General features: G+C 33.1%; 2 protein-coding genes, 1 long non-coding RNA gene and 1 other non-coding gene across 6 annotated transcripts; 2 read left to right on the forward strand and 2 right to left on the reverse strand.

Moving 5' to 3' along the window:
• The first annotated feature begins 26654 nt into the window (after nucleotides 1-26654).
• Nucleotides 26655-98199, forward strand: LOC139527802 (uncharacterized). 2 transcript variants are annotated; one of them, XM_071323487.1, is made up of 17 exons: nucleotides 26655-26732; nucleotides 51639-51708; nucleotides 52152-52317; nucleotides 55133-55426; nucleotides 57307-57373; nucleotides 64658-64713; nucleotides 71643-71711; nucleotides 75688-75723; nucleotides 76269-76622; nucleotides 78874-79638; nucleotides 82441-82553; nucleotides 87426-88640; nucleotides 89518-89554; nucleotides 91463-91812; nucleotides 92736-92960; nucleotides 93493-93634; nucleotides 97357-98199. In XM_071323487.1, the coding sequence occupies exons 2-17, from the start codon at nucleotides 51676-51678 to the stop codon at nucleotides 97983-97985; spliced, it is 4551 nt and encodes a 1516-aa protein (XP_071179588.1). In that variant the 5' UTR covers nucleotides 26655-26732; nucleotides 51639-51675; the 3' UTR covers nucleotides 97986-98199. The 2 variants fall into 2 exon arrangements, with proteins under 2 accessions (XP_071179588.1, XP_071179589.1); XM_071323488.1 differs by lacking the exon at nucleotides 93493-93634.
• Nucleotides 98200-107136: 8937 nt separating this feature from the next.
• On the reverse strand, nucleotides 107137-132965 carry LOC139527803 (SH2B adapter protein 2-like). The gene is made up of 7 exons (XM_071323489.1): nucleotides 132107-132965; nucleotides 122793-122894; nucleotides 116081-116214; nucleotides 113519-113556; nucleotides 111926-112075; nucleotides 110894-111102; nucleotides 107137-110096 (listed from the first exon to the last, which is right to left on the reverse strand). Exons 1-7 carry the CDS (start codon nucleotides 132812-132814, stop codon nucleotides 109698-109700), a joined length of 1740 nt encoding a protein of 579 aa, XP_071179590.1. The 5' UTR covers nucleotides 132815-132965; the 3' UTR covers nucleotides 107137-109697.
• Nucleotides 110519-110638, forward strand: LOC139529176 (U6atac minor spliceosomal RNA). Its single transcript, XR_011665798.1, has one exon. It is a non-coding gene; the product is annotated as a U6atac minor spliceosomal RNA (small nuclear RNA).
• A 7667-nt stretch (nucleotides 132966-140632) lies between the features above and the next one.
• Nucleotides 140633-142573, reverse strand: LOC139527804 (uncharacterized). 2 transcript variants are annotated; one of them, XR_011665448.1, is made up of 3 exons: nucleotides 142346-142573; nucleotides 141838-141919; nucleotides 140633-141344 (listed from the first exon to the last, which is right to left on the reverse strand). It is a non-coding gene; the product is annotated as an uncharacterized lncRNA (long non-coding RNA). The 2 variants fall into 2 exon arrangements; XR_011665447.1 differs by having other exon boundaries at nucleotides 141838-142573.
• Nucleotides 142574-144179: the final 1606 nt, after the last annotated feature.

The raw sequence follows: 144179 nt of genomic DNA on the forward strand, positions 1-144179 counted from the left end.
TAGCATTACCCTCTCGTTTAAAAGTGAGAGATGGACACGCCAGACCATATCGGTGAGAATCAAAGTACTGCAGTACTGAATATCGGATGACCGGAAGTTCTTGTGGATGGTCCGATAAGCAATTGTCTCAGAAAAAAATCACATCTCTATACATAACGTTAATGTACAGATATAATTTTTTTTCTTAGACAAGTTCGTGCGTGGAAGTTAAATTAATGACAGGGATTTCATCCTCACCGTAATGCCTGTAATTATATTGTAGTGTTACGAGCAATAGTTAGTATCTCAGGGACAACAAACTTGCCATTACCCTCACACCCAGTCAATAGGTGTATACCATTCTAGTATATTAATAATAGTACAGTGCAAGTGCATTGTGGACACGTCACTCTTCTGTTATAATTCGATTTTTTAAATAGAATAGATTTGAGTAGGCATTCGTATTTTCCCTAAAAAAATGTTTAGTCATCCATGCAAAGTTGTCGTTCCTTGAGATTGCAAACGTTGTTGAGATATTCTTCCGCATGCGTATGCATAGATATTAATGATTTTTTTAGTTATATGTAGATATAGGAAGATGTGGTGTGAGTGCCAATGAGACAACTCTCCATACAAATAACAATTTAAAAAGTAAACCATTATAGGTTAAAGTACGGCCTTCAACACGGAGCCTTAGCTCACACCGAACAACAAGCTATAAAGGGCCCCAACAAAACATTTTAATATTAATAATTTATAGATCTTCTTTAAAAATTATTTGATGAGTATTCATTGAAGAAATTAATTAAGGAATGTTAGTGTGCACTTGATGATGTCTTAATATTCATCATGTTTTAAGATCGGTGAAAAAAAAATAATATTACGTAATATAAATCTAGGCGATAGCAATACACGAAATGCCCTTAAGGTCATCCGCTGTAAAAGAATGGAAATAAAGTCAATCAATAGTTTTGATGCGCTAATTCAATTTTTTTAGTCCTATCCATTTTATATCATTCGTCAATATATTGTTTACAAACAATTAAAAAAAAAGGTCAGCAGAATTAAGAACAGGAACAACTGAATACGATTCTTTCTAAAACAAAACAAATAAGTATATTAAATAAAATTGAAAATTGCTTACTGTTATCGCTGATACTAATGCTTGTCCTATTTGAGATATGATTACTCCTTTTATTAAATTAGAGTCAACGTATCAACCTGTCATTAAATATATATATGAATTCTCACAATGGTACATCAGAAACATCAATTTTAAAAACACAACTTCAGATTTAAGATCCATGCAATGTTATATTTCGCATTGCATTGGATATATTAATTCATAGGATAAATTTGGAAATTTTCAACTGACGTACTGTAAAACGATACAATAATTATAGAGTGATCGATTTTTGAAAACTATTAAGGTATAATGTGATTGCGTTCAATAAAAGCACCAGGCAGAAGCTAGCGAACAATCAACCAGCGAACAATAAGGCGGTATATCGATAAACCAAAAACAGAATAAGACAACAACGGCCGTTAAATCAAAGAATATTCAAAAAGACAGAAAATCCGTCGGAATATAGCAATTTTAACTCAATTTGGAAATGGTTTTTTATCCCATCATTTGACAAAACAAGTCACATCTCTTTTTATGCTAAAAACCAGGGGGTCGGCTTATTCTGGGGTATTAAAGAAAAAATAATGAGGAGTGTCACGGGGTATGACTATAAAGGTCTTGAGGAGGAGAAACAGGCGCTTCTTTTGCGCTAGGTATCGAAGGGCGCTATGTTAAAAAATCTGAAACTAGAGCTCAAAATTTGAAAAAAATGGCAAAAAACAGGGAGGGTCGGCCTATTCCAGGGCTTTTAGAGAAAACTTATGAGGGGTGTCACGGGATATGACTATATCGGTTTTGTAGAAGAGAAACAGGCGCTTCTTTTGCGCTAGGTATCGAAGGGCGCCATGTTCAGAAATCTGAAACTAGAGCTCAAAATTTGAAATAAATGGCAAAAAAGGGGGGTCGGCTTATTCCAGGGCTTTTAGAGAAAAATAAAGATGGGGGTCACGGGGTATGACAATATAGGTCTTGTAGATGAGAAACAGGCGCTTTTTTTGCGCTTGGTATCGAAGGACGCTATGTTAAAAAATCTGAAACTAGAGCTCAAAATTTGAAAAAAAATGACAAAAAACTGAGAGGGGGGGGGGAGGGCTCGGTCTATTCCAGGGCGGTATCGAAGGACGCTATGTTAAAAAAAATCTGAAACTAGAGCACAAAATTTGAAAAAAATGGCAAAAAACCTGGGGGGGGGGGGGGGCTCGGCCTATTCCAGGGCTTTTAGAGAAAAATAACGATGGGGATCACGGGGTATGACAATATAGGTCTTGTAGATGAGAAACAGACGCTTCTTTTGCGCTAGGTATCGAAGGACGCTATGTTAAATAATCGGAAATTAGAGCATAAAATTTGAAAAAAAGACATGGGGGGGGGGGGGGTCGAAATATTCCAGGGCTTCTAGAGAAAAATAATGAGGGGTGTCACGGGGTATGACTATATAGGGCTTGTAGAGGAGAAACATGTGCTTCTTTTGTGCTAGGTATCGAAGGGTGCTATGTTCAAAAATCTGAAACTAGACCTCAAAATTTGAAAAAATGGCAAAAAACAGGGGGGGGGGGGGGTCGGCCTATTCCGGGGCATCTTGAGAAAAATAATGACGGGTGTCACGGGGCATGACTATATGGGTCTTGTAGAAGAGAACAGGTGTCTTTTATTCCGTCCGCAATTTATGGGAAAACTAAATCTAAATTAAGAACCATATTGAAATTAAAAGTACACATGTAAAATAAAATATAACATGTCATTTCTTCTTTCACAAATTCCAATTTCGAAGAGATATATAGCGAAATCTGTTTTCTTTTATTGTGTCTAGCTGTGTGCATCATTCAAAATTAGAGAATGTAATTTTGAAGTATCAAGTCTCAATTCAAGATTATGAATGAATAGAATATAGAATTACGGGGGAAGGGGGGGGGGGATGGGGGGGTAGGACCTTTATCGGAACTCCAGGATCGGGTGTTTTTAAGCTCGGGATTTCGGGATTGACCCTTCGGGATCCGGGAATTCTATTTCCGAATTTCGGGTAGTCGGGATTTAATTTTTTTTAAATTCAGAACCTCGGGATGTCGTGTTTTTAAGCCCGGGATTACGGGATCTGGATCCCTCCGCCCCCTTTCCCTCTATTATGGTTAAAGAAAAGAGGTCAGGGAAGTTTTGTAATACTTGTAACTGCAATTTCAAATTAATATTAAGTGGTATGAGAGGTGAAATGTGTTTAGACTATTACATTTCGATTTTTTTTTAAATTTAACCCAAGTTTACGGCAAGGTATGTTTAACGACCTCGATGATTATCCATGAGGTCAGCTATAGGTTTTCACCTAGTTCATGATCATACAAAAATTGAGAAGCCTGTGGTTTAGTAGTCTTATAATATGAGACTTTGGAGTTCATATAATTTACATTCAACGCTTTTTATCGAATATTTCAAGGCTTTTTGACTATCAATGTTGACACCCCCCCCCCCCCCCCCCCCCCCCCCAAAAAAAAAGATTGGATAAAATGAATGGATTACCGCCCCTATTTCAAACTAAAGTCCTATAAACTGACTTGTATTCGAATTTGTTAAAAGAAAAAAATGGTATCTCTCATATTGATTCAATACCGTAATGCCGAAAAACAATCATTTGTTTCCGCGAATTCCGAACAGCTCGAAATATATTCCCGAGTTTCAATTTGAGTAGCTCGAATAATTCAAGCCCTTTCCATGTCCGATTTTCTCCCACACGAGAAATGGAGTATTCGTACATTAGCTGAATAATACGACTGAATTATTCGGGTTACAATTTGTGTAAATCCCGAATGCACATAAAAGTAAAGGTCCAGCCCTACTTTTGGGAAAGGACTGTTGTAGATTTCAGATTGATTTCCAGAAATAAAATTCATACAAAAATGTTTCACGCAAATATTCGTCTTCAGACGTGTAAAGTTATACAACGGTCTGGATTGTGATAAAAAGAAGCGCATGCAATGCATAAAATATATAATGTCGTGGCTCAGCGATGTGTTGAATTATAGAGATGCTTATGCGGCACAAAGATAAGATTAATTTACCCAAAAGTACTAAGAATTACCACACAACTTAAATTGTCTTAAATATTGATTTGTTATCCTGTGCCAGACAGATGCCTGATATTCTGAGAAGAGACCTTGATGAAACACGTCGCAGTGTTTAGATTTTAACAAAAATAAGGCACCAAGGTCGAAAATAGTTCTAGTTCATCATGAAGAAAATGTCAACCGTTTTCTAGCTTGGCGATCTCCGCACGCACCCGAATATAAAAGACAAATACAATAAAATAGTACACAAGACGTAACATAAAGAACTAAAGACCGAGCAACACAAACTCCAACAAAACGGTATATATTTCATACAAGTATAGAACTATATGAAGCGTCGTAACTGTTGCGGCGACGTCAATAACGTTGTCGTTGTTTTTTGTTTTTTTTTTACACTCAAGATTCAACTTTAACAGGGTATATCTTGAAAAGTAGCACGGTTGCTAAGGACTTTTTTTTGCACCAATCGATTCCTCAGACATTTTAGAATCGTCTCATAAATTAAAAAACAAAATCGATTGTCTAATATAATAGAAAATCTTGGAAATGTAACAATTCCTACCGAATTTCACGATTTTCCCTATATATCCTTTGTAATTTTGGTGTATGGTGCTGTTAACTTCAACAGCTCGTATCTCAAAAACGAAAACGGTTACCCCCTTTTTTTATTTTATTTTCCGATTTATTTTTACAAGCAGAATCTACATGTAAAATTGAAAAAAAATCCATTGTGTAGTTTAATTACGTACACTTCGCCTTAATTAACTGAGTTTTACAAAATGGCAGGCAAACGTGCTCCAAAACAATGGTCACTCTCAAAAGTTGAAACAATAACATCGTTTGAAGCATGGAGACAAAACTTACAATATACCTTGTCCCTTGATCAAAACTTCGCAGCGTTCCTTGTAGATGGATTTACATGGCTGAAGAAAACCAACGCCAATCCTTTACGTGGCATTGCTGACGACGGCGAGGCGGTTGCCGAAGCTAACCGACGAACAGCAGCCCAAAAGTGCACACATTTGGACCTTATGCTTAAGCAAATAGCAAATTACTGTCCGATTATTTCAAGAAACACTATAATTAAAAATTCGACATCCATTAATTCTATTTGGCAGTCAATTCGTCGACACTACGGATTTCAGTCTACTGGTGGACACTTTCTTGATTTTAATAGCATCTTTTTGGAACCAGATGAACGTCCTGAGGACTTATTTCAGCGATTGGCTAGTTTTATTGAAGACAATATGCTTCGTGCCGGTGGCAATATTTATCACCACGGAGAAGTACATGAAGCCGACGAAGAACTATCGCCTTCTTTGGAAAACCTGATTGTATTAACTTGGTTAATACTTATTAATCGTGACTTGCCCAACCTAGTGAAGCAGCGATATGGAACTGAGTTACGGTCAAAAACATTAGCTTCTTTGAAACCTGAAATTTCACAGGCACTTGATAGTTTACTTGACGAAATTCATTCAGCCACTGATGCCAAGGTTTTACGGGCGTCAATAAAAGACAAACATTTTGACAGAAGTGCAAAAAAGACAGGTAGTATAAGAACTGGTCGTCAAATGAAGTGTTGTATTTTATGTAAGCAAGCAGGTCGTCCGTCCCAACATTTTTTAAGTACTTGTAAATATTTACCTGATGAAGACAAACTATATATGTCCAGAGTGAGACAATCTTGTACAGAAGTAGGTGATAGTGAGTCTGAGGACAATGTTAATGTTGATAATGAACAAGTCTCATTTTTAAATGATAATGTAGGTCCTAGTAAGCTTAGAGTTGTATCTGCTTTAAGACGGGTGAGCACTAAACAGTCCCCTTACTTTAAGGCATTTTATAAACATTTCCCGCTTGAGCTAACCCTAGATACGGGTGCTAAGGTGAGTATGATAAAAGCTTCTTCCGCGGATTACATCGGCGTAACAATCAAGAAAAGCAACCATTCCGCTCTACAAGCTGACGGTGTTACCCCGTTAAATATAGTTGGTGAATGTCATTTCACACTTTCGAGAGACGGAATCGAGTTACAGTTAGAGGCCCTAGTAGTGAACGACTTGGACGTTGATATACTCGCCGGTATTCCTTTCATATCATCGAACGACATCGCGATTTTCCCTAGCAAACATAAAATCGTAATACGCGACAAGGTAACTGTTATGTATGGTAGCCCAAACGAGGAACTTAACTCTAGTAATACTCGCGTACGTAGAACACAGGCCTTTCTTATCCGGGCTCCATCAGCAAGTTCAGTAGTTTGGCCAGGATGTTACGACGAATACGACATTCCATCGGAAATAGAGTCGGATTGCATTCTCGCGATCGAGCCTCACACTGACGCTTCTCGCACGAAAGATTGGCCCAGTCCCCAAATTGCTCAGTCCGTCGCAGGCAAAATACGCATCGTGAATAACACGTCAGTACTGCAGTTAATGCAACGAAATGAACATTTCTGTCGCGTACGACTTACGACTACCATAGACAGCGCACCAGAGGCTCCGGACAATATCCGTGACATAAAAACAACAAACTACATAGACTCAACACATACTTCCCGAATTTTCAAACAAGTCTCTGTAGACCCAGATAATTAACTTAGTCCAGATCTCCAAACCCAGTTTAATGAACTTCTTCGAAAGTTCAGTGAAGTTTTTAGTCTGAACTTTAAAGGTTATAATGGGGAAATAGGTCCCTTTGGAGCATCTGTTAATATGGGTCCTGTCCAGCCTCCCCAAAGGAAAGGTAGAATGCCACAGTATTAAAAAAAATAATTTGGTAGAACTCCAAAACAATTTGACGAATCGGAATGTAAAGGAGTGTTCCGTAAACCCGAAAACGTCGGAATTTCAGTCGAGTATATTAACCCTTCATTTCTTGTCAAAAAAGCTTCCGCTGGTTTCCGACTTGTAACAGCATTTGCCGATCTTGGCAGATATAGTAAGCCGCAACCTTCTCTTATGCCCGACGTGGATTCCACGCATTTTACCAAATCCCCCTGGCAAAAGATTCCATGAAGTATTGCGGAGTTTCGACCCCTTACCGTGGAGTTCGCGTATATACACGTTGTGCGATGGGAATGCCTGGTTCCGAAACGGCTCTTGAAGAACTAATGTGTCGTATAGTGGGGGATTTCTTACAAAAAGGTTGCGTAGCTATGTTGGCCGATGACTTATTTTGTGGCGGTGATACCCCGGAGGAGCTTTTATACAACTGGGAGTGCGTTCTTCAGTCGCTACAAAAAGCAGGAATTTGCCTATCACCTGTTATTTGTTATTTGTCCAAAATCGATAAAAATCCTAGGTTGGATTTGGTCACAGGGTTCAATTTCCGCTAGCACACACAAAGTAGCAACACTAGCCTCGTGTCCCGTACCAGACACTGTGCAGGGTCTTCGATCATTTATCGGTACGTACAAGATGCTAAGCCGCGTCATACCGAATTGTTCCAACTTAATAGCCCCATTAGAAGAGAAAATAATTGATATGAAATCAGCTGACAAAATTATTTGGTCCGACATGCTAAGAGAACATTTCGAGTTTGCCAAAAAGTCTCTGAACTCCCGTAAAGCCATCACGCTACCTAAATGCAGTGATCAACTCTGGATAGTCACAGACGGATCCGTCACTAAACGCGGTATCGGAGCGACCCTTTACATAAATCGTGACGGTAAAGTGCTCTTAGCAGGATTTTTCAGTGCTAAGTTGCGTAAACATCAAGTGTTGTGGCTACCGTGTGAAATCGCAGCGCTTTCCTTTGCCGCTAGTGTCAAACATTTCAGTCCCTTAATTGTTCAGTCAAAACTGCAAGCTAATGTGTTGACAGACAGTAAACCATGCGTACAGGGATTTGAAAAACTATGTCGCGGTGAATTTTCGGCCAGTCCGCTTGTCAAATCGTTTCTATCCGTTGTAAGCCGATACCAGGTCAGCGTGAACCATTTATCCGGGCGTGCAAATATTCTATCCGACTTTGCAAGCAGAAACGCACCCGTTTGTACAGAGCCTAATTGTCAGGTTTGTTGCTTTATATTGCGTACCGAAGTTTCTGTCGTTCGAGCCGTAAGCATTCAAGACGTTCTCAATGACACATTCAAAGCGACACAGAATTGACTGTGACAAGACAAATTGACCTCTATTTCACAATTTCACTAAATAGAAAGTAATACTCTATTACACTCTCATGAAAAAAGTTCCTCGGCAATATTATTGACCTACGAAAACATGTTTAACCCTATACGCCCAGCCTATTTTTAAATAACATAGCTGAATAATGATCCCCAGTCAGTACAAGCTCTACAGTCTAAGAGACGCACCATTTGATTTGAGGAGGCAGTCTGAGATATTTGAGAGAGAAAATAATCTAACTCTGATTTTTGCCTTAAATTAAAATTCTGGCCGTATCTGGATTGAAAACAATAATCTTGTCCACTTTTTGCTATTAGAAACGAAAATTTCCAACAGAATTATGTAGAATCATGTAACTGAACATGAACATGAGAATTACAAAAGGGACATATGTTTGTCTTTATTAAATCTGTCGGTCGTATTCTAAATTTCATCGAATAGCCCGGCGTATACCGTGTTTACAAAAAGAAATCTGTGAGATTATTCTAACTTATCATATATACAACAAACGAAAGTTTTCCATGTCTGTTTTTACTGACAAGTCCCTCATTGAATATAGTGTACATGGCTTTCGTTATATAATAGACAATTAACAGGAAAATACAGCATAAAAAGTTCCAACAATAAAATATACAAGCCCCACATCAGGAACCGCCGGTTGAAAAAGTGCATTTTTACACTTATTTAAGGTTTTTTAGCCATAAAAAGGGTCCCAAATTTTTTTCGCATCGCTCCTCTCGGCGAGTTTTAAAATTTCGCCCCCTTTCAAAAATCCTGGATCTGCCCCTTGTGATGTCGCTCTGCCATATATGTTAAATTCATATAACAGGCAAAAAATACAGTTTCTAACAAGTATATAAATACGGCATACTATTGAATTTGCATGTACATTTTGTACCAGGAATTATTCATGTTTCCAATTCATGTCGTTATATGAAATTGGATACCCTGAATTTATCATGTTTTCCATAGCCTACCATCAAGTTCTTGAAAGACCATCCTGCTAATTATTGATAACTTTTATTATGCATTGGTAATAATTGCTGGGTGTAAATTAATTTAAAATACCCATCCGCAGTGATATTGTTTGCCTTAAATTACCGGAGAATAAAGTTTTTTTCCCCTGGAGAAGAATCCCAATTTGAAAAAAAAATGGCTTAAAATTATTCCCAAAAATGCAACTTTTTTTCCCAAACAGTGCATTCTTAGTAGTATTTGTACATGAATACAAACTGGAAAACACTCATTTAAACATTTTTCATGCCTAAAATGACTTTATGTGCAGATTTGAGGGTCTATTCATGTATCATCACTGACAATAAGGGGTCTTATTTCAAATAAGGGTTTACCTCTTGAAAGGTGGTCTGCAAATTGAAGTTCCAGTCAAATTTATAGTTAATTATAAATATCCCAATTTGATAAAAATGACGCATATTTTCCCAATAAAAAAAGGGTAGAGGTAGTTTTGAAAAAAGCCATAAATATCACTGATCCGGGCTAACGCCCTTAAGGGGTATTTAATACTAGCAATAGAAACAAATATACGAAACAATTTCAAGCAAGAACAACATTTTGTGTCAATTTGAAATATGCACATCTATAGTTGTTCACATCCTTAAGTTGTTATTTTTTTGTATTTGGTGGCATCTCTTATCATATTTTATCGAGCATCACTGACGAATTGATATGATAAAGTGTCCTGATAAGTACATCGTTATATATACTTGTTTATACACACTAAGTCTTGTGTGGTAACTTATGTTGTGTACATCCTTTTAACATGTTTTTAATCTGTTTAATTTGGCTTCGTTGTTCTTATCGCATTTCATTTAATAATATCAGTTATTTTACTGTATTTAATTACAATGTATAGTATAGGCACTCGTCTTTATTGAACTCCAACAAGTGATGCAAAAAAGATCTGATTTGTAGTGTGTCTTTTTGTGTCGATGGTAGGCTGTCCTCGAGTCTGTTTTGAAACTACAGGTTGTGAAAAATTCTCGTATCAAAAAAGGCCGTTTATTTGACCAGACAGAAAACTTAATGGCAGACTAAGAGTAACGAAATAAATGCAGATTATTCACTTTAGAAGATAGCTAATGGAAAACATTACTTTTGTAAAATCTTTCTTATAGATTGTCCGAATACGGTTACTTGTGACTAAACAAAATACATATAAAACAAAACACATTCTAATATGTGTTATGGTTATTTCCCTTACTAAGTAAAATGTTTGAATGTTTAAATCAATAAAAAAAATGTTCTAATATCTTAAAATTATAAAAAATATTAATAAGATAACTAAAACCATAATAAGTTGTTAATTTGAATTAAAAAAAATGGCAAAACATAAATTGCATTTATGCATAAAACAATTTTGCGCATCCATAATGTTTTAAGATATTAAGACATATTAAGACGGATGTTAACAATGTAAATAATATAAATAAAAAAGATTTACTTTGACTATCTTTTTATATATGAAAAAAACGAATTATTAAAAATAATAAAACAAAATATCGATATAAAGGTACACTCCAAGACAATTTACTATTGTTTTGAATGTTACACAAGAGCTACATATTAGGCTGATTGGGCCCTGCTGTATTTGTTTATTATATAGAGATTCACTGAGGCATAACTTAAGCGGACATCCTGTTAGACAATCAATGCCTTCCCTCCTCTTTATGAAAATTTCTGGATCGGCCACTGAGCGAGGATATGAAAGTAAGCATTAACAACTGGTATTAGAACGATTCTGTTCCATAACTGAGCTATAAAAATGGGACTTTAAAATATAAAAACTTAACATTTATGAAAGATTCTAACACATCCAGATTTTTTAAAAAGAAAACGGAGACATAGCCAGAAATTAGAAGTGGTTTTGCTAATTAATATTCATAATATGTAAATGAGAATTGTACCACGTGATAGTACTTTGAACTGGATGGGCTTGATAGGCTTGATATCATTAAAATCTTTAAAACACGGATATTATAAGTTGCCCGTCACAGAGTCCTTATTTACAATCACTTTGATATTTCCGTAAAGTTGGCAGGCGGTCAAAATCAAAACAATGAACGCGAATATTTAGTGAATTTTTCGTGCCTTTGTGAGTTTATTCTTCTTGAAATAGTGACATTTTAATTTTACGTTGGAACCTAGAGTTCAACGACTACACATACAAGATTTGGACTTGCTTATTCTTTGGAAATTCAAGTTTCATATTTCACCCCGGCAACTAGTCCAAATAATTATGACGTCTTGAAAGGCTATTATAATTTTTTTCTTTGACGCCTTACTTAAAGCGTAAAAGAAAAAAATTATAATAGCCTTTCAAGACGTCATAATTATTTGGACTACCCGGCAACCTGTTTTTGTAATGACCTTGTAAGCCAATTTTCAGCACGAAGTTTGCAAATTTGACGTTTCAGCCATTTTAGCCTGTATTTTACACTGCACTGTTAAAAGCCTCTCGCTTCGACTTTTAAAATAGCTCAGGAACCTGTATTTTTGCAACAAAAGTCATTATGTTTCGTTTAAATGGTGTATATTGTTGTGTATAAATTAAATTAAATTAAAATTAAAACAGACATTTTTTCAAAATTCCCTATCATTTAAATGTAATTTCCGTGACCCGTATCCGATTTCTTTAGTATAATATTCAAATAAGCAAAGTGGCGTTGATTTCTGGATATGGAGTGGTAAATGAGAATAAGGATCATTTAAACGAATTGAAGTCCCGGGAGGTTAGAGACTATCCTTTCGGTTATAACTGTGCCAACCGCACTTGCCAAATCATACCCTGTTCTCAGCAGAAAACATTGAAAACTTAGCATACCCTGTTATAAACAAAAATATTGAAAATCATACCCTGTTCTTTACACGCTCAGAAAATGTATACCCTGTTCTAGAAAATATAAAATAGATGCAGTTCTAGACCCGGATTCTAGACTAAACATGTGTCTTAAACAGTTAAACACTAGTAAGCGATCCTGTTCTAGACAAACACCTTGTTTAAAAAAAGACCCATTTCTCACCAGCAGGGCATGAATAAGCGACCCTGTTCTAACTAGCAGGACATGACAGAGGGACCCTGTTTTAACCAGCAGGGCATGAAAAAGTGACCCTGCTTTACGACACACTCATACCACTAAAAATATAGGAAGTAACATCCCGGGTTTTATGTAAGTTAAAAAAAAGGTGGTACGTGCATACAGAATGGCAGAGAAGGGAGTGAGACCTACAGAATTAATTATCTTTCATGTAAGTTATTAAAACCCAACAGAGACTATTATCAAATTAAAAATCAAAACCTTTAAATTATAAAGCATATATATAGGGGAAAATGTCAAAGCTCTCTATACTTGTCTGACTAACACCGTGTAGAGACGGCAAATACATGTACGATGATATTAAGTTAAGTAACATGCACCTTAGACATTAAAAGCGCATCACGTAGCACCTTCCACATATGTTTTAAATCAGACATGATGACTTGTAAGTCATTCATCTCTTATCAACGTTTTGATTTCCGAAAACCTATAATATGGTTCATAAGTATTTCTCCGTTTGTATATTATAGATTAAAATAGATCGTTTGTTTTCCTGTTTGAGTTGTTTTACACTAGTAATTTGGAGGTCATTTATAGCTTGCTGTTTGGTCTGGGCTAAATCCCTTTGTTGAAGGCCGTACTATATGACCTGTAATTGTATTAACTGTAGATACATTATCAGATTGAAAATAACCCTCAAAATGAATATTCCTGCTGTTGTAGAAAAAAAAAGAGAAAAACTTGGATTTTTAAACTTAAACATGTACGTGCAGATCATACAAAAAATAGATATTAGGACTTTTTTTCCTGTGACTTTTTTTCCTGTGACCTTTTTTCTGTTTACCAAAACACCTTTCCAACGTAGTCAAGAAGGCAAAATTAACACTATGATTCCTGATAAGAAATTTGAGATATTGTCCATCGGAATGCAAGAAACCCGCATATATTTCAACGGACAGGTCAATAATGGGATATCATATGGTCAATAGTATGGGACCAGGACACAACTACAAACACCAATAAGCTTGAAAGAATAAAGTGACCACCCCTGCGAGATTTATAAAAGGAGACTACAAATCCAGATAATCTGGTTGCGTCTCAAACACGCACACTAAACTGAAACTACAAGACATACAGACAAGACGCTCAAGCAAGAAGCTAATATTTCTGTACGAAGTGGTCGAGGGGCTGGTTTCTCAGTGTTATAGAACCAGACAATTAAAAAAAAAGCTCGTCCAAAAAGAACAATTAATTGCTGCCAAGTGCCCGATTTAACAAATCATGCCCAGTCAAGAAATGTTGTGAAAAAAATGCATATCAAAAACTACACAAAGTGTTTTGAGATCTCAACGAGCAAAATACCACAATATCCCCAACTCATTTTTCGTAAAAACAGTTTTCGTCATTATATTCTACTGACCAACAACTATTTCATTAACCTCGCAATTAGGAGAGATCGATTACGTCGAGGAACTGGGCTATTCGGGATGTATTTTTATATAGGATTCGTTTTCGAACGAAAGTCCACGTAAGTAAATAAAATAAAACTGGGATCCAGTAAACATGCATTTTTTGTTTTGTTTTCTTTTAGACGCATTTGCTGTAATTAATTGATTAAAATTACTTAGGTAAATATTCCATATGGAGGTGCTCCTACTTACTGGAGACTTATACACCGAAGAAGAAACCGAGCGCCATCTGTCGTTATAATGATCGTTAGCATAATACAACGATTACATTTCACACATTGACATTTAACGAATCGTCAAGTTACAAAACATCAATATACAAATTGACAATTTACAAATCGACAAGTGTTGTAAATGGGCGAATGGTGAATGAATGAGTATGTGTGAATGTGTGAATATATGAGTTACCTTTTAGTCGGGAGTATCCAACCAACTAGGTTATCAATCAAGTTTCTAGTTCTAAGTATACGTCTAGACACAGAGGTTGTTTGCAAGTAACTGATTCAAATCGTCAAGTTCCCGCTGTCAGCTGTTCTATATTTCCGGTTTCCGGTATGACTAAATACCAACTTTATCAATACAACATTCCTCCCCGTTTTCAGCGAGAGTGATCATCTCCATATAATTCCACTATAAGACTATATACATGTCCACAGATTAAAAATATCGCAACACAAAATTATCCAACAATCAATGGTAAAACTTGTCCTTTTGTACACTAAAACCTATCCTATACATAAAGTAATATGTTAGCTACAGTTCTTTTATTTTGTATAACTTCTTGGCATTATCTGTTGTTATCCTGGCCACCTCCTCTGTGGAGACATTGTGGAGGTTGGCTATCTTTTCAGCCAAATCTTTCACCAACAATGGAGAACCAGTACTTCCATCTGCTCCTGGTAGATATGGTGCGTCTGTTTCCAATAGCAGATCCCCTAGTTCCATCTTGCATACTAATTCCCTGAATTGGTTTTTTTTTTTTATCTCATTGAGTAGGAAAGGGGACATTCCGAATTTTACTTCTGGAAATGCAATTTTCCATTTGATATATTCCGCATACGATCCATTGAAGCAGTGTCTGTGGATATGGTGGTCTGCAGGTAAGTTTGCTGTGAGACATCTGAGGCATTCGTTGGATGTGTCATAGTTTCCCCGACAATGTATGACCACAGGTAATCTTTTCTGTTTTGCAATTCTTGCCTGCTTTCTCAGGATATCTTTTTGGTTTTTAAAATCTTTTGACGATGGTCTGTCAGTTATATCTAACCCACATTCTCCTACCGCAACTACTTTCTTGGAGTCCAACAATCCCTCTAAGTCCTCTAGCCATATCTGCAGAGTTCTTGGGCTTTCATAGTTGACTGTTCTAGGATGTAAGCCGAATGTCAATCTTACCCTTTTATCTTCTCTAATTTTTTCGCGTTCAGAACTGCTTGGCCATTTCTTAGGGAAACAGTAGTTTAAAATTCCAAATTGAACAAATTTTTTTATCTGGTCTTTATCAGTGTTAAATTGCGGAAAGTCAAAAGATCCGACTCTCCTCCTTAATTTTTCCAAATGGAAATGTGAATCCACAAAGTTGATTTTAACTGGAGGTATGTATAGTTGTAGACGTTGTTCTGTAGACGTATCAAGGTAACCAGAATCCAAAGTGAGTAATGAAAGTACTTTCCAATGAAGAAGAGAAGATAGAGAGACGGCTGGGTACGGTTTCATGTAGGCTGTATCCGGTTCTAAATGGTTTATACGGTTGAATGACAGAATGGGAGAAATGTCTTCATCCAGGAAGGTGGATTGGTGGCATGACTCTCTAAATCTTATGTTTTGGTTTACATAATCACAGGCTTGTGAAACTTCTTTGAAACCAAATGCATTTGATATTTGCTTTAAGTAGCCATTAACTAACTCAACCCACTTCTGTTCATACTGTTCATCTGTGTACCTACAGCCGACATCATCTGAGGAGTGAACTTCGATCATGTGTATTTGTACAAACCTTGCTTGTCCGAATTGAAGTTTGCAACTCCAGCATGCTGTACTTGGGTATAAATACCATGGCAAATGTGCACGAAGAGTGTGCCTTCTAGGGTGTGTGAATTTACCTTTACACAAAGGACAGCTACGGCCTCTTTTCTTTATTAAAGTTGCCCCATTAATATGTTTTGCTCTAGTCTCCTGTGCTTCTGTTTCATCTTTGTCTGAGATGTAGTCTTCATAGTCCAAGTCTTCATCCATACTGCAAAAATTCAGTGAATACTAACATTCAATGAATACAAATAATATTAAAAACCATGAACCAATTACTATACATATATACATTACCAATATACTTCAGCGAATGGTCTATTCTAACTGCCAATCTTGCACGTAATCTGCAAGATATGCTGGTAGCTGACGTCTCCGTCTCCCCCTACTAGCAGTAGCTGTTTCTGTGTTATTTTTTTTGACATCATATACAAAAGTATGATCCAGGTCCGTAGAGTGGTCTAACAATTCGTCTATATTCTGGATAACGTGTCTATGTCCCTGATCTGGGGTCAGAGTATCCGACTCCAGAGTGATATCCTGTAAATCATGTGTCAAATTAATATCAGGTTCCGATGTCAGAGAATCCGACACCGGATCTGGGTTAGTAAATAGTCCAGATATATCATAGATATCATCTAAATCTTCTGAATCTTCATTCTCTATTGGTACGTTGCTGTCAGTGTCATGTAAAATATTATTCCTCAATCTTTTTAACCAAATAGGAAGTTCTGTGAAGTAACACATCTTAAGTCGGTCATGGTGAACCACAGACTCTGTTTTCTTATCTTGTATCTTATATAGTACTGGAGATTTTACTTCTGTGACAATATAAGGTCCTTTCCAGGGTTGTTTAAACTTTGGGGTTTGGCCCACTTTAGTAGCAGAGTTTATTTTAAGTACTATATCACCAATATCATACTTTTGTTGGTTAGTTTTTAAATCATAGTCCTTCTTCTGTCTTTTCTGGGCTCTCTGTAAATTAACTCTTGCCAGCTCATGAACTTCATATAATGTTTCCTTTAACTGTTTAATATACTCAGGTGGATCTTTAGCAGTATATCTTGATGTTCCTAACATTAAATCTATCGGATGGAAAACTTCACGTCCCAGCATCATAACGTTTGGTGTAAATCCTGTTTGTCTGTTCTCTGTGGCACGGATGGCTCCTACTAATTGTTGCAGGTGCACGTCCCATTCACATTGTTTTTTATTTAAAAAACATCTAATTATTTGGAGAACTGTACGATTATACCTTTCTACTTGTCCATTAGAAGCTGGGTGGTAGGCTGTGGTTCTTGTCTTAGAAATTTCTAATAGCGCACAAAGGTTCCACATTAAATTACCATCCACATTCTTGCCTTGGTCGGTATGGACTTCCAACGGACACCCAAATCTGGAGATAAAACCATCAACTGCTGCTTTGGCAACTATTTCTGCAGTTTGACCAGGAATTGGAAAACATTCTAACCACTTGGTGAATTGATCAACAATCATGAGAACATATTTGTTTTTCTGTTTGGTTACAGGAAGTGGTCCAAGTAAATCCATGTGAACTCTACCCATAGGTACTCCTGATAAATACTGCCCAAGTTCAGCTTTTGGTCTGATATTTGGTTTTTTATTCATACTGCAAATCTTGCAAGTCTTGATGAACAACAAACAATTCTCTCTCATATGATGCCAAACTACTTGTTTTTTAAGTCTTGCCAGAGTCTTATCCTGTCCAAGATGTCCTGAAAACTTACGACTATGACAATTCTCTAAAAATTCTCTATGTAGTGCTTTTGGAGCCACTAATAACAATTTTGGTAATATTGGATCTTCCCACCAGTAGTATAAAATACCATCTTGTATTCTTAGTTGGGGCTGACATTGCCAAAAATGTTTAACAGCTGGACTACACAATTGTAATTCATTTCTTGAAGGCGAGTAATTTTCTTGTAACCATGTCAGCAGTAATGACGTGTCTGGATCCTGTAACTGGCATTGTTGTATTTCTTCTCTAGGTATTTGTCCAATCCATACAGGTAAGTCTGGTATCGCATTTACTCTACGTACAGCCAATGGTGTCACATAATCTATATCATCCTCAAAAGTTTTCCATTGTTCTTGAGCACGACGACAAAATTTGCATCCACCACAGGGTAAGGAGTTAATATCTATACTAGCCTTGTAGTTAAAGCAGTTCTCTGTTTCATCAGGTATTCTTGATAGGGCGTCTGCGTTTATATGTTTTTTCCCTGGTCTATGTTGTAAAATGATGTTATATTGAGATAACTCTTCGATCCATCGAGCCAACTGTCCCTCAATATTTTTGAAATTAAGCAACCAAGTGAGACTACTGTGATCTGTTCTTAGTATAAATGATCGACCAAGAAGATAGTGTCTAAATTGTCTTGTAAATGTCACTTTTGCTAACAATTCCTTTCTTGTGGTACAGTATTTTCTCTGAGCAGGGGTCAAAACTTTGCTAGCGTAACTAATGATCTTTTCCTGTCCATCTTGTATTTGTGTTAATTCTGCGCCAATACAAACATTAGAAGCGTCTGTATCTAACATAAATAAATCATCTGGATTTGGATAACTCAATGTAGCTGCTTGAATTTATGCTAGCTTAAGGTCTTCAAATGCTGTCTGTTGTTCTGAATTCCAATGAAATTCTGCTTTCGATCCAGTAAGCGTGTGTAAAGGAACTGCCATCTCTGCAAATTGTTTTATGTGGTCTCTATGGTAATTTGCAAATCCAATAAATGATTCAACCTCTTTTTTGTTCTTTGGGATAGGCCAACTTGAAACAGCTTGAATATTTTCTGGATTCACAGAGACACCATCTGCACTGACTAACTTTCCCAGGAATTTTAATTCTGTTTGAAAAAAATGGCATTTTTGTGGTTTAAGCTTCAAGTTATATTGCTGGAATCTTCTCAGTACTTTCTTGATATTTTCTAAATGCTTCTCGAAACCATTTCCTAAGATGATAACGTCGTCCAAGTAATCGAGACACTCAATCCATGTGAGACCTTGTAAGACAAGTTGTATGACTCGACTGAAAGTGGCTGGACTGTTACATAGACCAAAACTCAGTCTTACATGTTCAAATAGACCATATTTGGTGATAAATGCAGTCTTGTATCTGTCTTTCTCTGCTATCTCCAGTGCCAATATCCTGCCGCCATGTCCAGTGAACTCATTAGAGCTGTTTTTCTCATATAAAGTGACTTCATTAATCTTGTGTGTATCTTCATCTTTTTTAACATCAGGTTCAGGCGGCCTTTTCTCTAAATTGTGATAGGTTGAAAATTGGCCTATATTTTCAACCCGCTGTAGTTTAAATGCCATTCGTGTTTCGTACTCTGGGTGATGGTGACCTACTTCTGTCAAAATTTCTTTTAGGACAGGATGCAGCAAAATGACCAAGATTCCCACATGCAAAACAGGTACTATTCTCTAATCTTTTCCTATCTGGACTAGGTGCAGGTGAGCTTTTCCTGAAAGCTATTGGAGATCTAGACCTTTCGTCTTTTCCTTTCAAGATGTTAAGTATCTGTGACAATGACTTCTTCATTTCTTGTATGTCGTCTTCATTTTTCTTAACTCTGATGTCCATTTTAGATGACTCTAACTGTGGCTTCTCCCTATATATAGCCCTAATAACAGCGTCTGAATCTTTTAATTCTGCAGGGTCCTCAAATGTTACTCTCTTGATATCAGTTGTTTTTCTGCTTCCCATTATTAACCTCTGATTTGTAATTGCACTTTTCATATACTGCGTGGCTTCATCTAAAGAACTTGGATTTTTATCCATAGCTACTAATGCTGCTTGTTTTTCGGCGCATCCTTTAAGAAAAGCATCTACAGCTACGATCTGAATGAAATAATCTGGAGACTCAGGGTATCCATCTGTGGCTAATTCCTGAACTTTATCTGCAAACTCTTCCAGTGACTCGTCTGATCCTTGTTTAGCTTCTTGCAATTGACGCCTCAAGATGTGCGGTAAGTCCTTCCTTCCGAATCTGTCATTCATCTTCTTACATAGTACTTGAAAGTTATCCTTTATCTCTACTGGTCTTGAACTGTAAAATTTGAGTGCTTTATCACGAAGGCAGACAATTAGATTATCTAACTTCTGTTGTTCTGACCATTTACAGCGTTTGGCAATATGACAAAACTGTGCGAAATATGGGCGCCAATCTGCTTTACCATCAAATGTGGACATTTTTGGTGTTAACGGTCCTTCTATCGAACTTTTAACATATCTATCTTCAGTTGTCTGGTTTTTAGTGACAGTTGGTACTTTATTCTCTTTAATCTCTTCTTTTATAGGAATTGTCTGATGCTTAAGCAATGCTGTCTTACTAGGTACTGAAATTTCAGATAATGTTGGGTCTTTGCCATATATTCCTGAAGGTGCCATCTGATTAATTTTTAATTCTAATTCATGCTTTTGAACCAGTTCCTTTTCTCTTTTATTCCAGTGATGCTCCCTTTCTTCTCTAAATACCTTTTCTTTTTCCATGTTGTCTTTGAATTGATTCTGCATATTAACCAGCTTTTCTTCAAATTGCGTATGTATTTCTGCTATGTTCTTCTGATGCTGTGCCTCTATACCTGTCATTTGCGTCTTAAATTCTTGCCCTTGTTCTTCAATTGCAGCATTAAAACTTTGTAATTGTTTGTCTTTATCTCGGAGATTTTCTTGTAAACTCCTGACATATTCTTGCATTTCATGATTACATTTGAGCGAGCCTTCTTCCGGTTCAAAATTAATTTTCCCTGTATCAACAAGGTTGTCCCACACATTTTCAGGTATATCAGGAATCAATTTTAAATCTTGTATTGACAATATTTTCTTTTTACTTCTTTCCTGTAAAATTGCGTTTGCCCTCGACTTTCCAATGTTCTCAAGTAATAATAAATCATCATATGTTGCGGTGTTGATATTCGTAGCCATGGTAACCAAAAAAACAAAGAAAACCGAAAATCACGTAGGACAAACAAAAATCACGAAAAATAATATTTGGAAATAGAAAAATATTGATGTCAGAGCATCCGTCAACAATATATTCTCTATATGTTCAAAATAAATACGTCAAACTACACGTATCTTGTTGTCAGAGCATCCGTCAACAAGTGTTTCATATGCGGTCAACATATATGTAAAACGGCACATATATTATATACAAATGAACGCAACACGATTACAAATACTTTCCACTAGAAAGATAATTTTTATTTACTAAAAATAGTGAAAAAATGTAATGTTTGATCTCAACATTAACGAGTATGTATGTACGTATGGATACACGCACACACTCGCACTACCAATGTTGTAAATGGGCGAATGGTGAACGAATGAGTATGTGTGAATGTGTGAATATATGAGTTACCTTTTAGTCGGGAGTATCCAACCAACTAGGTTATCAATCAAGTCTCTAGTTCTAAGTATACGTCTAGACACAGAGGTTGTTTGCAAGTAACTGATTCAAATCGTCAAGTTCCCGCTGTCAGCTGTTCTATATTTCCGGTTTCCGGTATGACTAAATACCAACTTTATCAATACAACACAAGTTACAAAACATCAATATATAGATTGACAATTTACAAATCGGCAAGTTACAAAGTGGGTCTCATTGGGGTCTAAGCGTGACGCGCGATTCGCGGCCGATTTTTTGTAAGCGTGACACGTGAAAGTCAAATTATTGTGGCGTGAAAACGGGAAATGAGGTCTTGCGGGACACGGGAAATGACAAAAAAAAATGAGAATTGCTTACGTATATAATGTAAGCGGGTTACGGGAATATGACAAAACAGTATATAAGCGGGATCCGGGATCGGAACCCCCCAATGAGACCCCCTACAAATCCATCAATATACAAGTTGACAATTTACAAATCGACATTTAACGAATCGACAAGTTACAAAACTTCACAATTTACGAATCGGACAAGTTACAAAACATCAATATATACAAATGCACAATTTACGAATCGACAAGTTACAAAACAGCAATATACAAATTGACAATTTACGAATCGACAATTTACAAATCAGCAATATACAAATTGACAAATCACACAGTTACAAGTTACAAATTGACAAGTATCGAAGTAACAATTTTGACCCCGTTGGCTTTCCATAGAGCCTCATAGAATTCATCTAAATGTTATATGCACCCATTCTGAATACAAATATGTACTCAAGCACAACAAATCTATATACTAGTAAATGCCATATGGGCATTGCTCATCAAAGCACCATCTTTACTAGAGCCTCATAGATTCAGATGCACTTGTGTTAGGTACATAAAAACAAGCACTGCCTGTTTCTAGTCAGCATTAATTATTCATATACAAATATACATATTAAAGTCCCATCCTCTAAGGCGTCCAGGAAATTGTGCATTCTGATAATGAGTCGAAAGTTCATCCTCTTCAATAAATCATATACTTCCATTTTCCGAAAAATCATTTCTCTTGTTGAATGTCTTTTCTACATCTGCATGATCTGCTTGGTCACCACTTATCAATAACCAGAAAAACATAAAATAGAACAACAAAAGAAATGTAAGTTTAAAAAAGGCGAATATCGGGGTAGGTGAGTGGGTTTGAGCAAGCTTCCTTATCGAACGTACAGAAATTCTAAAAGAGAAGTCTGAAAGGGCGCCATACAATGAAAACGTCACAAACACAGTCAAGGTTCAGAATACGGAGAGACAAAAAAGGGGGGACATGAGACTAAATACGGAGTTTAAACTTCTATTAAACCTGTATTATCACAGTGGAATATCCAGTGAACGAAAACAAAACAACTTCACTCTTCTAATGTTAGAGTCGAGAAAGTCAATAATCTTATGAAATAACAAAACTACAAAAGAAAAGGCGGAAGAAAAAAAATTGATAATAATCAGAACAAAATCAATAGGTCTTTTCCACGGAAAGGGGGAAAGACCTAATAATAATAATCAGAAGAAAATCAAAAGGTCTTTCCACGGAAAGGTGGACTTGCAGAGACCTAACTATAATCAGAACAAAATCAATAGGTCTTTCCATGAAAAGGTGGAAAGACTTAATAATCAGAACAAAATCAATAGGTATTTCCACTGAAAGGTGGAAAGACCTAATGAGTGGGATTTTCTCGCTGCGTTGAAGACCCATTGGTGGCCATCGGTTGCTAGCTGCTTTTTTGTCGGGTTGTTGTCTCTTTGACATGTTCACCATATCCATTATCAATCTTAAGTTTTGTTTTTATTTCAATTTATTTCTATGTTTACTATTTACATGGACGTTTTTCGGTGAATCCAATACTGATAGCGTCCTTACTAAAATGGTACAAACATTGAGAAGTGCTCGTTTTCAGTGTTTACAGAGGAAATACTATTTTGTCACTATATTTCTTAGTTTAAACATATTTTAATGTACAAGATGACAAATAGATCAGACACGAGTTTTACAAAAAAAGTATAATCACAAAAATGCTGAACTCCGAGGAAAATTCAAAACGGAAAGTTCATATTCAAATGACAAAATCAAATGATAAAATCATCAAACGAATGGACATGAAAAACTGTAATATAAACTTAGTAACGTCTATATAATTACATCACAGCTCCTTTGTTCTAACAGGGGTGATCTGAGCCGGATCGTCCCTACCAGATCACCCCAGTTTGAGTTTCTATGTTATGCATGCTTTCCTTTGTTCTGTTACATTTTGGCGGGAATGTCAAATCCACTATAATACTTATAATTCATTATTCGGAAAAGACTATCTTTCAAAATTCAAGTAGAAAAAATTCAGTGTATATGCTGGGATTCGAACTCAAGACCTTTAGCATATCATGCCACGACACATACCACTACACCAGGAGACTGGATCTTTTAAGAAGTGGAGCGAGTTGGCAGAACTTTATTCAGTGAGGTTTAAACCTTTTTCGTTAATAAATGAGTTGTTAGACTGATTGTTAAATTTAATTGATTTTACACTTTTTCAAAAGTTGGGCGAGTCAGTGAACAAGAGTGTGGCGATTTTTTTTAAAGTGGCGATATAGTGTGGGCCGATAGGCAAGTGGGGCGAGTTGACATTGTTTGATATCTACTCATCGTGTTCGGGGGTCATAAAGGGTATACATCATATAGTAATATATTGTAACGGAGGGGGTCGGTGACGTGTAGTGGCCAGTACTTCGCCCCTATTCGACCATCGGGATACCTGATATCAGATTATGGCTGAACAACAGACAATAAATCAAATGAAACTATATTTTATTCACAAATGTACAATAATTGCATGAAACAAAAGTCGGATAAACAAGAGTTAGAAAACTTTCTTAACTTAAGTTCAAAAGTAGAGTAATTTCAAAGTTAAATGAAAATAAAGTGTTCCCAGAGTTAGTTTTAAAAGTAAGAAAATTAGCTTCGCGTTGTGTTATTTAAAATAGTAAAACTTGCACCAAAAAGGGGTGACTAACTCTGGCGAACTGCACCAAAGTGATGGCTAACTCAAGTGGACTAATACAGTCCGGCGAGTATTTCGAGGCCTGTGCAAGGCCAACTCCGACTGATATCAAATGATATTCTAAACTTGTCATTAATCAGGCTAGCTTTAACAGAAAAGGTACTGAAGAAAAGTTGAATAAATGAATATTCTTAACACACTATAAAAACATTAAAAGTTAAATACTAAAACAGTAAAATTAACAATTAAATTGGGAATGGAAATGAGGAATGTGCCAAAGAGACAACAACCCGACCATAGAAAAAAACAACAGCAGAAGGTCACCAACAGGTCTTCAATGTAGCGAGAAATTCCCGCACCCGGAGGCGTCATCATATGAACATCAGGCACAATCCTTCCCGTTAGGGGTTTAGTATCATACCATCATAGCATACATGAGAAGAACATAACCCGTGTCATGCCAACAACTGGTTTTTGAATAAATGTGTTTAGTTCCGATGCAAAGACCCTATAAGTGAATCAACATTAACGCCAAAATATGCAATCTTTAATGACCTGACAACAGTATCGTAACTATATCCCTTCTTAATAAGTCTATTCAAAGGTTTTGTTAGTTTTTGAGGTGAATACTGACACCTTTGTGCTGTATAAAGAATATTTCCAAAAAAAATTGGATGTGAAATACCTGAACGTATAAGAAGTCTGCATGTTGAGCTATATTTACGAATGATGTCCTTATACCGATGATAAAATTTAGTAAATGTTTTGACTAGTTTGTGATATCGAAAACCCTGGTGTAATAATTTTTCAGTAATACATAAATTTCTCTCGTTAAAATCTAAAACATTGTTACATACACGAGCGAATCGTACAAGTTGAGATATATAAACACCGTAAGATGGTGACAAGGGAACGTCACCATCTAAAAATGGATAATTAACGATAGGAAATGAAAAATCATCTTTTATCATAAATTTTAGTATTCAGCTTTCCGTTAGTGATATAGATATCAAGATCAAGAAAAGGACAGTGGTCATTGTTAGTATTAGCTTTCTTTAAAGTAAGTTCAGCAGGATAAATGTTTTTAATATACATACTGATGTCGTCATTATTGAGAGCCAAAACATTATCCAAATATCTCAAAGTATTATTAAATTTGTTTATCAGATGTTGTTTCGATGGGTCTTTGCTTATTTTTGTCATAAATTGTAACTCATAGCAATACAAAAACAGGTCCGCAATAAGTGGTGCACAGTTAGTCTCCTTTGGAATTCCGATAATCTGACGATATACGGAATTCCCAAAGCGAACAAAAATGTTATCTAGTAAAAATTCAAGGGCATATATAGTATCAAAGCATGTCCAATTGACAATTGTTTATTGCTACTAAAAAATGACCTAAAAGAGTTTGAACATATATATTCACATTCTGACTTTTTAAATGCCCATTTAATAAGGTGTGTGAATTTTTTCTTAATGAGAATGTGAGGCAATATGGTATACAGGGTAGAAAATCAAAACTTTGAACAAATTTAAAATCACCAATATAAGCATGCAATTTATCAAGTACTTCCAACAAGTTCTTGACACTCCAAAAGTAATTAATTCCACTATTTTCGAAGGCCTTATTGGAACAATTTATTATCAGAATTTTAATTGTATCAAGTGTGCTGGTAAGAAGAATAGACAATTAAGTAGTGGAACAATGGCTTGAAGACGAAATAAATCTATATTTGTAAGGTGTTTTGTGTAGCTTCGGAAGCCAGTACATAGTTGGGACTTTCATTGTATTTGGCTCTACTTGTAAAGCGGTAGCTAAAAGTTTATGTTTGTTACATATGTCGTTTTCTGAAAATGGAGTCAGTTGGAATGTTGGTGAATTTGTGATTTCTTTTTTCAGAACCTCAATGTAAAATTTATGTCAAATAATAATAATCCATACTTTTATCTTACTATGTTTAAATAAAATTAAACTTAAAATAAACATTTAGATACTAAATAATTAATCCTTCCAAATTAAGGGGAATTAACCTAGGCACATCTATTACAATATAAAGTATATTATAATGGTTGTGTGAATGGTGTTCTAAACTAGATTTTATGAATTGTAATTGTTTTTTCGTCCAAACTAAAAGAGCTGGGATGTAAAATAGTTATCCCAATGGGACTTGGTGTGTCAGTGTTAGATTACCCTCTGGCCTTCGGCCATCGGGGTGATCTTACACTGACACACCTCGTCCTTGTGGGATAACTATTAATTATTTTCTAAAAAATCAATAAACCGATAGACACCAACTATCTGTTTACCTGGTGTCACCCTGTTTGAACGCGCACATAAAAAGTCACGTGAACAAAATCTATTTAAATTTAGATTCAACCAGATCTCCTAAAGCAAAGACACATTCTGTATTCAGTGATTATTTTTTCTTTTGAATAAGGTAATTAAGATTATTTGGATTAAGATAAACAATTAAAATGACGGAGTAAAATATCTATAAGATAACGATTCATTTTTTGTTACAGTTTATTCATGTCAGCCACATGGGCCAAACACTTACATTGATTTTGTTACCTGTACCTGAAATATGCATTTTTGAACCTTAAACCCATAGATGTGAAATGTATATAAAACCATTGTATACCATGTATACAAGATGACAATATTTAGTTTTACTTGTTGGACTGAAAAAGGATCAACATGAGCTATTTAAAAAGAACTTGTATTAACTTGTATGGTCTTGTATGTATTGTAAGACACACGTTTGCTTATAACAGGTAAAGTTAAAAAAATATCTTTTGTGTTGATGTTTGCTTTCATGTGAAGTATTTAGAAACAGTGATATACTTCTATGTGCACCTTCAAGTAAATAAACCAACAATACATTGTAAATCCACTTAGGCCGTGTTCACATTGACTTAAATTTGGTGTTGTGTTAGTGTAACTCACACGTAAACTAAACACAATTACGTTCCCATTGATAAAACTCAATGTTTACATGTAGTTTAAATCATGTTTTACCTACACACAGTCGATAGTCAATGTAGGCCTTGTGTAGGTTAAGTGTACACAAAACTAGGCATTTAGGACATTAGTTTTATCGTGTATATATTTAAGGAGGAAACTATTTTTGAGTAAAATTGATATTTTTGATAATTATAAGTTGTCTAAATTTTTACAGATTTTTTTTGTTAAAAAAAATTAACGTACTTTATTAATCCCTAATCAAGACTCAAAGCAGCATCATTGGCGAACCCATAAGGCAGCAACCGATTGATTTTCGGGGGAGGGGGGGGGGGCTATTATAGTTGAGTATAAAACATAAAGTCAAGGGGGGTGGGGGTGGTGAGCTATGGATTTTGTTTTGGAAACTTAAAAAGTTTCCAGTTTTTGGCCCTGAAAAAAAATTGTTTATTTCACCCTCATCTGCTACTATATATAATGCTAAAAGTCACCAAAATTTGTCCTGAAAAAAATCAATAGCTCACGCCCCCTCCCCCTCCACAAAAAATGAAGTAAATAATTGTTGCCTAATTCATTTGAAAAGGTCTTCCCGAATTGACTTGACGTACACAGAAATATTCGCCACTGGTCATTACTCAAAAAACGATTCACGAATAAATGCATGACTAAAACAAGTGTGAGTGTAAATGATATGTTTGTCTAGTATCTCAGATCCATAAAATAACACGTAAAATAAATATAAAAAAAACGCTACCCTATTTCTTTACCAAATACTCCTTGGAGAAGAAATACCATTTGAAACGAACAGAAAAGATAAAAATGTAGTGATCCCTAATATCTCAATCCTTTTTTTTCGGCTGTAAGCACGCTGTTGCAGCTAACGTTTTCTAATGCGTTATCGAGACTTCTCTTGTATATTCAAACTACTGCAAATTATAAAAATGGCTTTCTTAAAGTAGCAACCACTTAACTTAAAAAAAGGGGGAGAGTTATTTTTTTTATCTGAGTCGGATTTTTTTTCGCGCGTACGTTTTTATTCCTTTTTTTTCGATGCTGGTTATCAAATACTTTTTTTTCAATATTTAACACTATAATGTATGGGGACACTCTTGATTCAGAATTTTTTTTTTTATCATCTGTATGACCATTTTTTTTTATTATCAAATTGGAGATCGGAATATTTCCATTCCCATCCTCCGCCCCCCTTTTGAAGTCAATTGGTTGTTCCCTTACCGCTAGAAAAAATTTCCAAAAATTTTGAATTCAGTTCTACGTAATGAACATTTAAATGACATACATACAATGGGAACAAATCTTATGTACAGGTAGCTAAACAAGGTGTATAGATGTGATTAAATGTAATGTGAAACCAGTGTACACTACACTAAACTAATTGTAAACATGTTTACTCTACACGGCGTTTGGTGTGAACACGGCCTTATTTGTTAATTCGAAATAAGTGGCCATCTTTCATGATATTCCTATATTATAAATAAGTACTGTAAGAAAATATACCTGTCACTTTTATGGAATGCCACAACGGTCTTACATAATTGTGGTAATTTGATATTATTGTCCATTTAACTTCTATATATTAGCAGATTTTTTCTTTTTATTAATATATATCTATTTTCTCTCCATGTATGTGAATGTATGATGTATACAAACTCTGACTATTAATTTCATAATTATTTGTCAATAATTAAACAGTTTCTATTAGGTCTTTATGTTAATTTTATTTTTTGAAGTATTTTAACGGCCTTCCAACCAAAACAAAAACAACATACATGTGTCTTTAATGTTTGTTTATTTGTACCATGTGACTTTGTATATTTAAATCTGAGACTACTATAACACATTATAGTAGTCTCAGATTTAAATATAAAGATCACACCACTTCTCAACTTTATTTCGATTTCTATGTTAGTGTTTTGTATACTGTAACATTATACATATACCCTTAACCCGTTTTCGGAAGCAGAACAAAAGCCTTTGGTCCGCGATAGAAGATTTAAATACATACTCATATTTGATTACTCCAATTTCAATTCGAAATCTTAATCTAAATGAGACTCAAACTGGAAGTGTACCCCGAACTCAGACTCGAAGTTCAACTCAATATTTGATGTTCACTCGAACTTTAATTATAACTAGAACACACCCGTTATATCACGGGTCCGTGACTGAATTAAAGTATATAACTATGCGCAAGCCTTATTTTAGTATTAGTATTGTCATCTGATAAAGTCATGTCGATTATAAGATACACAGTTTTTCTCTGCTTTCAAGTCTTTCTGTTTGAACCCGTTGAACTGGAACTTATCAGTTATTGGTAATATTAATTATTTGGAAAACAAAAGGTCCTGGAATGGAGTATTTTTTAATCAACAGCATTGTTCTATATAAGTTATAAATAATTCTTTGCTTTGCTGTTTTACGTTATACCCACTAACAAATTGAAAACTGTACCAATACGCCTTATTTTTAGTCCAGATATTTAGTAGTCGTATTGTTATCTTAGAAAGTCTTACTGATTAAAATACTACAATAGGTAACAATTTGACAATTCAGTAGTGTCAACCCTGTGGTTATGACCCGTGTATATAGCATATTAATCCTGAATACAACGTTTGGTGGTGCGCCTGTCAGATGCGGAACGTACAGTACGTTTCGCGCGTACGTTTTTATTCCTTTTTTTTCGATGCTGGTTATCAAATACTTTTTTTTCAATATTTAACACTATAATGTATGGGGACACTCTTGATTCAGAACATTTTTTTTTTATCATCTGTATGACCATTTTTTTTTATTATCAAATTGGAGATCGGAATATTTCCATTCCCATCCTCCGCCCCCCTTTTGAAGTCAATTGGTTGTTCCCTTACCGCTAGAAAAAATTTCCAAAAATTTTGAATTCAGTTCTACGTAATGAACATTTAAATGACATACATACAATGGGAACAAATCTTATGTACAGGTAGCTAAACAAGGTGTATAGATGTGATTAAATGTAATGTGAAACCAGTGTACACTACACTAAACTAATTGTAAACATGTTTACTCTACACGGCGTTTGGTGTGAACACGGCCTTATTTGTTAATTCGAAATAAGTGGCCATCTTTCATGATATTCCTATATTATAAATAAGTACTGTAAGAAAATATACCTGTCACTTTTATGGAATGCCACAACGGTCTTACATAATTGTGGTAATTTGATATTATTGTCCATTTAACTTCTATATATTAGCAGATTTTTTCTTTTTATTAATATATATCTATTTTCTCTCCATGTATGTGAATGTATGATGTATACAAACTCTGACTATTAATTTCATAATTATTTGTCAATAATTAAACAGTTTCTATTAGGTCTTTATGTTAATTTTATTTTTTGAAGTATTTTAACGGCCTTCCAACCAAAACAAAAACAACATACATGTGCCTTTAATGTTTGTTTATTTGTACCATGTGACTTTGTATATTTAAATCTGAGACTACTATAACACATTATAGTAGTCTCAGATTTAAATATAAAGATAACCTTAAATAGTTTACTGACCAGCATACAAAATATGATTTCATGTCATGTGATTGTAATAATTTTTATATATATGATAGGATTCTGCATTTTCCATTTTCATTTTCTGTTAAAAAAAATATTAGATATAGTATAAATAAGTAAAAAGTACTTTACTCTTTATAGGTAAAGGATATGAAAATGAATATTGTTTTATATGTTTACCTTCATATGTTACGTTATCAGACATGAATTATGACAGGACTTAATTATTAACTATCAAAACAAATTTTCTTATTTTCCTCAATTGTTTGCTTCCAAGATGTGCATTTTGCACATTTATAAATAACTTAATGTATATTAACTTTAGTCTGTTTTTTAATAACAATTACAGAGCATCTTTGTCTTTTTATGCAGATGTACATGCTAAAAGCATGGAAAGCTTGTGTGTAGTTAGCAAACTTATATAATGAAATAGCATCAATAATCAAGACTATAAATTAAAGTGATGATAATTTTCATTGGTGTCCTTTAATATTTAAATAGGTATAGTCACATGGTACAAATGAACAAAAATTAAAAACTCATGTATGTTGTTTATGTTTTGACTGGAAGGCCACTACCTCCATGAAATCAACACTTCAAAAAATAAAATCAACATAGAGACCTTATGGGAAACGTTTTAAATTATTGACCAAAAATTATAAATTCAATAGACAGAGTTCGTATACATCAAGGAAAAAAAATATCAATTTGAAAAAATGAACTTTTAAGAATGTTTTGCTGCAAATATATAGAAGTCAAATGGACAATACGTTATGTTGTTTTATTATGACTTGATGATATTTTGTCTTTACATTATATGGTTTTGACATCATGTAATGATGTTTTGATATAACTCAATAGTGAATAGTCATAACCTGTATAATGATCTTTCGATTTCACATTATATGGTTACGTACTGACTTGATATTTTTTTCATTACTTAATATGATGTTGTCATAACTCGATGTGATTTCATCATTATTTAATGCGGTTGTGTCATTAGGCAATGGGGTTCTAACATTACTTGATGTGTATGTGTCTTAACGTTAAGCTGGGAGTCTTTTCTATAAAATACGAATTCTCCTATTTGTTTAGCGTTTATTATCATTTGAACATATACGAATATCAATCTTTTGATATACACTAGAAGGTGCCCGTGAAATCGCGGTACAATTGGGCAAGTGTTGAAACAAAGAGGTTTTTTTTTAATTTCGCAGGCAGTAGTTGATCGTAGTTCGACTTTGCATGCGTTAAAGCGTATAAGGCAATGATCAACAGCTATCTCCGAATTTCCATATTTTCTTTAAAAAACATTGGCGTTTTAGGTGGAAAAAAGATTGTTTCATTGTCAAATTTAGGAAGCACAAAACTACATTTATACGTCATATCACAAATATTTCCGACTTTTTATGGTTTCGGATGATTTGCAGTTCAATGAAATCGGTGTGTTACTGATTTATATTAATTCAATTCCCTGTATACCATGGACTTATTTGAAGAAGAAAAACAACTAATCTTTTTGGAATATCTGTTTAACAGGTGGCGACGGATATGTTTCAGATGTTGAAACCACAATCCCGTACTCTTTTCATTTTGACCAACCGAATCAAACCGGAGCATCCAAGATCACCCCATCACCCACCAACCCCCCTTTTGAAGGATTTAAATTGCCCAGTCAAACCGATCTATTTACATTTTAGATTTGCTATTTACAACTGATTTACAGTTTTACAGTTGTATTGCAACACTATTTACTTATGGTAGGTTTGGGGATTAGCGCTCACAGAAATCTTTTACTCAACTTGTACCATATCAGGAGCCTGTATTTTAAAATTTGTCGTTGTTTCATGTGTGCCATATTTGTTTTTCGTAAATTGTTTAGTAATAAGTTACGGATTCCTAATAATTTCTTACATCCACTGCATAAAAACTCTGGCGGATAGATGTCTCATTGGCAATCACACCACTTCTCAACTTTATTTCGATTTCTATGTTAGTGTTTTGTATACTGTAACATTATACATATACCCTTAACCCGTTTTCGGAAGCAGAACAAAAGCCTTTGGTCCGCGATAGAAGATTTAAATACATACTCATATTTGATTACTCCAATTTCAATTCGAAATCTTAATCTAAATGAGACTCAAACTGGAAGTGTACCCCGAACTCAGACTCGAAGTTCAACTCAATATTTGATGTTCACTCGAACTTTAATTATAACTAGAACACACCCGTTATATCACGGGTCCGTGACTGAATTAAAGTATATAACTATGCGCAAGCCTTATTTTAGTATTAGTATTGTCATCTGATAAAGTCATGTCGATTATAAGATACACAGTTTTTCTCTGCTTTCAAGTCTTTCTGTTTGAACCCGTTGAACTGGAACTTATTGGTAATATTAATTATTTGGAAAACAAAAGGTCCTGGAATGGAGTATTTTTTAATCAACAGCATTGTTCTATATAAGTTATAAATAATTCTTTGCTTTGCTGTTTTACGTTATACCCACTAACAAATTGAAAACTGTATCAATACGCCTTATTTTTAGTCCAGATATTTAGTAGTCGTATTGTTATCTTAGAAAGTCTTACTGATTAAAATACTACAATAGGTAACAATTTGACAATTCAGTAGTGTCAACCCTGTGGTTATGACCCGTGTATATAGCATATTAATCCTGAATACAACGTTTGGTGGTGCGCCTGTCAGATGCGGAACGTACAGATAAGGTAATAGGTAACAGGTGAATATACTATTGGTATCGGTAGCGGACTCGACCCGGAACTTCTTAATTATTGGCAATATTAATTACGTGGAGAACAAAAGGGCCTGGAGTGGTGTAATTTTTAATCTACACTTTTGTACTATATTAGTTATATATATAGTTGAATTCTGTGATTCGTCGTTTTTACGTGATGACGGCTGACAAATTGGACCTCGTAATTTTAGTATTATAGATATGACTTGAATTCTAACTCGAAATCGTAAATTACTCGAAGTTTAAATCGTAAACTGATTCGATGTTTACTTCGAGCAGAAACCCGAACTTTATTTGAACACTAACAATAACTCGAGGGATTGCCACTCTCATCTGAGGCAAATAAAACATTGAAAAAACATCTTAAAATAGAACTAATAGTTTGCAAGCAGTCACAAGCACGGCTGGTAATCTACACACGCAGAACATTTGGTTCTGCAATGAAAACCGTGAGAGGATTTTCCGGTTGTGCTTGAGTGGAGTAATTGTCACCGCTTCAAAAGGTATGTACATTTCTAAATCTCAATTTTCTTATTCAACTGATCAAAATATTGAAAATCAGAGAATGCTATGCTGTGGTGAATACTTTAACGAAGAAATACATATATCATTTACTGTTGTACGTAGAGTTGAACTCTTACAAAAACAGTTGCCCCACGAGAAATTGCCTAAAAAAGTGACATTTCAATTTTGAAATGGTTCTATTTACAGACCTACAAGTTCAAATTTAGTTTTTTTTAGGGCAATGGGTATGAATGTTGTTTTTGGCGGCGTGTACGCTGTCCGGGATTGTCAGACGTCTTAATTATTCCAAAAACTACATTTTTACATTAAGTCATGCGTGAGGGGATCGGTTCTGATTGAGAACATCGTGAATGCGTGAGGGGAAGTACAAATCATATCTTTATATTCGAGCTATGAGTCGTTGAAACTTACCTAAATAAGGCTACATTGTTCATGAAAAAACACATAATGTGTGCTAAAAAAAATCACTGAGATTGATATTGAAATAAATTGTTGGAACGTAGGGTTTAATAATATGTTTCACGAAGAATAAAAACAAAAAATGTTGTCAACGATAACCAAAAATACTGCAGAGATGTTGGGGAGTATCTCATTCGTCTTGATTTGTCCTTTTCAAACCACTCAATAATGTCCAAAAACTGGTCGAATGCAATGTTGTTCTAAAGGAAAACGTCCACTAATGAAAAAAAATAAAAAATCTTTCCGTTTTCCCTTCGTCTGAGAGTTTATCTAAAGCACTTTGAAAAACTTTTTGTTCTTCCTCAATGTCTTCCATGTGGTCTTTCTCGTGGTCTACTACGTGGTCTTCTTCTGTGACTTCTTCTATGTCTTCTTCGTTGTCTAATACATGCTCTTCCTTATGGTCTTCCTCGAGATTATCTTGGCTTACATCGATGTTCGTGAATAATAAATTCTGTATATCTGCCCTTTTTGTTTCGAAAATTTCGTGACTTTGGGTGAACAGATTACGTCTAATATATATAGGTGTTGAAGTTTTGATCGGCGATATACTTTTCTTTAATATATGTGGTGATCTCTGTGACGTACAATGTATATTTGATGACAGGACTACTCCCACAGGGTTTAGTTCGCTTCGAGGGCGGGGATAACTTTTATCTCCATGGCTTTTTGTAGAGAGTCAATTTTAGTCCTCTTTTTCCTTTTACCTTTGAATAATGGCATTTTCTGAATTTGAGTAAACAAGTTAAATAGTTTGATTTCATTGAATCAGTGATCAGTTTACATCTGTTAAAGTATAAGGACAAATCTGTGATGATTTTTAATCAGCATTGATCACATTTATTGAGTCAACAAAAGTCTCAAAGCCAAAGATTAAAAATAATTTCTGTACTTCCCCTTACGCATTCACGATGTCCTCAATCAGAACCGATCCCCTCACGCATGACTTAATGAAAAAATGTAGTTTTTGGAATTATTAAGACGTCTATCAACACCGGACAGCGTACATGCCGCCATAAACAACATTCATACACATTACCCTAAAAAAAACTAAATTTGAACTTGTAAGTCTGTAAATAGAACCATTTTAAAATTGAAATGTCACTTTTTTAGGCGATTTCTCGTGGGGCAACTGATTTTGTAAGAGTTCAACTCTACGTACAACAGTAAATGATACATGTATTTCTTCGTTAAAGTATTCACCACAGCATAGCATTCTTTGATTTTCAATATTTTGATCAGTTGAATAAGAAAATTGAGATTTAGAAATGTACATACCTTTTGAAGCGGTGACAATTACTCCACTCAAGCACAACCGGAAAATCCTCTCACGGTTTTCATTGCAGAACCAAATGTTCTGCGTGTGTAGATTACCAGCCGTGACAAGGTTTTACCTCATCAATTAATGTGATTACCACATCGAAGAATGACAGGACCTCATCAAATACTGGAACGAAAATGTCATGTAGTGTGAAAACGTCAAATTATTAAAAACATTATCATGTTATTTTAAAGCCATATAAGGAATTGACAAATAATCATTGCGAATTGATAAAACCACATTATGTACTGAAATAGCAATATAACATTGAGCAACATACACATCAAGTTATGTTAAAACCACATTGCCTAATGACACAACCACGTCAAATAAGGATGAAACCACTTCAAGTAATAACAAAACCATATGCAGTCCATACGAATTCATATCATGTAATACCGAAATATCATCAAGTTATGACTTTATTGAGTTATATCAAAACATCATTATGCCATATTATGTAAAAGATAAAATATCATCAAGTAATAATATTTTATATATCGTTTTCAAATCCAAAATTGACATTTCGTAACTAAGGAGCTGTCATGTTGACTCGCTGAAATAAGTTAATATGCAAATAATGCAATAGAATAGAAATTTTATACGAGCTTCGATGGTTACAAAAAAGTTTATATTATTGTGACATTGACTACATATTGTTTTTTTACTGAAACTTAAATTAGTATATTGATAGCTTTTAAAATCGTAACATAAATATCAAGCTTATTTTCATCCCTTAATGAACCCCTGGTTGTGGAGAGAGTGTTCCATGATGAAATTGACATTGCACAAAATATAGCGGTGTTACCATATTTAGGAAATAAACACAACTAGTAGCAAAATATTAATTCTTTTAATTATGCATCCAAATAAGAATAAAAGTTCTTTTGCCTTTTGTTTTATTACAATTTCTTATACATAAAATCGACAAAGCGTTTGCAAATAGGTTCAAATACATGTGGATTTACGTGGGAGGTATATTGTAACATCCATTATCACGTATATCTCTGAGTCTGCGCTAAGTATAGAAATATCGAGAATTTTTACACGGTGTTGTTTACAAAGCGAAAGAACCACGTCATATTAGAATCATTGTTAAAAATCATGATTATCCGTCAACCTCTTAAGATAAAGTTATGATCATAAAGGAGAATAGATAAGAAGATATCAATTTGAAATTATGAAAAAATTAAAATGAGTGTGATTTATATAAATAGACTTATGGAGCTGGCATGTCAGTTAACTGCTAGTAGTCTGTTGTTATTTTTGTATTATTGTCATTTTGTTTATTTTCTTTTGTTACATCTTCTGACATCGGACTCGGACTTCTCTTGAACTGAATTTTAATGTGCGTATTGTTATGCATTTACTTTTCTACATTGGCTAGAGGTATAGGGGGAGGGTTGAGATCTCATAGACATGTTAACCCCGTCGCAATTTTGCGCCTGTCCCAAGTCAGGAGCCTCTGGCCTTTGTTAGTCTTGTGTGATTTTTTCTAGTTTCTTGTCTATAATTCGGAGTTTAGTATGACGTCCATTATCACTGAACTAGTATACATATTTTTAAAGGGCCAGCTGAAGGACATCTGATGATGAAGATATCTGTTACATTTTACTCTCATGCGAAACCGAATTTGAACTAGACTGTGAGCAGAAAAAACGTTTTCAATTTTTATGCGTCAAATATGTTTACAGATTTTGCAAAACATTTTCTCATTCCTAACTGACAATATGAATTAAGTTCAAAGTTATTTTCTCAATCCGAATTAACAATGTGAATTAAGTTTAGAGCACTTTCAATTATTATTTTTTCTTTTGTGTGTTTTTAGCTCACCTGGCCAAAAGGGCCAAGTGAGCTTTTCTCGAGCTCATCACTTGGCGTCCGTCGTCCGTCGTCGTTAACTTTTACAAAAATCTTCTCCTCTGAAACTACTGGGCCAAATTTAACCAAACTTGATCACAATCATTGGGGTATCTAGTTTAAAAAATGTGTTCGATGACCCGATCAACCAACCAAGATGGCCGCCATGGCTAAAAATAGAACATAGGGGTTAAATGAAGATTTTGGCTTATAACTCTGAAACCAAAGCATTTAGAACAAATCTGACAGGGGTAATATTGTTTATCAAGACAAGATCTAGCTGCCCTGAAATTTTCAGAAGAATCGAACAACTGGTTGTTGGGTTGCTGCCCCTGAATTGGCAATTTTAAGGAAATTTTGCCGTTTTTAGCTCACCTGGCCCGAAGGGCCAAGTGAGCTTTTCTCATCACTTGGCGTCCGGCGTCCGTCGTCGTCCGGCGTCGTCCGTCGTCGTTAACTTTTACAAAAATCTTCTCCTCTGAAACTAATGGGCCAAATTTAACCAAACTTGGCCACAATCATCATTGGGGTATCTAGTTTAAAAAATGTGTTCGTTTACCCGGCCAACCAACCAAGATGGCCGCCATGGCTAAAAATAGAACATAGGGGTAAAATGCAGTTTTTGGCTTATAACTCTGAAACCGAAGCATTTAGAGCAAATCTGACATGGGGGTTAAATTGTTTATTAAGTCAAGATCTATCTGCCCTGAAATTTTCAGATGAATCGGACAACCGGTTGTTGGGTTGCTGCCCCTGAATTGGCAATTTTAAGGAAATTTTGCCGTTATATGGTTATTATCTTGAATATTATTATAGATAGAGATAAACTGTAAACAGCAATAATGTTCAGCAAAGTAAGATCTACAAATAAGTTAACATGACCGAAATGGTCAGTTGACCCATATAGGAGTTATTGCCCTTTATAGTCAATTTTTAACCATTTTTCGTAAATCTTAGTAATCTTTTACAAAAATCTTCTCCTCTGAAACTACTAGGCCAAATTTATCCAAACTTGGCCACAATTATTTTTGGGGTATGTAGTTTAAAAAATGTGTCCGGTGACCCGGCCAACCAACCAAGATGGCCGCCACGGCTAAAAATAGAACATAGGGGTAAAATGCAGTTTTTGGATTATAACTTAAAAACCAAAGCATTTAGAGCAAATCTGACAATTGGTAAAATTATTTATCAGGTCAAGATCTATTTACCCTGAAATTTTCAGATGAATCTGACAACCTGTTGTTGGGTTGCTGCCCCTGAATTGGTAATTTTAAGGAAATTTTACTGTTTTTGGTTATTATCTTGAAAATTATTATAGATAGAAATAAACTGTAGACAGCAATAATGTTCAGCAAAGTAAGATTTACAAATAAGTCAACATGACCGAAATGGTCAGTTGACCCATATAGGAGTTATTGCCCTTTATAGTAAATTTTTAACCATTTTTCGTAAATCTTAGTAATCTTTTACAAAAATCTTCTCCTCTGAAACTACTGGGCCAAATTAATCCAAACTTATCCACAATCATCTTTTGGGTATATAGTTTAAAAAATGTGTCCGATGACCCGGCCATCCAACCAAGATGGCCGCCATGGCTAAAAATAGAACATAGGGGTAAAATGCAGTTTTTGGCTTATAACTCAAAAACCAAAGCATTTAGAGCAAATCTGACACGGGGGTTAAATTGTTTATCAGGTCAAGATCTATCTGCCCTGAAATTTTCAGATAAATCGGACAACCTGTTGTTGGGTTGCTGCCCCTGAATTGGTAATTTTAAGGAAATTTTACTGTTTTTGGTTATTATCTTGAAAATTATTATAGATAGAAATAAACTGTAGACAGCAATAATGTTCAGCAAAGTAAGATTTACAAATAAGTCAACATGACCGAAATGGTCAGTTGATCCATATAGGAGTTATTGCCCTTTATAGTCAATTTTTAACCATTTTTCGTAAATCTTAGTAATCTTTTACAAAAATCTTCTCCTCTGAAACTACTGGGCCAAATTAATCCAAACTTATCCACAATCATCTTTTGGGTATATAGTTTAAAAAATGTGTCCGATGACCCGGCCATCCAACCAAGATGGCCGCCATGGCTAAAAATAGAACATAGGGGTAAAATGCAGTTTTTGGCTTATAACTCAAAAACCAAAGCATTTAGAGCAAATCTGACACGGGGGTTAAATTGTTTATCAGGTCAAGATCTATCTGCCCTGAAATTTTCAGATAAATCAGACAACCGGTTGTTGGGTTCCTGCCCCTGAATTGGTAATTTTAAGGAAATTTTACTGTTTTTGGTTATTATCTTGAAAATTATTATAGATAGAAATAAACTGTAAACAGCAATAATGTTCAGCAAAGTAAGATTTACAAATAAGTCAACATGACCGAAATGGTCAGTTGACCCATATAGGAGTTATTGCCATTTATAGTCAATTTTTAACCATTTTTCGTAAATCTTAGTTATCTTTTACAAAAATCTTCTTCTCTGAAACTGATGGGCCTAATTAATCCAAACTTATCCACAATCATTTTTGGGGTATCTAGTTTAAAAAATGTGTCCGATGACCCGCCCATTTAACAAAGATTGCCGCCATGGCTAAAAAAAGAACATAGGGGTAAAATGCAGTTTTTGGCTTATAAATAAAAAACCAAAGCATTTAGAGCAAATCTGACATGGGGTTAAATTATTTATCAGGTCAAGATCTATCTGCCCCGAAATTTTCAGATGAATCGGACAACCCGTTGTTGGGTTGCTGCCCCTGAATTGGTAATTTTAAGGAAATTTTGCTGTTTTTGGTTATTGACTTGAATATTATTATCGATAGAGATAAACTGTAAACAGCAATAATGTTCAGCAAAGTAAGATTTACAAATAAGTCAACATGACCGAAATGGTCAATTGACTCCCTAAGAAGTTATTGTCCTTTATAGTCAATTTTCAACAATTTTTATAAAATTTGTAAATTTTTTTCTAAAATTTTCCACTGAAACTACTGGGCCAAGTTCATTTTAGATAGAGATAATTGTAAGCTGCAAGGATGTTCAGTAAAGTAAGATGTACAAACACATCACCATCACCAAAATACAATTTTGTCATGAATCCATCTGCTTCCTTTGTTTAATAGTCACATAGACCAAGGTGAGCGACACAGGCTCTTTAGAGCCTCTAGTTGGGTTATTATCTTCAATATTATTATAGATAGAGATAATCTGAAAACTGCAATAATGTTCAGCAAAGTAAGATCTACAAATAAGTCACCATCACCTAAATTGTCAGTCGACCCCTTAAGGAGTTTTTGTCCTTAATAGGCAATTTTTAGCCATTTTTCTTAAATTTTTATTATCGTTTACAAAAATCTTCTTCTCTGAAACTAATGGGCCAAATTAATCCAAACTTGGCCACAATCATCTTTGGGGTATCTAGTTTAAAAAATGTGTGGCGTGACCCGGTCAACCAACCAAGATGGCCGCCACGGCTAAAAATAGAACATAGGGGTAAAATGCAGTTTTTGGCTTATAACTTAAAAACCAAAGCATTTAGAGCAAATCTGACAATTGGTAAAATTGTTTATCAGGTCAAGATCTATTTACCCTAAAATTTTCAGTTGAATCTGACAACCTGTTGTTGGGTTGCTGCCCCTGAATTGGTAATTTTAAGGAAATTTTACTGTTTTTGGTTATTATCTTGAAAATTATTATAGATAGAAATAAACTGTAAACAGCAATAATGTTCAGCAAAGTAAGATTTACAAATAAGTCAAATGACCGAAATGGTCAGTTGACCCACATAGGAGTTATTGCCCTTTATAGTCAATTTTTAACCATTTTTCGTAAATCTTAGTTATCTTTTACAAAAATCTTCTTCTCTGAAACTGATGGGCCAAATTAATCCAAACTTATCCACAATCATTTTTGGGGTATCTAGTTTAAAAAATGTGTCCGATGACCCGCCCATTCAACCAAGATGGCCGCCATGGCTAAAAAAAGAACATAGTGGTAAAATGCAGTTTTTGGCTTATAAATCAAAAACCAAAGCATTTAGAGCAAATCTGACATGGGGTTAAATTATTTATCAGGTCAAGATCTATCTGCCCCGAAATTTTCAGATGAATCGGACAACCCGTTGTTGGGTTGCTGCCCCTGAATTGGTAATTTTAAGGAAATTTTGCTGTTTTTGGTTATTGTCTTGAATATTATTATAGATAGAGATAAACTGTAAACAGCAATAATGTTCAGCAAAGTAAGATTTACAAATAAGTCAACATGACCGAAATGGTCAATTGACTCCCTAAGAAGTTATTGTCCTTTATAGTCAATTTTCAACAATTTTTATAAAATTTGTAAATTTTTTTCTAAAATTTTCCACTGAAACTACTGGGCCAAGTTCATTTTAGATAGAGATAATTGTAAGCTGCAAGGATGTTCAGTAAAGTAAGATGTACAAACACATCACCATCACCAAAATACAATTTTGTCATGAATCCATCTGCTTCCTTTGTTTAATAGTCACATAGACCAAGGTGAGCGACACAGGCTCTTTAGAGCCTCTAGTTGGGTTATTATCTTCAATATTATTATAGATAGAGATAATCTGAAAACTGCAATAATGTTCAGCAAAGTAAGATCTACAAATAAGTCACCATCACCTAAATTGTCAGTCGACCCCTTAAGGAGTTTTTGTCCTTAATAGGCAATTTTTAGCCATTTTTCTTAAATTTTTATTATCGTTTACAAAAATCTTCTTCTCTGAAACTAATGAGCCAAATTAATCCAAACTTGGCCACAATCATCTTTGGGGTATCTAGTTTAAAAAATGTGTAGCGTGACCCGGTCAACCAACCAAGATGGCCGCCACGGCTAAAAATAGAACATAGGGGTAAAATGCAGTTTTTGGCTTATAACTTAAAAACCAAAGCATTTAGAGCAAATCTGACAATTGGAAAATTGTTTATCAGGTCAAGATCTATTTACCCTGAAATTTTCAGTTGAATCTGACAACCTGTTGTTGGGTTGCTGCCCCTGAATTGGTAATTTTAAGGAAATTTTACTGTTTTTGGTTATTATCTTGAAAATTATTATAGATAGAAATAAACTGTAAACAGCAATAATGTTCAGCAAAGTAAGATTTACAAATAAGTCAACATGATCGAAATGGTCAGTTGACCCACATAGGAGTTATTGCCCTTTATAGTCAATTTTTAACCATTTTTCGTAAATCTTAGTTATCTTTTACAAAAATCTTCTTCTCTGAAACTGATGGGCCAAATTAATCCAAACTTATCCACAATCATTTTTGGGGTATCTAGTTTTAAAAATGTGTCCGATGACCCGCCCATCCAACCAAGATGGCCGCCATGGCTAAAAATAGAACATAGGGGTAAAATGCAGTTTTTGGCTAATAAATCAAAAACCAAAGCATTTAGAGCAAATCTGACAGGGGTTAAATTGTTTATCAGGTCAAGATCTATCTGCCCCGAAATTTTCAGATGAATCGGACAACCCGTTGTTGGGTTGCTGCCCCTGAATTGGTAATTTTAAGGAAATTTTGCTGTTTTTGGTTATTGTCTTGAATATTATTATAGATAGAGATAAACTGTAAACAGCAATAATGTTCAGCAAAGTAAGATTTACAAAAAAGTCAACATGACCGAAATGGTCAATTGACCCCCTAAGAAGTTATTGTCCTTTATAGTCAATTTTCAACAATTTTTATAAAATTTGTAAATTTTTACTAAAATTTTCCACTGAAACTACTGGGCCAAGTTCATTTTAGATAGAGATAATTGTAAGCTGCAAGGATGTTCAGTAAAGTAAGATGTACAAACACATCACCATCACCAAAATACAATTTTGTCATGAATCCATCTGCTTCCTTTGTTTAATAGTCACATAGACCAAGGTGAGCGACACAGGCTCTTTAGAGCCTCTAGTTGGGTTATTATCTTCAATATTATTATAGATAGAGATAATCTGAAAACTGCAATAATGTTCAGCAAAGTAAGATCTACAAATAAGTCACATCACCAAAATTGTCAGTTGACCCCTTAAGGAGTTTTTGTCCTTAATAGGCAATTTTTAGCCATTTTTCTTAAATTTTTGTTATCGTTTACAAAAATCTTCTCCTCTAAAACTAATGGGCCAAATTAATCCAAACTTGGCCACAATCATCTTTGGGATATCTAGTTTAAGATCTATTTCCCCTGAAATTTTCAGATGAATCGGTCAACCTGTTGTTGGGTTGCTGCCCCTGAATTGGTAATTTTGAGGAAATTTTGCTGTTTTTGGTTATAACCTTGAATATTATTATAGATAGAGATAAACTGTAAACAGCAATAATGTTCATGAAAGTAAGATTTACAAATAAGTCAGATGACCGAAATGGTCAGTTGACCCATTTAGGAGTTTTATTTTTTTAATTTTTAAGCATTTTTTGTAAATCTTAGTTATCTTTTACAAAAATCTTCTCCTCTGAAACTACTTGGCCAAATTAATTAAAACTTCGCCACAATCATCTTTGGGGTATCTTGTTTGAAAAATGTGTCCGATGACCTGGCCATTCAACCAAGATGGCCACCACGGCTAAAAATAGAACAGGGGTTAAATTTAGATTTTGGCTTATAACTCTGAAACCAAATCATTTAGAGCAAATCTGACAAGGAGTTTAATTGTTAAACAAGTCAATATATATCTGCCCTGAAATATTCAAATGAATTGGACAACCGGTTGTTAGGTTGCTGCCCTACAATTGGTAATTTTTAAAGAAATTTTGCCATTTTTGGTTATTATCTTGAATACTATTATAGATAGCGATAAACTGTAAACAGCGATAATGTTCAACAAAGTAAGATCTACAAATAAGTCAACATGACCTAAATGGTCAATTGACCTCCTAAGGAGTTATTGCCCTTTATAGTCAATTTTTAACAATTTTCATTAATTTGGTAATTTATGTAAATTTTTACCAACTATTTTTCTCTGTTACTAATGGGCAAAGTTCATTATAGATATAATTTTAAGAAGCCAGCATTTTCTAATGTAGAAAATGGTGGATTGAACCTGGTTTTATAGCTAGCTAAACCTCTCACTTGTATGACAGTCGCATCAAATTCCATTACATTGTCAACGATGCATGAACAAAACAAACATACTCAGAGAGTAAAAATGTCAAAAATAGGGGTACAACAGTCAATATTGTGTTATCATCTTAATATCACTACATAAACAACAAATGTAACAAAGTAGCACAAAAAAACATACATCAAATTTAACATTCTCATTTTGCTTTTCTTATACGGCTGAATTTATCTATGTAAAGTCTACCCATAAATGAAAGAAGGTTTTCATTACTGGTGTGAAATTGCGCGTTTGAAATTCGCACAGGTAGACATAAAAATAATTTTGTCGTATGACGGCATACATAAATGCAGACTCACGTAAAGTAGATATAACAAAAAACAGACTTACAGTAAAAATAATAAATAAAATAATGGTGTGGTTCAAAGTATGACGGGACACATAAGTACAGTTTCACGTCAAATACGGCTGAATTTATCTATGTAAAGTCTACCCATAAATGATAGAAGGTTTTCATTACTGGTGTAAAATTGCGCGTTTGAAATTCGCACAGGTAGACATAAAAATAATTTTGTCGTATGGCGGCATACATAAATGCAGACTCACGTAAAGTAGATATAACAAAAACCAGATTTAACAGTAAAAGAAATAATAATAAATAAAATAATGGTGTGTTACGAAGCCCACTTAGGACTAAGAAATGTCGTAAGACCAGCCTAAGATAATTCTTAGTCCTAAGAAAGCTTTGTGAAACTTGCATCTGGTAAAATGTAAACACAAATATGCTAGAACCTTTTAAACAAGATGAAGGAATGTTAATTAGTATTTTTATCAAAAGATATATTCAACCCTAATTATTTTGTTTTATAAAAAGTTAACTATAGCCTTCCGATGCTTTGTTCCAAAATATTAAATAAAGGCAACAGTAGTATACCGCTGTTCAAAACTCATAAATCCATGGACAAAAACCAAAATCGGGGTGACAAACTAAAACCGAGGAAAACGCATTAAATATAAGAGGAGAACAACGACATAACACCGAAACGTAACACACACAGAAACGGACCAAGCATCAGACAAAACACCACGAGAATAACAAATATAACATGGACACCAAATACATGAATTTGGGATAGACAAGTACCGTGCCACGTCTTATCTCAATTTCTCAAAAATAAGAGAAAACACAAACGACTCAACGTTAAAATGCAACACACACAGAAACGAACAATAATATAACAATGGCCATCTTCCTGACTTGGTACAGGACACTTTTAAAGGGGAATAAAAGTGGTGGGTTGAACCTGGTTTTGTGGCATGCCAAACCTCGCACTTTAATGGCAAAGTTAAATATAACATTGAAATGACAACATAATATTACAGGACTACAATACAAATTAATAGAACATATTAGACAAAGAAAAACATGATTAATAGATAACAAAAAGCATCAGGTTTAAAATTCAATACGCCAAAAACGCGCCTTGTCCACACAAGACTTACAAGTGAAGCCCAGATATAAAAGATCGAAAGTGAAAAAAGTACAAAGTTGTACAACACTGAAGATCAAAAGTTGAAAAGGTTTCGCCAAATACGGCATTGTTTTTATGCCCGGGATAAGAACATTCTTATTATATAGAACAATTCATGCTATTGCAAACAGTAAATTTTATCAAATGAATATGAAAGAGATATACATAAAGAAACTGAAGTATTAACTAATTACTGAAAACTAAACCCGAATACATAACGCCCAGATATAAAAGATCGAAAGTGAAAAAGGTACAAAGTTGTACAGCACTGAAGATAAAAAGTTGAAAAGGTTTTGCCAATTACGGCATTGTTTTTATGCCCGGGATAAGAACATCCTTATTATATAGAACAATTCATGCTATTGCAAACAGTAAATTTTAACAAATGAATATGAAAGAGATATACATAATGAAACTGAAGTATTAAAACCATTTTTTTTGTACGCATACAAATGCAAATGTCAACAGAAATGTTTATATGGAGTCTATTTATACTTAGATATTTACATTACATGTATGTTTCATTCTAAAACGTTATTTTGATTTACTAACAGCAATCTCGCGTTATTTTGAAATCAACCTTCAATTCTAAATGAAAGAACACATTGAATTTCATGATGACACGAGCTTCTAATTACATTTAGTGCACTCTTCATTGTAAATAAAAGAAACATTTGATAGACATCGTGTTTTCATGATCCTATAAAAAAATGTAATTATAAGTATTTAATACTTCTTTTAGTAATTTTAAAGGGTTATAAATGCGATGACCCTGTGTACACTTTTTTAAGTAAGCGCTTCCGCGCTTTATACAAAATGAACTTCGGTCACCTTTTACACCCCAATAAACTTACAAAAAAGAAGCATTCAATCTCTCTCAATATACAGACACTGTAAAACAATTCTTCCTTTGCATTGAAAAAAGACATTTAAGGTCCGAGTAAATTACTTTTATTATGTCCCTTTTTTACAAGAGCAGTTTTTTGAGTGTGTCATTGTTATATCGAATGAAAAAAACCCAGATTTATTGTGTCTAAAAATGTAATATATCAGCGAATTTACCTTCAAATACCATGAATAGGTTTTCTTGCTCCTATTTGTTTTCGTCGCCGTAATATATCATTTATTGTCAAAAAACAAATGTAGCATATATGCAATAGACTTAAGGGCATACGATACAGTTATAGGGGAGGTAATGACGTTGCTAACGACAAATGTTATTTTCGTGACGTCAAACTGTGACATATCGGGAAAAGATGCATTTTTCGACTTATTTTTATCATTCAAACTGATTTAATTTGAAAACGAGTGCATGGACCCCTATTATTTAAAACGACATTTTGTTTCATTTTGCAGGGCGATTATGTGGACCAAATCTTATAAAACTGTAAATAGTGCAATTTTTTTAATTTTGATAAATATACAGCAAAAAAAGACGTTTTTTTTTCAATTCCTGGCCCTCTGATAAATATGAGTTATTTCTGAGTAAAAAGTGCATACATTTTCACTGGGGTAAAGCTGATGACCGTAACTGCATTCACGGTCATCCCAAGATGTCGGATGAAAAATTAGGTCAGTTTCTGTATTGTCTGTTTAAGTGTTTCTATATCATTTTCTTTACGAATCATACATTGAAACGATGTAAATTTATAAAAGAATCACTCGAAAATCACTAATTACTTCCGAGAAATGTGCATGAAACGGGAAATTCGATTTGAAAAAATCGTTAAGATGACCGTAAATCATAATCAAAATATTTTCAAGATGACCGTAACATAAAACAAGGATGACCGTGATTGGTTAAAAGATGACCGTAACTTGTAAAGGATGACCGTAATTTGTAAAAGACTGACTGTAATTTATATAGGACGACCGTAACTTTTATAGGATGACCATCAATTCTAAGAAATATCCGTATTGTATTCAAAGCTTTTTTGTTGAGTTTGTCGATCTCAATAGGGGCTCGGTTAGCGGATATAAATATGTTTCATGAATTTCTTTTTTTAAACTATAATATAATTGGCCATATTTAGGATTTATAACAATGATAGTAAATTGCATATTTCTCGTAAACAATGAAATATTTATTGATATCGACGTTAAAATTTTAACACAAATTGACAGCGATACGACGAAAATTTGAAGAAACATGAATGTGTCCCTAGTACACGGATGCCTCATCTACACTATCATTTTCTATGTTTAGTGGACTATGAAAATGGGATAAAACTGTAATTTTGCATTAGAATTAAAAAGATCATACTATAGGGAAAATGTGTACTAAGTTTCAATTTTATTTAACTTGAAGCTGGACAAACAAACAGACGAACGGACGAACGTACACACAGACCAGAAAAACATAATGCCAATAAATGGAGCATTAAAAACATTAATAATACATACGAATATTTGGTAATCGAGCCCATGTGTATGGTTCCAGAGGAAGCAGATTAAAATCTTAATTTGTCTTGATATATGCAGGCGGAAACACTTTTGAAATAGAACAAAAGAACCGAAGCTCTGTGGGTATCGAGAAAGCTACAGGTTGACTTTATAACAACAGTACGAAAAGATGAAATATATGGGTCAAGTGAGATACCTATCTAATGAATCACAAAAACAGAGTAGGTGTGTTCGAATAGCTATTTTTTCTAAAAGTACTTGACGACAGTCTTTTAATTTGGATGATGAAAATGGATATCTTCGAAAAAATATGATTTTCTTGTGTGTGATAACTAGGGTTTATAATCTTCAACCACTAAAATTGTTTAGTCTGCCCTTCCACGAAATATTTAATTAGAATTTTTTTAAATGCTTAAGAATTTTCAAAAATTCCATTTGACATCCGAACAGACAATATTGTTAAGTTGAATCAATGCAGACAAGATCATTAACTAATGCTCATTAGCTAGTAGATACATTTGTCCTTTAAAATATAACTGACATATAACGATCGATCGTAATGGTGCTATGTGGATAAATTTATCAGTTTTCAAGAGCAAAATTGGCAGAGCGTCATCCCTACAATGGCTTCCATTTCTACGATTGTGAGCATGAACTGGCGTAATGGGGAGATAATTTTGAAGAAGTAGAATCCTGACTGTATGAATAACATTTCTGTATACATTGTATATACAAATTGACAACGTTCCTCCTTGTGATACGCTTTTCGTACAATACTATTTTAAGGATCTACTTTGCTGGAGCCCACCTTCACTAGTTTATTCGAATGATATTTTCAAAATATTTCTGTTATTTTATTTGCACGACAAAATGAAAGACGATATAATATCAATGGGTGTACATGCAATTTTTTGGCATTTTAAAAAATGTGTATTTATTATATGTCATTAAAAGGAATCCTAGAAACAAACAAAAAATCTTTTGTCGAGCAGTTGAACTGTGCACCGCATTTTTTTCATTATGCTTGTAAGGTGTCATTTTATCGCGCTTTTGTAGCATGTTTTCCCTTCCTGTTCATTTGCATGTCTTTTGGCAAATTCATTTTAAAAATTAAACCCTCTACTGTAAAAAAGATACATATGGTAATCTTTGCATTTGAAGCACGTCTTATTTTCTTCAACCTATAGGATAAAACTCTCATATTAATATGTGTATACCAACACGATTAATCATTTGATACAAAAAGATAGTTATATAAATACGGATATTTTTTAGAATTGAGGGTCATCCTTTAAAAGTTACGGTCATCATTTACAAATTACGGTCATCTTAAAAGCAGTTACGGTCAGCCTTGTTATGAATCGCTGATTCTGTTACGGTCATCTCGATTGTGATTTACGGTCATCTTGGCGATTTTTTCAAATCGAATTTCCCGTTTCATGAACATTTCTCAGAAGTAATAAGTGATTTCCGAGTGATTCTTTTATAAATTTACATCGTTTCAATGTATGATTTGTAAAGAAAATGATATAGAAACACTTTAACAGACAATACAGAAACTGACCTAATTTTTCATCCGACATCTTGGGATGACCGTGAATGCAGTTACGGTCATCAGCTTTACCCCAGTGCATTTTTAGGATAATTATAAAATACAGAAATTACAAATTATTTAACAAAAAACAATTTGTGTTTATCTTTTAAAACAAAAAAGTTATGTCTTTCTTTCGAAAGGAAAAATACGGCCACAAATCCAAATTTTGAGCAAATATACAAAACTTCGACCTCATTTAACCCAAAGGTAGCACATGGAGGTATATTTTTCATTACATATTTGATTTAATCAGGCAAAAAATAGCCTATATGGAAATTTTCATCAAACTGTAAATACGGGATCAAAACTGTATCGTATGCCCTTAAAACAAATATTTGAGTCCTAGAGTCCTAAAACTCGGCTCTAAAGACTATTTTTTAACGGCTCATTGGTTTCTGATATATCGTTATACTGCTCGTTTTTTGCCAAAAAAATCAGAACATTGCATTAACTTGAAAAAGGTAAAATGTTATCAACAATGTAATGTCTTTTAAAACAAATATTTGAGTCCTAGAGTCTAAAACTCGGCTCTAAAGACTATTTTTTAACGGCTCATTGGTTTCTGATATATCGTTATACTGCTCGTTTTTTGCCAAAAAAATCAGAACATTGCATTAACTTGAAAAAGGTAAAATGTTATCAACAATGTAATGTCTTTAGATTTGTGAATGTTTTTATGTTTGTAAAAACATTTTGTGTATGATATTGTCCTTCACTTGATTACACTTATAAACAGAATAAACTCAGGTTGTTTTTCAGTCAAGAATGCATGTTTTATTCCTTATTCACAAAAAAAAAACCAACCAGAAACTTTATTGATAAACACTGATTTTCTTAATGTTGCTCTCGAAAAAACACGAACAGTTCAAAACAGTGAAAAACACAGAATTGTAGGGTTTAAATACAAGGAAATTGTGCGTCTTTTGTTCTCAAAACATGTATTATATAAAAAAAAATAAGATGGACAGTCATGACTTAAACTATTAATATTGCTAAGAAGGATCTAGACTCGATATACAAAAATTGAACCGATTCAATCGGACAAGATTGATATATTCGTTTAAATTGGGGCAAGAGATCGTCATATTTGTTTAATTAGGTTGAACTTCCTGTTTAACATATTCTTATGTTTAAAAATTTACTTATGAATTAACGATAAAAATATCCTAGTTTTACATTTTTTACTTTTAGGTTTAATCAGTTCTTCAACGTTTCCATTATTTTTTCAATCAATGTTATTAATGGGCAGGCAAAATATTATCTTCACATGTTTTCTTTTTCAGATGAATTTGACACTTAGCGATATGAAGAGGTGACAGAATGATCACATATTTAATTTTATTGATAATATGGGTAAGTACACATAGTTTCATAGTTATACACGCTTGTTACTGTGCCTATAGTCATAACGTAGCCGTGTACATGTAATTACATATATTAAAGTGTGCATTTAAGTTCAATCTATAATCAACCAGGATAGCATTATCCGTTTACAGTCATCGTTTCTGCTGATGTCACAACAGCTTTAGTTTAAAATTGCCTGATATTAAATGTAAAAGTGATAATTCTGTAAGGTTAACTGCTTTATTTCATGGAGAATTCGCTATTTGTACATCATGAAATTACAAAGTTTTGTTTTATAGATTATGTCAGTTTATATTTATAAATCATAATTATGTCAATGGTAAATCAGTTGATATTATCAAGAAAGAATTAAGCATGAGAATTGCATAGTTTGTGATTGAAAACATATTTGTTTATCTATCCGGTTATGAAATTTTCTAATGATGTTTTAGATTGTCACTGCATCCAGTGGATATGATTTCAGATGTCCAGATCGATCACAATGGAAGCTTCGAGCTAAGGCTGTCTGTCTTGCTGAAAGCAATTATGTTTGTTTATTCCATATACTAAATAACTATTATATGGAAGACTGCATCGGGATAGATTATAGCAAAATAGGTAATTCTTAATAAGAGTCAGAATGGACTTTTTGACATTGTATAAAAGCAACAGTTAAGATTTTTCTTAACCTATCTATGATATAATAAAAAGAGGACATTTAAAAAAATGGTTAGAAACTGCAATTGATTGCCGATATGATTTATTGGAAATAGAAGCTTTCATAAGCACACTTCTTTTCTTATAAAACGTCAGCCTCTCAAGTCGTCCAAAACTTATCTCAATATATATATACCTTATATATAAATTTCGGTTGTTAAATGAACGACAACAGACAACGTCAAGTGTATTCCATGAGTATAAATGAAAATATGTTATGACTATAGGTTCTTGCATTTATTGTTCAATCATGATTTCTATTAAAAAACCATACTCATAGGTTCCATGGTAAACGTATCAACCTTAATTAACGAATTTAACACCAAAATAATATACTGTAACACTTGAAGGGTTTATATCTATATTCCGGAATAAAGGTACACATCAATCATCGTAGAAAATAGAATAACTACATGTTGTTATTTACAAAGAATGTTGATTTCGATTTCAGTTTTCTCCATTATTTTTACGCTAAACTATGGTTACTGTGTTTTACATAAAGAATGATCCTTTGTATTTATGTATTTATAAAACCAAAAGATCATTAAAGGATTTTTTCTATAACAAAATACAGTGAAAGCTAGAGACAGTGATCGGACGGTTGCGTTATCAAACTTCTTAAAAGCTAAATACTTTAGAAGGTAGAATATCTAGATCCTTCATACTTTGTGTAAATATGCCTTATGTTAAAAAGTTTCCGTCTATCATATGTCCGTCAGACAGTTTTCACTTAACCTCGACCTCATTTCATTGATCTGTGAATAAGGTTGAGTTTTCGTGTTCAAGTCGATACTTCAGATACTATAAGCAATACTATATTTGGTGTATGGAATGATTGTAAGGTATACATGTGTGACCTTAACCTCATAGTCATGGTTCAGTGGTTACAGAAAATTTCTTATATGTTCGTTTGTTTTTTCTAGATGAGTCAGCACTGTATGCAATATGTCTATTATATTTGGTGTATGCAAATATTATAAATGTATATGTCAGTCTGACATGTTTTATTTGACCTTGACCTCATTTTGACGATTTATTGCTTGGTATATTTGTCATTTTGTCTGTTCGTCTAATACTAGAAGTAATAGGGTACCTATATTTGGTGTAAAGAATGATTGTAAGGTGTATATGTATTATAAACTGACCATGACCTAATTTTCATGGTACATTGGTCAATATTAAGTTTGTCAATATTAAATTTTCCATGTATAGTTCGTTTCTTACATACTATATGCAATATTTCAACTTTATTTGTAGCATGTAATGATTTTAAGGTGAACATGTCTGTCTTGCAGAGTTCATTTTACCTCGACCTCATTTTCATGGTTCATAGGTCAATGTTAAGGTTTTTGGGTTAAGTTTGTTTCTTAGATACATTGTACATTGGTCAACTATTTTTAAAGCATATTTGGCATATTGAATTGTTGTTATGTTAACATTTATCTTGCAGTTTATCCGACCTAGACCTCCTTTTCTTGTATCATGTTAAGTTAATGTGATAGTTGTAGAAAAGCTCTATATTTAAGGCTATCAACAAGCAATTAATGGTTAGTAAAGAAGACGGGACTTTTCAGCGTGACTGTGCATTCTTGTAAAAATATTAATAGAAATAATAATAGGTGTATTTAATGAATCGTGCATCCAAAGTTATACCTTTATTAATTATTTTCATTCAATACGATCTTTTTTCTCATAAAACATCCCAGGCGACACCAAGTTCCAATATCATGTGCTTCAATACATACAATAATGACCTGTACGGTAAATTTTACATTGATAAAAACTAAATTTTACTTAAATATTGTTTATGTGATAGATATCATGTGTTTTTCCTAATTGAGTATAAAACCTTTATAATTTAAATCTTTGAAGAGTTTTTATAGCCAGAAACAATCCTTTCATTGATATACCCAAAAAACGTCGATAACGCTCATTTGAAACTAGTTAGAGTTTATTTCTATTTAAAATATTTCTTATGTTTGAATATGCGGGTTTTTATTTACTCTTATTTAATGAAACAAACGCCGTCCCCCTAAATTATACGCGCAAAAATGGCTATAAAATTTGTCATCTACATGGCAGCCATTTACATTGTATTAATAAAAGTATACATTCGATATTAAAAGATGAAGAAGGAAATGTTAAAGTAACAACAAAATTACATTTTACAAATATTAACTCTTGATGAGGTTTATACATTGATTTATCAACCCCACAGATGTGATAATTACCAAGGGTAACGAACGAGGTTAATTTCAATATCGGGGGTTAATTAGCACAGATTGATACATTGCGTTTTTCGATGTCGGACAAGGTATATCATCTCGAGACACCCTATCTCAGACGGCGTCTGTTTCTATACTCTATTAACTAAAAACTTTTTTTTTGTTGGCAACTATGTTAGATTTATTTGTATGTTTTTTTTTAAATATTCGTTTAGTCAGTTGTGTCTGTTATGTATTTTAACATACTACTAGATCCCAATTGTTGCCGCATTAACATATTGTGTCATACCAGTGGGAAGTGCAGCTATATATCTATAAAACCAGAATTAACACACCATTTCTTCGTTAAATGCTGTAACACTCAGGTATATGACAGTTGTTTTCCACTAGAATTTGTCAGTTTGTATCCAATCAGTAATGTAAACATGACTATTTTGTATTATTATACTTCTATTTAAATTCAAATGCACATGTTTTGTTTAATGTTTCAGGAAGTAAGCTTGTTTTCCAGCCAATATTTAACCTTGCATATTGCAATGACAACCGATATCAGCCCTTTACCTTTTCAACACAAGGCAATGCTGAATGTGTGTTTCCGAAATCAAATTGTAACGAAGAAGGACAAATAGTTTATAGGACTGGTAACGAGAGTGTTGATGTTGCATGTCTCTGCAATTACAAAAGAGCATACGCCTTTATAACAGAACCAAAGAACAAATGTTTTTGTATTCCAACTATGGAAGATTGTTCGTGTTACAGAGTGAACTGCCACAAGCTATCAGCAGGTAAATATTTTTGAAACTACCTTGTAACGGGCCATTTACGAACCCCATAATGAGTTGGTTCAAGAATTCTTAACGCGCAGATAGTGTGGTACCCTCCTTACACGAGGTATCAGATGTAATGTCTCTATTCTGACCAGGCGTGGCTGTGTTGTTGTACATACCGCACAGCCAAACGGACGTCCCACTGTGTCAATAGTTTTACTGTCGATCTAACAAAAAAAAAAGACTCAAGCGATCAAATTCAATTCTCTAAAACCATTTGAGTGGGACCATACATGAAGAACTGAAGTAAAAGGAGTTTACGTTAAAGAACAATTACTAACGTTGTTTTTAAACAAGACGATGAAATTACTTAATTTCCTAAGTTAATGACAAACACGTGTGTCGATCAGATATAAATAAGAGTTTATTAGGGCTTATTTCTTCATTTATTTTTTCATTTATTATTACGAAAAACCGAACAATTGACAAATTACAGTTTTAGACAATACACAAATAATATATAAAGACAGAGCAATGCAAAACAACTGGATTGATGTAAGGTGCTACGGAACGGAAGGCATATTTTGCAACACATGTGGCACCAGTGCTCTTACTCATGCCGGGATAAATTCGGCCACATTCAAGGAAAAGAGGAAACATTATGTTAAGGTTTTAGGCTTCTGACTACTTGTGGTAATATATATAAGACAATTGGATTGTGGTGGAAAGTTGTCCTGTTGCAAATCTCATCACATTTTTTCTTTTTTACTATGTGATAAATGCCTTAAACCATGTGCATATTTTTATTCTTGTAAGTATGAATACAAGCAAATCTGTGTTACCTGACCTCATCTCACCTATCCTCTTCATGCCGGTCGGCATTTAAAGCTCTGATACATTTTTTGTCCATTTCACACGGTCTTTAGTTACTGTTCTTGCCGTAGCCTATCCGCGCGAGGTTCGTGCCTTCTTACCAGTACGTCTCAAGGTAGTTTTGGGACGTCCAATATTGCTTTTTTCGTCTAGTTTCCATAGCAGTGCAACTGAACATATACTGTTGGTATCCATCTGTAGAACATGGCCAATCCATCTCCAACGCCGTTCTATTATGTCATGACTTTTTTGTTCCAGCTCCTATGTGGAGTTATTCGTTTGATATAGTATCGGGTCATCTTATTTTCAGTATCTGTCTTATACATCTATTTCGGAAGGTGTTCTATTTATTTTTGTTTTTTTTTAGTTGTTATCCAGGTTTCAAATTCATACAGCAGCCAGGACTGATATGACTAAGCTGTCCTGACCTTTGTTTTAAATGACAGTAGTGATAATCTCCATATTTTTATAACCTGCTGAATTGGCCTTTAACTTTCTTGAACCTGTTATCTATATCACAGCCACCTTTTGTTGTAAATATAATTAACTCCTAGGTGAGGGGAAGGTATCGACATCCTCTATGTCTTTGTCGCTTAACTCACCGGTATGTGATCTGTGGTCTTCATCTGCATTATTTTTGTTTGTATGTGTTTATCTGAATAGTACTAATTTGCTGGAATTTTCCTTAGGTTCACTTGAATTCAGCTGTTGGAATTTGAAAGATAGTAGTATTAAGTCGTCAAAAATCATCATGGTTATGCTTATAAATGTGTACATGACATTAAAATTCAAAAATAACAAAAATGTTGTAATCAATGTTTCAAATGTTTGGTTTACTGTAAAGTTCGTATATACATGAACCGTTTCATTTAAAATGGCATAAATTTTGACACTATTTTCCAACGTTCCTGATCTTATTTACCTATTTCCAATTATTTACAGGCTATTAAATTTCGTGTCCCTTTAGTTTTGAAATATGTTTTTTTATTATTTAATGCACGTCATAATTACTTTTCTTTCTCCAGATTATGAATGTATTAGGCATGATGTACCTACTCGAAAAACAATGTGCGATGACATAGGCTTACAAACGTAAGTTTTTGAACGTCAAAATTCAACTTGGTATTTTTTTTAGAGCGATGTAGTTAATATGTTGACCAAACGTGAAAGTTTTCATTGAAAGAACATCATTCATATCGGAGCCTGAATTCAAGGCTTTTTCTTTCAGTTTTTATGAAGCTCCTTTATAAAGCTTGCATCATTAATGTAGCTGTGTGCGCGCAAAGAAAATACACTGAAAGTTCTGATACTTTATGCATGTCGCAATTGTCAAATAAACATACAGTGCATCGCATACATTCACCCAGTTGTCTAGCATAATACAAAGTTCATGATCTAGTATACGTTGTTACGCAGGTTTACGTAAGAACTGAAAGTAGACAAAAAAGAACCATAAATAAGTTTCAATGCAAAACCCTTGTTGCATACCAAATATAAACAAATCGCAGTATAACCTTACAAAAATCGCAGTATAACCTTACACAATATCATAATGACTAGGCGAATATATCAATTATGCATATTAAAAGACATTTATTACATTATTAACGTTCAAATTACCTCTTTGGGCAATTAACATGTCAAAATTTGTGTTCATAGCATGATCGTGCTTCGTTCACAGGAATCTGATGTATCGGGGGAAAGAAACGACAATTTACTACTTAGTTTCTAATTGTAATATGTATCTTACTCATAATGAATGTACAACATGTACAATGGTTACATGGCTCCCCAAAATTAATGTTTATTTTTTTCAAAATACATGATAGTCTTATAACCACTATACTACCATTACTGGACATCGCATACTAAATGTCATCAAGCTCCTCGGTGGGGACTTCCTCGGTTTCCCCTACTGCTAATACTAACACTAGTTTTTGAATCGGCCTATCTAATTCCTGAAGAGGTGAATTCCTCCTTCCACTATTGTCAATTTGAGCACCGATCGTAACCCGCACTTTTCTAACAAGTCCATCCTCATCTACATGTGCTGTGTTGACCTTCCCAAGATGCCACTGATTTCGCGCGGCTTGTTCATCTTTGATCATTACTATATCGCCGACTTGCAAATTTCGTCTCGGAGCAGTTCACTCCTTTCTGGAATGTAGATTAGACAAATGCTCCTTTCTCCACCTATTCCAAAACTCGTTTGCTAAGAACTGAACTCGCCTCCAGTGTTTTCGAGAGTAAATATCACTTCTCTGAAATTGTCCAGGCGGAGGGAGAAAAATCTTTGACTTCATTGTAAGTATATGATTTGGCGTTAGGGGTTCCTCTGATAAGGGATCATTCAAATTGTCAAGAGTTAAAGGACGGCTGTTCACAGTTGCTGCGGCTTCGCACATAAAAGTTCAATTGTGTACCAGATTGATGCATTAGTGACGCAAGCACATGTCTAACTGACCGGATTTGACGTTCCCAAACTCCACCCATATGACTGGCAGATGGGACATTTATTTTGAATTCTTCAAAATCACACCCTTCATTCGAAAGAAATTGTCTTATACTTTTATCGTCCATTTCTGAATAAGCTTCTCGCAATTCTCGCTCCGCACCTAGTTCCTCTATCTAACCTTAGATGTCTTACAGGGCCACGCATGGCTATAAATCTACGCAACGCATTTATGAATGAAATGGTATCCAGTGAATTTGCTGTCTCTATATGTACTCCTCGGCATGATAGACACGTAAACCAGACACCATAGCGTTTAAGTTCTTTACGTCCAAATAAATCGACTCCGCTATAAGTGAAAGGCGGTACCGGATTAAGCCTGTCAATCAATATGTCAGCCAGTTTTTGTTCTTGAGTATTACTTCTGTGTTTTCTACAAATAACACAGGTTACTAGATATTTAAAAACGGCAGTACTACAACCAACTATCCAAAAATCGTTCGCTTGTATTTTATTTATTGTCATGCCTTTTCCTTGCATTTTGTGTTCGGCTTTCTCGTGAAAATGTCGTATGATTAGTTCTGTTACGTGTGAATGTCTTGGAATGATTACTGAATGTTTAACTACTAAGTTAATCTCGGCTCGTCGAAAACGATCACCAACTCTAATATTTCCATCCGAATCGAGAAACGGGTCTTACTTGTATAATGATGAAGTTCGTTTCAATTTAACATTTCGAATTCGGACTAAATGTCTATCTTCATAGGTTTTACCTTCACCCATCGATTGTAAAACAGCTATTTCTTCGTTAACTGACGATGCTTGCAAGTGTTTGATAATTTCAATCTCTGCAAGTTGCATGTCGATTACGCACAATGTACTCACGGGTGAATTTTTTTTACTCTCATTCTGTGATCTAAGTGTGTCATTTAGTTTTAAGCAAATGCTAACAGCTCGCTTTGTGTGATTTCAATTAGAAAAATATTCCAAGCGTTCAATCAAAGACGCAAATTCAATAACATCCATCTTAGTAGAAAATGCTTTCACTATCCGTATTTCAGGGTCATTAAGTGTCAAATCAGGTTTTTTCGCATCTGCGTCGAAAGATTGAAGTGTCCATAAAAATTTCGGTTGGGTAAACCAATTTGAGTTCTTCACCAAATCATTTGCGCTTGCCCCTCGTGAGGCTACATCTGCAGGGTTTTCCTTCGTGTCTACATACTTCCACTGTGTTGGACTAGAGTGTTCTCTAATCTGTTGCACTCGATTTGCTACAAATATATGAAATCTTCGGTTATCGTTCACAATATAACCGAGAACGATATTGCTATCAGTCCAAAACCACTCAGTAACGGTCTCATATCGAAGTTCGTGTTTCAGAAGTTGACTTATTCTGACTAATACTAGAGCGGCTGACAATTCCAAACGAGGAATTGTTAATAAACTACGTGGAGCAACTCTAGCTTTTCCCATTAGAAGTACTAGTGTACAATGAATAAGTTCATTTTCATCGATTAATCGGAGATACGAGCATTGTCCATAACCTAAAGTGCTAGCATCAGAAAAATGATGAAGTTCGCATACTGTTATATTTCCAAAGTCTTTCGGTTTTAAACATCGCTGATTTCTTTGTTGCGCTAGATTCTGTATGTCATTTCGCCGCTGTTGCCATCTTTGTATCAAGTTTCCGGTTCGTCCCAATCAATTTGATCGCTACAACATTCTTGTTGAATCTGTTTTCCCAGAAGTACGAAAGGAGAAAGAAATCCCAAGGGATCATACACGGAACTTAACGTTGGAAGTCTTTAAACGGCAGTGTCCATTTTCAACACTTATTCCTTCATCAAGAATAGAAATAAATCTTTTATCATCAAAAGAATATGAAATCTTGTTAACGTTTCTGTCCGAAAAGTCCAAGTTTCATCATGCGGGCAACTTCACTTGGAATTATTTCCTTAACGCTCGAACCAAATGAAAAGTAAACATGTGAATCTCCACTTTTATTTCCTTTAATTGATAACTCATTCGGAACCTCAAGAGCAAGAGTACGGTGACTGAATCCTATCGAGTCGCAGTTGTCTATTTGCAAGGGATCAACTATACCAACGATTCCCCACCCGAAATCGGTTTTCTGTCCATACGGTCCATTATCAATTGAAAATATGACCTTACGTGGAATAAGTGCACGAGGACAATTGTAACCAATCAATAGTCCAAACTCACAATCTCTGACGGGCATCAACTGTTCTGCAAGGTGTTCTAAATATGACCATCGACGTGCCATTTCAGCTGTCGGAATATGAGATCGGATTGCTGGCATGATGTCACGTGTAAATACCTGTGGAAGTGGTATTCTTACTTCACTGTCAAATCCCCTTACCACCAGACCTTTTATTTTACGACTGTCAACTATATGATTTCTGCATGCATTGTAGAAAGTAAGAGTGTTTAACATCTGTTAATTATCGAGTCTATCACGGAATGCATTGCTGATAATGAACGGATCACCGAATCTCTTCTCACGGAGTTCCTTTGCATCATCGTAAGCGTCTTCAGTAGACAATATTAGAAAGTTTTCAATTATTTCTCGCACTGAATCTCCGATATACTGAATACGCTTAAACGTCGGAATTTTTCGTTGTTCAATAAGAGTGTGGAATGATGATTTCCACGCAGGATATTTTAAAGGATCACCAAAAAAGACTGATAGTTTGGGTGGCGGCAGCCGACTTAGACTCAGTTGTTCGGCAAGTGATTTCGTAAGGTCTTCAATTTGAACGTATTGTCCTGTAACATTAGCAGTGTTTACATTATGAGGTACAAATGTTATAGCTGATGGATTAAGAGTTGCGGAACTTACGCTTGTCAAAACTGGCGCAGATGTTACGTTGGTTACTACTGGTTAGAACGCATGTGTGTCATTACTGGCACAGAACTTTCACTTTGTACAAATGACTGACTTACATTCAATGCAGACTGATCTAATATTAATTGACGGACGTTGGGTGTAGACTTAGTTTGCCTAGATTGATCGACATTTGAGACAAATCGACCTTGATCTTGTAGACTTGCAGTCGGGACAGAATGACCTTGAACTGAATACTTGTAATTTATATTGTGTATTGACTGAACTTGATCATGGTAAATATTCAACTTCTTTGGAACTGGTGACCTTGGCAGAGTAGTTACAAAATCATCATGATCATCCTAAATATTTTCAATAATGTCAGTATCTTCTTTAGCAAAAGTGTTGAAGAAATTTATCGAGAATATTAGCTTGCGGAAGTGATTTCTTTAATTCATCTAAATCTGAACCTTGACTAGCTTTATCGATTACATCTAGCTTGGCTTCGGTAGCCTCTAGTTCACGTATTGTTTGTATTCTTTCCAATTCTAATTTCGCCTTCGCCTCGATTTCAATGTACTTTAATTTTGCCTTCAAGTATTCGGCTCGCGAAGCAGTGTGTGACCGTTGGGATGCACTAGATCTATGTGAATGAGATGGATGACTAGATCTTGACTTACATGTATATGAACCTCTAGTTTTTACATTGTCTCTATCAATTTCCTGAACACGAGTCGTTATCCTTTTCATGAGATCTGCGTGATAGTTTTCACAAGTTTCGTATCGCTTAACTATCTCAGTGTCACTAATAAATTCGGAATGACCATGTGACTCACTTTCATTTTCAATAAGATTTGATAATTGTTTATAAACAATGATAAACACTTGTTAAATGATTCATGTTTTCAACTAATATATTTTGATGTTAGCGAATGATATTTGTACCTTTAGTGTCACTTAACTGTGACTGTACTTCTATTTTGTTTGACCATGACTTCCGAGAAAAAACTGCCTTTCGAAAGTTTTTCTGTAAAGTATCAACTTGCCACAAAAATCCCTTATCGGTTAAACATCGATGTCGTGTGATAGTACGAGTTACACCGGTAGCCTCAATTATATCGCCCTCGACATCGCCTCGGGACATCATGTTTAATTATTTTAAAATATCAAGTTATCAACAAAGAGATTATTATTATTGTCATAAAATTGTCAACATGTAATTTCTATCTGTAATTGTTCATCAAATGGATTCTTCAAATCTGTGTCGCAATCTTCACACATCAGACAGGTCAATGATGGAGAGTTCTTACTGTAGATGTGGGCGTCGCAAAGAAAATACACTTAAAGTTTTGATACTTTATTCATGTCGCAATTGTTAAATAAACATACAGTGCATCGCATACATTCACCCAGTTGTTTAACATTATACAAAGTTCATGATCAAGTATACGTTGTTACGCAGGCTTACGTAAGAACTGAAAGTAGACAAAAAAGAACCATAAATAAGTTTCAACGCAAAACCCCTGTTGCATACCAAATATAAACAAATCGCAGAATAACCTTACACAATGTCATAATGAATAGTCGAATATATCAGTTATGCATATTAAAAGACATTAAACACATTAATAACGTTCAAATTACCTCTTCGGGCCATTAATATGTCAAAATTTGTGTTCATAGCATCGTGCTTCGTTCACGGGAATCTGATGTATCGGGGAAAGAAACGACAATTTCCTACTTAGTTTCTAATCGTTATATGTATCTTACTCCTAATCAATGTACAATGGTAACAATTAAAATACAAACGGAAAGCGACAACCAGAGGGACACAATTGTTTTTCATGATAATGTTAATTGACTGTTGAAGAACACGTCCTCAGTCTAAACTTAGCAATGTGTTAACAATAAAAACATCGAGGCTGTAATGATGTCTGTCTTAGTCTTGTATTGTTAGAATATTAGTGTTTTTGACAGCTGAGGGTATAACTTATCCCTACCTTGTATGAAAATAGTGGTATATTTGTTGGACAGCCTCTTTATAAAACAAAATTGAACAAATTAATTCAATATCGTTTAAATTTTACCGAGTTATACGAGTTACAAAAGTATGGATGCCAAATACTTTATAAAAAAAATCTACGATCAAAAACTTTCCAAAAACATTCATAATATGCATATACATGATATATGCGATGTTGAAGACAAAAATTGTCCCATATTCATTTTATTTCATTCATCAAATCTCCATTTTTTTATGGAAATATTTCAAGAGTCAAAACAGACGTTCATCTTAGCTTTCCAATCGACATAAACCTAGCAATGCTCAACTAAAATATACCAATTAACATCAGTGCACTTTTGGCATATTTGCAACGAGAATTTGAAAAACATTTGTTGAAAATACAGATTTGAATATTAAACATCGCATGAGAAAATTTCTAAAATAAAATTATATTAACACTCAGAATTCCATCATTTATATATTTTTATATTCGTGGGTATAATCTATGGTACTGTTTATACCTATTTATCAGATAGTTTACAGGTATGCGCCAAAATTTCAAGTGACAACTATTTCATAAATATTCATTTAGCTAGGAAAATATATATATGCAAAAAATGATCGACAAAAATAAGGTACACAAAATTGTGACTGCTTTTTGCAAACGAGAAATATATGACTTTGCCTCTTTGAATAATTCATGGTATCAGTTTCTGTGTCGGTCACAGTTTTGATTTGAAACAGAAGTATTCTAAACAAAACTGTCATGTGCTATAATAGGTTAGACGTTTAACTCTGCGTATTGGAGATATTTGCATAGCATCTGATTTTAGGGAAATATATTAGTATATCAATTAATTTTAGATTATTTGAAATGTTTTTCACATGTTTCATGTAAAAACTTTCTTTTTTGTTAAAAACAATAATTGGACTATAACATTTCCACTTAAATTATTTATCAATTTAATTCTACCCAAATATTTCGATAATGTTACTTGAAATGATCACCGTTAAACATACCATTTACAAAAACAAAAATAGTTTTTTAAACATAAGTATTTCATGTTTCTTCAGACCAAACAAAACAAATACAACGACTACCTTCGTCTTAAGAGGGGAGCGCACTGGAGGTAAGTAAAATTATTTGGCACATATACAACAATTTTTGATATAAATAGACATTTTCAATAAAATGAATCAAATAACGTATTTCGAAAATGCAAGTAGTTTTTATTAAAATATTTTATGTTGTACAAATACATGTTGTTATTCGTGAGTCTTGTAAGCTTCTAACCAATTTAATACACCATGATTACTCCATGTCAAAAATTTTGTTAAACACATATACGAATTAGAAAGCAGCAGAATGCAAGACATAGAACATACAATCAAGCGGTGACAATGACGTAAACATTGGTAAATTTTTTTATTTCCGGGAGGTTGAAAACCATAATGCTTCGTACCTTGCAATTGTATATAGATGTATTACTGGCTTTTTAATATCATGAGCAACACGACAGGTGCTACATGTGAAGCTGGATCTGCTTATCCTTCCGGAGCACCTGAAATCAACCCCAGTTTTTGATGGGGTTCGTGTCGTTCTTGTACCTCTATTTGTGACATTTTGTTCACACATCATTGTCAAAATAATGGACTGTCGTACAAGTGAGAGGTTTAGCGCTATAAAACTAGGTTCAATCCACCATTTTCTACATTTCAAAATGCCTGTACCAAGTACAGAAATATGACAGTTGTTGTCCATTCGTTTGATGTGTTTTATCATTTGATTTTGCCATTTATTATGGACTTTCCGTTTTGAATTTTCCTCGGAGTTCAGTATTTATGTGATTTTACTTTTTATGTCACTTAGTATTCGTCTGTCCTTGACATATATTAACACGACTGCTTAATAATAAATATGTTTCTCATGTGATATGTTATCGCTAATTGTGTGCAGTTTTTCCACTGTATATGGTGTATATAGTCCATGTAAGCTACACATGTCTGCCAATAAGGTTTAACCTGCCCCTCACCTCATTCCACAGATCAGTGATCAGTGATCCTGTGATTTTGCTTGATACTTTACACAATTAGTTCAAATAAATTTGATTTATGGAATGATTGTAAGGTTTCGATCAACATATCATAGATACAAGGTACATATCCGACTGCCAGGTTTCATCTATCATTGACCTCATTTACGAATGCCTTGGGTCATTCAATTAGGTCTATATTTGGTTTACGGAATGACTGTTAGGTGACATGTCTGTGTGATAAGTTTCGTCTAACCTCACTTTCATTGTTCGTTATTCAATATTTGGTAATGTGGTTTCATAAGTTTATTAAATTCTTTAAGCGATCGGCTGCGTCAACTACATTTTTTTTTTGAGTTTTTGCAATTTGTACATGTATTTACCCTTATATTGTAAATGGTCAATGTTAAATTTGCTTTATTATACCCCTGCTTTTAAAAAAGTTGGGTATACTGTTTTATCTCTGTCTGTCCGTCCGTCTGTTAATTCATCAGTCCATCCGTCTGTATCATGAATAATTTTCGTCGCATCTTTCGCAGTAGCTACATTACTAGGGTTTCTTAAATTTGGTTGGAGGGATTATATGAGACAGCTTAACCGTGCGATGAGTATTCAGATTTATCACTCAACAACTTCCTGCTCACCTTATACTTTTAGCGGACGGAGTAATATAAGTGAGTAGAGGTTCACATAATCACTTGTTTATCATGCTTTTTTCAGGCAAAGTTAAACACAGGTGGATTTACCATCGGTCCCCTGTACCAATTTTCAAGGATTGATTAAAATTGTCATTTTCTTGAATATTTGAATTTGTGGTTTTACAAAAGTCTACACACATTTCTATATAGAATTTGTAATTAGGTAGACACTGAAATTCGTGGTTCCCAGGTTACCATGAAATCCACGAAAATTAGTATCAAACGAATAATAACGAATCCATAGTGTTCATACATCCTTGTCCTTATACTATTGAGTATAGGAGTTTTTACGGTTGTGTGCGTGTTTTAATTAGATTAAATTTGCTTGACCTAATCGTACTAAGCGAGTGCTCTTATGTCGATACTTTATGTGTTTCGTCTTCCTGTAAATGTTTTCACTGTAATTGTCGATTATGATTATATTTCTGCACCATGATATTGACAGTCTGATCAGCAATAAATGTATGTTATGCTGTAACAACGCTCATATGTAATACATTTGGAAATAAACATGCCATCAGAAGAAGTCAAAGGGCAACACCGTCCGCAAAAAGGAGGGAACAACTAATGATCGCTTAAATTCAATTATTTTGAACTAAATATTCAAATATCAAAAAGGTCAACATGACTGTACAGTTTACCTTTATATTTGAATTATCCTACAGATATAATGAGAAGATAAATTTGTTTAATCATTCCCCTCTCCCCCGTATTGATATCCTTACGTGAGGAAGTATTCTTAAAATCGTTGTCAATATAACGATAGATACAAACAAAATGTGACAAAATTTTTAATATTAATAAATCATTTTATGGAGGCAGCACACTTTCAATTATTCATTATAAGATTCCTTCATAGCTGAATACCTTATCCTATATGATAATGTTAAGGTTTTTTTCTCAATCAATTACGCTTACAACTCAATTTGCTTAACCTAAGCCGTCTACATAACATAGTAAAATCTTACTTTATTTTATGATGTGTAATGCATATGTGTACCTTTCAAGTTAAAAGCGCAGTTATTTAAACTGTTCGATAACTCGCATGCTTACATAAGAGGATCCGAGCTTAAGAGGTATACTGCTCACGGGTCCAGAATAAATTTGATTTGGCTTAAGATTAATTCATGGGTTTGTTGATCTTATTCAAATTTCATTTTCATATTAAATAGAATGCGATAAACATGATAAAGAATCTATACAAAGGAAGAAAGGGTAAGCAACGCAGGTTGTTGTCGCTAATACTTGATTTTCAGCAAACATGCATACATTGATCATGTACAGAATAGTTTGTAGCAATTATAATGAACTACGTTATGTGTGCTGCAATAACTGATAATGCTCTGACAAGGAGATTAAAATCAGAAAATTGTTGACGTATTATAGACGGACCTGATCTTCTTCACTTGGAAATTAAAGTAATTTCCTCAGTTTTTGTATGCCAACTTTACTTGTATGCCTCATTTGACAGACGAGATTTGAAAATCGGTAAATTGACTGTTGCCTAAATATATTTAGGGTCATACTTATAAAGATAAGAAGATGTGGTATATTTATCAATTAGACAACTCTAAATAAATGACTTACTGACACAGAATGTACAACTGTATGTCACCATATCACCTTGAACAATGAGTAAAACATAAACAATAACAAAGAATGTGGTCATTTAAAGGTTCATTGCTCATTGTAATGTTTTTGGTTCTTTTGTCTGATTTTTTTATACTATAAGATTAAACGGTCAGATATATTTGGTTTATGGCCTGATTGCATTGTAAGGTATACTAGAACACACCCGTGATATCGCGGGTCCGTGACTGAATTAAAGTATATAACTATGTGTAAGCCTTATTTTAATATTGGTATTGTCATCTGATAAAGTCGTGCCGATTATTATAAGATACACAGTTTTCTCTGCTTTCAAATCTTTCTGTTTGAACCCGTCGAGTTATTGGTAATATTCAGGTCCTGGAATTGAGTATTTTTTAATCAACAGCATTGTCCAATAAAGTTCAAATCTTTGATTCGCTGTTTTACGTCATGCCCGCTAACAAAGTGAAAACTGTACCTCTACGCCTTAGTCCAAATTTTTAGTATTCGTATTGTTATCTTAGAAAGTCTTACTAATTAAAAAAACTACAATAGGGAACAATTTGACAATGATTGAATTTAGTTGTGTCGACTTTGTGATTATGACCCGTGTATATATTTGGTGGTGCGCCTGTTAGATGCAGAACGTACAGATAAGGTAATAGGTAACAGGTGAATATACTATTGGTATCGGTACCGGATTCGACCCGGAACTTGTTAGTTATTGGCAATATTAATTATGTGGAAAACAAAAGGGTCTGGAGTGGTGTAATTTTTAATCTACACAATTGTCTTATATTAGCTATATATAAGGTTGAATTCTTTGATATGTCGTTTTTACCTGATGCCGGCTGATAAATTGGACCTCGTAATTTTAGTATTATAGATATATATCTAGATTGAAAACTACGCTTAAACCTATGATTGCGTTGGATAAAAACCGCAATTTTTATACGTGTGCATGTAAAACAAATTTCATTGTAGAAGGGTCTAAATACAGCACAACTAACATTTTCCAAAAGACCAAAAAAAGTGAAAAAGTATATTTAAACAAAACAGTTCGAACAACTGATGTGCTATAACCCTGCTGACTGACATTGGCGATTGACAAATAAAATTGATCACAAGATATAACGAAATGGATCTTAATATAAATTTAATACTTAACAGAAAACAATAAACTTGTGGCCAAGATGTTATGCCACAGACATAAGGTGGCAATATTTTTATTTTTTTTGTACACCAGATCCGGATTTCGACAATAAATATCTCTTCAGTTATGTTAGGAATCGAAACGGTATTCAGAAGGCCATATAATGTACCCTCAATTTAAGATCGACTGTTGAATTGTAAGAGTCAATAAAGGATGAACGGATCATATAAACCGGAGGGAAAATATGATACAAGCCCAAACGAAAAAATATAAACAAGTCTGTCTAAATTGAAAACTACGTTCAAACATATGATTGCGTTGGATAAAAACCGCAAGTTTTATACGTGTGCATGTAAAACAAAGGAGTAGGTTCGGTAAGGGCCGATTTCGGCCTCAATTTTCAAGTTCATTTAACGAAAGATTTTAGACACTTTCTAAACACTTAAGTGTCTATTTCAATTGATTCAATTAGTTTACGTGAAAGATTTTAACTTACTAAGTCATTAAAAACGCTCCGATTCAAGCTTAAATATGAAAAATCTATCAAATATGCCAAAAATCGTCACTTTTCAGATGGTTTTTGTCAAAAATGAAAGTGGCCGCATCCGTGTTCATCCTCAACCTTTATATATATTATGTATTATCATCAAATACAACTTACATTTCAATATTATGAATGAACACGAATGCGGCCACTTTCATTTAAGACGGAAACCGTCTAAAATTTAACTAAAATGCTACAATTGTGAAGATTTCAGTAATTTAGCATGACTTAATGATGCTAGTACCCGATATATGTGCATTGAATTGTCAAAAACAGCCCAATGTTATGTAGCAGAAGCATTCTACTTTTCAATAAATATCTAAACGATTACATTTTCACTATTTCTAAAACTGCTATATTTTGGGGCCAAAAAGGGGTCTTACTGAACCTACTCCTTTCATTGTAGAAAGGTCTAAATAAAGCACAAACAACATTTTTCAAAAGAAAAAAAAATGAAAAAGTATATTTAAACAAAACGCATGTGACAAACAGGTCGAACAACTGATCGATGTTCTTTAACCCTGCTGACTGCCATTGGCGATTGCCATATAAAATTGATCAGAAGATGTAACAAAATTGGACAAGATCTTAATATAAATGTAATACTTACAAGTAACAGAAAACAATAAACTTGTGGCCAAGCTGTTATGTCACAAACATAAGGTGTCAATATTGTTTTTTTGTACACCAGATCCGGATTTCGACAATAAATATCTCTTTAGTGATGTTAGGGATCAAAACGGTATTTTGAAGGCCATATAATTTACCCTCAATTATATATATGACTGTCTTCCAATTGTCATCTGACCATGACCTCAGTTTTATGGTTCATTGATAAATCTTTAAATTTGCTGGTTAAGGTTGTTTATTAGAAACTATATGCAATAGATTAACTATATTTAAAGCATGTAATGATTATAAGGTGAAAAAGTGTGTCTGGCAGGGTTCATCTGTCCTTGACCTCATTTTTATGGTTCATTGATTAATGTAAAATTTGAGAATGTTTCTTAGATACATTTGTACTTTATGCAATAGCTCAACTATATACATAGCATATTAGGTGTGTGTAATGATTGGTAGGTATACATGTATTTCCAGTTTGTTTTATCTGACCTAAGCCTCAATTTCGTGGATCATATTAAGTGTATGTGATAAGTGTAGTAAAACTTTATAAGTGGACGAAGTCCCCAATAACAGTAGAAAATGCAATAAAAAAAAAAAAAAAAAAAAATCGGGAAAATTTTCCCGATATTTTCATTGTACTAATGAACTCAAAATCGTTCAATTTTTTTTTTGTCGCGTTTTTGAATTTCTGAATCTGCGCAAAATTCCTTTTCCGGTCTCGTTTGTATGAAACTTTGAGTAAAATATATATGTCAGTCTAGTATAAAATAGGAAGGAACACAATTCCAATTTCATTTCTAATAATTCCTCGATATGAAAAAAACGTTACCTGATGATAGCGTTTCTTTGTTTACATTGCATATGACGTCATCACTTAAATAACGTCACAACTACTATCCCTAACAACAGAACCAAAATCGGAAACGTTACGGTATTTCCGTTTCTTTTTTTAACAAATATTTAAGTTACAAAAAAATAATTCATACAGACTTCGTCCCCATTTACAGGTAATGCCTGCCTCATTTTATTTAGGACTATCAATTTACAATCAATGGTAAGTAAAGAAGACGTGATATTTCAGCATGTGCACTCTTGTCTTCCAATTCAAAATTACAAAATCGGGTGTATCCATTTGATTTGTATATTCAATGTCTGAAAGATCCATATATTATCTTATTTTAAACCGTATTTCATGTGTTGCATTTAAGGGATACAATGTACTGGTTGTTTATATTTTGTTTATTGATAACTGATGTATGTGAACATTAAGTACATATACTATGATTATCAATGAATATCAAATCTTTAACATAAAATCCTCCATTACACTTTTAATGTACAATGAGCCGTCTATTTTAAGTTTTGTTTAACTCATCCCAAAGTTTGCTGCAGACGTTTACTTTTTGTAATTTTGTAGGACTATCCTATGCAGACCAAGCCAAAATTACTATTGGGATTACTGCAGTGACAGCGTTGATATTTACTGGTACAGGTTTACACTTTTAAAATACAAATAGTTACAAAATTAAACGGTTATCAAAAAGTTTATTTACGTGACCAAAATGGATATATGAATCATAGTTGCTAAAGATATAGATAATATATGCGTGGTCAATCAAACAAATTTGCTACCCTTAAGGTGAAAAATTTGGAGTTCTTTACTAATTTGCATAGCATCTATTGTACTTTATGACGACCGCCATTAATTTCACTAGTGTTATTTAATGAATGGCTATTAATTTTTTGAATTTATTGAACCATAAAATGAATTTTTGACTCTTCACATTGAATAATTCGCGAAGCTGATTATGTAAAATGTGAAAAAACGTATATATAAATATAATTACTCTAAATACCAGCACAAGAATGTTAAATCGAAAAATTTGCATTAGCAAATTTATGTTCTGCCATCGCCGGGATTCAAACTCATGCTATTGGAATATCGAGACAGCACCGCCTGCACAGTGTTCAGTGCTCTAGACCACTCAGCCACCTAGACTGAGCTATTAATTCAGTTTTTATGCAGTAAAGCTGCATCATGCGAGCACCCTAGATTTGTGTTCTACCCAATAAATGCTGAAATAAGTGCCATTGTTTATTTTCTAGCTGGCTACTATTTTATATACTACTAATTGAACACTTTTTTCATACTTTTAATTCTGGATTACAAAAATTATAACCAGAAAAACCTTAAATGATCGTCGAATCACCCAAGAGTTTTGAAGTTGCACATAGGAAGTAGCAGGCAGTCAGGATTCTACTTCGTCAAAATTATCTCCCCATTACGCCAGTTTTTTTCACAATCGTAGAAATGGAAGCCATTGTAGGGATGACGCGCTTCCAATTTTGCTCTCGGAAACCGATAAATTAATCCACATTGCACCATTACGATCCTTATATGTCAGTTGTATTTTAAAAGACAAATGTATCAACTAGCTAATGAACATCAGTTAATGATCTTGTCTGCATTGATTCTACTTAAAACTATTGTCTGATCGGTTGTCAGGTGGAATTTTCGAAAATTCATAAACATTTAAAAAAAATTCTGATTAAATATTTCGTGGAAGGGCAGACTAGATTTTTTTAGTGGTTGAAGACTATAAACCCTGGTTATCGCACACAAAAAATTATAATTTTCAAGATATGCATTTTCATCATCCATCTTGAAAGACTGTCGTCAAGTACTTTCAGTACAAAAATAGCTATTCGAACACACCTACTCTGTTTTTGTGATTCATTAGATAGGTATTTCACTTGACCCATATATTTCATCTTTTAGTACTGTGATTTTTTTATGTTATAAAGTCAACCTGTACCTTTGATATACAAAAATGATAGAATCTGAAGCGAAACGATGTATGAAAGAGTCTTGCTTTGTACGATATCAAGACAAAAGATTCAACTCAAACACGCCCTAGCTTAAAAAGGTGCACTCGATTCTCTCTTTTCGATACAGTTGTTACCCACCTCTTGGAAATTTTTTCTTGAGTCACATAATGGAAGGACAGACACGAAAATTACTGAACTAATAGATTGATATGTTTTCCGTCCGTGGTAAATTAAAAAAAAAATCGGAGGTTATGCATTTCCTACATCAAACTTGAAAGATACCCATTTCGTCGACTTGCTATCTAGTTGCTTTGCTTAACTATGTACTAGATAAATTGAAAACTTGTGCAAATGGTGTTTTTAAAATAAAACACTTCGTAAATGAAAAGAAAATTGTATTTTTTTTTTGTTTCTATTAAGTTTTAAATTTTTTGTCACTATAGTAAACATTACAGTAAGCATTTATCGTCTTCTCTATCAAAGAGCTTCGATTCTTTTGTTCTATTTCAACCGGGTTTCCGACTGGTAGTGCTCATTAGAAATCCTTATGTAGTTTATTATCGCCTGTGCTTTTGGCTAAGATGGCAAAGAACAATTGTATAAAATATTTAATCGACGAAAATCTCTAAAGACAAGTAGTTTAGATTTCCCAAATGGCAAAAGTCGTAGGAATATTGTTTGTCGTCAATACTTAGTACAACTTCGTCAGTAGTCTATTAATAAGTTCAACTGTTGGCGGCAGTTTCAAATTAGAAGACGAAATTTTTGTATCTTTTAAATTTGGAGGATTCCGATGATAGAAAGGTAATTATAATTAATCATGATATCCCCCTTTTTTTAAATGAGTGTTAATAAATTATGTATTCACATTTGAATTTCATTCTTTTAAATTACTACGTTTTTCACATAAATGACCTTGTCAAGTAATGCATGAACATAAGGTGTTTACACTTGTTCAAGCTATTGATGAAAAGGAAAGCTCCGTATCAAATCGACGTTGATGGGATGTTTTAATAAATAGGGACAACTCGTCCCCGAAACAAGTCGGACCGTCTAAAAAGACAACACGGACCGCTTGTAAGATTTACTTACGGCTTCATAAAATGTTAGACAATCTCTCGTTTGTGCATTTGGGTCTATTTGGGGGGTATTTTAAGGGGCCTAAAGAAGGGAGGGGTTTACTGTAGAACCTAATGGTGGTTTTTTTCTGGGTTTTTTTTCTAATTTTAGAATGAGTATTATTTCAAAAACAGTAAGGTCTTCAATAATGGGACAATATAACAAATTAAATGAAAAATAGGGGGAGTTCATGGAGTCAACCCCCTTCCCCATGTTTGAGAACTTAGACACAGTCGAGATCCCCACCCCTAAACCATATTTATTCATGTATGGGACAATATCACTAATCAAATGAAGTATAGGGGGAGTTCCTGGGGTCACCCCACCCCCTCCTGTTTGGGAACTTTGAAACGGTTGAGATCCCCACCCCTAAACCATATATATTCATGTATGGGACAATATAAAAAATCAAATGAAATATAGGAATAGTCCCTAGGGTCACACCACCCCCTTCTGTGTGTGTTTGAGAACTTGTAAACGGTTCAGATACCAACTCCTAAACCATATTTATTCCTGGTCGTCATTTCAAAAAGATTTTAATGAAATACAAGGTCAATCTCCTAGGCGTCGCATATACATATCACTTTACTAGACCTAACCAATGTGTACTAGACTTTGCCCAATGTCAGGCGACCAGAGGAATAAAAAATTATGGGAGACTTTGTAACAGCATCCTGTTACAATTATTTCTTGTTTATTATACAAAAACAATTGATGCAAAAATGAGTAGGTTTGAAGAATTTACCTTAACTATATTTTGAATTATTTGTGGTCCTATAAAAATTTTCATTTATGGCTCATTTTAACGAAAACATATAACCTTTCAAGCCCAAGAATGTTTGACCAATTGTTTTATAATCACCTGTCATTTTATTCCAAAATTAGACATCATTGACTTGGGGTGAAAGTGGGGGTCATTTACATTTACTATTGGCAGGTCAGTCAGACTTCACTTTTGATCCCTGTAGTAGTAAACATTTGTCTGATTTGTGTCTCATACCTTTTGTACTATAGAACACAAACTCTTTCCTTTTTCTTTTCATAATTACGTTTGCTCGGTTTTTGGTTAACTGCCTTCAGCGCTTCCAGCGCTTTGATTGTTGATATATGAGCGGGACACAGTGCAGGCGGTGTTGTCTCGATATCCCAAATAACATTTACTTAATGTTTATGAAGTAATTATGAATATAATATGTGTTTTTGCCGTGTATCACCCTCTTTGGTGATCAAATGGACGAATCTGTCGTACGTAGAGTTTTGAAATTTTGTTTTCATGTTCTGACCAATAAGGCACCACTAAAGGCAATTACACATTTTCCTTCTCTGAGGGACACTTAGTCAATTTAAAATAAACATAAGAATCAAAGTCTTCTAGATATTGAGAATTAAAGAATAATAAGATGCAAAGTCTTCTGTCCGATTGTTCGTTACTCTTCATCAGGATTCAATTTGCATGCAACTTTTTTTTTAAAGACAACCTATTTCTTAGTTGTTTTATATTGCTTTTTTTACAGTTCTTTATATTTATGCAATGAAAGAATCACTTTTTGGTAAGTATTGATCTTCATATTACACATACATAGCAACACCAACAATATAATTTCAAATTTCAAACTTGAATTTTCAATACTTAATTTAATATTATAATGTGCAGTTCATAAAAATATCTGGTAATACATAAATGTATGGTCTGTAGTTATGTTCGGTATGGCAATATCTACAAAATATAATTTAATGTAAATAAAACTACTTTAACAAGCTACATGACTAAATCCATGAAAAGTTTTAAAGTACGGATCTATCTAACTAAACTTAAAAAAAAAAAAACATAAATAAACAAGCTCAAACAAATTTAAAACAATAGTATTTTACGTCTTGCAGAATAGATAAATTAAAAATAATATAATAAATATTACCGCAATCTATTTAAAGACACATATCTGTCTTCTAAGAAAAATGGTAGCGCTAAAGTACATTTATATTTACATGTTTTGACAAATACTTCAAAATCTCTTAAATTATAAAATCATGGTACATTAACTTGACATGAAGATCAGATTTTGTTGCTTGAATAATTGTGTGTATTCTTTTGAAGAAGAAGCAAAGGGGAGTGTGTTTGAAGAAATCAACAAGGCCTGCATGCTTGGGGAAATTGACAAGGAGAATTTATCTGAAGAATTAAAGAAAAGTAATACGTTGGTAGAAAAAGACAAAGATGATATAATGAAAGAAGAGGACAAAGAGAAAAATATTTTACATAATGCACGTGTGAAACATTACTTTGCCAGAGTTATGTTTATTGGAAAACATGGCGCTGGAAAAACAAGTTTAAGGCGTCGGTTATTATGGAGGAAGAAGGAAGACGTTGTTGGAACTGAGAGCACAGATGGCATAGAGATATCAAAATGCATGATCAATGTGCAAGATGGTAAATGGAGACCTTGTGACAGTAAGTTTTTACTTATACCCCCGCTTTGAAAAAAATGGGAGAATACTGCTTTACCTCAGTCTGTCCCTCCATCCGTCCGTCAGTCCGTCCTTCCGTCTCATGAACATTTTTCGTTGCATCTTACTTAGGAACTTTGTCATCAGGATTTCTGTAATTTGGATTCAGGGTGTATATAAGGCATCTATACCGTGTGATGCGTTTTCAGATTCATCACTCAATAAGTTCCAGTTTACCGAACACTCACATTTGGGCGCGGTATCATCAGTGAGCAGTATTTCGCAGTTCAACTTGTTTCAATGAAGTTACAGACTGACAAAATAAAAAAAAGGTTGTTGTTTCTACGAGGAATACCAAACAAAAATGGTTGACATCTTCTGCGACCAATTACCTCGGGCAAAGTTATTAATGGAAATAATTCAAAATTACACAAAACAAAGCGATAATGATCAACCAAACAATGTTTCGAACATATTATTTGCAAAATTCCACTAGGATAGAAATTTTTGTATCCATGACAGACCTTTTAAAACAAGTGCCTTATATTTAAGTAGGTGATTATTTAAATTTAATATTATTACACAGGTATTTAAAACCTTTACTATGATGATAAGCACTAGTTTTATTTCACTGCATTAACTTCACACTAACAACCTTTTTCTGAAACAATTCGCTGAATTGACTAACCAGTTGATCCGTTTGTAGAGGTGAATACATACTGCATTTGGGTAAATCTTTAAAAAGGAATTGATATTGTAATAGGGCAAAAACTTATGGACAAGAAATGTAAAACGATTTTTGTTTAATTCTAAACAAATATATGCTTCCAATCTTTTTACGTTACTGTAAAAATTAATAACATAAACAACCGCGTATATCACACGGTGGAGGTTTATGCTCGCATTCATTGGGAGTGGTTCTGTTGTTTTATTTAATCACCATCCGTTTTTTGTTACAAATTTGAGGTGGAAACTTTTCACCACCCTTCCCGAGTAGAATTTTTAATTTGTTGTCATTCTAACATTTATGTTAATAGAAAAATACAGATGTTACGAACATGACGAAAAAGAATGGTCTGGTATTATTTATAAATTATACTTCCAATGAAATTTAAGTTTGCTAGCTTAAATAATTTGCATTACCGGGACTGGAAATCCTAATTAATCATAATTTTCATCAATATTGACAAAACAATTTGTCGTGAATGGGAAAAGGCAAGTTCTTACGTGATTTCCTGTACACACAATGTGCTTAAAAGTAAGTGTCTCTAAATCAGAATTTTGGCTACTCTGTTTCAAGATAACATTCTTGATCAAACACTGTCACAAATTGCTGGTGTATAAATAACATTGCTACAATAGCAGAAAAAAGAAGGGTTTTTTTCCTTGTTTACGAGATATAAGCCTTTTAAATTTAGTGAGAAAAAAAATTGTCTCTAGAATTTTCAAACAATTATCCTTGACACTTTTTTTTTCTTTCAAAAACTATGAATAAAAATTAAAGATTTGATAAACTTTTCTAAATGTCTGTTACAACTATGTGTAATTGAATTATTACAACATGGACAAGAAATGTAAGGGTAAGCAGGCAAAACTTTTAATGGTACTACGTAAACATGGTAAATTATACCAGCGGATTCCGAAAATTGAGAGTAGCGAACATCTTTAGATAGAAGAATTAAATTATTTTAATTAAAATGTTATGTTAAAAGTGCGAGGTTTGGCTAACCACAAATGTCCTGTATATGTACCAAGTCAGAAAAATGGCAGTTTTTATCTAATAGCTCTTTTCTGTGTTTGTTGTACTGTCGTTTGTTTTCCTCTTATAGATGATGTGTTACCCTCGGTTTTAGTTTGTAGCTCGGATTTGTTTTACCCGAATTGACGTTCGAACAGCGGTATACTAATGTTGCATTTATTTATGAATTTGCTGTTTTTATATTATCTGTATTCAATCTCAACACTAGTCTTTGGTTTGTACACAGACAGCCTGTAAATAACACTGCAGCCGTTAATGCTGATGAACATGAATGTTATGCATCATCAATGGTTATCACATTTAATTTTGAGAAAACAGTCAATCAATTGTTGCAATAATAGGCATTATAAATATATGGGAATAAAATTTTTAAATTCATGTAAAATGAAAGCTAGGTTGTAATAAAATGAATGTTAAAAGTTCTGCATGTGATTATAGTTTAAAATAACTTAAAAAAACTAACAATATTTCCCATGAGAATTTTTTGTTTTAATAGAAACAGACGAAGGTCTAGCCAGATCGATTCAGTATGTTTTTTTAAACGAGCAGATTAAGACAGAAGACAGTGTTGTCAATAAGAAAGAATCTAGTAACACAAAAAATGATATTATGACAAAAGAGGGTGAAAATGACAAGGTTTCAAACTTTAATAAAAGTGGTAATAAGAATATTGCGAGCAAAAGGGTAGAACAAGACGAAACGTCGACTGATACAGAAGATAGAAAAACCAGCAAAACAGAAAAGATGGATACACCGGCTAACATTAACACGAAACAATCTGGTGAAGCAGCAGAACAGAAGACACAAGATACTGTTGAGCAAGATAAAAACAAGATTGAAAAATCCAAACATAAGGAAGATGGAGATCTGTACAAAAGTGAATTCCAAAATGACGTTGACGTAAAAAGTAATAATGAATCTGATGGGTCTTCGGACATTTCTTCTAACGAAGATTTTACCGAGGAAATCGAGGAAGAACTTGATTTAAATGAGAATGATGAACAAAACAATGATGATAATATTTTAGAAAAATTAAACAAAATTACATATGACATTGTGAAACAGTACGTCAAACATTCCGCCTTAAAACAACCTGCAGAAACATTTGCCTCGTGCTGGCTTTGGGATTTTGCTGGTCAAAAGGACTTTTATGCTACTCATCAAGCTTTTCTGTCGAGTAGTGCCGTTTATGTACTTGTGGCAGATAGTATAGAATTTAGTAATATTGAAGCATTATGGATGGATTTTGAGGAATCTGCGCGTAAGTAGTAAATGGTCATACTGATGATATGTTTTGGGGGAAAAGATCGAAAGAATAGAGGGCGAAAACATGCTTTCATTGCTTCCTACTTAAAAAAACAAAAAACAAAAAAAAAAAACGCAGAAAAAAGGGATATGATAGCATAACCATCCCACTTGAAATTAATTGTTGAAATCAAGAAGACGTCATATCAGTGAAATTTCAAGAATTTCGATTTCAAGACTGGGAGCTCTTGTAATATCTACTTATTTTTGAAACCATAATATCTTAGAACGGAAGTTGATAACTTCAAAGAATTTAAAATGTACAACAGTTCTGTAATACCCCTAATTTTACTTCTTTAGAATTCAATATTCACCTCTACCATGAGTTTTTATCCTGGTAACATTCCAAGTTATTTTTCTATGTGACGAAACAGAGATATCATATCTGGGAGCCAGTACGTGAACAAAACAAAATATCTATTATTACTATATATCTTCTCAAAAGAGACGTGGCTTGTGAAACAGCAGTATTTACAAAGTGATACCTTTAAAGTGAAACTGACTGACTGAGTAGCACAAATCCTTCCAAAAACTGGTTTTTATCTCAGTTGCTTAACTACTTTCTTACATGACAGTAAAAACAGAAATAAAATCATCGCCATAATATGAAAAAGAAATCTATAATACCTTTAAGATTAATAATAAAAAATTAAAAGCTTCTTAATTTTGCTACATGTAATTAGAATTTTAAAACTTTAAAACAAGACAAATAAATTCTGTATATAAATATTTGTCATTTTAGATAAATCATCATTACCAAAATCTATTCAATGTATATCTTTATAATATGTAATAATAAAACATTAAATGACAAATGTAATTACCAATATGAACTTTGTAGTTGAAAAAGGGAGCTAACAACCATTTAAGTTATATAAAACTTATGTCAACTTTTAAAATGCCTTAATACAGGTGTGAATCATGTGAATATAATAATTTTTATCTATTATGGAATAAATAAAACAAAGACCAAATGCGAAATTGTTTTTAAGAAATTCCGTTGATTGATTGTCAAAGTGTTTAACAGACAGTCGTGTTATTAAAAACGGGTTAATCTAGAGAATTGATAAGAACATGTGGATTAGGAAACGATAATCAACTTGCGGCTTAAGTCGCTCATTGATCATGCTAATTATTGTTTACGAATCCACTACTTCATATCAATTTTCAAATGCAGCACTTACAATTTCGTTCAATCGGTTTCTTGTTTTTTTATAGTGAAAAAGTGATCTTGAAATAACTAATATATACACCCATCAAAGAATCTCCCAGAAAATGTCTGGAGAATTGTTTTAGTACAGGTATGGTACAGTTATCCCGTCACGTTTGGAATGATTTCTTGACGGTTAACTGATCTGACTAATTTACAGTCCTGCTATTATTAGTACACATGAATTTGAATTTTGACAGTTTCACTCTAGACAAGTCTTGAACAATTCTGCCTTTAGCCGTTTTTGCACAAATTTTTCATTGGTAACAAAAGGCTTTGTCAGAACAAATTTAGACAACTTTCATTTTATCATGTTCTTCGTGTTACTTTCAGACATGTTGTCATTAGTTTTATGTATGTTAAATAAAATTTGACGACAAAAGACACAAAGATATTCTAGATAGTTGGTTAATGTATACTACTTTATTGACCTTTTTCTCGGATATCTTACACTTTTTTCACAAATTAAATATTGTTATTAAGTGATGATCCAAACATAAATGACACGAATGAAATCTATCAGAAAAACCATCGGACTCTTTGAAGTATGGCATAACTATGTCAGCAGTCGTGTGTGTTTGTCTGTATGATGACGTGTTGATTAGATGGCGGTTAAATTTATATTGAGATTATTAGCTAGTTTTCGGTTGTTCGTTGTAAAAACTTTTCAGTTTGGGGTGTATAAGAAGTTCTATGAAAGTTCAACACAAACAGGCTTTTGAGGCAAAAAAGAATTTTCCCTGTGCATTTTTTGTTTTTGTTTGTTGTGCTTTATAGTTTATGTTATGAACTAAAACATCAGCTCTGCATTGTGTATTCGATGTGCTATAACATAATATGAGTCTCTCGAAAACGCTAGTGCTATTTTCAAATGATTATCATAATCTAGTCTCATATATCAATTAAATTAAGTGTTCCATAGAACAGAAAAATGGTTTGTATTAGACACACCTTCGATCAGCCATTCGTGATCATTGCTTTTGTTCAGGACATATATTCGGAATCCGTTACACTCTTTTATGTCGAAAGACCTTACGTGTTTCAAGTAAAATTTTAATTAAACATTTTAAATTTTAAATTCGATTTATGAATAGCTAAAATTGGAATAAACAACACTCTGTCAATGAAATTCAAAGAGTAAACACAACCTCCAGGTTGTGTATCAATTTGACAATATGCACATACACTCCATGTCAAGAAGGAAGGTAACATTTTAAACATACCTCAGTTTGATATATGTCATAGATACACTTAAATTCAGCAATGGTCATGAAACGAGATGTTGATTGAACACAATATATTTGTATGTAACAACGATAAAACACGTCGGAGTATGAACAGTCATTACTGGCTTGTCGATATTTAACTATCGATAATGTAGCCTGCGTGTTAATTTTTGTGTTGTTTTTGAATTCATAAATTTAAACACTGAAGCTTAATAAGTTAAAATGCTGATATTTTGAACTTGTATTTTCTCATCTCCTAACGACATCCAGCAACCTCTGTCAACGACAGAGTGCTTTTTCAAAATATTGTCGTTCATTACAGAATATGTGAGATTTTGGTGTGATGTCATTCATTGTTACTGGTCAACAACAGCTATAAAGAGATGGTTAGAACCTGCAATCGTTATTGTTCACACAAATAAAGACAACCATAAGGTATTTATATATCGAACTAGAAAATATAAGAGCATTGAACTAAGATATTATTAGTTGGTGCTGTCTCGTTGTGATTGTATGCATAATCATAAAGAACAACATCAACGACGACAATAGTCAACATATTTTAATATAATACAAGATTTAAATTTGGTATTGTAAAATTATCCTTTCTTTTCGCAAATCATTTTATTTACATCTAACTGTTACAAGGTTTGACTATCTTGCTCGCGGATCGGCATTCAAGCTAAACATTCATAATCATAGAGAGAATAAGATTGACGTTACATAAGAACCATTTTTACAAACGTTCCTGTATTGCAGAGAGGTAAATGTTTATGTTAAATATCAATCCTTTAAATAAAAACAAGAGCATTTAACCGCTGAACCAAAGTTTACTTAACCTAAATATAAAATAATAGTCAATGATCCATGCTTATACAGGCAAATATGATAGAACACAATATTAAGCATGGATATTTATGACGTCAATCAATGACTTTCAGATATTAGAATATGTTTAATAAAATAAATACAAAATTAAAAAAAATGTTTATGTTCTACTATTTATTTACGTTTTAATTTATTACAAAAATAGTAGTTGTTCTCGTATTACATACCATCATGGTTATTAGCTTAAAATGTTCACACTATGATGTTTGTAAATGTTACGATAATTTGAAATCAAATTAAGCAACTTTTAATGTAAAATTTGAGCAAAAACATGAAAAAGATATATATTTTTTTTAATATCATAATGAATATCATAAACTGTTACATTCGTTTTAACAGTATGTTGGAGTGCTGATTGTCCAATGATGAGCAGATAACGAGGGGGGGGGGGGGTTGGTTCCTCTAACTCACTTGTTTAATAAGGTACACCAATCCCTTAAATGGCTGTTTACGATTTAGGTAACTCTTGTACAAGAAACATAATTATAATACTTTAGATCACATATATAAATAAGACGTTCATACATGAAACCATCATTCTAAAAAATTCTTTTTATCATGTATCTACATGATCTAGACTTCTACGTTAAAATCGTATGTTGTCGTTATCAATAGCATAACATTGTTATACACAAATCAAATATTCGTTTGGGCAGACAGTTTTCTGTCCTATTTATTATGTTAAAAAATAAATAAGTTTTTAATACTAGTGCTACTTAAATCCATACCAATCCTGTTGTTTTCGAGTACACGCATTATTGTGCAAACATCTTTAGAAACCCTAAATATTTAAAGATTTAGTAAAAATAAGCTAATCTATAAATCTATATGAGATTTTAACGTAACTACATATATGAAATAAGAGACCAAGTTTTGGTTTGTATATTTTGCTAGAGTAAAAATAAACAGTTTTAAAGAGAATATTAAATGCGTTATAATTTGAACAATGCTATTTAATACTATACCAGTAGTGCGTTTTGACCATTAATGTCTTTTCAATGCTGCTCGAGGTCAAAACCTTTTAAAATCCAAAACCAAATACACACTTTAAAGAGCTGATGTATTAAAAAGAACCAAATAATTAGTCAATCTCAGATAAGATATTGGACAGCATCTATGCATAAGGGATATATTTACCTTTCTTAATTAATCTCTAAAAATAATCATCATGCCTTTGTGTTATTCAGTACCATGCAAAGTTGCATTTGTCATCCTCGCTTATGATTATTCAGTTTGGGTTATTTTGGAGGAACGCGAACATAACGGCGTCCGGACATTGTTTCCGGCATCGGACGGATGCTAAAGTCAGAAAGGACTACCGTTTAGGACTGTTTAGATTAACACTTATGGGTACTCGAGAAAGGACAATCATTTTCGCCTTTTCTGTATACTAAGATCATATATATATATACTGTAAATAAAAGTGTATTTGAAACTTACTACTAACTCCAAGCTTACACTGAATCTACTATTTCGTACCTAATGCACTATATACTTGTTCACTATTTCGTATCTTATATTTTTAAAAGTTGTAAAAAAAAAAAAGATATAGAAGTTTTGAGATGATTTTTTGTATAATATAACATAAATGAAATGCATCTAGCAGTTGTTTATTTGCAGGCTTTATCCTTAATCAATGGCAAAAATAAAAAATAATTGAAATCAACAGAAAACATAAAAATGCCGATTTTGAAAAAGAAGGAGGGCTAAAAAAAAATTGCACAGTTCCTAAAAACCTATGACTTGATAGATTTTCTTAAATTCTTCAGTTATCAAATCTTTTACAAAAAATTAAATCTACAACAGTTTCCATACTTCAACCACGCTTTAAATTCACTCGATTTCGCGGATGTGTTCTAGTAATATAATAATGAAGAACTTTTCGTTTAAATAGCCGTTTCGGTTCAATACTTGGTGACGAGTTGTAAAGTGTGTGCACTTTTCAGATCTATCATATATCAATTTCATGCTTGCCATGAACTTTTTCGTTTCATTTGTTTCTTTAAAACTTATAAAAAGATAAATCAATATTTAGTCAGTAGCTTATTAGTGATGAGTAGTAATTTGAACATTCTTTCAGACACTAACTACCTATTTCCCCGTCAGTGTATTAAAGTGGGTATGCCCCAAGTTCTCTGTAAACACGTTTTGAAAATGTAATTCAAGGAAGTTCGCTAGCTGGTCTTGCTTATCATTTTTGTTAAATTTTCGAAATCCTTAATAGTTATCCCATAAGTCCGAATGGGATAACTATTTTACATCCCACCTGTTTTAGATTAGACGAACAACCATTTTCAATTCATAAAATCTAGTTTAGAACGCCACACAACCATTGTAATATACTTTATATATTAGTATATGATGTATACCCTTTATGACCCCCTAGCACGATGAGTAGATATCAAACAATGTCAACTCGCCCCACTGGCCAATCGGCCCACACTATATCGCCACTTTATGAAAAAATCGCCCAACTCTTGTAACCGACTCGCCCAACTTTAAAAAAGTGTAAAATCAAATTGAACAATCAGTCCGACAACTCATTTATTTAACAAAAAGGGTTTAAACCCCACTGAGTAAAGGTCTGCCAACTCGCCCCAGTTATAAAAATATCTTGCCTCCTTTTTAAAAGTATGTTAAATTTCTGATAGTGCGTATCCAGTCGTCCTGGTGAAGTGGTATGTGTCATGGCTTGATATGCTAAAGGCCTGGAGTTCGAATCCCAGCATATACACTAGCTTTTTTCTACGTTAATTTTGATAGATAGTCTTCTCCGTATAATTAATTATAAGTTTTATACTGGATTTGACATTCCCGCCAAAATGTTACAGAACAAAGGAAAGCATGCATAACACAGAAACTTAAACTGGGGTGATCTGGTTGGGGTGATCCGGCTCAGATCACCCCTGTTAGAACAAAGGAGCTGGGATGTAATTGATTGTAGTTATGAAGTGCTGTTAAAAAGATTTCCGCTTACCTACACTCTTCCTTTTCATAATTTTATAAAATATTCTAAAGATTTACTCAAATGTATTTTGTAATATCAAAACTTTTCAATTTTTTTATACACTTTACACAACTATTCTTAATGCTCGATTGGAAATCGACTACTTTATCATCATTGTCATGCCGTATTGGCATGAATATACGCGTGCAGAATAAGCCTATATAAATTGTTGCTGACTTTCCTTTTATACCCCACCTACGATAGTAGAGGGGCATTATGTTTTCTGGTCTGTGCGTCCGTTCGTCCGTCCGTTCGTTCGTCCGTCCGTCTGTCCCGCTTCAGGTTAAAGTTTTTTTGGTCAAGGTAGTATTTGATGAAGTTAAAGTCCAATCGACTTCAAACTTGGTACACATGTTCCCTATGATATGATCTTCCTAATCTTAATGCCGAATTAGAGTATTTGCCCCAATTTCACGGTCCACTGAACATAGAAAATGATAGTGCGAGTGAGGCATTCGTGTACTGGGGTCACATTCTTGTTTTATGTCACTTTTAAACCCAATAATTTGCATCCCCGCAAACTTTTAAGCCACTCGATACATAGATCAGTTGGGTTTTTATTAAACGCACATTCTGGCTGTAATTATCATCCGTCAAGAATTGTTTCAGCATGACAACGCTCGGCTACACTCTACACTTGCTATAATTGTTATTTTAAGTAACAGTGCTCCCATGACGTCTAAATCACTAGATTTGAACACACTTGAACCGGTGTTGGATTTATTTAGATAAAACGTGTATGCAGTCATCATCGAGCGCCCCAAACTCTGCAGGAACACCAGCAAGGTCTCGAAGAAAAAGGTGAAAAATTCCTCAAAACAAATTGCGTCAAAAGATCGAGTTCTTATCTAGACAGATTCGTGATGTGATGCAGAAAATATATAATGTTATTGAATTTGAAATGAGGTCATTTTAATGTGATCACTATTGTAGTTTTGTCATTTTTATAAACTTTAAACTATAAACATGATGAACCAGTGTCCCAAATTTCAGTGTAATGTGATGATTTTATAAACATGATATAATTTTATATTTAAAATGGTATTAAAATTAAAAGTAAATAATATATTTTTATATATTGCGCTTCTCTTTTTGGTAGCGAATACATATTGTCTAAAAAATAAATGTGATCCGGTTTTTTTCTGCGATCTCCAAAGGTAGTCAGCAGGGTTTAAGAAAATCCGTTGTTCGACCTGCTAGTCAAATGCGTTTTGATAAAATATAACTTTTCACTTGTTTTGTCTTTTGAAAAAAATGTTGTTTGTGCTGTATTTAGACCTCTCTACCAACAAAATTGTTTTGCATGCGCACGTATTAAAATTTCGGGTTTTATCCAACGCAATCATAGGTTTGAACTTTGTTTACAATTAATACTTAAAATTGTATATATTTGATTGGAATTCGTTTTATAGGACGAACTGGAGCAAAAAAAACACCATAAAAAGTTTATAGAAAACATAGGAAGAGTTTTAAAGGAACAAGACCCAAAAAAGCATATCAGAGAAATATATTACATTTCTAATACTGAAGACGATGATAACAGCTTTCAAAAAATAAGAGAATTCATTTCAAAATTGACTATGGATATGAAAGGTTGGGGTACTGAAATTCCGTTCACATGGCTCCTTTTACAACAAGTTATTGAACAATTAAAAGAAAGTAACGTTCCCTTTTCAACAACAAAAAAGTTAAGACAGATGGCAAATCATAAAGACATTGGCATAACAGATGATACGGATTTCCGGGATTGTTTGCAATACTTTCATGGCATTGGGACAATAATTTATTTCGATGAAAAGGGATTACGAGAACATATAATTTTAGATCCTCAGTGGTTGGTCGATGCGTTTAAATGTGTTGTATCTGATAAAGTTGACACTGGTGTCAAGTGTTCAGATGACTTTATGAAACTGGAAGATACTGGATTATTATCATATTCTCTTCTGTGCGAACTTTTGAACAAAAAAATATCAAAATATACAGTTCATTTTCGAGAAAATATTGACCACTTGATCAGAGTTATGAAAAAATTTGACATAATTGTAAATTTGAAAAATTCATCTGACTTATACATGCCTTGCATGATGAAATCCAGTACTTTAGACAAAGTGAAAATGAGTTTCATAAAAGAATCATCAAATATTGACAAAACTAGTTGGTTATGTCTTAAATTTGATTTTCTCCCACCAGTTTTTTTCAATCACATAATTGCGAGGTATATGCAACAGTTCGAAGTTAGCAAAGAATTAGATATAAACACTCGATCTAAAAAGTTGTCATTGTATCGAGAAATTGCTGTATTTAATCTAACTAGTTCGGGTTGTGCTCAACTAGTTCTGTGCCAGGCACCAACTGTTATAGCTGTTCAAATATGGTTTCAAAAACAAAATCATGGAAAGGAATATTCGAAATATAGAAGACAACTATGTAATATTGTACAAACGTTAAAGAAGCGGTATAGATTAAACATTGTTTTTGGAATTGAATTCACTTGCAAAGATGGAGAGTTTACGAATGATCGAACAAGATGGGGTGAATTACATGAACCAGAGTATCGGTGCAGACAACATAAAGAAACCCATTTTTCGGAGGAAGTTTTAAACTTTTGGTATGCTAAAGGTTATCTGGTAAGTTTTAAATATTAAATAATGTTGAAAAGTACCAGACACACAGACAGTTTTGCTTTGGGTTCGTGCATTAGTTTTCTATGAAATGTTATGGTTTCCGTCGTCTTTAGAATTTTGACTTGTCGTTTACAGTTTCCATTTAACTGATGGGTTTCTAATGTCCTCATTGTATCTTCTATCTGTCTTTAAGTCTGAATCAATAATACAACAAACACCGATGCAGATTATTTTCTGTTCATATTATTAAGAGTTGAATGCTTCTTTTTGTAAATTCATTGGGGTGTAAAATCGTTGACCGAAGTTCATTTTGTATAAAGCGCAAACGTATATATGTAGATCGAGTACATTTTTGTCTCACCTTGACGGAGTCAAAAAGCGAGACATACATGTAGGTATGATGTTTCCGATGTCAACAATGTATAAGTTTGAGATTATGTCTAGTTAATGGTGAACCACAAGAGGTAGGCCAATGTAATTTGTATACAGTTGTATAAGCATTGGCACTTCTTATTTCCATGAAGATAGTTCACCCATGTACCTTCAGTCGTGGTTCATCGACTTTAAATATTTGCAGAACTTACATGTTTAAGTATTGCTATTTTATTTTCAACATTTACATTATTCAAAATTACAAAAAGGCGAGACATATCTCTGTGTCAGCATAAAAATCTAATTCTAACATTGTTGACTTTTATTTCTTTGTGTATATATATAGATCGAGTACATTTTTGTTATGAGTTTTACAAAATTAGACTGTTGGAGTTACATGCTATTTACTGGTAACAGAAAGCTCCAAGAGAGTGAAATCTAGTAGACTTTTTTTCCCGCATATGTGAGTGCAATAGCGGAGTGACATTTTGTTCAATTTACCTTTCAGGAAAATCAGAGGCAAATAGAATATAAGGATAAAAGCGGTGAGTTAAAACTATATAAAAAAAAGCACAGAAAGAAATAAGTTTTCGCTACAAACATGACAAAAGAGTCCCTGTTACATTTATACTGTTGTTATACTTCATATCTCTTAATATGCATATCAATGTTTTTAAATAAGAGAAAACATTGCGGTAATAGTTTTTTGTATGGCCCCGCCGCTATACGAAGGGGCATTAAGTGTAACCCTTGACCGGCTTTCCTTCCGTCCATCCGTCTATCCGTCCGTTCTTCCATCCGTCCAAAAAATATTTCACATATTATGCTTGTTATGGGCATTAGCGTATACTGACACATACTTCTTTTATCTTTTATGAAAAAAATTAAAGTCAAGGGAATCATCTTGATTTGGGATAGGGTTTCCAAGGAGATTGACGTATATGTACTATATTTAAAATTGATTTCAAATGTGATTAGGTATCTAAACAATTAAAATTTTGAATAAAAATCTATAAAGAAAAATTTAGACATTTTTATACAGTTGTTGTACTTGAGATGTAGGTATTCAATTTATATTTTTTGGGTGAAAAATGATAAAAAGGTTTATTAAAAACTACATTATTTTTGTTGGAAAATCACGTAATTTACGAATACCTTTTTGCAAAGAAGTCAACGACAATTGATGTATAGGTATAAGATACTAATCAAAATTGATTTCAGAGTTGAAATTCAATCGTATACAATCCGTTTTTATTTTGCCACCAACATGTTTAAACAGTTTGTATTGCTACAATTTTAAAGAAATCTGTAAAGAATCAATTTATACTATTATTCCTCAGTCGCCAAGATTTATAGTTGAATTCCAATTCTTTATTGTTATACTATGGAAAAAATGCATTTTAAAGAGAATGGTTTATCTTTAAATTGTTTTTATGTTCATCTGACCAAAAATAGATGCGTCCCATGTCCCCTGTTGTCCTTAGTAGCCGGATCCCAGATGATGCATGAGTGGTCTTACAAGGTTGGTAACTTTTAAAAAAGGCGTTTGATTTTCTAGGACAGTTTTTGATGTTTCTTCGACGAAAAGCTCGAGTGGAGTTTCTTTGCGATGTTGTTAATGTGTTAGTTACAAATCAATAATTAGTGTTTGGAGACATTAACAAATCAACCTCTACTAGGATATTGCCTTGAGTGTTGTAGTTTATATTAACATTGTTTCGCGTTCTTGTTAGTCTTCGGAGTTTGCAAAAAGTATAACATTTGATTATGACACATACTCAGGGAGGTAATTTATAAAAACAGGAATATCGGCGGGCCAAGCTCTCTTCCATCTGTGAATTAAATTAAAACTTTGCGAATTCCCCAATGATTTTCCAAGTCATCAATGAAAAACAAACGCATAAGCTAATGCTGCTTTACTAAACTGTACAAATCATACTGATTTTAGTATCAATTTAAAATAATTCATATGTAGAACTTTTGTTAGATCATTATACCGGTATAAGAAAAGTTAGTTAAAAGAAAGATCAAGGAGTGGTACTTCAGGTCTACAATGGAACAAATGTTACTAGAACGATCACTGTATCAGAGAAACCAAGATTAATAGTTATATAGGGAAAGCAAGGATAATGGCATACACATTTCATATCGTGTGCAGCATTTCTGAAGTGTTAGTTCTTGTCCATGAAAGGAAAGAGTCGAAGGTATAGTGTATCAAATGATAGATAAACTGATAGATTACCATCGAAATAATCCACGAGCAATTTTCATTATAAAACAGAGCAGATTGAAGAAATCACCTTCATTTTATTATTAATAGTTGGTGTGTTGTCTTTCTTACAAGGTAGCAATTACAGCATCTAATCAACATAGGAATATACTATAACTTTTATCTTTAAATTACACAAAACGAATTTACAAAACATTTACAAAAACGTGAATTTTTTTTTAAGATCTGGGCACTAAAACAGTCGAAAGGAAAATTGTGAAAGGAAATGCACAGATGAGATTTGTCGGAGCAATAGACATTGGAGTATCATCTTCTGTTTATGCGTATTCGGCTACAAGTACCAATGATTCCATTCAACCAAGCATGGAAATTAAGCTTAATACGCCATGGCGCGTGATAAATAGCAGTTTACGTTCTTACAAAACACCAACCTCTATACTTCTGAATAAAGAAACAAATAAAACAATTTCTGCCGGTTTCGATGCAAAACAGAACTACGAGGATCTTGATTTTGACGAAACTGGTGGATATCACCTTTTGGACAAGTTCAAGATACAACTTTTTCAGAATCAAGTACGTATTTAAATATCTTTGAAGTAGGAAGTTCATAATAAACACAATTAAAGAAGTTGTCGAGATTTTATTGCATATGAACAAACAGACAAAAAATATATTCGCAATATTTTTTTGGGGTGAAATGCAACAGAAAGTTTATTTTACCACAGATATTTTATGTTAAATCACATGAAGAAAAGAAAATGTGCTTTCAAATATAGCAATCTGTTAACATAAATAGTTCATCGTTATTTTTACAAACATTTTACGTCGAGTTTCATATTGTTTTTAATTTTTTGGGGGTAAATATCATAGCTACACAGGTTATCGTATCGTATTGTATCGCAAAAAAATTGCGCTATATTTTTCTTATTTATTATATTATTACATATATATAATTATAATAACAAATAATGTTTGCTGTGGATTTTGAGGAAAAGGGACAACAACTGTTTACAGAAATAGGGGTCACGTGAGTATATAATTAAATTTTCTTAAACTTATCTTGTCTCTTATGGTGGATTTCTGTTTGACTGTTTACATATATATACACAATCAAGTCTGATCTGAATAGAAACATTCATTAAGTGCATTATCCACCCTTCAGACAATGTCACACATTTCCTTATTTTCGGTTGTCCATTTCTACTAGCACACAGAACATATCCAATAAATCAACTCTTAAATGTGACTGAATTAGTTGAGACTGGAAGTAAGAAAGCATCTGCAAGCTATTTTAGCAGTATATAATGACATTTTAATATTTATGATTTATTCGACAAACATCGGAGTTAGGGGTCATCCAAATTGCCAGTTCGTCAGTACTTTGATTAATTCACCATAAAAGCTATACATATGAATACTTAATAATGCGCCGGGTATTTTTATTTCTTTTGTGTTTTTTTAAGAAAGAATATTCTTCATTTATCTCTCTTTTTCAGATTTTTTCTAAAGACTGTCAGATAAAAGATGTAAGGGGAGAGGATGTCAGAGCAAGATGCGTGTATTCAAAAATGATACACGAACTGAAGAAATGCCTTGAAAAGGATATAAGAACTGAATACAGGGATTGTGACATTCGTCCAGAAAATATTCAGTGGATTCTCACAATACCAGCAACATGGGTAGACCATGCTGAAAAGTTTGTACGGACATGTGCAGAAGCGGTAATAACATGACACAATACACATTTATTTTTAAGAAAAAAATATTCTCTTATAGAATGTATAGTATAACTTTTATTCATAAAGTTGAATATAGATAGGATATAACTCACTCGCTAATCTCCAACATAAATTGATAACTTGGAAAGAAATGCTCTACGTTCTGTCCATCGAATAATTCACACAGTTGTCTTGCATACTAGAACACAGCCGTAGCCATCAATGGATCTTCAGCATAGCGAGAAAATCGAGCACCCGGGGAAGGGCTTCAGCTGGTCACTAAACAGAAATGTGCACTAGTTTAGGAAAAATGAACGTCACACTAAAATCAAAACATATAGATAAACTAAGATTAAAATAAAATTTAAGACTAGCAAAGGGCCGAGGCTCCTGACTTGGGACAAGCGCAAAACTTCGGCGGGGTAAGAGATGTTTTGTGAAGAAAAATTGTGTCTTATGTTAATTTCAAAAGACGATATATGTAGTTTCTTATTAATAATAAAATAATGAAATTCTTTTATATTTTTTTTCCTAGGCAGGAATTCATAATCATCAGTTGATAACTATTACAGAAACTGAATCAGCTTCTGTTTATATTCGCCATTTACTTGAAGGCGACCATAAAGGCTCACCCCCTATTGAATTACCAAAGAAATATCTTTTGATAGATTTAGGAGGTAAATGCCAAAATTCATTGAAAAATAAGACATCATGGCAATTATAATGTTATTCTACAAGCAGCTACATGGGGCATTCAGATTGAGCATAACAAAGAAACCACTAATCACTGCGTTCAAACTATCCCGGTAAACAATGTTGCAACTCGCAGCAAACATAAAATACAGTCACCTTACGACATAAAAATACATTTAAGGAACAATTATTATACAGTCAGACTTCAACATACGAATGTAAAAAGTACAATATGTCAATAAAGTTAACAGTAGTAGGGTAGTATACTGTATATCGTTGTTCAAAAGTCGTAAATCTATTAAAGGGGCACTAGCTGTCAAATTCAAGGTCACCGATTTGACACAAATTCTCATTTATCCAAACTATCAAAAGTCTAAAATAAACAGTTTATAGATGATATATAGGTTCGTTTCGTGTGTATTTTAGTCCAGAAGCCATCTAATTAACTATCGATTTGACCTCAGATTACCATATAAGCGATGTAAACATAATAAAGATATGAATAGATTAAACCAACACGTGCAATTGGATTTGTATAGGTCTGTTTGATTTCATTTTATAGATTAAAAATAGATATTTCTCATTGTTTTTAACCGTATAAGAATGATTTTATGTGCATCGAAGTAGTAATCAAATGATTTACCGTAGTTTCACTTTCATTGTTGACATTCTTTTTCTTTAAATAACCAGTACACGTACAATGCATGCGTTGTCAATCTCTAGCTAGGGTTTAAATTGAAGTTCACATGAATACGGATTTAAAAGAGGTCGACTATCACTGTTTCTTAGCGTAATTTGACAAAATTGAACCTTTTTGGCTGCAAAAAGCGAATTGTTATTTCATTATTTCACTTTCATTATTGATTGAACAGGGAAAAAAAACTTTAGATTTTTATATATCTCGTAGCTAGTGCCCCTTTAAGCGATAACAAATCTTAATCAAGCTCTAAATCAATCCAACTCTATAAAAGTTGTGAAAACACTATAGAGTGAAAGACTACCAAGAAACTCCTTCCACTTAGAACGTAATAGTAGCCTTACTCTGACATAGAATAATGTTTTAATGTCATTATTTACCTAAACTACAGCATACATATTTACAGAATTGAAACTTATGGTTAAAGAGAAATATATATCTGTACCATTTTGAGCCAAAATTTACTTGTCTATGAGTTTGTATTATAAAATTGAGTATTAATGTGTTCTATAATATACACAGGAACTTCTCAGGAAAAATCCCATTAATTAGATATACAGGGAAAAAACATTCTGAGAAGTATACTAATTTAAGATTTCCAGAAAACCATGGGTTATCTTTAGTAGTACTTGTCTTCCGAAAGGCAGTTCTTTCTACAAAAGACTTTAATTATTGGTTAAACATTGTCGTGCAGAAAGGTGGTGGATGTACAATTATGATATACCTGGTTTTTATAAAGTTCCTATGGTTTCTATGAAGTTAAACTTAAAGTGAAATATAAGAATTTCAACCAAAATTTGGTTGCGTAGATATGGATTTTGAATCGGCGGTCTGACACCTTATATAGACCTATCTTTAACGACAATTTCTGACATGAACCTGTGACTTAAAAAGGAACAAAAATAGGTCTCATTTTATGACAGGATAATAATTTTGTAAACAACATTGACATTTTTAGGCATGACTCATTTCTTACGTAAAGTGCATACTTATATTAAAATTTAATGAATAATGGAATAAAAAATGTGACTTAATATAAGCCAATCTCAATTTGTATGTATTTCCTTCTGTGCGTCCCATTTGGTCAGTACACTATGTGGCACTTTAAAAAAGGAAAAGTAGCCAAATTCGAGGAGGGTGGTTTGGAATCATCGTTTTGCCGTACACTATTAATCCTTTCTAACTGATTATTATAAGCTAAAACTTGGTTAAATATACATTTATTTTCAACTATTTCACAAAACATCACAATTGTTAAGTAAAGTGAATTCTTCATTAGGGTTAATTTTGTTGTTTGGTTGTCCGCAATCGTTCTGCATATCCTAAGTTTATTTTGAGTCGAAACATTTTTATCTGATAGTTTTAGTATTTTTATCTGATAGTGTTGATAAAACGTCTGTTTATATATTGAAGGATTTTAAACACACCTTGGCCTTACAAAAAACGTTCAGAGGTTAAAATGGTTGAAAACCTAATCAACTTCAGATTTAATTCCATATGCGAGTGTTGACTGTTTATTACCGATATTCTCCAACATTTGACTCTGTGGTCGATTCAAAGTTTATCCATCTACGTGTTTAGAATACTAAGCATAGAATTCAAAATGTGAGAACAACCTTGCCCGAATTGGAATATTAAAAAACTAACGTGAATTTGATTAAAAAATCATCAAAGAAAATAGTTTTGTAATTCGTGCGTGTCATTCGAATTCTTGAGAATGCACTTTGTTACATGCGTGCCAATGAGAAAATTCTCCATCCAATACACAATGTATAAAAAGTTAACAATTATAGGTAAAAAGTCTTCAACACGGAACATTAGCTCACACCGAACAGGAAGTCATTAAGGACCCCAGAGTTTGTAAGAATTTATCCAGGTGAAAACTTGATCGAATAGGCAACATATCCTTTGAAAGAGAATTTTGTAGATTTTTTTGTCATTTATATTGTTTTTGAAAATAATGGTTAGCATCTTGCGAAATCTTTACTCTTTTAAAGAAATAGATGATGCATTTCATTTCTTCTTTCATTGCAAAATAAATAAAAATTGAAGCAATGATAACTTCTCTGAAATTGTTTATCAACATATTAACTTTATAAAAGAGGGCGAGTCAAGCTTATAGATCGAAAATAAACTGACAACGCCCTGGCTTAAAATGAAAAAAGATAAACAGACAAATAATAGTACACATGACACAACATAAAAAACTAAAGACTATGCAATACATACCCCACCAAAAACTGATGGTGATCTCATGTGCTCCGGTAGGGTAAGCAGATCCTGCTCCATATGTAGCACCTGTCGTGTTGCTCATAAGTTGTAATAACAAAAACAAACTGCAATATAAAGTAAATCCATTAAATTTTCAACATGTACACAGTTTATGTTCCTTTTTGTAAAAGTCAATGGAACTGAGGACAGGGGACGTTTTATAGTAATATATTTTTATGTTGTAATTTGTATTTTTATTTCTAAATTTTCCGCAGCAAATGACTATCCTGTAGCTAAAATATATCGTCATCAAAACTCGTATATCTAAAAAAAAATAAAGAATAAAATTATAATAGTTTTCATTTTCCATTTGAAAGATATATCATTGAAAACTCTGTTTAAACAATCAAATTGATTCTTCATTGCACATCTTGCTGTTTGACAATAAAAACTTGATGTAAAACATTTTATTTTAAAGTCTCTGCATACGAAAACGATTGGTATACTAGTATCCCGCAATCTTCATTCAAAAGACCAAATTTTACAGAGGTTACGTCTGGTCAACTTACTTTTTTGTAATTTAAAAAATGTAAATTAGAATATTTTATAATGAAATACATTGAGCAATTTTAATAATGTTAACCTCACAGTTGATTTCAGTCAAAATCGAGATCAACGGACTAACGCTACTTGTATAAACGTATTTTATTCTTACATATCTCTAAAAAAAAATGTAGAAACCGAATGGTATTGTAGATGTGTCACACCTCGCATCACAATTTTGTTTTCATTTTGCAGGTAATACATACAACTTTACTGTGCATGAAATGTTGACAAATGGAAACTTGAAAGAAGTATGCTACTTGCCAAATAGTTATGGTTGCAAAATAATTGAAAGAAAACTGTTGTCTTGTTTTGAAGAAATAGTTGGATACGAAGTAATTGAAGATCTCAAGGAGACTGGCATATATTTTGAAATTGTTGATGGATTTGACAATATTTACATCGACCACAAAAAATACAACGCCATTGGATTATTAGTTCCCGTTATGGAGATAAATACAGCGTGTGTTAAAATCCACAAAAAGAACTTCCCTCAGTTAATAGAAGATTCAAAGTACTGCAAAGAATTTACTAGCACTACTCAGTCTAGTAAACTGAAAATTCACAAATCTCTTGTGAAATCTTTGATAAAAGATGTTGCACATTGGATAACAGAAAAAATATTCAACATTTTAATCGCAAATAAACCTGATGATATACGTGCCTTCATTGTAGTAGGTGGACTTTCGTTCTCCAGTATTTTACGTAAAATACTAAAAGACGACTTCAAGTTGATGAATATAATATATCCACCTGATGACGATGAGTTGTCGGTAGTAAAAGGAGCTGTCCTCTATGGTCAGGGTCTAGCTGAATATACATAGATATGTGTTATCAATGAGAGGAAAACTGTTAGTTGATTTTGAACCTGAATACTGTTTCTTTTAGTCGGAAAACATATAAACTAGTTGAATTTTATTTATCTAGTACTATTTAAAGTATACTGTCCGACTGAATATATTAGTTTGAATCATTTTCATATTATCAAGTTATTGTAACTTTAGTGTATTTTATAAAATGAATCTATTGTACCTTTAATCTTCTTTGTCTAGAAGTAACTCTTTTGCATTCTGCAGATCGCTTAATAGGTAAATGTAAATATATGAAAAAATAAGGAGATGCGGTATATAATTCACATCAACAAGAAACCATTGGATATCAGGTTCCTGACTTCCGACAGGTTCAAACAAATGCAGAGGGATTATATGGTTTATAGGTACCAACATTCACCCTTACTTGTAACAATAGTGATTGATGGATTGTTAGTGTTAAAGCGACACTTTTGGCCTTTTTCGTAGCGGTCAGTTTTTATGGATAGAGGAAGCCACCAACCGTGGACAGAAAAACTAACAATCCTAGTCAATTAAGATTGGAGTGGATTGCACAAGCAGAGTTCGAACTCACAACCTCAGACTGACAAGTGACTACAGTAGTACAACTACTCAGACCATTTGGTCATCAAGGCCCCGAAACAAAAGTCACTTTCTGTCCAATGCTGCATTATCCTTATTAGATTGGTTTTCATTTATATCATCTGTATCGTTTTGTCTTAATGTAAAGCTGTTTTAAGAAACTAATTGTCTTTATGCATAACAAATCATAATGACTAAGTATAGACGTATGTGAAGGAACAACACAGTCAGTTAAATTTACATCATGGTCGTAAAAATATTGACTTGAAAAAGTCATTAAAACTCTCTCCGACAATCAAGTTTCAGCTCTGTTTTAGGTCCACATTTGCAGTTTTATCTATTTGTTTTGGGGATTGGAACTAAGGCTTTTCTACCTCAGGAATAGATTATCTTAGTTGTATTTGGCAAAACTGTTAGGAATTTTGTTCCTCAATGCTCTTCAACTTCGTACTTTATTTGGCCTGTTTAACATTTTTGGATTCGAGCGTCACTGATGAGTTAGCATGTTGGCCAAAAATGTGTCGGCCTTTGGATCTTATTTTGATTTCCTTTTTCTATCTAAAACATATATGTTTAATTACAGTGGCAATGTACACAGAATATAAAAAAAAGAAGACGTGGTATGAATGCCAATGAGACAACTCTCCACAAGAGACCAAGATGACACAGAAATTAACAACTATAGGTCACCATACGGCATTAACAAAATAGCAAAGCCCATACCGCATAGTCCGCTATAAAAGGCCCCGAAATGGCAATGTAAAAAATCCAAAAGAGAAATCTAACGGCCTTATTTATGTACAAACAATATACGACGAATTTTTTTTCAATTTTTACGGTCGTATAAAAAATGAACGAAAATCAAATATGTAACACATAAACAAACGACAACCACTGAATTACAGGCTCCTGACTTCGAACAGGCACATACATACAGAATGGGCGGGATGAAACATGTTAACAGGATCCCAACCTTCCCCTAATCTGGGACAGTGGTATAACAGTACAACCTAAGAAAATATTATGAAAGTCAGTTGAAAAAGGCTTAACACACCAGATGGACAAAAATACAAGTGGCCATGGCCGGGTACTTTTACATCCCAACAACAAAACTACACTACAGATCTGAGAGTACTCGCAGTTAACTGACAGCTAGTTCAAAGCCACTACCAACTAATGAAGAAATCATGCATCTGAGACTATATTATCAATCGATGCACATCCAACATCCAATGGATTTAGTGTAAAGACGTCATAAACAGTCAGTGAAAAACATGACCTTGTGCAATGCCAAGATACAGGTAGCGACAGATTATAGATCCATGAATGTGTATTATGTATAAAACATACCAGTAATATTTAGTTTGCTTTTAATTTACTGACAACACAATCAATATATATATACCAATGAAATCAATATTCAATGATCTTATTACAGTTTTAAATTGGTAACCTTTTAGATAAGTTTATTTAAAGGATGGAAAAGTTTAACTGGATCGTTTCTAAATTTCCGGGCACAGTCAACAACATTTCAATACAAGAGTGCACACACTAAAATGTTTCGCCTTCTTTGCTCGTCATTGATATAATGTTGATAGTCCTACATATAAAGCTTTATTACAACTGTCACATAAACCTAACATTAACCAAGAAAAATAAACATTGACCAATGAACCATGAAAATAAGGTCAAGGTCAGATGAACCTGTCAGGCAGTCATGTAAAGCTAACAATTCTTATGTAAAACAAATACTTATTATTGCTTATAGTTTAAGAAAAACAGACCAAAACACAAAAAAACTTAACACTGAGCAATGAACTGTGAAAATGAGGTCAAGGTCAAATAAAACCTGCATGACTGACAGCCAGATCATAAAATATTTCCGTACACCAAATATAGTTAACCTATTGCATATAGTATTAGAAAAAACCCTCAAAAACTTAACTTTGACCACTGAACCATGAAAATGAGGTCAAGTTCAGATGACACCTGCCAGCTAGACATGTACACCTTACAATCATTACATACACCAAATATAGTAGACCTTTTGCATACAGTATAAGAAAAACAGACCAAAACACAAAAAACTTAACTATAACCACTGAATCATGAAAATGAGGTCAAGGTCAGATGACACCTGCGCCAGTTGGACATGTGAACCTTACAGCCCTTACATACACTGAATATTCTAGACCTATTGCTTATAGTATCTGAGATATGGACTTGACGACAAAACATAACCTTGTTCATTATTTCATGAAATGAGGTCAAAATCAAGTGAAAACTGGCTGATGGGCATGGGGACCTTAAAAGGTACCCACATACCAAATATAGTTATCCTATTACTTATAATAAGTGATAATTGAACATTAATTAGGAAATGTGTCCATAGTACACGGATGCCCCACTCCCACTATCATTTTCTATGTTTAGTGGACCGTAAAATTGGGATAAAAACTCTAATTTGGCATTTAAATTAGAAGGATCATAATTATCATAGGTAACATGCATATTAAGTTTCAAATTGATTGGACTTCAATTTCATCAAAAACTACCTTGACCAAAAACTTTAACATGAAGAGTTGGACTTACAAACATAATGCCCCTCTACTTTTGTAGGTGGGGCATAAAAACAATGTTAACTTTTTTCAAGTAGTCATTGAACCATGAAAATGAGGTCAAGGACATTGGACATGTGACTGACAGAAATTTTGTAACATGAGGCATCCATATACAAAGTATGAAGCATCCAGTCCTTGAAGGCATAAAACTTTCCTCAGTGGTCGGAGCACAAAAATCATGCTCGAAACATGAAATCCAGCAATTTGATTGGTTGATTTTCGAGTCAGAGTACAAAAATCATGCTCGAAAGTTTTATGACCGTGAGGCCAGGTCTTCCACCTTCTAAAACATAAAGCTTTTAAGAAGTTAGCTAACGCCGCCCCGCTGGATCACTTTCTGTAACAAAAGTCGCAGGCTCAACAAAAATAAAACGTCGGCTGGATTTTTGTATGTGTATGAAATTATAGGTGGTTCTATGTTATTAAAATAGGGAGGTATAAAGTTTTGAACGGTAGAGTCATTATATATACTAGATAAGTTGATAAAATCAAAACCTCTGCTAATATATCTAATTTTCAGAAAATGACATTCATGATCTTCAGGTTTGTCAATATGCGGGAATAGCCTATGGTGGCGAAAAGCTGTAATTATATGCAAATATTCATACAGTGAGCTAAGAAAGAGATAGTGTCACACTCCTTGAAAATATTGTGGAATTTACTTATTGGTATTTGACCCAGTTTAAATAACAATTGATGCCTACCATTGTTTTTAAATATATGTAGATAGGAGATTACCAATTGTATTATTTATACAATGTTTACAATGGATATTTCAAAGGAGTAGGTTCAGTAAGACCCCTTTTTGGCCCCAAAATATAGCAGTTTTACAAAATTGTTAAAATGCAAATTTTTAGGTATTTATTGGAAAGTAGAATGCTTCTGCTACATGCATATGGGCTGCTTTTGACAATATAATGCACATATATCGGGTATTAGCATCATTAAGGGGCTACGATTATTAATCACTTTTGTTTCTAATATAGGATTTCGCTATATTTTTTTTATAAATGAACTTTATCATATACTTAATAGAATAATGAAATAAAAAAATAGGGTCACCGTTCATTTAAGCTCACAATCTGCCTCCGAAAGAAGCATACATTTTTGTTAATGTCCTTTTTTTCTGTTGAACTAATAGAAATAGAGATAATATCGAAATAAAAAAGATCTAAATTACAGAAATCGCTTAAATTTTACAATTATTTAGTTTATGTACAGCTTATTTGAAAACAATAATAAAAAAATATAGGTCACCAATGAGTAAGAAAAGATATTTCAATTTTAATACCAAAATATGGCATTTTTGCAGCAAAGGGAGATGATTTGGAGCTTTTTCAATGTAACCATTTTAAAAGTCATCTGGGGCCAAACCAAATCGATTTTTTAGGGTGATTTTTGTACCATATCATAAAGTAATAACTAATTGTGTTATAAATAAAATTTGTATTGAACAAGAATGTGTCCCAAGTACACGGATGCCCCACTCGCACTATCATTTTCTATGTTCAGTGGACCGTGAAATTGGGGTCAAAACTTTAATTTGGAATTAAAATTAGAAAGATCATATCATAGGGAACATGTGTACTAAGTTTCAAGTTGATTAGACTTCAACTTCTTCAAAAACTACCTTGACCAAAAACTTTAACCTGAAGCGAACGGACAAATGGAGGCACAGACCAGAAAACATAATGCCACTCTACTATTGTAGGTGGGGCATAAAAAACAAATGTTTGATTTTTTGCTGAAATTTTTGTACCCGCGAGCCTCCTCAAGCCATGCTAAATTACTGAAATCTTCACATCTTTTGCATTTTAGTTAAATTTTAGACTTAAATGAAAGTGGACACATTTGCGTTCAATCTTAATATTGAAATGTTAGTTGTATTTTCTGATAATACATAACATATATAAAGGTTGAGGAAGCGCACAGATGCAGCCACTTTAATTTTTGACAAAACCATCTGAAAAGTGACATTTTTTTGGCATATTTGATAGATTTTTCATATTTAAGCTTGAATCGAGGCATTTTTAATGTCTTAATCAGTTATAATCTTTCACATAAAGTAATTGAATCAACTGAAATAGACACTTAAGTGTTTAAAAAGTGTTCAAAATCTTTTGTCGGATGAACCTGAAATTTGACGTCAAAATCGTCCCTTACCGGACCTACTCCTTTCAGTTTAAAATTTTGTCAAATTTAGCACTAACTGCACCAGCTGAAATGCACCCTGTTCATTGTCCCAACTCTGAAGAGTCGGGTGATAGTTACTGTATATGTGTAAATAAATTGGGAATGTGTCACATGAGACACACATGCAGTGGCGGATCCAGAACTTTTCCTAAGGGGGGGCCCGCTGACTGACCCAAGGGGGGCCGCTCCAGTCATGCTTCAATGATTCCCTATATAATCAACCAAATTTTTCCAACGAAAGGGGGGGCCCGGGCCCCCTGGATCCGCCTATGCACACTTGATGCATGCAATTGCATATAATGTTATAAAGGGACATAACTGAAGACAGGTAAGAGTGACTCTATCCAAATTCAAGTTTGATCTGTGTTTTGTGAAAATAAGCATTTTATAAGTTTCTCGACATTCAGTTGAGGCAAACATAAGTTAGAGAATGGAAAATAAATAGTCAGCAATTTTTCCATTTGTAAAGGGGCATAACTCTAGAATGGTAAAGTGACACCACGAAAATTCAATCTTGGTCTGTGTTTTATGTTAAATAACATTTGGTTGAGACAAACTTAAGTTAAAGAAGAGAAACCATTTCATGATATACAAAGATGTAGAGACATATAGGGTAATATGTTATGCCTCCTACCCTACAGGGCATAAACACTGGGATTGTAATGTTTCTGATTATGTCCTAATATGATTTGGATGCTTTATTACATTTTTTCCAATGGTTAATAAACCTTTCCTTGTCATACTCTTGTCATTATCTTCTTACATAAATATACAATATAAAGGAAACCAAAAGAACGTAAAATTAAGCATCACAGTTTTTATTATTACAATAACATATATATGACATATATCAATAAAACAATGATGTAAAGTTTGTATGTACAAATGATAAAATCTAGTACAATAACGTTAAAAATCATAAATACATAAAAAGACAGTTCAAAATATTGTGGAAATGTAATCTTTTTATAAGCTTGCAAAATAAATTATTCATCTATGTATTATTGCAATGTGCTTTAAAGACATGACATTCTCAAGATGTTTTAATTTTCATTTATGAATGATATTATTATGATTTTAATTTAAAGACATCTTTAATTTTATTTCAAACTGCTTAAATTTAAAATTTCCAAAAGAGGGAGTATTTTTCTATGATTAATTTCATTTTTTCAAATTTAAAAATGTTTGTACCATAATTATTTATAAATGGAAAAGCCTTAACAAGATAAAAAAATCCCTGTTTTATATAACTATCTGGTAGCCAGAACACCTAAATTGTGTAAATAAGCCATGATTGTGAAGTCCAGTAGTTGTCATTGTATGCCGTCCGTCAGATTTGTATTTTTGTATATATTATTATCTCAAACTATTTATTTTCTTTCTCTATTGTCATCCTGTGTCTAAAATAGGCATGGGTTTGTCTTTGTTAAAGGCTACACAGTAAACTGTATAAAAATAAGAGTTTTTATATGATTACCAATGAGACAACTATCCACCAGAGCTTAAATATAGTTGATGTTAGCACTTATAGGAAACATTACTACCTTCAACAATGAGACAAACCCAGTTAGTGTTGAATTAAGTGTAAAAGGTTGTTTTAGAAATTTCAGACAGTAATTTTGTATTACTAGCACTGCATGTTTTATAAACTAATTGATGCAGTTATTTAAAGTACTAAAAACCAAAAATTGGTCTCTTATATAATACTCATAATATTCATGATAGATTCTCTGTTTTAAAAGTGTTTTTTTTAAAGTATAAGGTCTAAAGATAACAATTCGAACATATTTTACAAAGAGAATAAAATTATCTATATACTGACAATCATCATATAATAAAAAAAAACTCTGTTTAAAAACTTCTAAAAATAAAACTGTAATTGTTCCAATCGTATGATCCTGAATAATAAAAATAAAATCATTAAAATATTAAAGCATGAAACTTCAGTAATGTGTAAACTTATTCTTATTCAACCCGAGTCTTTAATTAACAAAATATATATGCATTAATCATATAATATTGACGTATAGTTGTTTATTTTAGATAATAAAATATTTTTTAAGCAAATGTCTCATATCATAAAATAAACATTATTTTGAAGTTTCAACATAGTTGAATTTTTCACTTTTTTTGTCAAACTTTAATACACGTATTACATGAGGAAAAAAATGTGCCCAAAGGGAAATAACTCTAGCTGAATTAAATTACTAACAAAGAATCTACAATTTTCCCAACATTATCATGATCAGGACTACACTTCAGCCCAATTTTGTTTAAAATAACCTCATTTGATTCTGATAATGAATTATACAGTAATTCCAGGAAAAGTTGTAAGGGAATACTGAAATACTTTAGACAATACTTTATGAAGGAAAAAAAAATGATATATGTTTTGTTAGTTGAATACCATTGGTCAACTCGGGATCAGTATACAGTATACATTTTTTTTTCAAAGTATCATTTGATGTATAAGGGTCTGGATGGGGGTTTACAGAATAGGAAATAATGGCAAAATAATATAATGACCATAAAAAATTATCAAGAGAAAAATGGGGTGCCAAAGTATAAAGAAAAACTGTAGAAAATTAAAGACTATTTAATACAATAAGGATAATACAGAAATGAACAAACTACAGAATAAAGAAATCATATAATCAATTTCAGAAATAATTAACAGCAAAATCTGTTTGTACAAGAATTATTACAAACTTGTCGTTATTTGTATAGATAGAGAAAAATGGCCTGAAAAATTTAACAATACAGAAATTCAGGACCCCCTCCCCCACCTGTAGATCCTCATATATATTCAAGTACTATTTATCAAATAAAAATACTGGGTCAATATTGTTGAAACTTTTTCAATCAATATAACTGTTTCTCAGATTTTATTTTCAAGAAACAAAAAATTCTATTTGTTGTTATGATAACCATTTCAATTGACCCATGGAAGTCAAATATCAAATGGTTGTTGTTTGTTTAATGTCCAGTGGCAAATAGTTAATGGGTATGCAGGATGATGGGAAACCTGATAACATAATCAAATGATATAATAAAGCAAATACTGGTAAAGTAAAGCTATGTTATTGCATAAAACTGATCAACTCAATCTTATTACATGAAGTCCATAATTTGCCTTTTCAGAATCTGAAGGACTATGGGTAATCTCATTGTTCGTGCGCCAAAATGAAAATAACGTTACGTCATTGGTTGAATTTTAATAGTTTTGAACATTTTCAACCAATCACAACGTCTTGGTGTACGCTTGTGAAAATATTACCCAGAATGCATTAGATTCTGAAACGGCCAATTATCTTGAAACCCAGTTGACTTGATGAACTTATGCAAAGTCGGGCAGAGTCTATTTCTGGCAGAGCTAAGTGCAAAACAAGACACATGCAATTATTTAAGGGATTAAGATAGGTCATTCTAAATAAAAACCTACAAAACCCTGAAATGACCCACATTAAAAAAATTTCTTCAACATTCATTGCAAAACATTTGTATAAAGTATGTAAACTTTGTTAGTACTGTTGCAACCTTGTAAAGCCCTCTAGGCCCCTTTCCCTAAATCTGCCACTGTATAAACTGGCTCAAATAACTTAGTTTGAACCTTGTATCTAGTTTAAAAATTTGGAATCACTAAATAATATTTGAGCTGCTTTTGATGGAAACAACCTTATGCAAGTGCTCGCATACATGTACTTTACTTGATTTTGAAACATTCAAATAAGAAATAAAATATTGAATTTTCTCTTTTATAGTGTTATAATAGCAATTCAATTGAAACACAGTTTAATACAGGCTTTCCGTAGACATTTTTTAAATCCGAAATAGGTTAACAGATGTATAAATATTCATTTGCATAAGATAATTTTCTATCCAATGCAGCTCATTTTAAAAGCAGATTCAAAATTATCCCCTGAACAAGGTTGCAATATTTTAGTACATAAGTTATAGTTATAATAGCAACAAAAGTTTAAAAGCATACAACCAAAGACATGATATGAAAACTTAACAAATACATCTATATGTAAACTTGAATACATATTGTTCACCAAATCATTAAAAACAAAGGTGTACATAAGAATAGCAGATAAATAGTAAATTAAGACATCTTGGTGAAAAATTGCTGCAGGATGTGTGTGGCAATGATTGCATTAATTGTAAAGAATATTTCCCCCATTTTTTTTCCATCTTTTTAAAAATTCCAAAAAAATTAATGCACCAAAAAAATTTGAATTTAGAGAAAACTAAGCAGAAATCCATATTTCAAAATCTAGTACCAGACTACAGTAAACACTTCATGATCTAGTAAAATCACTCTTTGTTGTAAAACATAGAAAATAGTGTTTCTAGTTGAATCTCTCTAATACTGTAAATCAAAATTATTGCCATGTTTTAATTATTGCAAAAATTGCAACAGGGTTATAATCACAATAATTTAATCTTACATTTTGACATTTTTTTTTAAATGAATTAAACAGAATTTTTCTCAAAATCGCAAAAATCAAAATTGTATTTTAGTCCAAAATCGCAATAATTTCTGAATTTACAGTATATAATTTGTATGTACAAAAAGGTTGTAAATCAGAGAATTTTTATTCCTCAAAAATAATCCTTTAATTAAAAATCTTACCAGATCAAATACTGAAAATTCAGAAATTATTGCCAGATTTTTATTAATGGGGAAAATTTAACTTCATGATTAATCGCAAAAATAAGAAATTGTATTCTTATATCTGATACATTTATTTGTACACAGATTTTCTTGGTATGGGAATAATTAATCTCGCATTTTGTTCGCTCTTAAAAAATAACAAATATAAATGCATGCTATAATTTCTGAACTTACAGTACTTGTTAGTCATCAACGTTTCAGTACTAACAAATCATTTTTTACAAAGAGCCCTTTGTATGAACATTATTCAATAAAACATTAATAATGTTAATCATGATCACTTTGTGTGAACTGTATAAAAAATATTATCTAGTAAATTCATAAACATAAAATCATAGTAGATATCTGAAAAATTCATTTCTGTAACATTCAATATTTGTACCTATATAAATATATATCTATCTTTGTGTTTAGTGAACATAAAACCCAGAAAAGACATTTGAAAAATTCATTTCTGACACATACAATATTTGTACCTATATAAATATAAATTTTTGTGTTTTTTTTTAAACATAACAGTAATTTAATGAACTGCACAAAAAAAAATATGCATATAAGAGCCATTTTTTAATTTGTAAAAAAACCTTACCAATACTATACATGATAATTTCTATTAACAAAATACATGTAACAAGCAAGAACTCAAATTTAAGGTTAGAATTCTACCAATGAAATTATAAGTTACAGTTTGAAGGGATTGATATTCTAAAGTTTCTTATATGCAAGGTTCATAACAATACAACTTCCTCCCCCCATTTTTTTTTTTTTTTTTTACAAAAGATTGTATGTATCAACAAGTGGTCACATTAAAAATTGGGTTTACAAGTCTTTGGAGTTCATGTGCCATTTCTTTTCTATCTATCATAACAAGTGAATAATAATTCCTTGCAAAAAAGAGAAAATTATTTTAATTCAATAGTTTTACAAAATCATAAAATAAATATAAATGAAATTGGGTGAGCTGTCAATGGAAGTCAGGTAGAAAAAAACGAATACAAATGTCACCTAAAATGTATTGCGAAAAGCATTAAACAATAAAATATACTTAATCAGTAAGGTAATATTTTCATACATAGAATATTTCAACATCTTGTCTGGCATACATAAATTAAGAAATAGTTAACAATATACAATAATTGAAATAATTCACTCTTTTCCAAAGTTATTCTCAAGTTCAATTTTAGTTTGTAATAAAGCCAAATAAATTAATATATGTGGTTCTGGTAACATTGATTTCCCTTATATAGATATGGAACATATTGTGACTTAAACAGAGCTAACAAAAATGCTCCCCTCCCAAAAAAGTTTGAAAACACACATTGTTGTATTTTGCATACGTTAAAAGGGCTAAGTAAAAGAACAAAAGCAAAAATGTAATTTAACTTTAAATTTTCATAAAAACATAAAAAAAAAACCCACTTTAACTAAGAATTTGAGGAGTCATGCAACAGGTCTGTAGAGAAAGACCAGCAATCTAGACTACAGATACCTTTATTCAGAAAGAAGCCCTCCCCCCAAAAAATATAAGTTTACAGTAGTATATATCATGTATATTAAAGAAATAAAAGACTAAACATGATTCTGCCAAAAACATATCTTTTCTAAAAGTGTGGCAGAAAACAATGATGACAATCATACGAATGAGTACTGATTTTCAATTGCACGTCCGTGTTGTCCCTGTTCACGCATAACGTTCTCTATTGATTCTGTCCGTGCTCTCACTGATCCATGAACAACAACTATATCACGATTTTCCTGACTGCCTCCCATAGCTCCTAAGGAATTATTACCAAGATTTGGATTAGACCCATGATGGCCACCACCGCCGGATCTAGGCGAACCACGCGGAAGGTTAGGAGTCACAGGTCTCTCTATTGCCACCACATAATCTGTTAAAGTCACATCAGATGTTCCTCCTGATTCTAATGGAATCGGATGAGTTCTAAAATGTTCTAACATATCGAAAATAGACTGGAACCATAAATGCTGTACACGACACTGACCATCATTATTTAAAGTCATTCTTAAATGCTGCAAAAAAGTAAAAACATATATTAACTAATTATGACATAATTGGTATTAAAAAATATAACATTCTTATTTTAGATAAAAATAATTTTATGCTAAATGTATCTAAAATTAATATCAAAATAAATCAAATTTAGTTATACTGAGACAAAAATATAAAAGTTTAAATTTATCATTTTGAGTTACTTCCCTTGAAATTCCATGTAAAACTATTTTTAAATTTCAGACTTGTAAATTTCTAAAACTTTCATTCACTGTAATAAATTGTTACCTATTACTTAAAAATATTCATAAACTGAGGATTGGAAATTCATAAATATGAGGATTTTGAAAAATTATGCAAAGCCAATAAATTTATTTTACCCTTATTTGTCTTCTGGTAAAAAATGAAGGGTACATATAATACTTTCATGCCATATTATTGTGTGTTGTAAGAAAGGAGAGAAGGTTAGCACTCCCCTAGATAAGGACGGAAGAGACCCTTGTGGTCTATACAATACATGTAAGGCGCTGTCTCCCTACTTAGGAGGCAACACTTATTTTTTGAACTACCCAATTGTGTATTTCAAATAAATTACCATCCTAGGCCTGTATATTTACAGTAGAAAATAAATGAGAGATCTTACAATTAAGATAGCGACTTAACTTTGGATAGGTCCTTGCTTAGAATCTAGAGGTATGGAGCCAGTAAGAATACATGTACATTTCAGTACAATTTGGTGCAAGCCATTCATAAAGAGAAAAATTTTGGTGACTTTGCATCCTGTTCCCCCAAAAACTTTATCATCAATGTAAAATACCTTAGCTTTTCCTTGAAAATTAAACGTGAGAACACTTTCTCCTTTCCTTGTTTCACTAGGTCTAACTAGAAACACCCCATGTCCTGTTGGGCCTTGCTGAAGGACTAACTGAGCTGCTTCAGATCTTGTCAGATTTTCATGAAACCATGGATACTCCCGTAAAGTTTGTTCTATCTGTATGTCCCCTGATGAATCCCGATTATGTGAATCTGAAAAAGAAAGAAAGGATTCAATTTTTATTTAACTTTGAGCAAACCAGGAAAATGCAAATCTTTAATGTTTTATGCATGTTTATATGCATTTAGTTTATTTGTACTTTGTATTTTGAGGAAAGCTCTTTTCACCTGTTAATTACTGTTAATTCTTATGTAGTGCTTTTGTACCAGTTTAGGGAGCTTGTTTAAACTGTCACATTATGAATGTGCCTGGTTCTGAACCTGCTGTTTAGTGGTTATCTTTGGTTGCTATTAGTTGTTTTACCATAAATCTGAACTTTTGTTTTCTCCTATGACCTGTTTCATATTTTGTCATGTCTGTTCCTCTATAAATTATAATTACTATAGGATTTAAGTTTTTCTTATTGTGACCTTTAGGGCTATTCCATAAAAAAATGTATGGAGGGGGGATGGGGGAGGTTGGAAGGCACATTATACTAATAATACATGGGTGATGGGTATCAGAGCAACTTTTCACACTATAATGCACTATAAGTCTCAATTACAATTGTCTGGGTGGCGGGTGCTGACAAAAAGTGCATTCCAACCCCAATCCCCATACATTTTTTTCTGGAATAGCTCTTAGTTGCTAACATTGCAATCCTTTGGACTGTGTGTGAGAGATGTCTCTTTAGCAATCACACGACATATCATAAAATAAAAAGATGTGGTATATATGATGTCCAGATTTTCAAAAGCTGACATATTTCCAGAAAACAGAATGTTGACCACAGTGTGGAGCTAAGGCGTGGATTTAATGTTAAAGAGACAGAAACCCAAAATCACAAATATATCCAAAATACATTGAGATGTGTACCTAAATGATCCCCTATATGTCTGAGAGAAGTTGATATATGCTCTGTCCTAGGTAATGATCTTGGACTTGGTCTTGGAGGGACATCAGGAGGGTTACTAGTAAGACTTCGCTGTGATGTGCTGGACTGGATAATTCCAGGACTAGGAGATTCTGTAACATAAAAGGCTTATATCAAGTACAGTGACAGATATCATTATGACAGAACAAGAAATAATGCTTTAATACTGAGTGTGCTTTTACTGAAAATTATCTAAAAGCATATGGTCCTTTCTGACAGTATATCATTTAATTGTGTGATTTATTTTTAGCATTTGGTATTTTGCTACACCAATTACATACCTACAAAAAATAAGCAAGTTTTTTTTCTTGTTTGAATTATTTTAAGTTTGTCATTTGTAAAGCTTGCTATGTGGTAAAGGTTTTGCTCATTGTTAAAGGCTGTGCTGTGACCTACATGTATAGTTGCTTCATTCTACATGGTTTGGTCTGTGGCATATAGTTGTCTCTTTGGCTATCATAGCACATCTAGATCTTATTTTATTTTGTATAATGTACATGATGTATGTGTACTTTTAAAAATTTCTAATATCTTACACTTTCAAAGCCAAATGAAACATCATATTTGACAAAACAGATGTATCATTAATTATCTTGATAACACATTGATTTCTATATTTAGGCATATTAATAATTGTTAATATATTTCATCAGTGGGCACAGTTCCCACATTGATAAAATAATTGAATGAATGAAGTTACTTTTATCTCCTTTGACAGCATTGAAACCGTAATACAATTTTTTTTGTCGCAAACATCACAAATATCATTAGAATTTGTCAGTGACTCTACGGTCAGTGTCCATCAATGCCATGTTCTCTAAGGTTTTGACAGCAATACATCTCTATTGTCTCGTCAGGGAAATGCATGAAATATTTGCCACTGGACATTACACAACTAACAATCAAATTGACAATCTATCTGGTCAAGTACTCTCAGATCTGTTCGTAGTGTCTTTTTGATGTTGTGATGTACAAGTACCTGGCCACTTCCACTTGTATTTTTGTCCATCTGATGAGTTAGACCTTTTCAACTGATTTTTATACTTCGTTCTCATGTTGTACTGTTATACCACTGGGGGGAGGATTGGGATCCCGATAACATGTTTAACCCTGCCACATTATGTATGTATGTGCCTGTCCCAAGTCAGGAGCCTGTAATTCAGTGGCTGTCGTTTGTTTATGTGTTGCATATTTGTTTTTCGTTCTTTCTTTTTATATAAATAAGGCTGTTATTTTTCTCATTTGAATTGTTTTACATTGTTATTCCTGGCCTTTTATAGTCGACTATGCAATATGGGCTTTGCACATTGTTGAAGGGCATACAGTGACCTATTGTTAATTTCTGTGTCATTTTGGTCTTTTGTGGAAAGTTGTCTCATTAGCAACCATAACACATCTTCTTTTTTATAAGTAGGTAATACACATCAATATATGTTTGATTCCAAAAATACACACATATAAATTGATATATCTGTGTAAAACAAATATAAATTTATAAACTCCTGTGGTGAACCTCAATTGATAAAGGGACATACCTGTCCTTCCACTCGGGGCTGTGGCAAGTCTTGGCCTCCTGCAAAGTAATAAATAGACATGAAAGTGCAAATATACATGTATACATTTGTATACCAATCAACGAAATCACTACAAGGAAATACGTATATGTTATATTAATTAACCAGTTGTCAATTCAGTGATCATTTCCTATAGAAGGTGTTGGGTTTTTTTTTTATTTCAAGGACGTCACTTTTTTAACAGAATCAAATATATGTAGAAAATGTTTACACAGATGTCATCAAGGTAATATATCTGTGTAAACAGTTTTTTGAGTGTTATTGTTGTTTTTTAGATCAAAACTTTTCTTTTTATGACATTTTCTATTGCTATTCTTCCAAACAAATTTCTACAAAATGTGTAGAAAAATGTTTTCACAAAGGATATATTATATTCAATTTTCATTTTCATTTTTTGTTCTACTTGCCTTTAGAAATGTTTCCTTATCTGTAAGTGTATGCTTTTGTTTTCAATTTCTTGTACAAAATCTTGCTTTTATAACAATTTTATAATTTCCCTCAGTTTTAGTTTGTTACCCAGACTGTTTTTTGTCCATGGATTTATGAGTTTCGAACAGTGGTATACTACTGTTGCCTTTATTTATATGCAAAATTTATTGAACTGGCATGTAAATCCAGTAATTTGAATACCATGTATGCTCTCAATACGTTATAATGAGTACTGTTTCTGGCCATGGGGGGACAGTTAAGTTCCCAATAAATCTCTTTTTCCATTTTTATTTAGTTTCTATCATTTTAATCATAAAGGTACATGTAGAAAGTCAACATTATCAGTTTTGCTTTCAGTTTTGAAATTAAGTGGAACAAATTATAAATCTTTCAACTTCCCTATATGGATCTTGACTTCTTAATTAACAAGTATCCCTTAATTATGTTTTATTATTGTTACTTAAGTTTAGTTTAATTTGGTAAAAATGTTTAAGAACAAAAAAAATGACTGATATTCGAATGTATCCTTGGCTTGCAAGTCAACAAATCAAACTCAATTGAACCCTCGTTAAAACGACCTATTTTGACCATAATAGACTAAGAGGCGTTTTGCATGTACTCAGCAGGTTCAATTCTAAAAAAAATTAAGTGTTCTAGTGTTTTCCTTCTGTTTTATGAAACATAACTTAAGTATTAAAAAAGTCTGTCATTTTCTGACTGTAATAGACATTTCTTAAAATGTAAACATATTCTTATTATTTAACACATAATAAAACTGCTATAATAGGTCAGAAACAATAACTGACTGATTTATGAGATCTGACTGTTATTTATTTCTTCCTATTATGCATATATTTATAAAAAATCTTTTTCCTGTATGGCACCTCCTATTTTATAGGTAGTCCAGATTAATGTTTTGTTTACCTGATTTTACCTATGAAGTGACAATAAATGTCAGCTGTACAATTATTTTTGTTTACAGTCATCAACATTTTACACCTACATTCATATATATGTACAAATTCTCTATATATCCCATCTTTGTGAAGGAGATGGTACATTGCCCTTCAAATTCATCTTAAATCCATAAAATAATTTGAATGAAATCATTTTAACTGATATTTTTTACTGTTTGACAGATTTTTAAGTCACTGTGTGAGGGCAAATAGTCATATTTTTTTGATTATTTTTTCTTAATTGAATAAAAAAAAAAAGACTTACATGACTAACTTTTAGTATCATTTTTTTTATTTTCTTTAACTAATTTTTATTTAAGGAATGACTGTAATATTTTTTCCTGGTTTTCACCTGTTTAAAATGGAATTTAGAATTCAATTGTGAGAAATTTAATAACTGTAAAATTTTTTCTGTCTATGAAGAAATAACATTTTTTATTTTATTTTGAATAGACAGATAAAATATTACAGTTATTAAATTTCTTATAATTGAATTCTTAATTCTATTTTAAACAGGTGAAAACCAGGAAAAAACGTTGATGACGTCACAGTCACATGAATATATTATGTCTATGGGCTGATAAATTAAACAACATCAGCCAATCAAAAGACACATTACAATCAAAATTAAATTATATAATGATACATGTTATATATAGCGTAAGCATAATTTTTTTTAAAAAACATCAAAATAATATTATTGATAAAATAAAAAGTTGACAAAGTGTCCTGTTAATTGACTGGCCCCATAGACTGTCATGAAATAAATCCTTTGCACTCCTCATTAAAAGAGCTAATAAGCAATCGCATAAACCAGGGGTTGATCCAGCCATTTCTAATAGGGTCAACCCAGGGAAAAACGGTAGGATGCCAATGCAATTGGGTCAATTAGAGGTGTTTCACCAACAAAAAAATGTCTTGTACTTGACTTTATCAAAACCTATATTTTAGAAAATCTAAGACAAAACACTTTTTGTTCATATGTCAAATATATGTAATCTGCAATTGGTCCAGTAAACAAAATGTCATTGGACCAGACCCATTATCCTTTAAGTCTCTACCAATAAAAAGAGTACCCTGAGACTTTTTTTCCCTATAATTTTCATTGACGATACTCTTTGTTACAGTTATCTCTTACATTGAAGGAGTAGGTTCTAAATCATCCTCAGGAACGTCCAGTGAGGTATTGATGCGTGAACTTAAAACTTCTAACCATGAATGTACTTCACTCATAGTCTGTGCCTCTATCACAAACTCACTTGTACCTTGACCCTGAAAAAGACATTTTCAAACTACAGTTATGTCGTTTCATTTATTTATGTAAAATTATCATTTCAAAAGAACACTATATGTGTTTTGTACATATATATACATATTATTGTTATATATTTCATCAAATGGGACCAAACTATCATGAATATCTCTATAAACTGTAAAATTGTGTCAAATTTCAAAATTGTCACCATAATAAAATAATAACAGATAAACTTGACAATGTCATCAATCAAATTCATATTTTAGCATGAAGTTGTTGGATGCCCTTTGCATGAATTGTTATAATTCTTGAGCTCTATGTTTTAGTACAATAATTTAAGGTCACTCACTGAAGTGACACCATTCTCAGCAACAACAAAAACAAACCATGACAATGATTATTCTTTCTTGATGCAAGGTTGAAAATACAATATGTACAAATAAGTGCCCATCATAAGTTCCCTCTCTTACATAACAATGTAGCAACTTGTATACATATAAAAATATACTTCATAACTGTCATTAGACAGAAAGCTTTAAAACTTCAATTTGTTGTATAAATAATTACCGGTACACCAAGTGTAAATATACACCAAGTTTAAATAAACCATTGAAAGTTGGGGTGTTTATTCTGTTAAAAAATCAACATAACTTCATTCTAAACATTTCATCAGTTATTGATTAACCTATTTATTGAGCCTTGTTGTTATGTCCAGCTTAAGCATGGTTGGCAATAGTTAAAATATTAATATTAACCACATTGGAATATGTGGCTAAAACTACAACCATGACAACCACTTATAATTACTCATCATAATTGATAATTTAAATTTAATGTGATAAGGATATTGCACTTTTGTACTTTTAAGAGGCAATTCAAAATGAAGTATCTTAATCTTTGAACATTGACACAGTTTTTCTCTTTAACTATACTTCCTCTTTTTAGTAAAGTTGACACCTCAAGGGTGACTTGGGAATAGAAATATGGTCACTTGGTCTTCTCCCGACTGGCAATAAAACGCTTGCCGAAGTGGGGCGTCCGTTTGGCTGTGCGGGATGTATCAAGTTCGCAGTCACGTCTGGTCAGAAGGGGGAGGTTAAATCCGATGCTTCGTGGAAAGAGAGTGCCACGCTCTTTGCACGTTAAGAACCCTTGCAACAACTATTTGAGGGGTCCGTAGGTGGCCTGTTGCAAGGCAAAATTTCTGCCCCTATCCAATATACCCTCATTTTCCAGTGGCTTTCCAAATTTCCCCGACCATCATCCCAGATGGCCTCTATTATATCAACCTAGCTATTGTATTTATCGTGAACTTGTTCTCGTCCTGAATATGCATGAAATATTTGCCACTGGACGTTAAGCAACCAACAATCAATCAATCAATTAGTGAAGTTGAATATGTGTAACTGTTTACAGACCTGGGACTAAATGGCTCTCTGAGTCCCCCTCATCTAATGTAATTGTTTACAGACCTGGGACTAAATGGCTCTCTGAGCCCCCCTCATCTAACATGTCTTATGTAATTGTTTACAGACCTGGGACTAAATGGCTCTCTGAGCCCCCCTCATCTAATGTAATTGTTTACACACCTGGGACTAAATTGCTCTCTGAGCCCCCTCATCTAATGTAATTGTTTACAGACCTGGGACTAAATGGCTCTCTGAGTCCCCCTCATCTAATGTAATTGTTTACAGACCTGGGACTAAATGGCTCTCTGAGCCCCCCTCATCTAACATGTCTTATGTAATTGTTTACAGACCTGGGAGTAAATGGCTCTCTGAGCCCCCCTCATCTAATGTAATTGTTTACAGACCTGGGACTAAATGGCTCTCTGAGCCCCCCTCATCTAATGTAATTGTTTACAGACCTGGGACTAAATGGCTCTCTGAGCTCCCTCATCTAATGTAATTGTTTACAGACCTGGGACTAAATGAATCTCTGAGCATCCCTCATCTAGTGTAATTATTTACAGACCCGGGACTAAATGGTTCTCTGAGCTCCCTCATCTAATGTAATTGTTTACAGACCTGGGACTAAAATCACTAAATGAATCTCTGAGCATCCCTCATCTAATGTAATTGTTTACAGACCCGGGACTAAATGGCTCTCTGAGCTCCCTCATCTAATGTAATTGTTTACAGACCTGGGACTAAATGAATCTCTGAGCATCCCTCATCTAGTGTAATTATTTACAGACCCGGGACTAAATGGCTCTCTGAGCCCCCATCATCTAATGCAAGTATTTCAAGAAAATGCAGGAGACAAATGAGATGCCCTTCTTTTCAATGGCTCCTCTAGATCTTCTCCTGATTTGTAGGAAACACAAAAAAGTAACACCATTAATTGACATTCATTTCTAATCAATATGCTTTTTATAAAATAGGGCTGATTTTTTTAATTTCTTACTGTTATGATATAATGTGGACTCTTATATTATTACATTATTTGTGCAAAAAAAGTAGCTCTGTATAAATTATCTTGTAGATGACATTCTTTTTTTTATATCTGGAAGTGAAAATTAAAACTACGTTATTTTTTTTTTTAATCTGTCATATTCTGCCCTTGTACTGAATTAACCAGGATGCATGTACATGTAGTGTTGTCATCTTATGATACATGTATACGTACATGTAGTAACTTTTTGTAGGTGTAGGAAGAAAAACCTTAATGATAAATAAACCACAAGGATGTCAAATAATTAATTTTATTATATATCATTGTATATTGAACATGCTCATTTGCTTTAGTTGTAATAATGAATGATAAGAAGAGGTACAAATTAGGTTTTCAGAAGAAGAAAAATATCACAAAAATCACAAATCCTTTGTAGAATATAATTACATGTATTCAAATAAAAAAGTTAAATTATCAAGTTTAGCTGACTGGAATGTTCACATTAAAAAAATATATATATATTCATTATGATTATAATTAAACTTTGTTACTAGAACGGTTAAATAGATGCTATAAAAATTCAAACTTGATTTGTGTTTTGTGGTCATAAGCATTTTGAATAAGTTTCATAACATTTAATTGTAACAAAAGCTAGAAAACGGAAACCAACTTTGGAAGGTCTGCACGAACAAGGGTAAAACTTAATGCCCCCTCCGCTAAATGGCAGCGGCATAAAAGTGAAAATCTCTATTAATCCTGAATATTGTTCATAATGTTTATTCAAAACTATTTTTTTAATTCATCAAGATACATTGACATCCCCCACCTTGTCTTAAATACACATTATATATTGTTTAATAAAAACTTTGGTTGAGGCAGTTTTTACTGTAACATATAAACAAAATTGTGAGAATCTTGGCATATACATAATTGTCCCGTCAGTATATTTATATTTGTCACATTTCTGCACTCTACAAATATTCCATTAACATATATACATATATTACAAGCATTCCAGTCTATCATCTCATCTTAAAACTGGATCACAATTATACAAACTATATACAAATGTATCGTGTGTATATTGTACAAAATTGTGTACATTTGTATGGTATTGGTAATTTAAGTATGTGTATGGACAACTTATATACAAAGTTCATTATTATGATTATAGAATAAAAAAAAAAAAAAAAAAAAAAATATTCAGTTTGTACAGGTTGTTTTCATCTTGAAAATCTGGTTTAAAAATTAGTCATTACCATTTCAAACTTTACAAATCACATTTGAAATGACTTAATTCTCATAAATATTTGTTTAATTCTAAATCTATAAGAACTATGTACTGAAATTGTCAGTTTTTGTGCATTATCAAGTACTGATTGAGTCATATCTTTCAAAAGAATCCTGTTTGTTGTATTGACAATTTAGTATTTTAAAACACACAATGATTTAAATTCCTTGTAGTCACTCAAGTCTGAAATACTGTCCTACAACAACTTTTTACAAGGTCAGATTATGTGGTACCTGAACATTGTAATTACACATGAACATATCTTCAACTAATTTGTGTTGGTTTTTTTGTTGTTGTTGTTGTAAATATGCATAATATTTTAATCAATCAAAATTAAGTTTGTACTTGTTGTACAAGTAATTCTATGATTACTGTTTTTTGCTATTTAGACAGATTAAAAAAAAAATTTGGTAGTGATTTTCAATAGGGGTTCAGTGATTCCCTATATAATCAACAAAATTTTTCCCACAAAAAGGGGGTCCGGTTCCTGAAAATCCCTCTAAATCTGCCTCTGTTTAGTCTTACAAATAATTTCATATCTGAACTTAACCATACATGTATATATATATATATATGTTCCAGACCATACGAGTATTTGGACCGTACGCGTACGGTCCGGACCGTATACGTATACTCGTACGGTCCGACCATACGCGTACGGTCGGACCGTATGAGTATACGCGTACGGTCCAGCTGACCATACATGTTTTGGGATCATATGGGTTAAATGTTAACAAACATTTATCAAAATCTTTATTTTTAGTTATACAAATTGTTATTATTACAATTAGATGGATAAAGTGAATAAGCGAACATTAAAAATTAAAAATTTGTTTAATTTTATATCCGTGAATCCTATTTTGTTACTCTGGCCCAAGATGACACTTGCTTCCACAAGGAACGTCATATATTTTTAACATTAACATGTTTTGTTCATGCATGTTCCTTTGCATATGCATTTTTTGTAAAGTTCCTAAATATTCTAAAACAATTGTCCTCCCACATTATGTTTACTTCCGATAACTTCAATTTCAATGAGCATACTCGGCTGTAATTAATGAATTACTGACATGCTAAGTACAGGAGATTAATAGATTAAATAAGCCTGATTTTTTAACAAATAGTTAAAATATTAAGTTTTTATTTCAATAACTATTCAACTTTTTATATTAATTTGAGATATAAGTTATGTTGATCTGTTATATACATTTGTATCTAATAAACTTGACCAAATTCTTAATATTAGTCAGACCGTACGCGTACGGTCCGACCGTATGCGTATATTGAAAAAGTACGCATACGGTCCAGACCGTACGCGTACGGTCCAAATACTCATACGGTCTGGAACATATATATATATGTACATGATATATATAAATATATATATGGTTATGTTCAGATTTTCAGGGCTGTATATATGTACATGATATACAGCCCCGAAAACTTGCATCTTCTGCTAATTCGATCATGAGTCAAAATACGGTTCCTTGGTTCATTTGGTCAATGTCAACAAAATATAAGTTTTATAATATGTTGTTGTTTGTTGGTGTTTATTATGACATGTCTATTGTCTAGATTGAATAAATTATCATCATTAATTATTGTTCTACAAATGTTTTAATATCATTGTTTATGTGTTTATATATAAATGCCCTCCTGGCTCCTGGGGTCTTAATTTGGTTAAATAAAATATTCTACTCTATTCTGCACAAAAGACAATATTCAATAGAAATTACACATTATTTCAAAAGTATGTCATTTACTTATTCAATAGTCTATTCAATTTCCCAAATGCTGAATAAAGAAAACCTCATGCAATTATAACAATTCAAGATCTGCTTACATTGTAGCTCCCTTTCAGTCATTTTTCCCCAAAATACAACAACCGATATGTTCTTCTTCTTTCAATAATTCGCATACCACCTCTGGTGTATTATCATAAAACTCTGTCATTTGTGGAGGTGTAAATTGTACTTAATTTTCATTTATTAACATTGTAATTTAATCAATTTGACTTTGTAATTGTTGACTTCTTATTGGAATTTAAACTCTATTTATAATCTTATTTAGATAATTAACTATTGGTTAGGTTTATAAACCATCCTTTGTTGACACTAGTATTCTTATACTTGTTATTGTTGACTTTACTAAATGTACTAAATTTAAATCAAATTGACTTGAATGATTAACATAACTGACTACTACATGTATTTATAACCAGGTGTTAGTATATATCATTGCATTAATATCTGGGACTGTTACCTCAGTGAAAAAGAATCCCAGATAATGGATGTATCCTAGATTATCACAGGATTGTCCCAGCTTTTCTTTATTATGTTTATAGTCATGTCTTAGTGTATAACATATATACTGTTAATTCAGAAATTTAATACAAGTCTAGTTAACATGCATAATATTTACTGTTAATTCAGAAATTTTATATAAGTCTAGTTAACATGCATAATATTTACTGTTAATTCAGAAATTATATACATGTATCAGTTCAAGTATATATATACATTTCTAATTGATCTATTGACCTCTTATGTGTTCCAACTGAGGTCTTAATCTCATATATAACTGGTACAAATCCATTCAGAATTAGTCCCAATTTAATTTTAAATTCATGAATTATCATGATTATTGTGTGCATTTATGGTGGTGATTTTCGACAAATGAACAAAAATGTCAGATCTATTAATTTTTGCAATTTGAGCAAATACTACAAATATATATATCAGATATATCAGAATGCAAGTTGTTACTTTCGCAATATAATACTTTTCCTGAGTAAGTAAAAAATAATTTCTGAGTTAACAGTATCTTTGTTATGCATAGGACTATCATACTTATAAATAGTCCCAGGTTATGCACACAACTTTGTACACATATCTATAACTATACACAAACCTTTAATACAAATGTATATTCATGGTCAGGCATCTCTAGGGATGTTGTCACCCTGGCTTGTGTGATCAGGAAACAAAACAAGCCGGCTTTGGGTTTTACGGACTACAAGATAAAAACAAAAAGACTGATTAAGATGAAGTCCTTATATTAATCATGTTAATAATAATTTATTTTTTTCTTCTAATCATTGTAAATGACGGCTATAAGTAACTATGTGTTAGTAATTATCCATAAAAGTCTCATTTTAATGTTATATTATACGTATTATTGTACACATATACATGATATATATATATTATATATCATTGTATATAGTGTACAGTCATGACAGTGAATAGCAATCTGAAACACAGATCCAATGGTATTAAATGATAGCCTGAATAGGGTGTAGCTTTTAGATAATTTAAAAAACAGCACCTAGTGAGTAAATGGTGAGACCACATTTGGGTTGCTCTGATTTAACAATTTGCAAGTAAAAGTGATTTTTACATGTAAATATTGCTCATCTATCATGTCTTTTAAATACAAATTTAATGTATTTGACATCTGGTTATAACACTGTCTAAGGTTATTACACTGTCGATTATTACTTACACACTATCTGAGTCCCCCTTTTCAGGACATGTACTTAAGTAACTAGACAAACTTTGCTTACTAATATACAAATGTTCATGTGACACCTTTACTTCACGTTAAACATGTTAAATGCTATCATATTCAAGACAGGTTGATCAGGAATTTACATTTACAAAATCAGACATTCATGGGATATTAGCTCTGTTATAAATTAAAAACGTGGGACATCTTTACAAACAATTTGAAAGATGATTTAATCGATACATTGTTTAGATCAAAAGTACATTTTATTTGAAATGCATTTATATATATATATATGAAGCTATCAATAGCAATGATCAATTCCTAGCTAGTGTTTGAATTAAATCTCTCTTTATTCATGTTCAATAAAAATTGTTTACAATACAATGTAGATATAGAATGACCTTGACTGTAAACAAACATATTTTCAGGGACATTAATCAACTTAAAGATAGCATTTGGTGTATTCCCTCAGGCATATCCTTTCATTCATAGATCTGTATGTGGAATCTGAGGCACAATAAGGGGTAATTTGATAATGATTGTTGTACAGTACTATAAAGTCATAGCGAGGGTGACCAAGTTCTGTCATTGAACTGTACTTAATACTTATTTTTAAGATTGGAATTAACTGTTGTAATATATAAATGTGCACTATAAATATTATAGTAAAAAATCCTTATCACAGCTGTTATTCTATGATATTTATCAATTGAAAGTCAATGTTCTATAGGGCAGCTATATATTTGTTGCTACACTTAGTTAAATTTTACATAATTATTACAGATCATCAATCGATCGTGCTAAAGTTGATGATGTAAATGTATAAGAGAGCCTTGTACATGTATGTTTACGAGTCTAAATTGAAAACTACATTCAAACCTATGATTGCTTTGGATAAAAACCACAATTTTTATACATGTGCATGTAAAACAAATTTCGTTGTAGAAAGGTCTGAATACAGCACAAACAACATTTTCCAAAAGACCAAAAAAGTGAAGAAGTATAAACAAAACGCATTTGACTAACAGGTCGAACAACTGATGTTCTTTAACCCTGCTGACTGCCATTGGCAATTGCCAAATAAAATTGATCACAAGATGTAACAAAATGGATTTTAATATAAATTTAATACTAAACAGAAAACAATAAACTTGTGGCCACGATGTTATACCACAAACATAAGGTGTTAATATTTGTTTGTACACCAGTTCCGGATTTCGACAATAAATTAATGTCTCTTCAGTGATGTTAGGGATCGAAACGGTATTTGGAAGATATATATATATATGGGCAGGAATTCGCTAGTGAAATTTTAGGGTCAATAGTGTTTATCCAATTAAAAAATAAAGAAATCATGCAAATATGGAGAATAAACATTGTTTAAATATCAAAGTGGGTTCGTCTTTATTGCCAAATGCAAAAAAAATGGATCCAATTAAAAAAATCAACAAAAAATCAGCACTTGTTATGTGCTGGTAGTTGAAAACTGTAGACAAAAAGTGTGACATTTCTGCAGTGGCAAAACCCCAAGTCATATTTAGAATATGCCTGAAGAATTGTTCTACTGTTATAGTTGAAAATCAACTGCAAAATGATCTGTCTATCGATTAGAAACCCCATTTTGTACAGAATCCGATTATTTCTGCAAATAAAATACGCTTGAAAATGGACAAGTGCATGTAACTTTTCGCGTCAACAAATGTTACATGCACCTTTTTATCAGCTAATTAGCTTTGGAAACAAGTTATTGGTCCAGCATTGCAAGTTTTGAAAGGTGTCAACAATGGGTACAATTTGGATTTCATCATTTTCATCAATCAACTGAAGTTTGAAAAATATAGAAGGTAAGAAAATTTATTTCATTTTCGTGTCAATACTGCCCAATAATACTCATCGTTTTATAACAGTTGTATATTTTTTACAGTAAGCATTACCATAATTATTTTTTCCACATTTCAACCCGCTGACAATTACATTAAAAGGTGGCTTTGTCATCTTTCACACTTGGCATCTACCAGTAATCCAGCAGATGATAAGAGAGTGGGACCAGGTTAATTTGACCTCACTATGAAGTGTTACATGCACTTTCTGAGTAGATTAGGTTCTTAGATAATGATGTGTGACTTGCTTTGCAATTTTGTCAAAAAATATAAGTTTATCTTGTATTTAAACAGGTTTGACCCTTACAATATTCATTTTATTGCTGGAGAGATTTCTGTACATAACATTGACACGAAAATATTTACCAAGGATTGGTGTCTATGATACATGCAAGAGCTTTTTTTTGTACGGTTTGCCTTATCAATCTAATTTTTTACATGAAATACCACAGATTAATTGCCAATTTGATTAACTAGTACTTGTATTCTTTCTCAGCATTATAAAGATAACTGGCCACTTAATTTGAAAACATAAAATGTAACATTGACACAAGAATAAAAACAATATGACTTTATTACACTTAATGCATAATTGGCCAGTGCATAATATTAAATCAAATATAAATTTATGCTGAATTCTTAACAGAGAAGTTGTTGGTCTTTCTTGATTTCTAGACTTTACAATATTTACTTGTAATTCTTATCGTTTAAAGGCATGTAACATTGACACCATCTTCTGCGTCCAGGTTACATGCAACAACCTAATAAATGTGCATACAATTATTCAATCAATAAAATCTTGTTGAAATTTAAATTTGCTTCATTAAAATGATATTAAAGAAATAAATGAGTTTTAATTATTTGTGTTTATTTTTTTCCTGATTGACTAGCAATTTTTCCTCATCATTTGTTGGTGTTCCTGTCAATGTTACATACATAACCCAGAATTATAATGTTTTAAAAGCATCGATTTCCAAACCTCTGTTATGAGCTTTAAAATGAGTTTATCTGAGTTTATAAATGACTAACATCTGAAATATTGTCATCACACAATTTCTTTGATGCTCCTATGATAACTTTATGAGTAACATGGACTACGATTTTTGTATCAGGTCTTTTTTGTGTTACATGAGAAGATTTTATTGTGTTGAAATCAACAGTTAATCTAATTTTTAATATTCAAAGTTATTATTATACCTATTTTAAAAAATAATGTATAAAGTAAACCCAAATTAAACTTTTTTTCATTAAGAAATTGTGTATGTAACATTTACCGTCTATTATTTAGACTTTTACATGTTCAGGCCAGTGTTACATGTGAAAACAAAACTTACTGCCATATGGAGCTATTATCTTATTTTTATTTTACAAAATTAAAGCGTTTTCATATTTTCCTGTTTAATTTGTCTTATAACACTAGTTAGTAACATTGACAACAATATTTTGTGTCAAGATTTTTTAATGTTACATGCAAAGGTATTACTTCCTTAAAGTCAGACATTTATATAATATTTTATAACCTAAATGATTAATTAGATATTACTGGGCAGCAATTATATTATTTCTCCAAAGTTGACTATTAAGCACACCACTTTCATCTTCTGGCCTTCATGTATGTAACATTGACATACAACCTTTTACTTTTCTGTCAATGTTACACGCATGAACAGAACTGATAACATTAACTTACTCCTTTGCTCTATAAAGAGAATATTGATAATTTAACTGGTTTTACCACCATCAAACTTCATCTTTATTTCTAAATATAGATATTCTTTTTAGAAGTGTATTTTCTTCATTGACAACAAAATTGGTGTCAGTCTTGAAAATTTACATGCAATTTTTAATAAAAAAAATCTACAGGCAATATAAACCTAAGAAAGAAAAAGATGATCAGCAATAAATGTGATGAAGAAAACTCTCAGGAAGATGCTGCAAAAAGATACTGTCCCTGTCAACCAGTCAGATGGTGATGTCTCTGGCAGCCAGACAGATGGTGATGTCCCTGTCAGCCTGGAAGATGGTGATGTACATATCAGTCAATCAGTTAGTTGGTGATGTTCCTGTCAGTCAGTCAGTCTGTGATGTTCTTGTAAGCCAGTCAGAGGGTAATGTCCCTGTCAGCCAACAGATAGTGATGTCCTAGTCAGCCTGGCAGATGGTGATGTTCATATTAGTCTGTCAGTTGGTGATGTTCCTGTCAGTCAGTCATATGGTGATGTTCCTGTCAGCCAGTCAGATGGTGATGTCCCTGTCAGCCAGTCAGATGGTGATGTCCCTGTCAGCCAGCCAGATGGTGATATCCCTTTCAGCCTGTCAGATGGTGATAACCCTATCAGCCTGGCAGATTATGATGTCTGTGTTAGCCAGTCTGATAAGGTTCCTATTAGTGAGTCAGGTGGTGACGGTCCTTTCAGCCAGTCAGATAGTAGTTCTGTGTCAGAAAACCAGATGATGATGACTGTGTATGCAGACATACTAGTGATCTCCAATTTGACCCTTCTACAGCAGTGTAGAAGATAGTTATTTCAAAATCTTGTTTACTTATCCCTTTTCATTCACCAGTCAACACATGTATCATGTGTATTTACTGATGCTCATTATAGAAATCATGAGGAATTCAATTTGTAACATTTTTTTTAATTGTTATGCCAATAATTGACATTCCAGAATATCTTTTGCATTATAAGAGGTTCAGGCTCCTTCTGATTTCAAAATAATAATAATAAACTCATCATGGATACCAGAATTGAAATTTTGTAGGCCAGAAACGCTTTTCGTTTACAAAAGACTATTCAGTGACGCTAATGAAACAAAAAAGTAAAAGAAGGCCAAATAAAGTTGAAAACAGGACTATTGTCTAATGGGTGTTGGTTTTCTCTTCTGAATTGTTTTACACTGGTCATTATGGGGCCCTTTAAATTGTGGCTTCCTGTAGTTTAGGTAACAAGTTTTCAAGATGAAATGGCATTGAAAAATCGAAACAAGATATTTGAGAGTTTCTATATTGTTGTAAATTTTATAATCTATGCATGGATTTTGGTTCTGATTGAGGGTAGATTAATTGTGTTTTGTTTTTTTCTTTTTTCAGATAGATAGTTGAAGATGTTGGAGACAGAAAACAAGAAACAAGAAACTTGTTTTGAATATTTTAATGTTTGAAATAAAATTTATTGTTTAAACCTTAAAAAGTTATCATAAATGTAAGATTAACCAGCAGAAATAAAACGAGATATAGGGTACTATGTCTATCAGACAACAACCTCAAAGATGAAACCCAAATTGTTCTTTATAGAAGTTATGTAAATGATTGAAAAAAAGATTCTCAATAAATGCAGCTGTATCAACCTCTCGTAGATTTGTCCATATTTTGTCTTGGTTTTTCATACTATTAGTTTTAAGTGTAACTGTGTCACATGAATGAGGGATACATGTAATCATTTTGTACCCTAACTTTGTCAGTATTGGTTATTGAGTGAGAAACTTCGTGGATGTTGATGGTTGTGTGGTTGTCTTCTTATCAATCTCATCCCTGTGCATAACAAAACGGGTTACTTACTTACTGATATAAAAATGTTTCATGTTGTGGAAATTTTGGATGACTCCTTCATCAATTGATCTATCTTTGGTCTTAATTTTATTTTTCTGGTTATTTTGACATTTGAATATCGTTTAATTTAGCCTTCCATATATAGTGTACCACCATGAACAAGCATAACTACTGGTATAGTTAAAAAATATGTCTGCTGTCTGAAATTTAGGTGAATGCTTTTGGTATTAACCACTATTTAAATAATATCATATATGAGAAATGTGGCGGTATAATTGTATAATTTACATTCAGATGGTTGTTTGGAGGCATTTTATATCTTTTAAGGTCAAATCTGGCATGGTTCATTATTCATATTTTTTGTGTCCACGTTACATGCAACATTTAAGTCACTATTTTATGACAGAAATGAGATAATTGCAAAAATATTAATACAATTTTTTAATGTGAGGGTAACACAATGAAAAAGAGCCTTTACATGTTCAGAAAGAAAATGATTCTTACTGTATTTATCTCTTAAACATTGCATGTAACATTGACAGAAAAGAAGAGGAAACTTGCTTTCACAAAATTTCTGAAAGAAATGAAAATATAAATTTTAAAGTTTTGATGATAGACAATGTTTTGTGATCAATATATATGATATTGAATGTTGAATAAGTTAAGGAATCATTAATCTCAATTTGGAAAAAGTGTCCATGTTACATGCTCCAAATTCATTATTTGCTTTGGTTCCAAACTGACGCAAGTTTAAAATGATTTTTTTGGTTACAAATAGAAGGACACCATTTGTAGCAATAATTTGTAAAAAATTTAGAAGCTTATAATGATTTTTATTTTTTTCTTACAATGTCACACTAAAGTAGCATTAGCAAATTCCTGCCCATATACATGTACATCAGATCTACTCTAATATCGTTAAGTTGATTTTCTAGGCACTTTATACATGTACATAAATATATAATTGCATGTAGGTTATCTTAATCTTAACAAATAAATTTGTTGTCCTTTTTTTCCCTAACAAGTCACTTAGTGTACTTCTTCAGATTGCTTTTTATGTTTTTCATTTGTTAAAAAAATGACTTGTATCATGAATATGTATATCATGTACAATTGTATATTGAGTGTTAAACAAAAACCTTCATAAATACATTTTGTAATTAATCAAACTGAGTTAAATGAGGTCAAATTCTTTTAACTACATGTATATAGTCAGTGTCTTTAATTGTCCACATGACATATAACTTTTAGAACTGAATTGAGCTTCTTCAATACACCATATACATGTATACATGACATATATACATACCATACTTCATAAATATTTTAACCTAGTGCATTTTATATCTTGCATGCAACATGTACATTGTACTGAGAGACAATGCTTCAAGGCTAAAAGATTTCCCAAATCAAAGAAAATTATATCTGATTAGAATGAAACAAAAGACTATCAGCTTCCTGTTGTAAATCATTTTCCCTTTGAAGAGAGCGGTGTAATTATTTCAATCACCATGCTGATTGTGAAAGCACATTATACAGGTAGCGTACATCAAAAGGATTAAAGAAGCAGGTACAAATGTAGATCTCACATGTATAAAGTGATGACTAATCTTTAGCACCACCTGAGAACATTGCCTTGTGTATACATGAGGGTCTGGAATAAATTTCAGGGTTCTCACTAATTATTTTAGATGACGAGTCCAGGGACTCATCATTTTTGGCCATGGTGAGTCCAATAGTACGAAGATGATATTTTATTGCAATCTAATTTAATATTTTAGTCTCCATGGTCTAAAAGAGCAATGAAATTACATTAAAATGAGTTTTCTTTTAAATTTTTGCCATAAAATGATGATATACATGTACATGTATCTATTCAGTGTATATATACATGTAGTTATACAAAATATTTTGATACTGATGCATCTTTAAATTTGGACTCACCAGTTTTAAAAATGGTGAGTCCAGACAGATTATCATGATAGTCAAGGACTCATTGACTCTTCTTAGTGAGAACTCTAGATGTGGGTTCTTCTTTTCTGCATTCTTTATTCTTTTAGGCCATTTTCTCTTATACATGTACATAATTTATTGTTGGCTTATTTTTCTGGGTTTTTTTTTTCTTTCCATTTTCTGTACAATGGACCTCTTATCCTTTATAAGCCCATCTATGCCCTCAATCATGTACATTCTGATGGACTTACATTGTACATGTAACTTCAGCTACAACAAGGTTTTAAGCGACCTTGACTACCCATGAGGGTCACACACAGTCTTCTCCGGCTTAAACTTTAAGGGGCACCTAAATCCTTAATTTTAACCTTATCATTATTATGAATTCCCATGTTATTAATACTAATATAATTTTGTGAGACAAATATATATAACATACATGTACATGTAGATATTGTCAGATTGTAAAACAACAAAACAAAAACCAATAACTTGTTAAAAAATATGAATTAACATGATATCGATGAACTCTGAAACTTATAAATAAATAAAATTAGGAGCAGGAGAAAAAGCCAAACAAGTGACAAAGACTGACAGAAGCATAATCAGAAATGACACCGGCAGCAAAGAGTGGACAAATTTTCTATGCCAAATTGTGAACATTGTAGAGCTCTGATTGCTACTGTACAATTTTGTATGTGAGTTTAGTTGCCACATGTGATACATGTACAATATAAACTCAAACATGTCAAACAGGCCTAAATATACAATGTAATGTATTATGTAAATTAAAATGAAATCCTTGCAGAAACTTTTGTTTTCATACATAGTCATCATGTACATGTACATGCTTGCATAAAAATCATGTAGATAAGGCAATTGCTTCAATTTTGTGTGCACTAGTAATGCTACATTTTGTAGTACTGTAGAATAATTAAACAAAAAATTCATGTTCTGAACAGTTCATTGTACAATCCGTCATGTTTGTGTTTGATATAATTCTTGATAAAAATTGATAATAATATTACAATGTACATGTACATTTGTGACTTAACATGTACATGTACAGATGAACAGTGTATACATACAAATGTATATGCATGTTTGTTAGAAAATAACGCAAACATGTACACATTTGTTTCTCAAAATACTTGAAAAGTTGTTGATGTTCTTCTGTAAGTTAAGCATGTTCATTTAACTTTAGTTTCAAATGCATGTGAGACTACATGTATGTATACAAAAATTTATAATAAGCTAATTAGCATACAGTACTTTCATGTGTGAAGTTTCTTGTCACATCAGGCTGTCTCAAGTTACCCTAAAATTATTACCTTTGGTGGTGAATAAAATTCTAATGAGCTGCCTCCATCTTTTGTCAGTAATACTAATCTTGTTTTCTCCCATCGTGACTTCCCTTTGGCGTCCTCTCCGGTCAGAACATGAACTATTCCTTCCTTGACACAGTTTTCATTAACTTCCAATAGTTTTGATTGTTTATGTACTTTCTCGTGTTTAAGTGGATTAATATGTTTATGTTTTTTAGAATCTTGAGTCGGCTGGTCATTATTCACGTCTTCAACCTGATGTTTACCTTTCTTACGTATTCCCCTGAGTGAAAATTTTCGGAGTAAGCCCCCTTTTCTGTGATTTGGACTTTTAACAGATTTTGATGTCTCCCCATTTCTTGACAAATTTACCTGGGGGACAATTTGTGGATCATCGTCATAGTCATCATGTAAACTAATCTGTGGTGCCAGTCTGTGTGGAACTGAACTGAGACTAAGTTTTGGAACTGTTTGGTTTGACTCCTGATAATATGAACTTCTTTTCAATTTTTCATCAAAATACTTCAGGAAATAGTCCACAAACTTCCTGGCATACTGTAAGGGATCATTTACCTGACAATTGCCATTCACACGTCGAAAATCCAGGAAGTCTTTTACAAAATTTTCCGATGCAGTTTCGGCCCTGCTGTCACAGAAATCTTCCCACGATGTGCTTTCTGATGCACTTGAAAGTTCGCCGTTCATCGATGCCATTTACAAATAATCCTCATTGTTTATCTTCTTATTAATTTTGAACTTTCCTTTACCTTTTATGCTGGTTTTACTTTCCATACCTTAGTGTTTCGTACGGAGTTGCACTTCAGTCATTGTAACCGGAAGACAAACATATATATTATGCGTAGACGTCATGCGCACAATTAAAGGGGAACCGAAGGGTAATTTTCAAATCTTCATAAATATAATTGATCATAATTTGTAGCAAAATAAGAAGAATTAGAAACCTCTAAATTACCATTAATGTGTATTAAAGTTCAACAGTATATGCTACCGCTATTATCATAGATCAAATTTAGTAAAAGCAGATAAAAAGAAAAGCAACACGTGGACACTTTTAATAAACATGTACGTATATAGATTCTTACATTGATACGAGTGGATTATCGGATTTATCCAATCGAGATAGTTAAATTATCAATTTTAAAGATCGAGCCTCGGCGAGGACTTTAAGATTTATAATTTAACTATCGAGATTGGATAAATCCGATAATCCACGAGTAACTATGTAAGAATCTGTTTCTCTAATGATTTAAATATTCATTTTCTTTTTTTGTTAGCCGAAAATCCCCTTCGAGTGCCCTTCACATTGCACGAAGTTGTCAGTTTCATTAACACCTGTTATAGCATATTTTCATTCATCCAGTTAGCTAAAAAGGTCATGACCCTTAAAATCACCCAATGATCTTTTGAGATCACCGGCAACCACCATGATTAAATTTTTTATACAATGGGTTCGGAAAGGGATAAATTTACATAGAATTAGAGAAATGTATATATAGTTTTATTTGTATAAGTGTAACAGGGTCGGTTCTTGGGTAAAGATATAACAAACTCTGTTTAGGGTTCGGATGATTTATTATACCAGTAGTATAAAAATAAACTCTGAAATAACAATATCACAATTACAAATAACAGTTCTATTATAAAACACAAGTATCTTAAATTACACATTATCACATATAGTAATGGTAAAATACATTGCAGTTTAAGATTGTGTACTATTCTACGAATACATATAATAGACAATCAGTGAGCTGATGTCAGGTGTACTTTAAGTTCTCATTGTGATACAATACACAAATATGTAACCCTTAATCATAAATAATATGCTATATAGTGTTTACTGGTTTACTATGTGTACGGTACAAAACTAAAGTTAAAACTGCAAATATAACATTTAGGTAATCGGAACATACGATATTATTTGTTCTTCAGATACAATTACATTACAACAATCATTAAATTGTAAATACTATTTTTATAAAGACTAATTAAGCCAATATATTAAATATGCTTAAAACCGCATATTTAAAGGGAAATAATCCATAACGTTTTGTTTACAACATTACATAATTAAAAATAGATTGACTCTTACCACTTGTGGAGTGAGTTTTTACTGGCAAGGAATAGGCACAGTTCACAATTTATACTCTGTATATAATAACATCAATGGAGTCCTAAAACCAAAATTGCAATCATAAACATTCGAACTCGTAAAATATTAAAATATACAATATGACAAAATAACTCAGATTCATTTATAGTTAAACTTCTATCACTACAATGTATAATATAAGTGTACTAATAAATATCAACTTTAACACTTTTCCTTATTTTGTCTAATATGCCGCCATTTATGAAATATAAATTATCTGTATCAATAATCAAATAGCTAAGCAAATATATTGTTCTATCGTGACAAATTAACGGTAGATAATAAAATACATGTAGCACGAAGCTAAATAAAAGATTCTCGGGTACATCTATCATACTTATGTAATAAACAAACTTTACAAGGAGAACGCAATCATATAATACAAACTTTGCTAAATTTGTCATTTACATGTGCAAATATTAATAATATAATAAAGAAGTTAACTTACATCAATATGTAATATGTTGTGTCCACAATGAATGAAAACATAACAGGTAATAATTCGGGATACAATACAATGCGTCTGTGATTTTCAAGTTCCCGTGCAAAATATACCTGGTCAATACAAAATATAAATTGACCGCGAAATCACAATGACCAATCAGATACGTAATTTAAAGTAAGAACCTTTTGAATATTCATGAACTAAATATAAAAAGTAAAGTGTAGATTTGATTTAAATAATAATATTCCTTTATCAAAATTCAAGTTAAACGTTTATAATAAATACAATTAATTACAGAACTTTAAAGATATTTTTACTATTATTTTATAGGCTAAAAATGACACTACTACATTCTCCCCTCTGTTGAAGAAAATGACTTCCATGTCATTGTGTCTTTCTCCCCTCTTATGACCTTGTCGTCCTCGTCAAGCTGTTTACATTAAGAACTGTTCTCAATAATCTTGATGATAGCCCTCGATAGTTCCATCTCTAAACCTCTAAATCGTCCTGTTTCTGCCTGATTTTCCAACCAATGTACTTTAGCTAACCAATCTGGTTTAGTTGTGGCCTGCTTTGATGTAGTGACATAATCTTGCAGGTACTTCGGTGGTTTTCGATTTCTCTTAGGTCTAGCAAGTGTGGTAGGTTCTGGTATGTGACGTGGTGGTGTAGGTAAGTATCTACGTCTTCTTTCCCTAACTGGTTGTACTCTTGTAGTTTCATCATGTGTGGGTTCATCTGCCATTTCATCTAGAGATGGATCCTCCGTCAACGCACTGCCATTATCTGATTCTAAAGTGTCATCTTCAATATTCTGACCAGTCGCTGCAGGTTCAACATCCTCTGTTCCAGGGTTAAGTTCTTCAGCATTTACTATATCTGAAGGTAAAGCGTCCTCTACTAAAGCATTAACCTGGCTACTACCAACGGCAACAAGATCGTCACCCGTGTCGCTGATAGTTACATCATCTACCCTAGGTCTTTCCACCATATCTACTTCACTGTCAATGTTGTTAGGTGTACTCCTCCCTGTCTCTATTATCCAATACCCCTGCTCCGACTCCTCATCTGATTCCGATGCAGACATCTTTTCAATGCTGTTCCCAACAGACTTCGTCGGTGGTCGTCCAGACCTCAGCGGTTTACGCCTCTGTCTAGGTGCAGGAGCTATCTCAGACTCAACAGTCTTTGGCAGAAATCCAATTGGAAGTAGAAGATTGCGGTGAAGTGTCTTCTTCCTTCCAGTTCCGTTTTCTTTCTTGACCTCATACACAGGTATCTCTTTGTTAGGCTGATTAACAATCTGGTATGGATCTTCTTCCCACTTGTCAGCTAGCTTATGTTTCCCGTCGAAGGCCAAGATCTTTACTAGGACTCTATCGCCGGTTTGTAAGATGGCTGATCTAGCTTTCTTGTTATAGTTGTGTTTTTGTCTATCTTTCTCTATTCTCGAGTGTTTTGTTGCCAACTCGTATGCCTCTTTCAATCTTTTCTGTACGGTTTCAATGTACTTCGTCACTGGTTGCTTTTGTTCATTACCAGGAAGGTTGAAGGCGATGTCAATCGGTAATCGTGGTTCCCTACCAAACATTAGGAAGTACGGTGAGTATCTGGTAGTTGTCTGTCTGGTGCAGTTGTAAGCATGTACTAATCCAGCAATGTGTGCTTTCCAATCTTTCTTCTGTGTTGTTTCCAGTGTACCTAACATACCCAGTAATGTTCGATTGAAACGCTCTGTAGTACCGTTGCCCATAGGATGGTAAGGTGTAGTACGTGATTTCTGCATGCCTGTGATGTTACATAGTTCTTTGATGATATTCGATTCAAAGTTGGCACCTTGGTCGCTGTGAATTCGTTGTGGCAAGCCGTAGTGTACTACAAAGTGGTTGAAAAATGCTTCGGCTGTAGTCTTTGCTGTTTGGTTCTTCGTTGGAATCGCTAAGGCATACCGTGTAAAGTGATCGGTGATGACAAGAACATTTTCAAAACCTCCTTTTGATCTTTCCAGTGACAAGTAGTCCATGCATACTAGTTCAAGTGGTTGGTATGTTTCAATGCTAACTAGTGGTGCTCTTTCATTAGTTGGTGTTTTTCGTCTTATGCATCTGTTGCATTGCGTTATCCACTGATCCACATCTCTTGTCATCCCATACCATACAAATCTATCTCTTATAAGTGACAGTGTCTTATCTCGTCCTTGGTGGCCCATATCATCGTGAAGTGCTTTCATTACTTTTGGAACGCAAGTTTCTGGTAAAACTAGTTGCTTAACTGTTGTGCCATCAAGTGTAGCTTCTCTGAATAGAATTCCATCTTTCAGTTGTAACTTGTCGAAGTTGTTAATGAACCATGTATTCTCTGCTGATCTTTCTAGTTGTTCCTTGTTTGGCTTGCGCGGTGTTCGGATACCCAATAAATCCATTCTTTAATTCTGTAATCGCTCTTTTGTTCTGATTTGATGTCAACCAAATGCTGTGCTGGTAACGATGTATCATCAACAGTTGCAAGAGTATTCATCGACAAAGTATCGACGAAAGGTTGAGTATGCTGAAGATTGCAGATGGCTTTGACAGAAGTAGCATCTAAGTTGGATGGTGAACGTCCAAGTAACTCGGGTAATCTTGATAAAGAATCAGCATCGGCATTCTTGGAACCTGGTCTGTACATGATGTTAAAGTTGTACGATGCTAATGCTGCAATCCAACGGTGTCCAGTTGCATCTAGTTTGGCTGATGTTAGCACGTATGTTAGAGGATTGTTGTCTGTCAATACTGTAAAGGTGTTTCCATATAAGTAGTCGTGGAATTTCTCGGTGACAGCCCATTTTAATGCCAAAAATTCTAATTTATGTACAGGATAATTTCGCTCTGTCTTACTGAGTCCTCTACTGGCGTAAGCAATGACACGCTTCTTGTTTTCCTGTTCTTGGTATAATACCGCTCCTAAGCCTTGCATGGATGCATCAGTATGTAACTCAAACTGTTTATTGTATCGTGGAAATCCAAGTATAGGTGGTGAAGCTAGTGCTGTTTTAAGTGTTTGGAAAGCTTGTTCTTGAAGATCTCCCCATATCCATGATTGACTGTTTGGATCTCGAGGTTTTGGCTTGCGTCTCTTTGATGAACTTTTTGGTGGAGGCATTAAGTTGGTGAGAGGTCTTGCTATTTTCGAAAAATCTTTAACGAACTTTCGGTAGTATCCTACAAAACCAAGGAAACGACGGACTTCTTCTGGTGTTGTCGGACGTGGCCAGTTTATTACCTTGTCTATCTTTGACGGATCTGGTTGTATTCCATCTTTGGAGACGATATGACCTATATATTTAACTTTCTCTTGAAGGAATGAGCATTTCTTTGGTGATAGTTTAAGGTTGCTTTCTCTTAACCTCTGTAGTACTTTCTCTAATCTTACTAGATGTTCTTCATAAGTATCGGAGAATATGATAAGATCGTCTAAATAGATAAAACAGATATCAAGATGGAGGTCTCCTAGTATCTCTTCCATAAGCCTCTGATATGTCGCTGGACTGTTGACTAATCCAAACGGCAAGCGGTTGAATTCGTAAAAACCTAGTGGACCGACAGTGAAAGCTGTTCTCTGCTTATGGGACTCTTCTACCTCTACCTGATGGTACCCGCTCTTCATATCTAGTACTGTATATAGCGTGTTACCTCCTAGAGCGTCTAGTATCTCCTCGCTGCGTGGCAAAGCGTAGGAATCCTTCACGGACCTTTGATTAAGTTGTCTGTAATCAATACACATTCTGAGTTTCCCATCCTTCTTTCGACAAAGTACCACATTAGATGACCAAGGTGAGTGTGAACGTCGTATTATTCCAGCTGTAAGTAGTTGTTGTAGATGTGTACGAACTTCATCAAACATGGCTGGTGGTATACGCCTATGTCTCTGCTTGAACGGTGTATCATCAGTAAGATCAATTCTATGACGAACTGCATCTGTATGACCAATGTCGGTGTCTGACATACTAAAAACATCTCTATACTGTCTAAGTAGTTGTTTACCTTTCTCTAACTGTTCTTCACTGAGTACGTCTGTTGGTAAGTGAACGTCATTCAAAACATCATAAGTTGTATCATCTGGTGTATCTATATCAGCAATGGAGACGGGTTGCAGCTCACAAAGGATAGCGTTCGGTGAAACTGTTATGGTTCTCGTTGTAACATTACTGATATGTACAGGTATTAATCTGTTGTCTCTGTATTGGTAGTTGACAAGAGTTGGAGCTATGTCTAAGTCTTCAGGTACTGCTGCCTTGTGTGTTGGTTGAAGTATTCCACATACAGGATGGTACGGCAACTCATGGTCCATATAGCCTTGAAGCATAACATCTTTATTCGGTGGAATGCGAACAGTCTTTCCCTCTGCGCATTTAATCAATGCTAACCTGTTGTTTCTCTTGTTGAGTTCTTTCTCTCTGAGTAAAAGGCATCGAAACGTCATATACCATGGTGTAATCAAGTTGGCGTTTTGCAAAAACCGATGACCAAAACGTTGTTTCACATCATCCATAGCTCTATGCAATACGTTGGTACCGAGTAGCAAAGGTACAGCCTTGTTGTAGTTGCTATCAGGAACTACCAGTAGTAAGCAAGGTTGTGGTAAATCTGATGGTGATGCTCCAGGTAATTCTAAATCGACAGTGATGTAACCATGATACGGTAAGTCCTCTCCATCAGCACATTCAATGTGTAAAATACGGTTAAGTGTCTGTATAGTATGATCAGGTAAGTATTGTCGATGAAATGACTCGCTGACAGTGCTAACTGTGGAACCTGTGTCTAATAAAGCTGTAGCTGGAATACCATGTATCTTAACAGTGACTTCGTTGGTGTTACCTATTAGTTGGTCAGTGATATCTTGTGTTGACTGTTGCTGTTGGTATGCATAAGTTCTATCTTCAGCGTTGATAAGTTCTATCTTCAGCGTTGATCTGCTGGAAGGTATAGGCTTGTCGTGAATGGTCTAATCGTATACGGCAACCAATGGCTATGTGATCAAGTCCTCCGCATCGATAACATACGATAGGATCTTTTGGAATAGGAGTTGAAGTAGGTGAGTAGTGTTGATTGGCTTGGTTGTCAAAATCGTTGTCCCAGTAGGGTCGTTGTCTACGTCTACGACGATGGCGTTTCTTCTTTGGACCATACTGTTCCATGACTAATTGGAAGAATGTAGTAGCCCCTTACTTAATAAATGCCAACAACAAAACCGAAAATGAAAAACAAAATACTTTCACTTCCTAAAGCCTATGTCTATCAAAGGTGTGTCAAAAAAAAATGTAATACAACTATAAACTACATAACCACCACACTAGAGTATCATAATTACAGTAAATCAAAATGGTAAATTTTAATCAATAACTAATACTCAATTCTATAATTACTAAAATACACACAAATTAAATCAAATACACATGAGTGTGCATTGATAAATAAGTACTACCAAATATTAAAATGATTGAGCATCATATGCAAATGAGTGCCCCTCAATCAAATTTTATTTGTAAGTGAATAATTAAAAATAATTCAAGTCACTTATTTCTAATCTATTTAATCAAACTATAGATTTTCAAACTCTGTCTAAGTTCAACACAGAGTAAAGGTACTATATACTATAACTGTATACGATAGTGTTGCTTTCTGTATAAAATGTACTTTTAATGTGTAAAAATATAAGTCAATAAATTCTACAAGTACATCTGCACTCTCCTTTTAATGTAAACAATCAATCACCAAGTGATGCTAATATCCAATGAACAAAACAAAAAAAAAAATCAAATTCAATGTTCGAATGTAAAATGTTCAAGTGTGAAAGGTCAATATGTAGGACGTTAACAAAAAAAATTCAAAGTCCAAAAGTATGAATGAATGAACAATGTCAATGTGTAAAAATGTTTAAGTGTAACTAAGTTCAAGTTGAACTGTGGTATACCAATAACACTACATGTATGTATGTATGTATGCTATCTATCAATGTATGTTGCTGTAATAAGTGTTGATGTTGCAATACGATATAGTAATCGACCAATTGCAATGTATGCTATCTAATTAAAGTTTTCTTTATGTAAACAAATTAATGTATGTGTAAAATGTTTTTTTCAAAGTGTGTAAGCAAACTATTTCAGTATACAATTATAATATATATATAAGTAAAAAGCCTACCTTATAAAGCTAAGTTACTTTTCCAATTCCAATCACAATAATATGAATACATTTAAACAACAAAAGTTCTATTTTCAATTTAGAAAATCAAAAAGTCTAAGTTACTAAAAGTAACTTCCGGTTTCACAAATCTTCATCACTGGAACACGGTATAAAATGTTAATGTAAATAAACACAATGACATGTGGACATCAACGGATGTAAACAATGGCACGTGCATCTTCGGACATCTGCGCATTGTTGGTAAACAAACATCACGTGGTCTCGTCTGTCGTCTGCTTCGGTGGTCACACACACACACTGGTACCCTAATCTGACTGTGCCATCAATCCATTAAACTACGTTGGGCGCCATTTTGTAACAGGGTCGGTTCTTGGGTAAAGATATAACAAACTCTGTTTAGGGTTCGGATGATTTATTATACCAGTAGTATAAAAATAAACTCTGAAATAACAATATCACAATTACAAATAACAGTTCTATTATAAAACACAAGTATCTTAAATTACACATTATCACATATAGTAATGGTAAAATACATTGCAGTTTAAGATTGTGTACTATTCTACGAATACATATAATAGACAATCAGTGAGCTGATGTCAGGTGTACTTTAAGTTCTCATTGTGATACAATACACAAATATGTAACCCTTAATCATAAATAATATGCTATATAGTGTTTACTGGTTTACTATGTGTACGGTACAAAACTAAAGTTAAAACTGCAAATATAACATTTAGGTAATCGGAACATACGATATTATTTGTTCTTCAGATACAATTACATTACAACAATCATTAAATTGTAAATACTATTTTTATAAAGACTAATTAAGCCAATATATTAAATATGCTTAAAACCGCATATTTAAAGGGAAATAATCCATAACGTTTTGTTTACAACATTACATAATTAAAAATAGATTGACTCTTACCACTTGTGGAGTGAGTTTTTACTGGCAAGGAATAGGCACAGTTCACAATTTATACTCTGTATATAATAACATCAATGGAGTCCTAAAACCAAAATTGCAATCATAAACATTCGAACTCGTAAAATATTAAAATATACAATATGACAAAATAACTCAGATTCATTTATAGTTAAACTTCTATCACTACAATGTATAATATAAGTGTACTAATAAATATCAACTTTAACACTTTTCCTTATTTTGTCTAATATGCCGCCATTTATGAAATATAAATTATCTGTATCAATAATCAAATAGCTAAGCAAATATATTGTTCTATCGTGACAAATTAACGGTAGATAATAAAATACATGTAGCACGAAGCTAAATAAAAGATTCTCGGGTACATCTATCATACTTATGTAATAAACAAACTTTACAAGGAGAACGCAATCATATAATACAAACTTTGCTAAATTTGTCATTTACATGTGCAAATATTAATAATATAATAAAGAAGTTAACTTACATCAATATGTAATATGTTGTGTCCACAATGAATGAAAACATAACAGGTAATAATTCGGGATACAATACAATGCGTCTGTGATTTTCAAGTTCCCGTGCAAAATATACCTGGTCAATACAAAATATAAATTGACCGCGAAATCACAATGACCAATCAGATACGTAATTTAAAGTAAGAACCTTTTGAATATTCATGAACTAAATATAAAAAGTAAAGTGTAGATTTGATTTAAATAATAATATTCTTTTATCAAAATTCAAGTTAAACGTTTATAATAAATACAATTAATTACAGAACTTTAAAGATATTTTTACTATTATTTTATAGGCTAAAAATGACACTACTACATTCTCCCCTCTGTTGAAGAAAATGACTTCCATGTCATTGTGTCTTTCTCCCCTCTTATGACCTTGTCGTCCTCGTCAAGCTGTTTACATTAAGAACTGTTCTCAATAATCTTGATGATAGCCCTCGATAGTTCCATCTCTAAACCTCTAAATCGTCCTGTTTCTGCCTGATTTTCCAACCAATGTACTTTAGCTAACCAATCTGGTTTAGTTGTGGCCTGCTTTGATGTAGTGACATAATCTTGCAGGTACTTCGGTGGTTTTCGATTTCTCTTAGGTCTAGCAAGTGTGGTAGGTTCTGGTATGTGACGTGGTGGTGTAGGTAAGTATCTACGTCTTCTTTCCCTAACTGGTTGTACTCTTGTAGTTTCATCATGTGTGGGTTCATCTGCCATTTCATCTAGAGATGGATCCTCCGTCAACGCACTGCCATTATCTGATTCTAAAGTGTCATCTTCAATATTCTGACCAGTCGCTGCAGGTTCAACATCCTCTGTTCCAGGGTTAAGTTCTTCAGCATTTACTATATCTGAAGGTAAAGCGTCCTCTACTAAAGCATTAACCTGGCTACTACCAACGGCAACAAGATCGTCACCCGTGTCGCTGATAGTTACATCATCTACCCTAGGTCTTTCCACCATATCTACTTCACTGTCAATGTTGTTAGGTGTACTCCTCCCTGTCTCTATTATCCAATACCCCTGCTCCGACTCCTCATCTGATTCCGATGCAGACATCTTTTCAATGCTGTTCCCAACAGACTTCGTCGGTGGTCGTCCAGACCTCAGCGGTTTACGCCTCTGTCTAGGTGCAGGAGCTATCTCAGACTCAACAGTCTTTGGCAGAAATCCAATTGGAAGTAGAAGATTGCGGTGAAGTGTCTTCTTCCTTCCAGTTCCGTTTTCTTTCTTGACCTCATACACAGGTATCTCTTTGTTAGGCTGATTAACAATCTGGTATGGATCTTCTTCCCACTTGTCAGCTAGCTTATGTTTCCCGTCGAAGGCCAAGATCTTTACTAGGACTCTATCGCCGGTTTGTAAGATGGCTGATCTAGCTTTCTTGTTATAGTTGTGTTTTTGTCTATCTTTCTCTATTCTCGAGTGTTTTGTTGCCAACTCGTATGCCTCTTTCAATCTTTTCTGTACGGTTTCAATGTACTTCGTCACTGGTTGCTTTTGTTCATTACCAGGAAGGTTGAAGGCGATGTCAATCGGTAATCGTGGTTCCCTACCAAACATTAGGAAGTACGGTGAGTATCTGGTAGTTGTCTGTCTGGTGCAGTTGTAAGCATGTACTAATCCAGCAATGTGTGCTTTCCAATCTTTCTTCTGTGTTGTTTCCAGTGTACCTAACATACCCAGTAATGTTCGATTGAAACGCTCTGTAGTACCGTTGCCCATAGGATGGTAAGGTGTAGTACGTGATTTCTGCATGCCTGTGATGTTACATAGTTCTTTGATGATATTCGATTCAAAGTTGGCACC

This window comes from Mytilus edulis, chromosome 6 (genome assembly GCF_963676685.1).
Source record: "Mytilus edulis chromosome 6, xbMytEdul2.2, whole genome shotgun sequence".
NCBI lineage: Eukaryota > Metazoa > Mollusca > Bivalvia > Mytilida > Mytilidae > Mytilus > Mytilus edulis.

Bases quoted from the DNA above. Each gene is read 5' to 3' on its own strand.
- LOC139527802 (XM_071323487.1), top strand. From the start codon at position 51,676: ATGATCACATATTTAATTTTATTGATAATATGG. The intron at 55,427-57,306 runs GTAAATATTTTT...TTCTTTCTCCAG, and splicing joins CTGCCACAAGCTATCAGCAG to ATTATGAATGTATTAGGCAT. The intron at 75,724-76,268 runs GTAAGTATTGAT...ATTCTTTTGAAG, and splicing joins AATGAAAGAATCACTTTTTG to AAGAAGCAAAGGGGAGTGTG.
- LOC139527803 (XM_071323489.1), bottom strand. From the start codon at position 132,814: ATGGCATCGATGAACGGCGAACTTTCAAGTGCATCAGAAAGCACATCG. The intron at 122,895-132,106 runs GTAATAATTTTA...TTTATCTTGTAG, and splicing joins AATTTTATTCACCACCAAAG to TCCGTAAAACCCAAAGCCGG. The intron at 111,103-111,925 runs GTACACATCTCA...TTTCTTTTTCAG, and splicing joins ACATATAGGGGATCATTTAG to ATTCACATAATCGGGATTCA.